Source organism: Ursus americanus, chromosome 15 (genome assembly GCF_024610735.1).
Source record: "Ursus americanus isolate L20-20 chromosome 15, mUrsAme1.1.p, whole genome shotgun sequence".
Classification (NCBI taxonomy): Eukaryota; Metazoa; Chordata; class Mammalia; order Carnivora; family Ursidae; genus Ursus; species Ursus americanus.
Genome location: NC_142141.1, coordinates 24,888,944 through 24,990,786, shown reverse-complemented (window position 1 = coordinate 24,990,786; position 101,843 = coordinate 24,888,944). Strand labels below are relative to the sequence as shown.

Below are 101,843 nucleotides of genomic sequence, written 5' to 3'. Positions count from 1 at the left end.
CTCTACGGAGTGTTGGAGAATCTCGTTTTTACAGGAAGGGAAAAGAGGGAAAGCAGGAATTATCCTGTCTTTGTGTTCTTGCTCCACTGATACATTCGGTCCCCACGGAAAAAAAACCCTAATACCCGATTCATAATTACAGTGGCAGACGTCAACGGAAAATATTTACAACCCTGAAAAAATTGTACATAGAAGTGTTTATCCCCCCCCCAAAAAAAACTTCTTGGTCATATCTTGATCATGTTGAAAACTGCACTACTGACCCAAAAAACACAGGGTGGAAATAACTAGTACAAAATAAAATTGATAGCGTTTAAAACAGTAAACGTTAATGTTATTGTTAACCTTTATACAGTAGAATTTTTACTAAAGATTGATTAAAAAAATCAAATCTTGATCACATTTTGGTTTTCATAATTTGACCGAGGAAACGACTTGGTAGTAATGATCACAAAAGAAAGCTCCGTAGTTGATGCTGTCATCTGTGATATGAATCAAACCCTGATGAATGAATCAAACCTCAGTTGTAAAAATTTAAACGAAATCTCTCAAAATAATTTCATTAAAATAGAAACGGAAAAAAAATCTAGACTTAACTGCAACTTTGAAAGCTGATCAAGTAATTAGTAATGGAGTTCATCCCGAAAGATATCTTAACTAAAATTCCTCCATGTTACTCTAATTATGACTTAAATACTTCTTTTCATAAAGCTCTAATCCAAATGTGTCGAACGTGAAAACAGATCCCCTGAGGTTTAGAATGAAGTTCTGATGCACTACCAAAACTCCGGCTGCCTGACTCCCAGATCGGCACTATTAGACATTTTCGTTTAGTGACTGTAAAGCACGTTTGGCCTACTTAAAATTCTCTGCTGTTAGATTATGGTCTAAAAAAAAAAAAAAAAAAAAGCCAAGTGTAAGCATCTTGAAGTTCCCAGAGACAGCAGCTCTTCTGCTGATTTTCTATCACAGACTCCAAACCTTAATGGATTCCGCAGCTTGAGGAGTTCCCTACAGTAGGTGGGGTATACATTTAAAGGGATTTTTTGGCGTGGTGAAGATACAATTGCTCCATTGTGGGAGATGGGATGGGGTAGGGGGTAGAGGTGTGCATGGAATGGACTAGATTAGAGATTTACAAAGGTCTGTGTATGGACAGGGGCAAGTCTAACAGTTTTCCATAAAGATATTAGAAAAATAAAAGCAGTATAATGCATTTGTTTCTTCATTTATTTAATTTCAAATTGTACTTTATTCTGAGATTTTTATCATCCTACACATGTCATTAAAGTGACCTTTTTTATAAGATGGTGCTGATGGTAGACGGTTGTTTTGTTCTTTTGTTTATATCCTTATTTGTCAAAGTTAAACACTGACATTTTCACGTTTGCCCTCCTTTTTTTGTTGTTGCTGTTTATTTTGAACTTTTATAAGCTTTTGAAATCAAACACTCTGGGAACCACCAGTCTAAATGACTTTTAGAAGCCCTTCCAACTCTAAGATTTGATGATGATTTTATATATATATATATATGTGTGTGTGTGTGTGTGTATATATATATATGTATGTGTATATATATATATGGTGAGCCACCTCATTTGTTTCCTGCCTCTTGTAGTCACTATTCCAGCACTGATAATACCCAGCAAAATGCTCCAACTGCTGTATGAGTAGTCGTCCCCTTTTCGAATGTGATTTCAGTTGCTTCCATCTTGAGATTTAAATTTGTCAAAAAAAAAAGAGAGAGATTTAAATTTGTCAGATTTAAGAAATGCAAAAGTTGGGGGGTTAACGTAGAAAATGAAGTTTTTAGGCGTTGACTATGACTCAGCCTTTTCCTTAAAATCATGCATCATTTCTGGTAATTTTCAACCTCAGCAATTGAAGTATTACCTGTTTTTGGTGCTACTATTAAAGCTACAAATCATTCTGTACTTATTGAATCAGCAGCAGCTTTGGTGTAATGGAAGGAATCTTCTAAAATGTGCCAAAATGCAATTCTTGGATCACATGAATTCACTAAAAATATAACCAAAAATGTAGGCTAAAAATTTTAGACCTTGAGGGAAATTTAGAGGTCATCTACTTCAATAATCATATTTTTAGATGCTTTGCAATATACAGAGTGGCTTCGCACGTACCAATTGTGTCTGCAAGGACACAAGAGGTCTGTCCAAGATCACACAGGTCTTAGCGGCAAAAAAAGGACTAGAACCCCAACCTCTAACCAAAGGAATTAGAAAAAGGGGTGGAATGAAAATTGGGACAATCATACCCTAGTGATTACCTCTATGTTCTTAGAGAGGTCAAGATGAATTGGAAACATTTTTTGTAAAGCCACAGTATTCACCCAAGGAAAAATCACTGGTAACCAGAGTGCATTTTGAGTAAAATGATAAAGACAAGCACAACAATTATAGAAAAATGCTGTAAGGAGGAAAATGAAAACAAGGGTGGTCTGCCTATCTTGGAGTTGTTTGGTACAAATAGAAAAAATGGAATGTCTTAGAAGATGTCAACCACTGTCTTAGGTGTTGTTCAACTGTTTTACTGCCTTGTGCACAATCAGTATCAGATAAGTGACTTAGTGGACTGGTTGAAAGCAAGACCATCAGAAATGTCCTGTTGGATCTGAGTCATAATCCATTTAGGCTCTTTTCTAGTCTTTGACAATGACAGCAATTTCTGTGTTCCTTTCTTGTCTCAGTTCCTTTTCCCCCCTCCTCATTGTTGATGAGGTTTTGTACAAGTGGTTTGCTGCACGTCTGATAGCTATGAAGTAGCCGTCTACGATAGCTATCTACAATAGCTACTCAACCACATTTGAGACATTCTGTAAACATTTTGTTCTTTCGATGGAGTCATTAAACATAAATTTATTTCAATTAATTTCATTCTTTGAACTTATTTATGCTTTCCACCCATGTGGCTTCAAGATTCTGAAGATTGATAAGTTTCATTTTATGCTACTCAATGACTTTTTAATGATCATATATACGTATAAAACATTTACTGTTCTTTTTCTTATAAGTGGCAAATATTTGGGGCACCTGGGTGGCTCAGTTGGTTAAACCTCTGACTCTTGATTTCAGGTCAGGTCATGATCTCAGGTTCAACAGATTGGGCCCGCCATCAGGCTTTGTGCTGAGCTTGGAGCCTGCTTAGGATTCTCTCTCTCTCCCTCTCCCCCTGCCCCACCCCTACACATGCTCTCTAAATAAATTACTAAATAAAAACTTTAATAAGTGACAAATATTCATTTGAAAAATTCAGAAAATTTAGATAAATCAGAAAAAAAAGAAAACAAAAATCTCTTGAGACTTAATCACCAAATGTTAATATTTTGCCGTGTATAACTATCCAGTCTTTTTCTATGCATATTGTATGTGTGTGTGTTACGTGTATCTATCAAATATGTGTATACATATATTTAATTTTATTTCTTAAAATTTACAACAAGTAGTCAATGCACATTCAGTTTTGAGACCTGTTTTTTTTTTTTTCACTTAATAATTTGTTGGGACACATTTCCATAGGTTAAAAGGAAAACCACAGGCCCAAAATAGCCTCTCTTGAGTGAAGTCCCCAAATCAGTAGACCAGGGCTTAATATCTAATCTAATTGTAGTTTCAACCTCCCTCAGAAATGTAAGTCTTAACTGGTCAGTCAGGAATTTTCTGATCACCACCAAGGAGATAACCTGTCTCTTGGACCTCCTCTATCACTCAAAGGAAGGTGAGGTAATCTGTATAATAAGACCCCTCACTCTCCCCCTCAGGGAAGATGATCCCTCCTGAAACAGTCCTTTCCTTTCTCTTGCTTGTAATTTTCTTGCCCCACCCTCATTCCTATAAAAGCCTTCCATCTGGTACAACTGCTCGGAGTTGCCCTGTACTTGCTACGTGAGATGCCACCCAATTCATGAGTCATTTAATAAAGCCAATTATATCTTCAAATTTACTGGGCTGACTTTTGTTTTTTAACACATGTAACTAAGTAATCTTCCAAAGAATCATTTTTATTTATTTTATTTTATTTTATTTTACTTATTTATTTTAAGTAGGCTCCATGCCCAGGGTGGAGTCCAGCATAGGGCTTGAACTCACAACCCTGAGATCGAGAGTCTAGACACTTAACCAAGTGAGCCACCCAGATTCCCCCCAAAAATCATTTTTAATGTAAACCTACAAATATGTATTGTACTGATGGACCAACATTTGACCAATCTCAATTGAGTATTCTGGTTATTTCCAAACTTTTGCTAGTATAAACAATGCTTTAATGAATATTTGTGTACCTATATCCAAAATTTGCTCACATCCAAAATTAATTGGTTATGATATATGTCTAGAAATGCTATGAGTCTTAAAACCCCTTCTATCATAAAATCTTCTGTTTTGGTATAGTTTGTGATGATTAAACCCATATTCATGAGCTATCCCCTATTTCTTATATTTATCCTTACAAATTTTAATCTTAATTTTTTCAGTCTATCCTTAAAAGAGGTTGTTAGGTTTTCTTTTCTGACCACCTGATGTTGTAAAACCTAATAAATTTAATTAGAAGATATCTTTTCTTTGCAGCTCTCCTATTCCCTTCCCCACCCATTTCAAAATCTCAAGAATTTTGCAAGTCTGTGGTTTACAAGGATGTGCTCATACAATTGAAAATGGACCTATTATGGACACAGCTAACAAGACACATTTGTTGGCCATTAGTGAAGCAATTGCATTCTACAGCTATCTAGATTTAGTTGAAGAGAAGGGAAGATTAGTTTCCAGTAAGAGGAATGAAGTCAAAATCGTCTCAAAATCAAGACTGCAGTTAACCAAATAGGAAAAACAGAATAATCTCATATGTTTTCATATCTCCCATATTTTGCATGAGCTCAAGTATTCCCACAAAAATTAGTGTGCAAGGTCTTAGAGATGGGGAAGAGTTCAACTCATCAGTGTTCTAAAACTTAGATTAACCTAGAGTTTACTACAGAAATCTTTTAACTGATTAAGTTAGGCATTTCAGTGCTCTTGGTTAAATGAGAATGTGTCCTTCACCTATGTAGGTAAATTGTTGCCATCTATATTTAGAGTAGTAGAGGACCTGGAAGTTTCCCTAACTTTAAGCAAAAGCCTATGGAAATGGGGCTTCTGGGTGGCTCAGTCAGTTAAGTGTCTGCCTTCTGCTCAGGTCCTGGGATTGAGCCCCACATCTGGCTCTCTGTTCAGCAGAGAGTCTGCTTCTCTCTCTCCCTCTGCCTGTGGCACCCCCTACATGTGCTCTCTATCTGTCAAATAAATAAATAAAATCCAAAAGAAAAAAAAAAGCCCATGGAAACAATAGTAGAATAATGGAAATTAATTTTATACTTAAAAAGTAGTTGGAGTGGGAGAGGAGAAACAAAAGTAGGGTGTTTAAGGACTAGGTTAAATGATATGAGGAAATGTATCCTGACCTATCTAGTCAGAGAAATCTGAATTTTAGTTGTGACTCTACCTTAAATATTTTCCTAGTCTTCAATGACACAATCTTTTGAAAGAAAAGTCAGATTCTAATCTTTCTATCTTTAAATATATTGTGCTATTTACTGAAAATGAAGGAGAAGGAAATTTACATGCTCTTTTTCTTTTACAGCTTCTTAAAATTCATTTAATACATAAAATTCCGATGGGTCCTTACCCATGCTCCCTAACACTTATCAATAAAGTCCGATTCTCTAACAGTGAAACATAGCAATAGATACATAGTTGGAAATTAGAGGAGGCTTCCAAATCAGAGACTGGGAAATATCTTCTTTTTAAAGTATTTAAGAAGGGTAATAATTAAATCTTAGTTTTAGGTATAGCTCTCCCTAGTGGTGGGGGAGGGGCCTCAGTGAAATGACCTCCGTAGGTGTAGGGGCTTTTGGTTTTTGATTTTTGGGTTGTGTGGGGTTTTTTTGTTTTTTTAGGGGGGGGCCTAAAAAAAGTCCTTACTTAGATTCTCATACAAGGAAATCATTAAATGATTTTACTCTTCAACACAGTCTTATTCTTGGCAAGGAATGAGATTCAACAGTGAAAATCAAGCAAAGCTTGTTTCCTGTCTTCCTAAAATACCGTTTCCACTAGCTCCGCCCCTTCCTCTCCGATTTGCTTTGAAATAATGCCTGAGGCTGTAACTCATTTGTCTGCAATGAACATTCTGCAGTGTCATATCTAAATGCCAGGGATATGTCCTGACAGGGAGGAAATTCAAATCACTGATGTTCCATGTACTGGTTGGAAACCATACTAAGGGCAGGACTTGAAGAGATGAAATGCCCGAGTTTCCCTCGCATTCCCCGTTCCACCCGACTTATCTCGTTCTGGTCCAGTGGGTCTGGCCTGGCAATATTTTGATAATCAAATTACATTTCAAAATTTCTCTTTTATTTTTTTATTTTTATTTTTAAAAAATTATTATTAACGTACAATGTTTGTTTCAGGGGTCCAGGTCTGTGATTGATCAGTCTTACACAATACACAGCGCTCACAACACATACCCTGTCCAGTGTCCATCACCCAGCCGCCACATCCCTCCCACCCCCCTCCACTCCAGCAAGTTTCAGTTTGTTTCCTGAAGTTAAGAGTCTCTTATGGTTTGTCCCCCTCTCTGGTTTCTTCTTGTTTCAGTTTTTCCTCTCTTCCCCTATGATCCTCTGCCTTGTTTCTCAAATTCCACATATCAGTGAGATCATATGATAATTGTCTTTCTCTGATTGACTTATTTCACTTAGCATAATACCCTCTAGTTCCATCTACTTTGTTGCATCAAAATTTCTCTTTTAATCACACAAACCATTAATTCCTGGAAATGTGCTGTCATGCATGACATTTGGGGATATTTGTGTTGGCTACTTTTATTTGGAAGAATTTTGTGTTTTGGAGTTTCGGCCATTTCTATGTCCCTTCCTTTTCTCAGCCCCTGCTCTCTTCCTCTGCATTGTTCATTGGCAAGGGCAGAAACTGTGCTCCCAGTGACTCATTATTACTCACTCTAGTAATCTACTCTCCTTTGTGGGACTAAATTTGGAAGATGCTTGAGTTGCCATTCCTGAGGAGAGTGGGTCCTAAAACACATCCTGTTAACTCTCAGCTCCCCATGTTAATGCCAGAAAGTACTGATACTGATCACAGAAAATGGCGTCGCTGCTCCATTTGCTCCTGGCCAAGCCCAGCGCCGCTGCAGTAAGCAGAGCCAGGGGCCTGATGGGGCAAAAAAAGAACTCTGGATTGTAGGGCAAAGCAAGTCAAATCATATTTATATAGCCCTTGGTGATGCACTAACGTGTGCTTTTCATGACCTGTATCAGAGCAGCTATTGTTACATTTACCTCGTGTGTGAGGAAGGTGAAGCTCTGGTGATGTACCCAAGACCACCAGCCTTTGAGAACCCCCCACAATCCACACCACTGTTCAATGATGCATGCCTGTTCGCTTCCACAGTCCGCGTGGCGGGTCCAAACCCTGGAGCCTGCTCTACATCTGAATAGGCAGCAGGGAGCAGTCCTACCTCAGTAGACCCCCCTCTGACTGAAATCCTTGCCTCCAGCAGGTGGGCCCGGCCCATCTGCAGCTCAATGAATCTCTCCATGTTGAAGTTCTGCAACTTGGTGCTCTATCAGGGTCTGGTTTCTGACTTTCAGCGGAGCCTGAACTCCCACCCTTTTGAAGGCTGACATCCACGTCCTCCGGGCGCGGGCGCGGTAGTCCCTGGCTCTCTAGCTGGTTCCTTGATCTTGGCTACTTGATTTCAATTATTTACCTCCATCCTCCTCCCCACCAGCCATCCCTTTTAAACAACAGTATTTTCCTGCCTAATTCCTGTGTTAATTTCTTCTGCCTCTTTCCCTTTCAGATTTTCAAGCCAGTTGACTTAAATCTTAGCTATCTACCAGACTTTCCAGCCCCTCCTTACCTTCTGTTGGACCCTGAACCTGAGCTGAACTCCCATGACTGTTTCTTTTCTGTGTTCTCTATGCTAGGCAAATGATAGACATAAGACCCTTTCTATTTACCTTCTGGCTCCTTCTAATGTATATATTTTAAGTTCGTTTATTTAAGTAATCTCTACACCCAACGTGGGGCTCGAATTCATGACCCTAAGAATCAAGCGCCATATGCTCTTCTGACAGAGTCAGCCAGGTGCCCCAAGACTCAATTATTTTTATATTTTCTTTTGCTGCTTAGAATTTCAAATCTGATTGACCTTCTTAGCCTATTATTTTCTTGTCTCACACTGTATCATTGATTGCCATAGCTTCTGCCCTAGTTGAAATAGGATATGTAAAAGCACTCCGTTTAAGCCATAAACCTCGTACAGATATACCCTGCTGCTGTTATTATTAGGTAATTCAAGCCAGAGGTGACTTTTGCTAACCTTCCTGGTGGAAGGAGATAGGCTGTCAGCTGAAATAGGAACTTCACAATTCTTGTCCAAAGCCAAAAATAAGAGAAGTGTAATAACTATGACAGTACCACAACTGATCTCTATGTAGATGATTACTTTTGACAAGGTCACCGCAGGCTAAGATGTATCACAGGAAACAGAAATGAAATATTCTAGGCTAATCTAAAGGTCTCAGAACCTTTCTTTGAATCAACCTAAAGATACTGAGTTTTCAGATGACATCCACCCTAATTGAGTCTCCAGTGCTAAGATAATAATTACTTTTAACATTTATAAGGCATTTTATAGAGTAGTATTCTTACCTGTATTATCTTTTTTTTTTTTTAAAGATTTTTTATTTATTTATTCGACAGAGATAGAGACAGCCAGCGAGAGAGGGAACACAAGCAGGGGGAGTGGGAGAGGAAGAAGCAGGCTCATAGCGGAGGAGCCTGATGTGGGGCTCGATCCCATGACGCCGGGATCATGCCCTGAGCCGAAGGCAGACGCTTAACCGCTGTGCCACCCAGGCGCCCCTCTTACCTGTATTATCTTATGTCATAAAAAAGATTTCATGGAGGAAGTAATTTCATTGTGTTTTGTTTTTTTTTATTTGAGGGGGTGGAGGGGCAGAGGGAGAGGGAGACAGAGAATCTTAAGCAGACTGACTCCCCGCCGAGTGTAGAGCCTGACGCAGGGCTCAATCTCACAACCCCAGAGATCATGACCCTGAGATCAGGACCCTGAGATCAGGATTTGAGCCGAAATCAAGAGCCGGACTCTTAAACGACTAAGGCACCTAGGTGCCCCTTCATTGTTTTACATTTTTATTTTTTAAAAATAAGCTCTACACCCAGCATGGGGCTTGAACCTAAGGACCCCAAGATCAAGAGTCGCATGCTGTACCCATTGAGCCAGCCAGTTGACCCCAATTGTTCTAAATTTTTAGATAGGGCAGCTGAGGCAGATCTGTGAATCGGAGTTCTCGGTTAGCTTGTCCAAGGGCACTAAATAAGCCAAGGGTGCATCTTGCACTTGAACTCAGACTTTTCTGATTCCAAAAAACCCTGCTTTTTTATTTCTCCAGTCCATGCACCTGAGAACTGTAAAACATCCTGGGAAGGAAATTGCTCATTTATTTCAAGATTAAGTGAAGATATAAAAACAGCCATTCGCTTAAGAGATCACAGAATAGGCCACAAAAGGGGATGTTCAGGAGCCCATGCTGCATCATGCTTTTCAATAGTTATACAATACTGCCACCTTGTGGATGTATTCATTTTCTATTACGTTAGCCCTTTTCTGTAGCCTAGCATAGTGTACGGCCAGAATTACTCTGCAGAATCTGAACAAACGTAAAATGCCCAGGAAAGGGCTGGAGTCAGGTAACTTAGAATAACATTTGAGGGGCTGGGCAAGTGTCAAGAGTCTGAGTGAAGCTAGGGTGCTTTTTTTTTTTTAAGATTTTATTTATTTGTTAGAGAGAGAGAGAGAGATAGCAAGAGAGAGAGCACAAGCAGGGGGGAGAAGGAGAAGCAGGTTCCCCGCTGAGCAGGGAGCCCATTGTGGGGCTCGATCCCAGGACCCTGGGATGGTGACCTGAGCCGAAGGCAGACGCCTAACGTATTGAGCCACCCAGCTGCCCCCTAGGGTGCTTTCTTAACAAGATCAAACACTGCACGATTATTAACTTTGTACCCTCTTCTAGAGAAAGAGCGTGTTTTAGTTTTGTACACAAGATAGCTGTGTCCTGTTAGATGGAAATATGATCTTGTTATTGTCTATTCAGAGACTCAGGATGGTTTAAGGAGTTGCAGATGGGTGCCAGGTTGACAAGGGATGGACTTGTGATGGTTAATTTTAAGTGTCAACTCCGCTGGGTCATGGTTTGACCAGAGATTTGGTCAAACATTATTCTGAATGTTTCTGTGAAGGTGTTTTTTTGGATAAGATTAACATTTAAATCGGTGAACTTCGAGTAAAGCAAGTACCCTGCACAATGTAGGTGGGCCTCCTCCAAAGTACTAGGCCTTCCTAGAACGAAGACTGATCTTCCCCAAGCGGGAAGGAATTCTGCCAGCAGACAGCCTTTGGTCTCAAACTGCAACTCTTCCCTGGGCCCCCAGCCTGCCGCCCACCCTGCAGATTTTGGACTTACCAAGCTTCCACAATCACATAAGTCAACTCCTTAAAATAAATCTCTCTTTCTCATTCTCTCTCTCCCCTTGTCTCCACACACATACATACTCGCTGTTGCTTCTCTTTCTCTGGAGAACTCTAATACACTCCCATACTTCATTCAGATCACGGCTAAGGTGTTCTCTCCTGAGAAACACTCTTCCTGAGTAAATTATTTAAAATATCCCCTTACCCACATCCCCTCCCCATACCTAGCTACTCTTCCGGTCTGTACCTTACTTTATTTTCCCTCATAGCACTTATTAGCATGTATATTTATATATTTATTGTTTTACTCATTTTGATTTAACCTCCTTCAGTAGAACATTCGCTCACTGAGACAGGAACTTTTTCTGTCTTGTTCACTAATGAATCCCCAGAATAGTGCCTGACTCAATGGTATCTGTCGAACGACTAATGGATTATATATAGGCATGATGCAGATTTACCATGTACATGTTAAGCATTTAGCTCTGAAACTTGTTTTTTTTTCCAGTTAATATACGACATCCATAACAATATGTGTAACACGGACATCTTTACATACCCATCGTTATAGATAACCCGTACTCTTTTTCTTGGCTGCATAGTAGTCCATGGTGTAGACACACTGGAATTGAGTTAACTATCTTCTGCTGACCGTTATGTAGGCAATTTCTAGCTCTTTCCTTTTTTTTTACTTTGATTTTTTAAAAAGTCACAACAAACAATCTTATTCACATGTCTTTGTGCACTTGTGTGTGGATTTCTATGAGATAAATGAGCAGAAGTGAAACTGCTGAGTCACAAAGGTTTTATCACCTTACAGTCAGTCTTACAAGATATTTACATGCTTGTGGACACAATTGCAGATCCTTAAATGTGCAGCAACAAGCGCTTGAGGCTGTAGTCCAGGGCAGGAAATGAACATCGCAAGAGAGGGAGTTTCCCTTTTTCACCAGATTTTTTTTTCTCATGCAGTTCCAGGAAAGCATCACACTGACCAAGGGGACTTCCAACTAGAAACCAATAAATAAAAATCAGATATTAAAATAATTCAAACAATACTTGAAAAGGGTAGTGGCCAAATATTTTAACTGTGGTTTGATGTGTTGGTGTGGGACCAGACTCAAGCACAACAGTCGAAAGAAATTGTTCACAAGGAAGTTTAATAAGAGGCCAGCTCACCTCCCCACTCTATCTGACTGCCCCTACCCCATCTTTTTGGCCAACTCCCCCTCCTCTGCCTCCCCTTGCTTGTGCTCACAGGTCTTTGGCCTTCTTCTCTTCGTGTCCTTCCTGTTTTCCCAGGCCGACCTCACTCACTCTTACGGCTTCATGTACGACAGATTTGCTAGTGACTTCCAAATCCGGATTACCCATCCCAGCTTCCCTCTCCCAGCACTCTATATCCATCTCCCCGCCGGACACCTTCACATGGATCTGCTCTAGGTGTCAACTAGTTTAAAAGTGATCTCATTACTTTCCCCCACACCTTTGCCCCAAACCTCTTCCTTTTCTAGGATGCCCTTTCTTTAGTGAAGATCCCACCGTACACCTAGTTGCCCAAGACAAAAATCTGAGTCGGTCTAGGCTCTCCATCCCCCTACATCCTGTAGGTCATCAGATAGTCCTTCAACATTTTATTCTTATCCTTTCCTCTTCTACTTCACTATTATTGCAGGCTTAACCTGAGGCCTTATTCTCTCTCCCCTGGCTGAATGCTACAACTTTTTAACTAGTCTCCCAGCCTTCAGCCTTCCATTGTTCTGGGATCCATTTTCTACTAGATGATGTTTTTAAAATTCAAATAATACCACGCAGTCCCCATTCCTCAATGTCTCCCCCATTGCCTACAGAAATAGTTTAAATTCCTCAGCGTGGCGTAGGTGCCTTCCCCAACGTGGTGTCTGCCTACAGCTGTCATAGCACAGTCCCACAAGCAGCATTCGAGCCAGCTATAATGAAGCGATTGCATTTTCGGACAACTCAAGGGAGTTGCATATTGACGTGCATGTGGTCCTTTCAACCTGGCATAACTTTCCATGCCTATCTGCTTGGTAGGAATTCTCTCTTCAAAGACTCAGCGGGAAGGGTCACCTTATCTTTGGCTCCCCATCTTCCCTGTAGATTGCCCACTCCCTCCCGCAGCAGACACTGTTGACTGCTTACCCGACAGCATTCCCCTTCATCCTTTCTCTGCCCCAAAAGACTCCAATTTTGTTCAGGCTACATGACTATATGGTTCAGAGGGGGCTGGCCCCGTGTTGGGTCCTCAATCATCTAAGCCAGTCAGTGATTGGTTTAGGTATGCTTCGGTATGGACATGCTATTCTACTCAATGAGATAGGAGGAAAGGTCTGCAGGAGAGCTTTTTGGAGGGCTTGCTCTATTTTTGTTTTTAACTTTCTCTTTCTTTCTTTCTTTCTTTCTTTCTTTCTTTCTTTCTTTCTTTCTTTCTTTCTTTCTTTCTTTCTTTCTTTCTTTCTTTCTCCCGCTGAGCAAGGAGCCTGATGTGAGACTCAATTCCTGGACCCTGGGATCACGACCTGAGCTGAAGGCAGATGCTTAACTGACTGAACCACTCAGGCGTCCCACGGAGGGCTTGTTCTTTTGAAGGGACACTTGGCCAGAGATGGTCTTTTCTTCTAATGCATGTTACAATTGCTAGAAGAGTTGGATTTCTGGCGCTGGAACCAAAGGCCTGCTGACTAATACAAGGAGTGTGGTATAGTAAAAGCAAAACAAGCTTCCTGAAACCGGGCTAAAAAATCATGACGGTAATGTGTTAAAGTCAATTTCTAGAACTGAGGCACTAATTCCAGGATGGAATTCCAGCAAAGTAGACTGAGAGGGTATCTCCTAACTTCAAAGCTAAGTTTCCACATTTTTCTACAGATTAAGAGCAGAACTGTTACAGAGCTCAGGGCTGAGTCTGTGTGAGAAGGTTGCCACCTTGCCTGGGGGAAGAGGGAGCTGGGAAACCTGGAAGGGAAGAGAGAACAGACCTGTCCTTAGAAGGGTGATGATGCCTGCGATAAGCAGGTGGAATCCATTGGAAACCAGGAAGAGAAAGAAACAGAAGAGATGCTAAGTGGTATTGCTCAGTACAACTGATAAAACTGGCCCAGAGATGGTGTGACATGCCGGACGATGAAAGGAGGCCTGGGAGTCTCAGTTCTGCCCCTTCCTCGCAGCAAGGACCCTGGCAAGTCTCTGTCTCTGAAAATCTCAGGTTTCTCATTGATAGAGCACGGTGAACTTAACCTTTCAGAGCTAACTAGCATAGTAACTGGCTTATAACATGGGCTCAATAAAGCAGACACTCTTGTTATAAAATTTTTTATACATTAGCAACGAGGTTATTAAACTAGCCTGTTAATGTGATAAAAGTTTAATTCTACTAAAGACACAGCAACTAACAATTTCTTGACTTGTCTTTCTGATGATTTTGTATCTTCGAAGACAGAAGAAATAATGACATTTAGACTTAGTAGAATTTTTTTTTCAAGATTTTGTTTATTTATTTGAGAGAGAGAGCGAGCATGAGTGGGGGGAGGGGCAGAGAGAGAGGGAGAAGCAGACTCCTCGCTGAGCAGGGAGCCTGACCGGGGGCTCCACTCAGGACTCGATTCCAGGGCCTTGAGATCATGACCTGAGCTGAAGGCAGACGCTTAACCAACTAAGCCACCCAGGCGCCCTCTAAATTGCCTTTTTAAGTTTGGAGAACAGGCCACTGTGTGCGGCAGGGCCTGCATCTCACTCACGGAAGCCAAAAGGCGCAGCTATCAGTTTTCACTGATCACTGACTACTTCGGACTCACCCACCTGGATCATGAGTCAGGATCTAGGAGCCCAGAGAAGCAGGCAATGTGCAAAACTGACCCCGGGCACGGTGGCCCTTGGTATGTGTCTGCAGCTGGGGCAGCTATGGCCCCCAGCTTCCATATGCTGCCAGTATCCGCCCAGCAGCATTTTTCCTGTGGTGTGGTTTCCTCTGTGGGTCTAGCCCCTTAGCCTCCCTTGGTGCCTGCTTGTATTCCTAGCCTGGTTCTCCAGCCTGTCCACTGATTGTTTGAGCTCAATACTGTTTCAATACATTTCTTTTTTTGCTTCGGTCAACAAGGATTAGTTTTTATTGCTTGCAACCAAAAGACTCTGGCTGGTACATAATCTTTTTTTTTTTTTTCTCTTTTGACACATAGTCTTTAGATATGTATTAACTCAAGAGTTTGATGTTGCTGCTTTTTTTTTTTTTAAGAATTTTTAAAGTTTTTGTTTATTTAAGTAATCTCTATACCCAACATGGGGCTCGAACTCACGACCCCAAGATCAAGAGTTGCAAGCTCTTCTGACGGAGCCAGCCCGGTGCCCCTGATGTCACTGCTTTTAGTCCAGATCTCTGGATAAAGTCGTGGTCAAATTTCCAACTGGCCTGGGAGTTCCATCTGGGCTCTCTTGAAGTCCATGCATCTCAGGCAAAATGTCTACTGCCCCATCCTAAGCCACTTCCTCCTCTCTCTCCCACAACTTCTTAATGCCCACTCGCTCATCCACCCAGTCAATAAAACTTATTCAGCCTCTTCTGTATACAAGGCAAGATGCCAGGCACCGAGAGGAATCCAAAGATCGATAAGCTACAGTCCTCACAGTATACTGTAGAATTTTGAATTAGGTAAATGTATTTTCTCTCCAAAAGAGAAATTAAAAATTGATCGCTCTGTGAAGGGTAGAAGTGAAGAGGAACTCTATCTTTGAGTTAGTGTCACTGGGGGCAAGATGATGTCCATTTCTTTGTAAATGTTCTAGAAACCAATCCCTCCCCCAAATAATTGGATTCCTTTGTTAGAGGTTTCCAGGTGAAAACAAACAAGTCGCTCTCCAGAGCACCGAGAAAAGAATGCCTTTTCTGAAGTTGGCCATTAGATTGGTGCCCATCAAAGTATCGTCACTAGGATAAGCAATAGGGCACTAGTGTCAGTACTTTAGGAATTTAATTCAAAGATAACCCAGAGTCCTCAAACAAAATCTAAGAAACACCAGTTTCAAATGAAAATACTATCCAGCTTGTCTCCTTTTCCTCAAGTTACCAAATAAATACTTCTCGGGGGCATGGAACCCTGTTACCTCTGGGACCCCAGTAATATAGCAATTGCCCAGGGAGTGTTGGCACTTGTGTCTGAAATCACAGAATACTCAACACAAGCAAGGAAGAAGGGCACGCATTAGTAGCATAAGGTGAAACAGGCAGAGCAGATGATTCCATACTCCTAAGAAAAGACTGGTAACCCTCCCCCCGCCTCCCCTCCCCCCCCCCCCCGCCACTTTACAGGAGCAGAACTGAGGTGCGGAGCACTCAAGACCCTCCCCACAAACAAGAAGTCTGATTGAGAAATCAGCCTTGCTTCGGGGTCAGGTCTTTACTCCGCAGGGGCTTTGAATAGGTCGCCTAACCACTCTAGCATTCCATTTCCCTTCAGAATTCCTTCAGAATGGAAAGAAACCTAGAGATCCTTAAACCAGTCTTTAACTTTTACCAGACTCTTCTTTGAAGCATTCCTGATAAGCCTCTCTGCTTGAATGCTGATGTTAAAAAAAAAAAAAAATTATTGTAGTTGACATGCAATGTTATATTTGGGGGGGGTTGTTGTTATTTTAAAGTTTATATATCTATTTATTTTTTGGTAATCTCTGCACCCAGCATGGGGCTCAAACTCACAACCCTGAGATCAAGAGTCACATGCTCTCCCAACAGAGTCAGCCAGGCACCCTGCAGTGTTAGATTTTGAATGTGGACCTTTAGTGGCAGGATGCTCACTCTCTCCAGGCACTGATGCCACTTTTGAAATGTTCTGTTAGAGAAGTTCTTCCTTACATGTTGCAATGTGTGCCTTATAGATTTCCCCGTGCTAGAGACTTCTCAGGTCATACACATGAAGTCTGATCCATGGATCAGAATGCTCTCAAATTCCTTTGCTTTTCTTGTCTACAGACTAAACCACCCCTTTCCCCCTTCTGTTGTTCTCATCCATCACATTCAAGACACAGCCCCATTTTGGTCTTCACGTTTTTTATTTTTGGGTTTTCTTTTTTAAGTTTTTATTTATCAGAGAGAAAGAGAGCACACACGAGAGATCACAAGTGGTGGGGAGGGGCAGAGGGCGAAACAGACTCCCCACTCTGAGCAGGGAGCTGGAGGGGGTCTTGATCCCAGGACCCTGAGATCATGACTTGACCCAAAGGCAGCCGCTTAACCTACGGAGCCACCTAGGAGCCCCTCGTCTTCATGTTTTTCTGGATGTAGAGTAGTGGTTAAGCAATCAGAGGCCTCCAACAGCCTGAATTTGAATACTGGCCCTGTTGCTTAGTAGTTCTGTAGCAGTGGGCAAGTTACTTGCATTTTTCTGGCCTCGGTTCTTCTAAAATGAGGATAATAGTAACAATAATGGTAAGAAGCAGCATGCCTATTTTATACAGAAGTTGTGAATGAGATAAATGAGAAAACACAAGTAAAATGTTTAGTATAGTGCCTGGCACTTAGTAAGCAATATTACTATTGCTATCACTAATAATAATAAATAATAAGCCCTAATAATGAGAATAAGAATTAGAACGGACAACATTTAGCAAAGTTAATCTAGTCGATTCCTGACCCCACAAACAAGGTTTGCTTTCCCGGATATGAAACTTTTTCATAGCAATTATCACTTTTCAATGTCAGTGTTCAATGTCTGACCACCCTCAATCCCCCCTCCCCAAGGAGGGCGGGGACCTTGTCTGCCACTCTCACTGCTGAATAATTAGGGTGTAGAACAGTGTCCCATTTCACAGTAGGGAGAGAGTGGACTGATAACTTTATATCAGAGGAAAGGAGACTGGGGTGCAGGGAGACTGGCAGATTTGTCTAAGATTGAGCTTGTGGGAGAGCTGGGTAAGACTCGAAGGTCTTAGGCAGCGGACACTGGGAATGAAATCAAGTTCCAGCCCTAACATCTGGTGCTTCGAGCAGAGTCACGCATATATAGATTTTCAGTGATCCAGGGGTCAACATTCCCCCTGAGTGGTCTAAGCGCTGGCCGGTGTTTTCGGGGTGCCGAGCCCGGGCAAGAACGCGGCTAAACCGGGAGGCGCGGGTGGGTGCCCCCGCCCCTTCCCGGCGGCGCGGCGCTCACAGCCGCCCCAGCTCTCGGCGCTGGCAGCGGGCCAGGGCCACCCCGGGCCGGGCCGGGCCGGGTCCCGGGAGCAGCGAGTGGAAAACAACCTGGCCGCAGACAATTGACAAAGGCGCGCGAGCGGGCCGCCCCTCCGCGGCGCACGCACGCAAGCAGCGTGGGCAGAGCCGCGCCCGCCCGCGCCCTCCGTGGGACCCGCGGCGCCGAGGCCCAGGTGCGGAGCGTATCGGGGAGCCGGGCGCCCCTTCCGCCCCGGCGGCGGGTCGCGGGCGCCCGAACTCCGCGCGGGGAGTGCGCCCGGCGATAGGGGCGGGGTCGACGGGCCGGGCGCGGAGGGGCGCGGGAAAGCCGCCGCAGCTCGCGGCCGAGCGGGGAGGTGGGGGACGCGGGAGCCGCGATGCCCCGGTCCCAGGAGGCGCGGTCGAGCTTTGTGTCTTGGGCCTGACGGAAATGCAAGCAGCCTGATCCACGTGACCTCTTACAGGTGAGACACTAAGGCCCAGAGAGGTAGGTGGTCTAGAAAAAAACTGTGATTTCTTGCGTCGGTTTGTTTATACCTGCCCGCTTCAGTGTCGGATTTGGGGTGACCTTTAATAAGAACCCACGGGTTAAAACAATGGGAAAAAACAAACAGTATTAAAGAATCCTTGCCAAGGAAAATGTAATTATGACTACAGGCCAGGGGAAAAGAGAAAGGAAATTTGCAGTCCCTATGTTACGCTGCCTTGGCCCAAGACCCCCAGAAAAGTAGTGCCAAAGCTGGGACCAGAAACCTAACTGTCGGCCTCCCCCGGGCTACAGTGCTCCCTGCACAGTGAGCACCCGGAACTTGGAGGGGAATGGAGAAACAGCAACCTGCCCGTGGGCTTCGCCTTCTTGGGATCCTGGACCCCTGAGAAATCTGGGGTCCCACAGAGGGGTTCACACATAACCTTGCACACAGTTTCAGATTTGCCATGAAGCATTCTGCTGTAAGAAATGACGGAAGGCCAGCACTCAGGCTGTGCTGTTAAGAGCAATTTCTTGCTCTGTTAAAGGGAGGCAGCCTGGAAAGAAGCGAGTACCTGCTGTCAGCCCAGACAGTGTGCTGACCCTGCTAGCTGTGTGATCTTGGACACATAGTTTAACCTCTCCAAGGCCCAGGGTTTTTTGTTTTGTTTTGTTTTGTTTTCTTTCAAGATTTTATTTAAATTCAAGTTAGTTCACATATATAGTATAGTATTAGTTTCAGTCCAAGGCCCGGTTTTATCTGTAAAATAGAGATAAGGTTGCTTCATCCTTCAAATTATTGTCAGACTTGGGAATGAACGCTGAGCCCAGCGTCTGCCACGTAGGGAGTGCTCCGTGGACGTGCTGGTGCGCAGAACCCAGTGGCTCCCAGCTGTGCGGGTCAGAAAGGATGATGACCTAAAAGAAATTGGGGTGTATCTGAAATAAAACAAAATTTAAAATATAAACAGGAAACTATAAAGTGCACCCTATTATGATTTACAAATGACAGCATAGATCTTGGTGATGATAATCTAAATAAAAGTGCAACAATGCAGCACATCACGCTTTGGCCTAAGGTGAAATGCTGAAAATAGAAACCAGCAAACGTTCTAACAAGGACTGTTTATGGGGCCTTGCTTGCTAACAAGGACTGTTTATGGGGCCTTGCTTGCCTCCTTTGAGTGGAATCAGCACCTGTATAGCTTGTTTTTAATTAAGAGGAAAGAGGAGGGCCACGTGGGGACCTGGGCACCCCCTAGTCTTGCCAGGTGGTGGGGGCTCAGCTGAGTTTCTGCCGGGGTGCAGGGGTTGCTGGCAGTTGGCTCTCATCCCTCTTGGATCAGCAGCTTGTTGTGGTAAACAGAGCCTTGGTTGATTGTGTTCTAGATCAAATAAATGGCTTTTTATTTAACCGATGGGGGTGTTTGCTTGAGTGCTACAATTGAAGCAAAATGGCATTTGTTGAACTTGACTGTCCAAAGCCTATTGCTTGTTTATTGACAGGCTTAGGAGGTTTTATTTTTTAAGATTTTATTTATTTGATTTATGTATAGAGAGAGCGAGCGAGCGTGCGTTTGCAGAAGGGGGGGAGGGGCAGAGGGAGAGGAAGAAGCAGACTCCCCAGTGAGCAGGGACCCCCCCCTCGCAGACCCCTGGGACCACAGTCCCAAGCCCAAAGCAAACACTTAACTGACTAAGCCACCCAGGGACCCCAGGCTTAAGAGTTTTAAAATCTACCGATCCAAAATTGTGAGGACAGGGCCAGGGCAGGCCTACTTACCTATAAAAAGAACTGCTCTTACAAAATACTGTGTTGTCTCCTTTCTCTGCCATTTTAGGCCTTGCAAATAGAGTCAGGGAAATATGGCTTAGGGCAAATAGCTGCTATTTAATTTGGGTTAAGACACACATTACCTGCCTGGTGGTTTACATTCTTCTCCACCTGTTTATAAAGGAGAGTTTTTCCTCAGAAACGGAATGTGTATGTGTGTGATGTCTCTTGCCCCCCTCTCTGCCTCCCCTTAGCCAGTCATTTGTCAACCCAGAGAAGTCCTTTTTCTGCAAGCTCAGTGACTTTGGCAAGTTCCTTCCCGTCCTGGCTCTGTGGCCTGATTTTATTTCACAGTAGCTCTGTTTAGAAAGTTTTTTGTTTTTGTTTTTTTTTAAGTAGGTTCCACACCCAGTGTAGAGCCCAACATGGGCTTACATGGGCTTGAACTCACGCCTGAGATCAGACCTGAGCTGAGATCAAGAGTCGGTCACTTAACTGACTGAGCCACCCTGGCAACTCTGTTTTGTTTTTCCAAAGTAAGCTCTACACTTGGGGCTTAACTCAGGACCCCCAGATCAAGAGTAGCACGCTCTACCGACTGAACCAGCCAGGTGCTCCTCGAAAGTTTTCTCTGTTTTGACCTTAAACATTTGGTGCTCCATAGGATGACACAGAGCGAACATACTCTCTCAGCCCAAGGCTCTTTCTTGTTTGAACACAGCCCACGGACCCCTTTCACGTTTCTCCCTCCAGACTCGCTGCCTTCATTCCTTCAACATTTCTTTGGTAGGATGAGATTAAAAGCAGAATTTCTCAAGAAATGATCTACAGACTACTTGCATCAGAATCACCTAGGGGCTTGTGGAAATGCCCCATCCTTGACCTCCTGGATCAGAATCTACAAGGGTGGGGGCAAGAATTTGCATACCTGAGAAGTGCTCTCGGTGATTCTTCTGCACCTTTGGTTCTCTGTGTGGGTGTTGGGGGTAGGGATTGGTAGTGGGGGACTGTATACTCCTTATCTATTCCATATTATTTGTCTAAATTATGTAATGAGTGAGAGCTTCTTCTGTACTTTGAACAAACCATGATATCCAAGGAAAACATATGGGTAGCAAGTAAGCACTTGAAAAGATGCTCAAGATAATTCATTATTAAGGAAATGCACATTGAAACCACATTGAGATGTCACTTGCCACCTATGAGGACGGCTAAAATTAGAAAGACTGACTATAGCAAGCATTGATAAGGATGTGGGACTAGAACTTGTATGAACTACTGGTGGAAATGTAAAATGGTACAACCACTTTTTTACTTTTTTTTTATTAAAAATTTTAAAATTTTATTTATTTATTTGAGATAGGGAGAGAGAGTGAGTGAGAGAGCAGGAGCAGAGGAGCAGAGGGAGAGGGAGAAGCAGGGGCCCACTGAGCAAGGAGCCTGATGTGGGGCTTGATCCCAGGACTCTGTGATCATGATCTGAGCTGAAGGCAGACGCTCAACCGTTGGAGCCATTCAGGCAGCCCCACAACCACTTTTTTAAACTTTGACATTTTCTTAAAAAGTTGAGTATACACCTGTCCTGTGATCCAGACGTTTCATCCCTAGGTCTGGCCTTATTGAATTAGAGAAATAGAAAACAGCCAATTGTTTATCTAGTGGGTAAACACGCTGTGCTGTGTCCCTGCAATTGAATACTGCTCAGCATGAAAAAGCAACGAACTGTTGATACATGCTACAACATGGATAGATCTCAAAATAATTTTGCTGAAAAGAGAAGAAGCCAGACCATAAAGAGTACATACTCTATAATTCCACTTATGTAAAATTCAGGGGGAGTTGCTGTCTCTCCCCTGCTCTTGAGCTTTTCTTTCTTTTTTTTTTTTTTAAGATTTTATTTATTTATTTGACAGAGATAGAGACAGCCAGTGAGAGAGGGAACACAAACAGGGGGAGTGGGAGAGGAAGAAGCAGGCTCTCAGCGGAGGAGCCTGATGTGGGGCTCGATCCCAGGACTCTGGGATCATGCCCTGAGCCGAAGGCAGACGCTTAACGACTGAGCTACCCAGGCGCCCCTGATCTTGAACTTTTCGGTGGCTCTCCAGAGTTGTGTGTGATTGTATTAGTCCACCTCCACTTGTTACAGGGTCATCGGCCATTTGATCTGCCAGCGTTTATCCATGTCATTCATTCATTCAATTAACTGAGCACCTACTGTGTGCTTGATCTAGAGTAGACACTAGGTAATGTGTTGGTGAATAAAATAGACATGATCCATAGGGGCGCCTGGGTGGCTCAGTCGGTTAAGCGTCTGCCTTCAGCTCAGGTCATGATCCCAGGGTCCTGGGATCAAGTCCCACATCGGGGTCCTTGCTCAGTGGGGAGTCTGCTTCTCCTTCTGCCTGCCGCTCCCCCTGCTTGTGCTTGCTCTCTCTCTTTCTCTCTGACAAATAGGTAAAATCTTAAAAAAAAAAAAAAAAAGACATGATCCCTTCCCTTGTGGAGCTTACCCTTTATTGAATGAACCAGTAAAACAAAGAGAATATGAAAAATAATTACTGGGGGAAAGGAATGCTTATTTGGAAGGGGTATGGGAATCAGAGAAAACTTGTCTGGGTTTCAAGCAGAGAAGTAAAGCAGTAAGTTTCACGTTTTTGAAACACCACTCCACTCTGGTGCTGTGCAGCCAGTCAGGGCACTGTTAACACTAGTCCAGGAGAAAGGTGGTAGAGGTTTAGACTCGGGTGGTCTTGGAGGTGGAAAGCACTGAAGGAACTGATGGATACCCTTAATCAAACTGGGCAGATCCCAGAGGTTGACACTGATCAGCATTCTTTTTTTTTTTTTTTAAAGATTTTGTTTATTTATTTGACAGAAAGACAGCCAGCAAGAGAGGGAACACAGCAGGGGGAGTAGGAGTGGGAGAGGAAGAAGCAGGCTCCCAGTGGAGGAGCCCGATGCGGGGCTCGATCCCAGGACCCTGGGACCACGCCCTGAGCCGAAGGCAGACGCTCAACAACTGAGCCACCCAGGCGCCCCTGATCAACATTCTTTGGATAGTGTAGTTTTATGAGTTCTTTAAAAAGATTTTACTTATTCAAGAGGAAGAGAGAGAGAGAGAGGGCTCAAGAGCAGGAGGAAGGAGAAGCAGACCCCCTGCTGAACAGAGAGCCCAATGCAGGGATCAATCCCAAGACACTGAGATCATGACCTGAGCCAAAGGCAGACTTAACCAACTGAGCCACCCAGGCATCCCTAGTTTTCTCAGTTTTTAGTTCATATTACTGTCCTGTGGTCCCCTCCACCACCACCCCTAGCTCTCAGCCTCCATCACCCACATCTTGCTCCTTAGACTCTTTAGAAAAAAAGACATCAGCACCTTGCTGGGCCAGTTACACTAGCATACAGCATTCCTTTGATCCACTGGCCTAGTTGCCTTTCAGTAAGGGAATGAGGATAGTCTGGTATGACCTGTTATTCTGTTTTTGTTTTTTGCTAGCCTATGCTGGCTCCCAATGATGTCTCTTTCCCTTTCTAAAGGCCGAGGGACCATCTGTTTTACTCAAGTGGCAGAAACCCAGCTCAGAATGGCTAAGGCCAAAGAGGGGTGGGGAAAGAAAACGTGTTAGCTCCTAAAAAAATTCAAAGGCAGGGACACCTGGGTGGCTCAGTTGGTTAAGTGTCTGCCTCTTGATTTTGGCTCAGGTCGTGATCACAGGGTCATGAGACTGAGCCCCTGATCTCAGGGTTGTGAGATCAAGTCCTGTGTTGGAGTCAGCTTAAGAGTCTTTCTCTCCCTCTCCCTGCACTCTAAAAAATCCAAAAGCAGTCAGTCTCCATCATGGCTGGACTGAGTAATGTCATCAGGGCTCAGTCTCATGGTCCCTCAATCCTTAGCTCCATTTCTTTGGTATTAGCTGGATTCTGAGTCAGGCTCTTGTGTGTCATTCCTATTACTTATTATTATCATCATGATCAGCTGTTCTCACCATCTGCTTGAATATGATCAGCCAAGTGTCCTTAGACAATTTCTTGATCCATGGGATCCATGGTAATGCTATCCCTTACGGTTTAACAGTAATAATAACAAAAGCAACTGCTACAATTATTGAGAGCTTACCTTGTACCAGGTACTCTGTTAGACACTTTACATGGATTATCTTATGAAATTTTATAACCACCCTGTAAAGAAGGTTAATAATTATCCCAGGAAAGCCAGCCAATTGATTGCAGAATCAGAATTTGAAATTGGGTTTTCTGGCTCTAGGGTGTGGGTTTCAAGCCTTCACAATGCCTTTTGAAGTTCCTCTTTAGGCCTAAGAAGAGAAAAGCAAAGCCATCAAATAGTGTGCCTATTTCTTACTTTTTCTGAACATCAATCTTAAAATATACATGGCAATCATAATAGGGGCAGAGCTTTAGAAGTTATTCTTATAATTTTGTCAAACTCAAATCCTTCTGGGTTTTTAGAGTTTTGGAAACTCTTTGTACAGGACCCTTCTCCTTACTATTGTATATGTCTTTATAAACCAGGCACGTCAGGGAGGACCCCAGTGTGGCCACCCTTATTTCTATAGGTGTTTCCTCCCTTTGTTTTTCTTTTTCTTTTTTTCTTTAAGATTCATTTATTTTTATTTGAGGAGGGGGGCAGAGGGAAAGGGAAGGAAGAGAATCCCAAGCAGACTCCCCACTGAGTGCAGAGTCCAACCATGAGATCCCACAACCCTGAGATCATCACCTGAGCCAAAAGCAGGTCTCTTAACCAACTGAGCCACCCAGGTGCCCCTAGTTCTATGTCTTAGTTGAGGTGGTAGTTACACAAATCTAATGTGATAAAATGGCATGAAACAGTTCATTCAAGAAAAGTATACCAATGCCAATTTCCTGGTTTCGATATTGTGCTATATTTAAATAACAGGTAACCATCGGAGGACCCTGGTGAGGGGTGCACACGAACTCTGGTACTTTCCTTGCCACTTCCTGTTGAGTAAGTCTGTAAGTCTTATACCTGTCTGTAAGTATTTCAAAATAAAAAGTTAAAAAATTATTACATGGCTAGGGGCGCCTGGGTAGCGCAGTCGTTAAAGCGTCTGCCTTCGGCTCAGGGCGTGATCCTGGCGATCCGGAATCGAGTCCCACATCAGGCTCCTCCGCTGGGAGCCTGCTTCTTCCTCTCCCACTCCCCCTGCTGTGTTCCCTCTCTCGCTGGATGTCTCTCTGTCACATAAATAAATAAAATCTTTAAAAAAAAAAAAAAAAAGAACTAATGTCCTTTTAAAAAAAAAAAATTATTACATGGCTTAACTTATCTACTATCTTTGCAGCTCTCTCTGGACAAGTACCGCTCAGAAGCCTGGGAGAGCAGGCTGAGTGTCCCTATTTCATTTCCTGGTCTGGCCTGATAAGGAGGCTTGTTTCAGAGGACAAGCTTGGGAAACGTGGCTTTCCTTATAGTCCAGACATGCTCCGTCCTGAGATCTCTTTCATGTCCCATGATAGGCTATTTATTTATTTATTTTTAAAGATTTTATTTATTTATCTGTCAGAGAGACAGCTCAAGCAGGGGGAGCAGCAGGCAGAGGGAGAAGCAGGCTCCCCGCTGAGCAAGGAGCCCAATGCAGGACTTGATCCCAGGACCCTGGGATCATGACCTCAGTCAATGGCAGACGCTTAACTGACTGAGCCACCCAGGCGTCCCAATGATAGGCAATTTAGAACCAAAATCAGTTTAGTCCTCTGCTCGCGCTCTCTCTCTCAAGTAAATACATAAAATTTAAAGAAAAAAGAAAAGGACACAGAACTATTCCATGACCGCCAAGCTCTCCCTGGTGTTCTATCTTTATAGTCACACCCACCTGCCCTTCACCCTCCTCCCTAACCAGGCGACCACTAATCTGTTCCCTGTCTCTATAATTTTGTACGTGACATAAATGGAGTCACAGTGCATGACCTTTTGAGATTAGGTTTTTTTAGGCAGTATAATATCCTCACGAGCCATCCGGGTTACTGAAGTTTATCAGTAGTTCACCCCTGTTCTTTCTGGGTATCCAGTTGTATTGGATCTACCAGTTGGTTTCTGTGTATGCGTGGGATTTTTTTAAGCATTCACCTGTTTTTAATTATTTTTTAAAAGAATTTATTTATTTATTTGAGAGAGAGAAAGACAGAGCAGAGTGAGAGAGAGCGAGCACAAGCAGGGGGAAGGGGCGGAGGGAGAGGGAGAAGCAGACTCCTCACTGAGCAGAGAGCCCGATGTGGAGCTCGATCTCAGGACCCTGAGATCATGACCTGAGCTGAAGGCAGACGCTTAACCGACTGAGCCACCCAGGCTCCCCTAGTTATTATTATTTTTTAAGTAGGCTCCACACCTAACACAGGGCTTGAACTCATGACCCTGAGAGTAAGAGTCATATGATCTACCGCCTAAGCGAGCCAGGTGTCCCTAAAGCATTCACCTGTTAAACTCACCTATTAAAACAACATTGGATTGTTTCCAATTTGGCTATTACAAATAAAGTTTCTGTGAGCATTTGTGGACAGGTTTTCGTATGGACATAAGTTTTCTTTCTCTGGAATAGATGCCCTGAGGTACGATTGCCGGCAAGTGTATGTTTCTTTTTTAAAGAAACTGACAAACTGTTTTCTAGAGTGGCCGTACCACTTTGCCTTCCCACCAGTAATGTATGAGCGATCCAGTTCTTCCTGCGTCCTTGACGGCATTTTACACTGCGTAATATTGTTCTGGTTAATGGCTTTATTGAGCTATCATTCATATCATAGACTTTACCCACTGAAAGTGTACAAATCAGTGGTTTTTAGTGTATTCACTGAGTTGTGCAGGCATCACCATAATAAATTCAGACCATTTTCGTCACCCCCAAAAGAAACCCTGTGCCCAAGAGGCACCACACTCCATATCCTATCCCTTTAGCCTAGGAAACCAATGATACACTTTTCTACAGATTCGCCTGTTCCGAACATTTCATGTAAACCAAATCAAAAATATGTGGTCCTTTTTTTTTTTTTTTTAAGATTTTATTTATTTATTTATTTGACAGCGAGAGAGCACAAGCAGGGGGAGGGGCAGAGAGGGTAGGGGAAGCAGGCTCCTGGCTGAGCAGGGAGCCCAATGCAGGGCTTGATCCCAGGATCCTGGGATCATGCCCTGAGCCAAAGGCAGATGCTTAACCAACTGAGCCACCCAGGTGCCCCAAAATTGTGGTCCTTTGTGACTGACTGCTTTCACCTACCGTAATGTTTTCAAGATTCTTCCATGTTGGAGCACATATCCGTAGTACTTCATTCCTTTTCATTGCCAAATAATGTATAATATTTTTAAAGAAATCAAAGTGTGTTTCTTTCCATTATACAGACCATAAACTAAGAGATAACAAAATGCTGTTACAGAGAGGTTTTACCAGGCCGGCTTGGAGGTCTAGCTTGCAATTAACCTAAGTGCAAATTAATGCTATTTTAAATACTCAACAGTTCTCTATAAAGTATTATTGGTGCTTTTTTTTTTTTTTTAAAGATTTTATCTATTTATTTAACAGAGATAGAGACAGCCAGCGAGAGAGGGAACACAAGCAGGGGGAGTGGGAGAGGAAGAAGCAGGCTCATAGCGGAGGAGCCTGATGTGGGGCTCGATCCCATAACGCCGGGATCACGCCCTGAGCCAAAGGCAGACGCTTAACGACTGCGCCACCCAGGCGCCCCAGTATTGGTGCTTTTTGTTTATTTAACAGCAGTTCTGAGTAGTGGAACCTGAGTAGCTCTCCTGAAAGCCTATTGGGATCTTTCTAGAGAACCTATGCACAGGGTGGTGAGTGTCAGCCGCTCAGGCCAGGGACAGGTCAGCAGGCCACAGGCAGTATTCAACAGCTGGAACAGAGCTGTGCATCAGACAGTTGCATTCCGGGATCTTTCCAGGCCCTTTGCTCTCCCCACTCAGTTTACAGATCATCAGATCCACAGGTCAGCGCTTATGGCCCAGGACAGAAACTTCTGCTGCTACTAGTCCCTCCTAAAGGACCATTTATACATGCAGGTGTCATCAGTGTTGTGGGGAATAGTGAAGGACACCAGGTGAGTGGGTGCTCATCTTGTCTCTGAGCTCTTAGTGACTGGCCAGGAAGCCAAGGCCTGGTCCTAAACAACCCTAAATAACCAAGTACAGATTTGAACGGGATGTGTGCCACTTTGAATATTAGGAAATAGGGGCGCCTGGGGGGCTCAGTGGGTAAGTGTCGACCTTAGCTCAGGTGATGATCTCAGGGTCCTGGGATCGAGCCCTGCGTTGGGCTCCCTGCTCAGCAGGGAGTCTGCTTCTCCCTCTCCTGCTGCCCCTCCCCCTGCTCATGCTCTCTGTCTCTCTCAAATTAAATAAATAAATATTAGGAAATACTTTATCCAGAAAAGAACAAAGAACAGCACAACAAATACCATGTTCTTACCACCTATCTTTGTTTCATTTTAAACATTTTTGCCATATGAGCCTCGTTATTTTTACGCAAATAAAATCTCTCCTATATTCAGCAATAAAAGGGAAGGAACTATTGATACATGCAGCAATTTACAGGAATCTCCAGGACATTATGCTGATTGAATAAAGTCAGTCACCAAAAGGTTACACATTGTAATGGTTCCATTCACATACATTTTTGAAATGACCAGATTATAGAAACGGAGAGCAGATTCCTGGTGGCCAGGGGTTAAGGATGGGATGTGGCTGGAAGGAAGAGGGTGAAAGGCAACATGAGGGATCCTTGTGATGGAAATAATCTGTATCTTGCTTGTATCAGTGCCAGTATCCTGGCTGTAAGATTGTGTTAGAGTTTTGCAAGATGTTACCACTGAGGAAATTGGGTAAAGGGTACATGGTACCAGTGTATTATTTATCAAAACTGCATGTGAATCTCTATCACAAAATAATAAATGTAACTCAAAACAAAACACCTTCAGATGCCATTAAGTCCCTTTTGGTAAGTCCTCAATTCCATTTCTGTGCTTCTCTTTCCAGAGGGAAATCCATCCTGAACTTATTGTTAATCATGTCCACAAAATTTTTGATACTGGTGCTCCATATGTATATATCTCTAAACAGTATCTAGCATTATTTTACGTATTTTAAATTTAAAAAAATAGTATTCTACTCTATCCACCTTTCTGGAACCCTCCCCCTTTTTTTTCTTTACAGTGTTTGTGAGCCTACCTTTGTTGATACATGAATTTGTAGTTTGTTCATTCTCACTGTTGTTGAGAATTCCATGGTATGCGTATATTACAAGTTAATAACCCACTCTCCTGTTGATGGACATCTAGGTTGTTTCTAATTTCCTAGCATTATCAGCAGTGCTGCGGTGAACATTTTGTCTCCATTCCTTGTGTATAGGTGGAGAAGTTTCTTTTTTTTTTTTTAAGATTTTATTTATTTATTTGACAGAGAGAGAGACAGCCAGCAAGAGAGGGAACACAGGCAGGGGGAGTGGGAGAGGAAGAAGCAGGCTCCCAGCGGAGGAGCCTGATGTGGGGCTCGATGCCAGAACTCCGGGATCATGCCCTGAGCCGAAGGCAGACGCTTAACGACTGAGCCACCCAGGCGCCCGAGGTAGAGAAGTTTCTTAAAGGCAGAATATCTCTAGGAGTAGAACTGATTGGCCTGACAGTGTGAGCATTTTTAACTTTTCTAATTATTGCCAAATTGCTCTTTGGAGTGGTTACAACGATTTATATTACCATGAGACTTCCTGTTCATCTACAGTCTCACCAGCATTTTTATATTTTGCCAATCTGATGCGCATGAAATGGTATGTCACTATGTTTTTTTTTGTTTTTGTTTTTAAAGATTTATTTATTTGAGAGAGAGAGTGCATGAGCGCGGGGGAGAGGGGCAGAGAGAGAGGGAGAGTCTCAAGCAGACTCCACGCTGAGTAATGAGCCCGATGCAGGGCTTGATCCCATGATCCTGAGATCATGACCTGAGCCAAGACCAAGAGCCCAGCACTTAACCAACTGAGCCGCCCAGGTGCCCCCATTGCGGTTTTACTTATTCACATTTGCCTCGTTACTAGTGAACTGAGCATCTTTTCATTTATGTGTGAGCCGTTTAAAATGCTTCCTTTGTCAATTACCTGTTCATACCTGTATCAGCCAGAGTTTAGTTGGAGAGAATACGAGTCATTCTGTTTTAACCAGAGCTGGAGGCTCAACTGACCGCACCACACGCAGGCGTCCCTCCGTGTCTTTAAACAGCACGCAGGGGCACCTGGGTGGCTCAGTCATTAATCGTCTGCCTTCGGCTCAGGGCGTGATCCCAGCGTTATGGGATCGAGCCCCGCATCGGGCTCCTCTGCTGGGAGCCTGCTTCTTCCTCTCCCACTCCCCCTGCTTGTGTTCCCTCTCTCTCTGGCTGTCTCTCTCTCTGTTAAATAAAATCTTTAAAAAAAAATTAAATTAAATTAACAGCACGCAGGTACTGTTGTGTCTTGAGCTTTTGGTTTAGGTATTGTTCTTTGACTTCCTACTATGGAAGATGAGGATTTAGTGGGTTTTTTTTTTTTTTTACTCCCCCTCCACAACACATAGATGCCCCTCTCATTACCCTATTCTCCCAGTATAGTTGTACATAATATTGTTTAGATCACTTGCATTATAATGTGCATAAATAGTATTTATAACTGAACCAGGTAGTAACGTACAATTACTTTTATTTTTTCTGCACAATTTTTTTTAACAATTGTTTTGTGCTTGTTCGATGGTTTGTTTCTTAGTTTTGTATATATCATCTGTGTGATTATCCCTAAAGAGATACCATATTCTTTACCAATTCAATAACTCTGTTCTCAAGACGTTCTAGTACCTTCTGAAATACTGTCGACTGTTTGCCATCTGCCTGTAGCCAACGGTCAATCCTAAGATTTTCCTTCCCCTGTCTGGGGATTGCCTTGGCCCTTCTCACTTTATTTTTATTTATTTATTTTTAAAAGATTTTATTTTTTTGACAGAGAGAGAGCCAGTGAGAGAGGAAACACAGGCAGAGGGAGTGGGAGAGGAAGAAGCAGACTCCCAGTAGAGCAGGGAGCCTGATACGGGGCTCAGTCCCAGGCCCCTGGGATCACTCCCTGAGCCAAAGGCAGACGCTTAACGACTGAGCCACCCAGGCGCCCCAGCCCTTCTCACTTTAGATCACCAGTCCCCTGTACCCGATGTCTTCCTCTTTCCCATTTCTTTATTTTAGTGGAGTACATTCTTCCATAGTTTCCCGAAAACAGGAACGTACAAAGATAAATTCTATAGGCCTTCAAGGTGCTGTAGTTTCTCCTCAATGTGTCTAGCTATGGATTTTTAAAAAACTTATACTGTTAGGGACTTGTACTTCCTGGGTCTATGAATTCATATTTTTAAATAAATTTTGGACAATTCTTACTCTTATCTCTTTTAATATTGCCGCTCCTCACTCCCTTTATTCTTGCCTGCTAGAACTCAGATTTGATGCATGAACCTTCTTATTTCAATAAGCAGGTCCCTTTTTTTTTTTTTTTAAGATTTTATTTATTTATTTGACAGAGACAGCCAGCGAGAGAGGGAACACAAGCAGGGGGAGTGGGAGAGGAAGAAGCAGGCTCCCAGCGGAGGAGCCTGATGTGGGGCTCGATCCCAAAATGCTGGGATCACGCCCTGAGCTGAAGGCAGACGCTTAACGACTGTGCCACCCAGGCGCCCCAATAACCAGATCTCTTAAGTTGTCTCATATTTTCCATGCTTTTCTCTCTCTTTAGCAGTCTGGATAATTTCTTCAGCTCTGTATGCCCTTTTGCTATTTCTCTTTTCTAGATGTCTGTTTAATCTGCCTGTTCATGTTTAATTTCAAAGGCTTAACTTTTAATTTCTGTAAGTTCTTTTTGGTGCTTTAAAAAATCAAAATCATACAGGTCTTTGTTTTTTGTTTTTAATAACATGGGTTTCTTTTCTTCCCTGCTAATTTTACAGTTTTTACTTGATAGTTTGACTGTCTGGTGTTCTTGGGGTCTAATCCTGCTCATTGCTGTGGAGTTCTCGTAGTTTGGGATTGTAAACTCACCTTCAGGTCAGGGTTAGCTGCTGGAGACATGTTATTTCTAAGAGCACTCGGAGTAGCATTAGTCCAGAACTGTTCTTTTTGATCTCTCAGCTTTGGGTTACTTGGACCACATGTGCAGTATCAATTTGAACCTAAAACCCAGTGAAGGCAGGCCTGTTTTTATGAATTTTCAGAGGGGACTTTTTGTCCTCATGTAGGACCCAAGCCAAGAGGACTTCAACTTCTGTGTGAGTGGGGGGCATTTTTTTTTGATCCACCATTTCACTGGATTCTTGGGGGTCCCAGTTCTGTGAAGAAGCTTGTCTCCTGTTCCTGCCTGAACACCAGCACCCAAGTCCCTGGTTGCCTGAACTTGGCCATGCCCTTTTCCCTACCCACCCCCCACTTGAGGCCCCGGTCATGTCCACTCAGCTGCTGCTGCTCTGCTTTGCAGTTCCCTCTGTGTGGGGACCCTGCTATTCCCTTTCCTCTCTTGGAAGCCCTGCCGGGCCGTGAAGAGGAAGTTGGTTATACCTGATCCAGCATGTCTAGAATGTTTTGTAGTAGGGAGGGTTTTCAGGCCGTGTTGTTCACAGTATTGCCACTTGTACTTTTGAACCTAGAGATAAAGGGGTTGTGGGAGTTTCAAGGAGGGAATGTCCATCTGGCTGGGAGGGTCAGGAAAGGGAAGGGAAGATGAATGTCCAAGGGTAGACACATGGGAGGGGGCCCAGCAGGTGCAAAAGCACAGAGGCAGGAAATGATCGTGTAGGCCCAGAGGAAAGCACGTAGCTCTCTTTGGCTGGAGGATGATCTGTGAAGGGGAAAATGAGCTTGAGGCCAGACCACAGAGCAGCAGGGAGCTGTTCAAGCCTCACAGCACGGAATGCCATGATCACAAGCTTTGTTTCGGAAGTTTGAGCTGGAAGCACCTCCAGTATGCATGGGTGTGGGTGGCAGCAAGAGGGAGAGGGCTTTAGACTTGGAAAGGCGCTCCTGGAGGCTGGGGAAAGAGCCCAGGGGATGGGTCTAAGGCCTGAATGGGGTAGTGGGGGTAGAGAGGAGGGAACTCCTGGGAGAGAGGGTGGGAGAGACTCGGCTGAACCAAATAAAGAAATCTGGGTCAAGAGCTGGAGGAAAAATAGAAGAAATCTAGGCAAGCACATTATCTGAATCCTGGAAAATGTCAACAATTATCTGAGCCACGTTCTACCTTTTAAGACTGTTCAGACACTGCCCACAAATGCTAATACACAGTTCATCTTGCAGTGTGCAAGCTAGAGATGTTTTCAGGCCGACTGAAGAATAGCTGTCTTTGGACTGGAGACAGCATGTCCCAGTAGAGCTCCCAGAAGTGAGTTGGGATGTGTTTGCCTTTCCTAGAACCTGCTGACATGGCTGAACATGGGTCTGATGAGCCGTCCTCCAGGACCGGGAGTCCCGACGGAGAAGGCCGTGTCTCTGCGGACAGACCGTTGCTGCACCAGAGGCTGGCTGTCAGGGAGCTCATTGACACCGAGCTCTCCTACCTGCATATGCTCCGGCTCTGTGCCTCCGACATCAGGAGCCGCCTGCAGCAGGTACCGGGGCTGCACACAGCCTCCCTTAGTACGGGCAGACTCGGGTCCTGGCTCCTGAGACCCCGCGTCTCTTCCAGGGCCAGGCTTGATGGAAGGGAAGGTGTGGTGGCCGCGAAGTCACCTGGATGTAAGCCGGGGTATTCCCATTTATTGGCCGTGCAGCCTTCAGCACGGCCTCGAACACATCGGCAGCTTAGTGGATTCATCTGCTAAATGGGGAGAGGAATACTCACCTCAGAGAATTAAGTGAGCTAATGGATTAAATAGCCCTTTATCAAATTTAGAACAGATTGCTTAAACTGACCTATATTCTAATCGTCTCATTCAGGAGATGGCGACAGGAAGAAGTTATCACTATGACGGGTTTTTACATCTTTTTTTCTCCTGATTTCAGAAATAATACAGGCTTTCTCTATAAAATGTAAAATATCCCTTAGCATGTAAGCTCCATTAGGGCAAAGACTGTTTAGTTCAATATACCCCCAGTTCTGGACTCATAAATCAGAGACTTCAATGAGTGTTTCTCAAATGAATGAAATACTCAAGTAGGAAATGTGGAAGGTGAAAGTCCTCTCATATTTCATCCTCCAGAAATTAGGATTTTTCTCTGTGGCATTAAGCAAACAACTATAGATTGTTACTTACTCTAACAAAAATAAGAGCATACTCTAGATATTTTTCTACAGTTAGCTTTTCTTACTTGATTGTGCATCCAGGATAGACACACACACACACACACACACACACACACACACAATCTCCTATATATACCTGTGTACATATATAGACATCCGCAGTGGTCTTGCCAGTTAGTAGTAGTGGGAGTTCAGGATACATCTCAAGGTAATGGTGGTGGGTGCCAATTTGTCAGAGCTGGAAAGAAGTCCAGCTTTCCACCCTAAGATGAAGATAGGGAAACTGAGGGAAGAAACATGATGGCTGCCAGCAGATCTAGGATAAAACCCCAGTCCAGCTTTCATTCCACGCTGAGCATTCCATCTCTTCCTCTTATAGAGTAATGAGAACACCTAATTTATACCTAATTTATAAGGTTTTTCAAAGCCTTGCAAACATTCCACTGGGGCAGTCTTCCCAAGAGTAATAGGACCCTGAAGGTGTGAATGTTCTGGACTGATCTCCAAAGCCTGCAAATAAAGTCACTCTGCTCGACTCCCAGAGACTCCTATGGTTTCTTTGTTCCTTCTAGCTGCCCCAGGGGGATCTGGACGTCCTGTTCTCAAACATTGATGATGTCATCCAGGTGAACAGCAGATTTCTTCATGATCTGCAGGAGACAGCATCCAGGGAAGAGGAACAGGTGCAGTTAATTGGTAAGCAAAGACAAGGCAGTCGTCAGCCCTAGATTCCCACGGAATTGTCCTCAGCAGGTGGGCATTGCTGAACTGTCCAGAGTTCCCTGGAAATGCAGCTCAATGGGAGTTTCTTTTGGGGACCCCTGAAACACAGCATGTCAGAGCCAGTAGGACCCTCAAATAATATCCAGCCCAATCCCATCACTTTACAGAAGAGGAGACTGGGGCCCCGAGACAAGGAGGGACTAATTGATCAGTGGCCCCGCTGAGCCTTTAGTTATTTACTAAGCTTAGTTATGTACTGAGCATTGCCAGTCACTATGCTGTGTGCTGGGGTCACAACATCAACAGGTGAGTCCAAGTTCCCATTCTTAAGGCTTGACAAGTTAGTGAGAGAGACAGAAGATAAACAGGACCGTGGGATCATGACCTGAGCTGAAGACAGTCGCTTAACCAACTGAGCTACCCAGGCGCCCTGAAATTAATTTTAATGATATATTTGATTTATTCCTATATGTCCAAACTAACATTTCAACATGTAATCAATATAAAAATTATTTGTGAGATATTTTACTTCGTTTTTTGTACTAAGTCTTTGAAATCCGGTGTCTTTAATACTGACCGCACATCGCAGTCGAGATTCTCATATTTCAAGTGCCGGAAGGCCACGTGTGGCTGGTGACTACTGCATCTGGGCAGTGAGGGTCTAATGGTTTGGAGTCTGACTGGCAAGGCTCTGCCACCCACCAGTTCCTTCGTGTCTCTGAGCCTCAGTTTCTGACTCTTTTTTTTATGTTATGTTAGTCACCATACGGTAAGTTTCTGCCTCTTTGAAACGTGCCAGCCATGACTCTGAGTAACACGAACTAGCTCTTTCATTCTCATGATACTGTGACTTGTTGATTACTATTATTATTGTCCTCATCTTACTAAAGAAAAACCCGAGGCTCAGAAAAGTCAGTAATTTCCCCAAGGTCACACAGCTTGACCAGGCAGAGTCAAGAGCCCTAACTCTTGACCATCCTGCCTCTCTTTCTCATCTATCTATCTTTCTTTCTCATCTATCTTTCTTTCCTTTTCTTTCTTTCTTTCTTTCTTTCTTTCTTCCTTCCTTCCTTCCTTCCTTCCTTCCTTCCTTCCTTCCTTCTTTCCTCCCTCCCTCCCTCCCTTTCTTTCTTTCTTTCTTTCTTTCTTTCTTTCTTTCTTTCTTTCTTTCTTTCTTTCTTTCTTAGATTTTATTATTTGTTTGACTGAGAGAGACACAGCGAGAGAGGGAACACAAGCAGGGGGAGTGGGAGAGGGAGAAGCAGGCTTCCCGCTGAGCAGAGAGCCTGATACAGGGCTCGATCCCAGGACCCCTGGATCATGACCTGAGCCGAAGGCAGACACTTAACGACTGAGTCACCCAGGTGCCCCATCTTTCTGATTCATCCCAGCTATAGGTATTCTTTTGATTCTGGGAGTAACTTTTCCACTACTGTGGCTTGTTTACAGTCTTTGACCATAAGACGAGAGGAAAAGAATTAAGTCTTTCCTTTTGCATTCCTGGTATTTCTGCCCCTTTGGATAGCCGTGCTTTCTGGGAGTTTGCCTTCCTGTGCGGCTGGCCACACTATGATACAGTTTATTTGCCATCAGTCACATTCCTGCTGACGCGCACCCAGGTTAAGGAGAATGTGGGAACCGCCCTAGATTTCAAGGCTACGCCCAGGCTGTCTCTTAGCAGGGATGGTCTCTGCAGTTGGCTGATCTCCTGGTATGCAGATTCTCCCTAGCTACAGTTCTGTGTCCTCTTTTCTCTGCTCTCTCTCCTTCTGGGGGCTTCTCCTGAGGAGTTCTCTCTGAGGATCGGTGGACCAGAACTCGGGAGGAGGACCGGTCATGGGTGGCAGTCCCGCCATGGGAGTTTTTGCTGAAAGCTGGACCACGCTAGACTGGGCACCATCCCATGTGTCCGACAGGGGTCTGGTCCAGGTCAGGGGCCCAGCCTGTAGCTTCAGGAGGCGGTAGGGTCAGCTGGGCTTCCTGTGGTCCACAGCTCCCCACCACCTTTCATGGCTAACACATTTCTCTTCACCCTCACCACTTCCTCCTGGATGGACAACCAAAGACTCTTGTGGGTAGTTGAGGTAGTGCTCTAACAGCCATTCCTGTAACCACTTTTTCACGCCTGGTTTAGTCTCAACATGGTATAGATCTTTTTTTTTTTTTTTAATTAATAGACGACTTTTTAGAGTGCTTTTAGATTTACAGAAAAATTAAGTAGAATGTATAGGGAACACTCAAATAGTAGTCCCACTCTATGTAACTCATAAAGTGGAGTCATACAATATTTGTCCTTTTGTGTTGGCTCTCACTTAGCATAATGTCTTCAAAGTTCTTTTTAAACTTTCTTAATTTTAGATTTACAGTAAAGTGGCAAAAATAGTACAGAGGTCCTATATAACCCTCAAAAATAGCTTTCCCTAATTTTAACATCTCAGATATCCATAGTACAGTTGTTAATACCAGGAAATTAACATTATTGCAACACTATTAACTCTACAGACCTTATTCACATTTTGCCCGCGTTTCTACAGATGTCTTTTTTTTTCTGGCCCAGGATCCAGTCTAGGTTACTACATTTCATTTTATGGCCATGTTCTCTTAGCCTTCTTTGTCTGTGTTTTGTGACCGCACGCTTCTGAGGAGTCCAAGCCGGGTTTGTAATATATCCCTCAATTTGAAGTTTCCAGTTATTAAAATTAAAATGATTTTATAGATTTTATAAAAGCTTATGCATGTATAATCTATACTTTATAAATTATAAAAGTGCATATTTTACGAGCATTTTATATATTTATAAAATTAAAATTATTTTCATTCTTAAATTGACGTTATACATTTCTGGCAATAATATCAGGGCCAATGTCCTGTCCTTAGTGCCTCAGAATAGGGGCACATGATGTTGCTGTATGGTATTATTTAGAATAATGTTAACTTTGATCACATGGGTAACAGAAGGTAATATCTTCTGTGTTTTTCCACTGTAAAGTTACTATTTTTCCCCTTGTAATGAATAAATAGTTTATGGAGAAAAACTTTGATAGTATGCAAATGTCCTATTTCATCTCAAACTTTCACCCACTAGTTTTAGCTTCCATCAGTGGCTCTTGCGGGCAATAATTATTACTGGTGTTCTCATGGTAATTTCTACTTGGCTTATTCCTTCTACGTTTATTAACTGCAATTTTTCTATAAACAAGAACTGTCCCTTCACGCCCATTCATTTGTTCAGCTATTTATTTATGACAGTATGGACTCTTGAACATTTATTTTATTTCATGAGTCCGAATCCAGTACCATCATAATTTATTTTCTTGTTCAAATTGTACCAGTGTTGGCCATTGAGAGCTCCTTCACGTTGGCTCCCGTGTCCTTTCAGTATGCCTCCAACAGTTTTGGGGAACATCCTTATTTTCTGACACCACAAGTTGTTCCAGACTCATCTTGTATTTCCCTGTCCCATCCTTGGAATCAACCATTTCTCCTAGAACCCCTGGTACCTATTTCAGGGAATGGTATTTAGACACCAAGCTCTAGGCTATAGGTATGCTCGTTGCCCCTGGGATGTCATTGTTCCTAGGCCCTCTCAGCTAATAGAGCTGGGAAATACATGTATATATACTAATGTATGCATATACCCTTCTGTACATTTCTTTCTATATCTATCTGTATTTATGTATTTAAAACCATGAGCTCATACTGATACCTACAATTCCAGTCTATCTAATGCTCACCTCTCATCCCTGCTGGCCTATCCCATTCCCTCATTCTTTCCACCCCATTCCATCCACCTGCTGCAGGTAACCAATCTCATAGATTTCTCACTTAAAAATATGGAACGTGGGGCGCCTGGGTGGCTCAGTCCGTTAAGCATCTTCCTTCATCTCAGGTCATGATCCCAGGGTCCTGGGATGGAGCCCACACATCAGGTTCCCTGCTCAGTGGGGAGCCTGCCTCTCCGTCTCCCTGTGCAGCTCCCCCTGCTTGTGTGCTTGCTCTCTCTGTCAAATAAATTTTAAAAATCTTTAAAAAATTAAAAAAATAAAAATGTGGGATGCTTCACAGATTTGCCTATTATTCTTACGCAGGGACCACGCTCATCTCTCCATATTATCCTAACTTTGGTATATGTGCCGCTGGAATTGAGCACTAGAGTGATGTATTTAGAACAGAAAGCAGAGCATCCCTGTGCAAACCCCTCTGACTGCTTCCTGCCACCATTAGAATAAAATCCAAACACTTCCCTCCATCTTACCTACCCACTCGGAGGCCCTGGGTGATCTGGCTACAGTTCTTGTTTATCTTCTCTGCTTTGTGCCCTTGTTTACTCTGCTCTGGCTATTCTTGCCTTCTTGGTGTTGGCCGTATGCCAAGTGCTCTCCTGCCTAAGGCTTAAAGCCCTTTGCGTTTCTCCTGCCTGGAGTGCTCCTTCCGCTACACGCTCCCGGGGCCGGGTACTTCTGGTCTCATAAACATGCCCATCTTCATGGACGCCTTCCTTACATAGATCTTCTACTACTTTCTAAAGGTTTGTTTTGATTCTTGGTATCATCACATTCTGACATCTGCAATATGTTTACTTCCTGTCCGTCTTCCCCACGAGAACACAAGCTCCATTAGGCAGGGGCTTTGTTTTGTTCACAGAGCTTAGAAGAGTGCCTGGCGTATAATGCATAAAGAAGCAGTCGGTAAATATTTCGTGAGTAAAGTTTGTGTCACGTGCTTTTATACGCATTATTTGATTTAGTCCTAACAAAAAAACACTTGGAGGTGAAGACTGTTTTTATTCTAATTATGGATGAGAAAATGGAGTGTCCAGGAGGTCAAGGGCTTGCCCTCGGTTATGCCCCCGGGGAAAGGTTGGCTGGAGATCTGTTCCTAGTTCTGTCTGACTCCAAGCCCAAGCTTGTGACTACCTGTACTCTGCCCGAGTGTGTCTTTATAGACTGGGGGTTTGAAGCTGTGCTTGCCACACACGGTGATTGTAAAGCTATAACACAAGTATGTTTTGTAAACTGTAACATACAAATATGAGAATTATTAATATTATTGCTGTAATGATAGCTGCACTTTATTTAGACTCCCAGGCCCCCAGCCTGAGCTCCGCATCATTCTGTCACATAATCCTTACAGCAGGCTTTTGAAAGTGAGATGAAAACGTGGAAATTCAGGAAGAAGCGGTAACTTGCCCGAAGTGACAGGACTGGTTAGGCCTGGCAGTCTCACTCTGGAGCTGAGGGCCCGAGCTCAGGGCCCAGCTCTCATTCACCACCACGTTCCATGTAAGGGGACATACAGACATGCCGGTGAGGGCTCCTCGCTGCTTTCTCGCCACCAGGTAACTTATTCCTGGAATTCCAAGAGGAGTTGGAGCGAGTCTACAAGGTCTACTGTGCCAGCTACGACCAGGCCTTGCTGCTGGTGGAGACCTACCGGAAGGAGCCGGAGCTGCAGCGAGAGGTCCAGAGCATCATCGAGGCAGTGGTGTGAGTAGAATGACCAGTGAGCACATGCTCCTGCCGCCACTGAGCCCGAGGTCAGGAGCTGTCAAGGTCTCACCCCTCTTGGTGCTGCTCACGCTGCTTCAGGAGTGGCTCGGTCAGGTTAGGCTGCAGAGACCAACCATTCCCAACTCTCGGTGGCTTCAAATAGCAACGGCTTGTACCTTCCTTATGCTCCACTGTGGGTGCCTTCTGCGTGCCGTCCTCACTTTGGGGCCCAAGCTGACAGCAGCCACGCTGTGGGTTATTGCCGGTAACTGTGGCAAAGGGCAAGAGCTCTGGAGGGTCTGATGCTGGTAATTAAGTGCTCCAGACCAGAAATAATGTTCGTCACTTCTCATAATTCATGGGCCAGAACTAATCCCGTGGCTTTGTCCAACTCCCGGCAAGCCAGGGTGTCCAGAGGTGGAATGGCAGACACATTTGGTGAACAGCACTCCTGTCTCCCATGGGAAGGGCAGTGAGATGTGGGAACCGTACGCTGTAGACAGCAGTGGCATGAAGCAGGTTCGTATCACCTCGGAAGGCCTCTCCACAGATAGCTGAAAACTGCCCTGTGAAATAAGATCATAACTGCCCTGGATGGCCTCCCCACCCAGAGCTGGCCCCAGTGGGTAGAAAGAAGCCCTAGATAGAAATATGTAGAGAACAGGTAATTTTTAATTTAAAATTTTGAATGGAGAGCAGTTACATAGTTCACAAGCTTTAAAACATCCAAATTTACGCAGCACAAAGAATCCTGTCCTGTCCTGTCTAATCCTGTCCCTTCATCCGCCCAAATACTACTCCCAGCCCCAAAGTCAAGCTAACCACTTGTAAATTGCTTGTGGATCTTTGCAGAGTTTCTTTATGCATTTAGATGCAGGTACAGATATATGCCCTCATTTTACTGCCTTTTTAAAGAAAGTTTGTATTTTTTTTTCACTTACCATATATCTTGGTATCTTCCCATTTCAATACGTACATGTGTGAGCCTTTGAACGGCACGTTCTTCCACCACATGGCTGCTCCCCAGTTTATGTAACTGGCCTCTATCAAAGGACATTGGTTTGCTTCTTTTCCTTTGAGATTACAGATAGTGTTCAGTGATTATTCCTGAGCATATGTCATTTTACTCAGGTGCAAGTATTTCTCCTTTTGTAACTATTTATTTTGGAGAAAGAGTGTGCATGGGTGGGGGGCGGGGCAGAAGGAGAGGGAGGGAGAGACTCTCAAGCAGACTCTGCACGGAGTGCGGAGCTCGATGTGGGACTTGATCTTGTGACGCTGAGGTCGTGACCTGCGCCGAAATCAAGAGTCAGACGCTCAGCCAGCTGAATCACTGAGATTCCCCACAGGTGCAAGTGTTTCTGTAAGATAAATGTCCAGACGTGGACTTGCTGGGTCAAAGAAAGTATGTATGGATAATTTTGATAATATTGCAAAATTTCCATCTATAAAGGCTATACCAAGTTACATTCCCAGGAGCAAGGTATGGGCATCTCTTTCCTCAGACCTTCACCAGAGTGTGTCATTAAACTTCAGAATATTTGCAACTGAGAGAGGTGACAAATGGTGTCTCGGTGTGGTTTCATTTTGCATTTACTTCTCATGATTAAAGTCGGTCATTTCTTTGTATATTTAAAAGTCGTTTATGTTTCCTTGCCTGGGATTGTTCTGCTTCTTGTCTGTTTCAAAAAGGCTTCTCTCTTCCCCAGGACAAGCTCCCCAAATGGTGAGAGACGAAGGTCATTTTCTGGAAATCAGAATAGTGTAGGAGGAAAAGAGGCTACTATTATTTCATCTTACTTAGACATTCCCTTTACACCCAAGAGAAAGACCGTGTAGATTTAGGTCTTTGAAGATGACGTTATCTCCTGTGAAAGCTCCTGCTCCCTCCCCTCCTCCTCTCCCTTGCTTATTCCCCCAACTACCCTGAAGCCTCCTTTTCAAGTACCCCTGTCCTGGCCCCACCCTACCCCCCAAAGAACTACATCACTTCCCCCTTTGATTCGTCCTTTCATGGATCTTACAAATTTAGGCTTTTGCAAGGGTCACTAAATATATTTCAATAGGAGAGAGGCAGGTAACGAAAATGAGGGAAGCAAGGTGGCAGGTTTGGCGCAAAAGGGAGCAGTGGAGACTGGGGCCAGCCAGAGCCAACAGACCCTGCAGCCCTGCCTCTGCTGATGGTTGCTGTGTCGAGTAGCTTTCACTGTGTAACAGACCCTGCCAAACAGAATGCCCTGAGACAAACATTTATTTGGCTCATCCTGCTGCATGTTAGCAATGTAGCCAGGCTCAGTAAACGATTCTTCTAGCCCTGGCTGAGCACCTTCACGTGCCTGTGATCACCTGTAGGTCAGCTTTGCTGATCTTGGCTGGGCTCTCTTGTGTATCTCAGACACGGGAGTGGACTCAGCTCTGGCCGCACAGCCTCTCATCATCTGGCAGGTGGCCCAGGCTTGTTCAGTTGGTGGTCATATGGTTGAGAGAGGGAGCATGCGGGGAGAAGGGAAAAGGGAAGTGGGGGGCAGGGGAAGGTAAGGCCTTTGGAGGTCTTGGCTGGGAATTGGCATGCTGTGCTGCAGACCCAAGGGGTGGACAAATAGACCCTACTTCTCAAGGGGAGCAGCTTCAGGGTCTATTCAAAGTGTGTGGGTACAACAGCAGCCACCATAACAAAGGGTGCGGATACAGAGAGTGGGATAATTACAGCCCTGTTTTACAAACCTTCCACCTTAGTTGCCATGTAGGAATATGAGTCCACTGTGGCCAGATCCTCTGATTTTTCAGAAGTCAGAAACTTTGATATAACATCTCCCAGGTGCCAAATACTGGCATCTAGCTCAGACGTGTTAGCACTGTGGGGGGCCTGGTGGGCACAGAGGCTGCGGTTTGTCATGCCGTCCACACTCCAGTCTTCCCAGCCAGACCGGTGCAGGTTTTTCTTGTGGGCTCTGGTGCCGCACTGCCCAGTGGCTGATCTGGCTCTGCCCCCAACTCACCTTGGCAGAGCCATCTCATGTCTCAGAACGTGGTTTCCTTAGGTGTACAGGGGGAGTGATAACTATACGTCATGGGGTACGGACTCATTGTACGCGGTGACAGTCTGTAAACCCCAACTATTATCCTTGTCTCGACTAGGCAGGGGTTGTATTTCTCTGAAACCACGCTGTGGCTCTCGGCTCGAGTGGTCCAAACGCCCTTTGTTTTTTGTTTGTTTTAAAGAATTTACTTATTTGAGGGGCACCTGGGTGGCTCAGTCGTTAAGCATCTGCCTTCGGCTCAGGGCGTGATCCCAGTGTTCTGGGATCGAGCCCCACATCAGGCTCCTCCGCTGGGAGCCTGCTTCTTCCTCTCCCACTCTCCCTGCTTGTGTTCCCTCTCTCGCTGGCTGTCTCTATCTCTCTCAAATGAATAAATAAAATCTTTTTAAAAAAAAGAATTTACTTATTTGAGAGAAAGAAAGAGTGCAGCAGAGGGAGAAACAGGCTCTCTGCTGAGCAGGGAGCCCAATTCGGGCTCAATCCCGGGACCCTGGGATCATGACCTGAGCCGAAGGCAGATGCTTAACCAACTGTGCCACCCAGGCGCCCCCCCCCCCTTTTTTTAAGAGAGGGAGGGAGGGGTAGGGGAGAGGGGCAGAATGAGAGGGAGAGAGAAAATCTTAAGGAGGCTCTGTGCCCATCATGGAGCCTGACGCAGGGCTCAATCTCATGACCCTGAGATCATGACCTGAGGCAAAATCAAGAGCCTGCCCTTCAACCGACTGAGCCACCCAGGTGCCCGTCAATGCTCCTTTTTTATAACAAACATTAAATTATTATCCTGACATATATTCTCGATATAGATATGTATATCTATCTCCTACCTGTATACAGAACTGGAAAAAAGATGGCTTAACTGTAATAAAAAGTGAAAGGAAAATAATGTCTAATAAAGCAATCTGTATTTCAGTGTGCAAATGCTTGGGCACCACTACCCTAGAAAAATCTAATGAAGGAATCAGATGCTGGCACCTACTTAAATAAGTTTGGATTCAAGGAAAGGAAAGTCAGAAGCCATTCTATGTAAGAAGTATCGGGAAAGGAGAGAGCAGAGACTGTGCGTGCCCTAGAATGACACGTAGCAAGGAGAGCAGATTTGACCTCCTGTGTACGGTAAGGAAAAGAAGGACACGACATAAATGACACAGGGACACCATTATGCGCTGGGGGCAGAGGAGGTGAGGCTACGATGTTCTCGCAGATGATCTGGGTCTTGTTTATGGAAGGTAGCGTCAGAATCATTTCCAGTGTTGTGGTAAGTGACTGGAGTCGAAGTGTCGCAAAAACATCTCTGTTCTTGAAATTGCAGCACATTCTGAGGTATTCGTTCAGCCTGTGTGCGTTCAGAGGGACATAGGAACAGCACGCTTCTCACAGTGCGGGGCTGTCCTTGCAGACAGCCTGCTGCCCTGGTCCCTGCCCACTAAGTGCCTGGAGCAGCCCGGGGCCCGCAAGTTTCCACCAGGCCCTCCATGAGAGCCCCTGGTCTAATGTTGCCCCAGGAATATGCCAGTCTTCCTGCCGGCGTTGCTTTCCACCTCCTCTCTCTTGAAACAGTAATCCTGGCCTTCTTGTGCCTATGACCATGGGCCTGTTTCTGGAGCTTAGCCAACTAGAATCACCACACCAACCAGTAAGTGGGTCTTTCTCAGCCAGTTAGGATGGATGAGAGCATCCAGTCAGATTCTTTGTGATTCCAAAATGCATGCTGCCTCCTACCCTTTATTTGGGCAGCTGAATGGGTGGGGTGTTCAGTTTATCTTGTCTCCTACTGCAGCTGCCACCTGAGAGCCAAGGAGCTCAAAGGCTTGCCCTTGCAGGAGGCAGGAAGCTCCGAGGCTATCGGCGGGGAGGCAGCTGCCCTGCTGAGGCCGGTCGGTCCAGCACCGAGCCCCCACTGGCTCAGAATGACACCTGAGGCAGTGTTTGGAGAAGGCAAATATCTTTGTTTTCTTTTATTGGCAATCTTCGTTCTCCTTTATTGGCAATCTTCGTTCATTTTCTTTTTCAAATTTTTTAAAAATTTATTTGAGGTGGGGACACAAGCAGGGGAGAGGGGCAGGGGAAGAGGGAGAAGCAGGCTCCCTGCTGAGCAGAGAGCCCGATGTGGGGCTCAATCCCAAGACCCTGGGATCATGACCTGAGCTGAAGTCAAGAGTCAGATGCTTAATCGACTGAGCCACCCAGGCGCCCCAGGAACTTTTTCACTTAACTATGGTTATGAATATCTTTTCACAGCACTAGGAATAGTTCTACCATGTTCTTGTTAATGGCTGCACAGAGTTCCTTTCCCGAGCAGCTCACAGATTCCGGTTGTTTAACCAACCCCCTGCTGATGGGTATCTGGCTTGTTTGCAGTTTTTCACTGTGATAAGTAGAGTTGCCGGTAACTTCTACCTTTATCTTTGCTCACTTGAATTGACATTTCTGTGCGTAGATTTCTGGAGTGGGATCATGGAACAAAGGATTTGTACATTTCACAGATTGCCAAACTGCTCTTCAAAAAGATCTTAGCAAGAAAATGTAAGTGGGCTGTCTCCCCACACCCACCCAGCTCTGAGGATTATCTATCTTGCTTTGGTTTGCTTTGGTATTTTCTTTTCTTTTTTGGGGGGGGATTATCTTTCAATTTTTATTGCCTATTTGAAAGGCCATTTAAAATATTTTCTCCAGGGGCACCAGTGTGGCTCTGTCAGTTAAGCATCTGACTCTTGATCTCAGCCCATGTCTTGAACTCAGGGTCATGAGTTTGAGCCCCATGTTGGGCCTACTTTCAAAAAAAATTTTTTTCCCTCCAGATTACCTTAGAAAAGCTGTAATTGTAAAAGGTGCTGTAATTCTGTCATGACTGCTTGATAATTGTGGAGAAGAGCTGTGATCTTCTCTTCGAAGACCCCCTATGCTCTTATTTGTGGACAGCTGTCCTCATGAGGCAGTTGGCCCTTTCCTATGGCAAGTAAGCCCAGAGGACAGAGTTTTGCAAATATCTGGTGACTTTTTCCATCTCGCCTGCCCGTGGTCAGCCAAGTGCTAGGAAACCCGTGGTGAGAGCAGATGGTCAGCGTAGGCATGTCCTGACAGGTAGTCCTACCCCCACCTCCCCCATAACCCCCCACAGCTAATGAGGAGGCACCCACCTGCTCTGCCTATTCTTAGCCTCATGACTGATCTTTCCTGGACGTGGGTCTGACCATATTTCCTTAGGAGGAAGAGCAAGAGGCAGGGGTACCATGGAGAGGGGGCCAGAGAATGGCTTTGAGCAGCACCTGTGAGTCTTCTTGGAGGAGGCATGCTTAGACACTGAGGTTTGAAACCCTCGTGGGCTTCTTGAAAGGCAGGTCTGAGGGCTACTGGTCATGATCAAAGAAAAACTGTGCGAGCCTCTTCCCAGATGCCTTTGACTTGGGCACTTTTTCTGCAAATCTCCGACATTAGCAAGAAACAGACTAGAAAAAGTCATCCATTCATCAAATAGTGCATCTGGAAGGGATCTTGACACTACTCATTCTTGTGTTTTATTTTTTACTTTTTTTTTTGAGAAAATTTTCACAGCTGTCAAAAAACAGAACGTAATAAACATATACCACTACCTAAAATTAACCAGTGTTAACATTTTGCTTCATCTATTTTTATGCTAAATTGTTTAAAGACAAATAATAGACATCATAACTTTTTACCATTAAATACGTTGTTTTTTTTTTTTTAAGATTTTATTTGTTTGTTTGAAAGAGAGATTGAGAGAACAAGTGGGAGGAGGGGCAGAGGGAGAAGCAGACTCCCTGCAGAGAAGGGAGCCCAACACAGGACTTGATCCCAGGACCCTGGGAGATGCTTAACGGACTGAGCCACCCAGGTGCCCTACCCTTAAATAGTTTAAATGTATCTCTATAAACATAAAGTTCCTGTGATTTTTTTTTTTTTAACTTTCAACTTTTAAAGCCGCAGAACCATTTTACTGAGTGAAATATCGCATGGCCGTCCAGCATACAGAGTTGTGCTTGGGACAGAGCCAGGTGGGCGTGTCACGCTGGCAGATGACTGTGTGAGTCTGAAGCTCTGGACAGAAGCTGGAAACAGAGGTCTGGGTTGGGGGTGTGTTTACAGCCATCAGACTAAGTGGAGTCAGTAAGAGAGTGAGTGGAGGGAAGTGAAGGCCCCAGGGCGCTCTGGCATTGGAGCGAGGCCAGCAGAGGAGGCCAGGAGAGTGGCCCACGGAGCAGGAAAATCAGGACGAAGGGCATCTCTGGGGCCAAAAGAAGAAAGTGTTTCAAGAGCAGGGACTAGTGAGCTGTGTCTACTGCTGAGAGGCCAAGGAAGCGGAGGACAGAGAAATGACCGTTGCATTTAGTACAGATGGGAAACCAGGGCCCAGGAAAGGGTACAGTGAGAACTAGCAGTACCTGTCTAGCATCTAGACCTCATGCAGTACAAGTGAGGAAACTGAGAACCACATAGGAAGGTGAACTGCCTGAGAGCACACAGAGAGTTAAATGGCACAGCTGGGCCTAGAGCCCAGGGCTCTGTTGCCCAAAACGGTGGGTTTTCCCTACCTAACGCCAGCCTTCTCCCTCAGGCCACAAGCTGGGCCCTCAGGCCTCAGTTTCTTACTGGTAATCCCTCTGCAGAGGATTACCAAGTACCCATTGCTGCTGCAGAAAATCCTGGAGAACACAGCCCCTGATGCCAGTGCCTACCCTGTCCTTCAGAGGGCTGTCTCTGCCCTCCAAGACGTGAACACCAACATCAATGAGTACAAGAGGCGCAAGGAAGTGGGTAAGGACTTGGGGAATTTAGGGGCTATATCAGTGAGAATGCTTCCAGCTACAAAGATACTCCTTTCAAGCTATCTTCATTAGTAAAGGAAATGTAGTAAGATAGCCACAAGTCCAAAGGTAAGATGGACTTCAGGTAGGGTTTGATCAGGGTGCTGGCTCCATTTCCCTATAATTCTCTCATCTCTACACTTTACTGTGTGTCAGCTTCATCTTCAGACTGGCCTCCCTCATACTAGTAAATGGCTATTGTTCCATGACTCACATCTGCACACCACACCCTCCAGGATAAGACAGGGCCTTTCTCTCCTTAGTCATAAATTAGATTGGAGCGTCATTCTGATCGGACCCATTTGGGTCATGTGCTCACCCTGAACCAATTACCATGGTTAGGGGAATGCCATGAGCTGATTGGCTTGGGCCTAGCTTATGTATCATTCTTGGAAACAATCACTGTGGCCAGGGGTTTGGAACTGTATGAATTGGCTTATCCCAGCTAACACCCACCCCTTGAACCAAAGTGAGATCATTCCCATGCAAACCACATGGCTGCTATGCTGTGGAGGAGAAATGAATACAGAGGAGGCCAAGGGCTGTGTGTGTGTGTGTGTGTGTGTGTGTGTGTGTGTATACACACCTTGGGAAGGGCAGCTAGTGGGTGGGGTACGCTGTCTCTCAGGTTGTTAAAAGAGAAAGGTTTGGAAAATGAAGCAGTGTCCCAAGTAGAGAGCAAACAACTGCACGACCTAGACGGTATAATAGTGATAATTTAGCTCATGCGACAGGTCTGTCATTCATTATCTGGTTTGATCCTTACAGTCGCCCTCCGAGGCTGGCCCCAGTAGCCCCATCTCACAGTCAGGTCAAATGAAAGCTTAAATGGTTCGCTCCACATCCCAGAGCTGGCGAGAGGCAGAGCTGGCTTTCAGACTCGGGCCCAGGGTGGGTGACAGATCAGTGGAAAGCCCTGCACCAGGAGTGGGGGAGTGTGGTTCCCAGCCTGGCCTGGCTGACACTGGCCCAGGAGCCTCAGGCAACTCACCTCTCACTCGAGTTCTTCTCTAGAAAGTACATGCAGACCCACTATCTCACACGATGCTCCCAGCAACCATGTGAGGTGGCTGGTCTCATTTACGAACGAGGGAATAGGCCCAACAAGTCAGGCAGGCGGGCAGCCGTTCAGCCCAGGCTCACACCTTGCAGCAAGCCCTGGGCTTTTCCTCTGCGAGCTGCTGTTCAAACGGGTGCGCACTGATGTTGGAGAAGAGGGCCCAAGCGAGCGCCAAGTCAGGTGTGTCCAGGATGCCTGCTTTCCCGGGTCAGCTTTGGTCCCCGTGCCTTCCCTCTCCTCTCTTGGTGCAGCCTCCAAGTACACGAAAGTGGAGCAGCTGACCCTCCGCGAGCGGCTGGCCCGCCTCAACACGCACACCCTCTCCAAGAAGACCACCCGGCTGAGCCAGCTGCTGAAGCAAGAGGCGGGGCTCGTGCCCAGGGTGAGCGCGGGCGGCGGATGGGCGGCATCCCAGCCGTTCCAGAGGGGCAGGACTGTGCCGTGGGTCGGGCAGGTGGCTTAGACTCCTGTCAGAGAGGAGGAGGCCGAGGCCACGGGGCTGACGTGAGCTCTCAGCGCTGCGTCGCTGGGAGCAGGCTGGGTAGGCACCCTCCCGTGATTCTGGAGAGCCAGGCAGGGCTCTCTCAGCTGCGTCCTGCGCTGCTCTTTCCCTGAGGATCTTCGTATGCAGGTAGGAGAGCTGATGTCTGGGTGCGGGCAAGGAGCCAGCTGGGAATAGCCACTCGGAGCCGCTCAGGTTCGTGGAGGACTTACTTGAAACCAGTAAATGACACAATGAAGTGGGTGTTCTTATGACCCCATTTGCAGCTGAAAAAGCAGGCTCAGGGGAGGGTAAAACACTTGCCCAAGGTCACACAGCTAGGGAACCAGGACTCCTATGCTTGTGAATCTAATTCTATTATCCGAGTACAAAACCACGAAGCAGCACTCACTGCCTCTAACCGTCCCACTCAGCTCCGGGCTGGAGGAACCGGCTCTGATCGGCAGGGCTGTGGAAGGTGGTCCCAGTGAGAGCTTGGGACGTGGGCGTGGGCGTACCGTTCCCCCCTCTCCCAGCGTGGATATTCTCAGCTCTTACAAATGTCACTTTCCTCTCAGACGGAGGACAAGGAATTTGATGATTTAGAAGAGAGGTTCCACTGGGTGTCGCTGTGTGTGACGGAGATGAAGAACAACGTAGCTGTTTACCGGGATAATCTGGAGGTGAGGATCCCGCCGGTAACAGTGCTGGGCTGGGCTGGGTCCCGCGGGCAGGAGGCGTGCGCGGCCCAACCGACACGATGGCAAAGGCATCCACTGCAGGAACCCACATGGAAGAGGGCACCAGGTCGCTGGCTGCAGGTCAGAGGAAGGGCCATGGGCGAGCACGCCCCAGCCCACAGCCTCCGAGCCCATGGAGCTCCTAGGGGGTGAGGTTGCCACTGAACAGGATTAAAATTCACTGGGGTCCGAGCCCTCCAGAGGGACCCTGCCAGTCTGGCTCCTAGAGCAGGTGATGCCCTCGGGGCCTGCGAAAGTCAGGCGGGTAATACCGAGTGAAACGTGCAAGTGTCCGAGGCTTAATGTCTAACAGGCTGTTCACAAGACTTTTCAGTAGAGTTAAATACATAATAATATTTAGAATCTGACCGCATGTATGGATGAGTAAAATCTAAAGGGCAGCCGTTACTGGGCTTGGAGAAGCTGTTGCTTTTTGGGAATATGGACCCAGGGTAGCCAGTTCTGATTTTAGGGGGAAAAAAACACTTGCAGATGAAATCTCATGATATGTCCACGTGAACAACAAATTTAATGAAAACTTAAATGCTGTGCAGGCCCAAGAAAATCCGTTTCTACAGGCTGAATTCAGCCCACAGGGCACCAGTTTGCCTGCCACCCGGCACATAATTTTCCTTGTGCCCAAATCCTCCTTCACTGTTGTCATCGAGGCTGACTCATTCCATCCACTCTGTCCCTTTTCTGTGGTTTTGTCCTCAGTCATGTCCATTTGCGCAAAGCAGTTTGGTCTGATAACGGGCTCTTCGGATAATGGGATTTGGGGTGGCCTTATGGGAAGTGTGGAAGAGGGAGGTCGTAGCCGCAAGCCCCTCTGTGTGGGGCAGATCCCCCTGCTCGTTCCTGCTCCATCCTGGCCCCCCCGCCTGCCCCGGGCAGAAGGCAGCAGGATCCTGTCACAGTGCAGTGAGATGGGAGGGACAGCTTCCAGAGCCTGCAAGAGAAAGGATGGAGAAGCCATGAGAGAGAAAGCAAAGGCACATGGGAGACCCATCTGGCTTTGCAGGGTAGGACAGATATTTGGAAGCATTAGGCTTCCAGATGCAGGCTTACATGACAACACAGTGTTGACATGGAATCCCATAGCAAGCACGGGACTCCTCTTTTACTCCTCTGAGTGCAGGAGAAGCTGCTTTTGCTGATATGTCTTTAACACCGGCATAGTGAGTCTTGGGCTGGGAGCCTTCTGCAGGCAGGGATGTCCGGACAGAACTTAATGACGTTGTTTGTTTTTATAGCAGTTATTCTTACATACCTATTTGTGGCAGTTATTGCTGGGTTTCCCTTTATGGTAGTGTCATAAGGTGATTTAAAAAAATACATTGATATAAATAGGAATGGTTAGTTGATTTCAAGTATTAATAGAATATGTGGAATATAGACATGGCAGTAAAATCACCAAGGGGCTATGCAAACACACGAAGTTTGGGCAGCGCTGGAATAGGGAGAGAGATCGATTCAGTCGAAGGAAGAGCGTGCTAATCACCCAAGCTGTGCAAGGATGGAACAGGCTGTGTGCTTCCCTGTCACGGCGGCTGTGCAGAGAGCCTGGACGGCCTCTTTGGCGTAGGGTGGGGGACAGGCATGAGATGGGTACGATGGGTCCTGATTGGCTGTCTCTCATTTGCTCTGGGTCCAGGCTTTCCTCCGCTTCAGGCCCCAGGAATACGACCTGGACATCCCTGGGGGGCCTGTGGTACAGTACTGCAGCCTGATGAGAGACCTCCAGCTCCAGGCCTTCCCGCAGTTTGTGAGTGGAGCTTCTCCTTCCCCCTTTCCTTGTGAGGCAGCTGGCAGAGCTTCGTAAGAATAATATTTAGGGGCCTCCTGGCTGGCTCAGTCAAAAGAGCATGCAACTCTCGATCTCAGGGTTGTGAGTTCGAGCCCCACGATGGGTGTAGAGATTACTTAAAAATAAGATCTTTTTTAAAAAAAGGAATAATACTTAGAAGCCAGACCCTTTCTACAGTTCTCACACCCATACCCGCCCAGAGTAGTCAGAGGGCGGAGATAATTATTAATGCATTTTACTGACAAAAATAGCCCCAGCTAATGTTCGCTGTGCCTTACTATCCGCCAGGCAGATAAGCTGCTCAGCCCTTTACATTCTTCATCTCCATTAATCCTCACAACACGGCTGATGGGGTAGATGCTATTAAAGCCCCAATCTGCAGGCGAGAGCTGGAGGCTCAGAGGGGGTGACTTCGCAGGTTATTCAGGTGGTCAGTGGCAAGATGGGATCTGATCCCCAAAGACTATGTTTGTGGTCACCCTCTCTACAAAATCTTTTAAGACTTGTGCACAGATGTTAGGACGTGCCAAGCCTTCTGCTAAGCTCATACATGCACTGTCCCCATTGTTCAGATGGGCACATCGAGGCCCAGAAAGGTTAGATAGCATGCAAGAGGTCACAGCGAGTTGGCTGGGGTGGGACTACAGCCTGGTCCTACCTACCTCCAAAACCCCTTCTCCCGGTGCCTGCTGTCTGCCTCATCCTTCCCCAACCCTAAGCTCACCTCTCTGCACAGAAGCAGCGGCTGGAAGGCCTGGTGTGGCAGCCACTGTGCAGCCTGGCTAAAGCCCTGGCTGGCCCTCAGAACCTGATCAAGAAGCGCCTGGACAAACTGCTGGACTTCGAGAGGGTGGAAGAGAAGCTGTTGGAGGTGGGCAGCGTAACGTACGAGGAGCAGGAGGCCCGGCACACGTTCCAAGCCCTCAACTCCCTGCTAGTGGCTGAGCTCCCGCAGCTGAACCAGCTGGCCGTGCGCTGGCTGGGCCAGATCCTGTGCACGTTCGTGGGCCTCCAGAGCGACCTTGCCCAGCAAGCGCTGCAGAGGGCAGAGGGCAGCTTGGCCCAGGTAAGGCCTCTGCGGAATAGCCAGGCGGGGCCCCATAGCACCTGCAGCCAGCTGTTCACGGGGGCGGGGATGGAGGGAGATTAGGCCATCGGGCGCTTAGCAGGCAGCCACAGGCACCTTCTGGGTCTCTCTTGTGCCATTAATGGAATCTGATCATGCAAACAAGGATAGAACTGGGACTCCAGGCAATTCCTGGGCTCTGGGATTCAGAAGCAGAGGAGGCTCTGCTGGGAAAATAGACCTTGGGGCCCGTCCTTGGAATATATTAGAAGTCAGCGACAGAGGCCAGGCCCCTCCTACACAGTCGGGAGTCAACGTCTCCAGTTGGCGTTCCCGCTGCTGTTACTACTTCTAGCAGCTGCGCCCTCGTGAGCACTTCGTGTGTACCTTCCATGTGTTATCCCACCTCATCCTCACACTGATCCCACAGAGTAGATATCATCATCATCCTCATTCCAAAAGGAAGCTGAGGCACAGAGGGGTTGGACAGCGTGCCCAAGGCCACACAGCCGACAGCAGGATTTGAACCTTGGCAGTTCAACTCCGGAGCCTGGGCTCTGAACAGTGCTTGGCAGCCTATCAGAAGAGCTGTCTGCTGAAAGCATAAATAGATTGCAAAGAAGTTTGGACAAACCTCCAAGTGCGAACTTTGAATTTAGAGCTTTAAAGACCAGTCTTGACACAGGGAAGAAGACGGAGCTGCTTTCAGGTCTGTCTCTGATGTCAGCGTCAGAGCTGAGAGGTTTGTGTGTCTGGCCCCCTGGGCCGTCCAGCACTCCTCATACCACACACTGTCTCCGGGGTTTCATGGTCTCCAGCTCAGCCGTCCCCATACAGTGTGTTGCATGAACTTCCCCTGAAATGCGCATGCCCTACCGCCCTTGCAGCTCCTTGTCCCAGGCCACCTTGTGGTCCCACTTCCAGCACACCACTTCTGAGTGCGACCATGTCCCTTTGCACAGACCCCTTCCTTGGCCCAAAATGCCCCCCAGCCCAGTGCCCCCCGTGCCTTTCACAGTGCGTAGTGCATGGTGGGAACTCCCCAAATCTGTGACAGATGACTGACTCTCTCTGTGAAGCTCTCAAGATCCCCCTTCTGCAGCTGGGGGAGCCCATCTCCCCATCGTGTATAGTCCAGTAGCCCTTAGGATGTGCTCTGCTCAGCACTTCGCAGAGCCTGCCTTCAGCCGGGGTGCTGGATGAAGCTGTTTCTCCTTACTGAGGGGGGCCAGACCTATAGGCTCTTCTTCTTTTTGGCCTTCAAAGCATTTAGTACAGAGTTCTGTCTCAGACATGCTTTTTGAATTTAATTAAGCCTGAGCCATCTGCAAAAAGAAGCGTTTCTCTTTCCTGAAGGCAGAGGGTCCATCTGATTAGATGATCTTGTCATTCTATTCCGTCCTCCAGTTCTGTCTCCAGGGCTGCCCGGCCCCTTGTGTATAGACCGGGATGTGCAGGGCTGGGGAGCGCTGCGGGAGGCCAGTAGCGGGAAGGTCAACTTTATAAAAGCAGAAAGAGGGCCTTTCCTGGCTGGGACTGTCATTGAGAGTGTTAGGGCCCGTCAGCGATTGGTGCCAGCTTCCTTGTCTGTGTCCCATGGCCCAGCCCCCTGGACAGTCCCGTGGAGCCCAGGAAAGGCCTGCATGGCAGAACCTCAGTCTGTCTGCATCCTGGGGGTGGGAGAAGGGCTCTAAGTCAGACCCAAGCACAGTGAGCTTGGTGACAAGCAGAGAGGACATGTCTCTGTTAGCTGTGGGCCTTACTCGTTCCTAAGTTGTGTGGTAAGAAGGCCGGAGATGGCTAGCAGGGCCAGGGTCTCAGGATGGAGCATTACTCAGAACTCCTAGGGTTCCCAACCAGCTGACGCATAAAGCAGGATGTCCTAACTCGCATAACTGGGAGGCCCCGGAGGCGATCGAGCCCTGGGCAGGGTGCATCCAGGACAAATAATGTCAGGACGCCGACTTTCACTCCACCTCCTAGCTGTTTCCCTGTCTGGACTGGCTTCATCCTCAGGCCAGCCTTTTCCTGCATGGTGGGAGAGAGAGCACATACATCTCAGCATCTACAGGAGAGTTTTCCTCTCATTCTCAGCTTTCATATACTAAATCTGACGGGAGGATTCTGCTTGGCCTTGCTTGGGTTCGTTGTCTAGTCCGTGGGCTGCTCACGGTGGATGGGAGAAGGGAGGCCGTGCCTGCCAGCCCTGTGGCTACAGCTCCATGATGGGCAATCCTCCTGGACCCCCACAGAGGGAGGCTTTCTTGAAGGACACCGAGTGCGTCAGTCGGCAGACAAAAATGACAGCTGACAAAGACATAAAGACCCATCTTCACACATCTGGGGCTAGAATGTGGGCTGCGAGAGTCTTTCTGTCCCTTCTCCTGGAGAATGCTCTGATGACAGTGTCTGTCCCACCCAGCTGCCCCACTACCACCTCTCCGAGACAGCCTTCAGGAAGCTGGTGGAGGACACACTGGGCCAGACTGGTCACCAGCTTCGCTCCTTTCAAGAGAACTTTGAGAAAGTGCTGCCACCCCCCACCACACAAGTAAGTGCCCCTCGTTGCCCCGCAGACTGTCCAGTCCTTCACCTGTCAGTGGGGTAAGGCCCGGTCCCGTTCCCTTTTCCTCCCCAGGGTTCCCTGCATCCTTTCCCTCTCTCCTTTCTGTCTGTGAGCTGGAGGGGGTGGCGGGATTCACACCACCTATACACATGCTCTTCGTGGCCAACAAACCCAAGAGCCGAACAGTAGAATATTAAGTGAAATGAGACGTAATAACAGACAAGTGGCCTTAGCAACCCCAGACCTGGAACTCCACATTGTTTTAATGAAAGCTTACCCTGTTTCCTCACCATCTCACGGAACCAGCTTCAATACCAGCATTCAGGGTGAATAAAAAGTTGGAATAACAAATCATTTAAATTTTCCTTTGCTATGGAATTTTTAATTGCAAAAAACAGTATTTCGGTTGCATTATGGTTTACAGACTTTGGCTGGCCAAATGCTTTTTTTGGGTAAGGTATTTTTCTCTAAAATAGAAGGAAAGGGTATCTTCGGTGCACTTGAAGGCTGGATCCAGGTAGTATATTTTGGGAGTGGAACAGAAGTAGCTGAAAGAAGGGGGTCCCACAGGGCTACAGAGCTGGGTGAGAGGAACCTGAAACTGTGTTCAGTCACACGTGAAATGTGAAGTGAAGGGTCAGGAGACAGGGCAGGATTCTGGGAAGGGTGAAGGGGGCCCCAGAGACCCAGAGAGACAAGGAAGGAAGCCCAGCAGAGCTGGCCCATGGAGGTGGCCTGCGCACCTGGCTGGCAGGCAGAGAGGGCCAAGGCCATCAGGGATGCAGGCCTCTCCGAGGATGGTGGACTCCTCCTTGGGCTGCAGCCATCCCCCCCCTTCCCTCCCACACCGAGGCTGCCCCAGCCAGAGGTCCCATGGCAGGTGGGGGGTGGCTTTGTTTTACAAAAAGAGGGCAGTCACCCCTGAGTCTCTTCTTGGTGATACTTTTGCTGGAAGCAATGAACAAGAAAACAAAGGCAATGCCAGGAGATTTTTGGATGCATGGAAAGTGCCACTGAGTCATTCTTCCCAGCTTCATGGCAGTTTCCATCAAGGCAAAGCTGTGTTCTCTGTTTCTATTACCCCATTCACAAGGCTCACTGTGCCTTATAAACAGTAGGTGCTCAATAAATACTTGTGGAATAAAAGGTAGCACTCCCTTCCTTCACGCGTGAGGGAGGGTCTGCACACATCGCCCTGTGCCGGCTGTCCAAGCGGCCACACGAGTCAGGCCTGGTGCCCGCGGGAAGCTCAGGGGCCTGCTCGTTCAGGCTGAAAGACCTGTGCCAGGCTTTCTCTTTCTCCTGTGGGATAATTTAGCCTGAGGCTGTGGCCAGAATTTAGGGCCCCATCCTAGAGTTCTGTAACTGAGAACTTTTGGAACCTGAGCCAGTTTAGAAAAATCCAAGACGTTTAGAGCTAGGAGGAATTTTAGATGTTAAATTAGAGGGTTTTTGGCGGGTTTTTTTGCGATCCCTTTGGATCCTAGGAGTGTGTTCTTGTGGTCCAGCCATCTGTTAGTGAGGAGGCTTGCCCGTTGGCCGCAGAGGTGGGATCGGCGCGGGACTCCGGCTGTCAGCGCGTGGGCACACACTGGCGCCCGCTTTGACACGCCAGCTCAGGCACCTGTGTCTCTCTTTGTCCCCCCCCACCCCCCACCCAGCCACTCCTTCCAGGGGCTGAACGTCAGGTGCAGGCTCTCTTGAGCAGGTATGGCCCCGAAAAGCTGTACCAGGTGACAAGCAACGTCAGCGGGGCTGGGACTCTGGACCTGACACTGCTGCGGGGCCAAATTGTGGCTCTCCTTCAAAACAAGGACACCAAAGGCAACAGCAGCCGCTGGCTGGTGGATACCGGGGGTACGTGGGGCTTCATGGGCTCTTCCCCTCCCTCTGGGGAAACCCCCCAACAGGAACCAGCGGAGATCGGGGTGTGGGCAGGGGTCTGGCTGTGCAAATCCAGGATGGGAACGGACACAGGTGAAAATGCAGGGCTTGGGGCACAGCCAGCTTAGTGTGGCCCTTGACATGCCAAAGAGGAAGTGACTCTTATATTGCTACATCTGTTATCAAGCACGTATTATGTGCCTTGGGGACCTCACAGACCATTGGGGTAGACAGAGATGTGTGGAGGGAGCTCCAGCATCACCGTGAAAGATGTAGATACACGGAGAGCTTGGATCCCAGCTACAGGGAAGGCCTCCAGCATCCAGAACAAGGGACGTGTGATCCTGACTCCCATGCATTGGCCCGACCTTTGGATGGGCTGCTCAGGTCCAGGTGCCCCAGTGTTACTGGGCAGGAGGCGGGTGGCACCTTGAACCCAAGAGGAGATGGCCCAGCAGTGTCTTCCAAAAAGGGGCCTGTGGCCCCCAAGATGAGGGTCACACAGGGTTATTGGGAGGAGATCCACAGACAGTTTTTCCTCTTCAGACAGTTTACTATAATTGTTACTGAAGTATTTTTCTGCGTATGAGAAAAACCATTCGTAGTACGGTATGTACGTAGTACGTAAACCCATGATTTTTTTCCTATTATTGATAGCACAGGTCTTAAGTTTTAAAAAGCGAGTCTATCAAAAAATTAAGTATGTGACTCTTGATCTCAGCTCAGGTCTTGATCTCAGGGTCACGAGTTCAAGCCCACATTGAGCCTACTTTTAAAAAAAAGTTAAGAAAATGGTACAGATCCAGCAGAAACCGTGAAAGGGCAGTCTCATGACTCAGGTTGACAAACAGCTGAATGGGGATTCAAGCTGGCTGCTGGGGTCAAGAGGACTGAGTTTGGATCCCAGGCCTGCCACTTTACTAACTGTGTGATCTCAGAGGAGTTACAGAGCCTCTCTGAGCTCCGGTGGCTTGGCCATCAAATGGAGACAATGGTACTGACCTGGAGGGTTGATGTGAAGACTGGACAATCGAATGCCAGTTCCAGCACCTAGCAAGCTCTCGGGAGGTGCTGGCCATGTGCAGTGATAGTGACCAGAACAGTACTGGGATAGTTGTTCATGAGCAGGAACCGGGGGCACTCAGCGAAGAGAAAGGCAGTTTCTGCCGCCTGGAGAAAGCCGTCCTGGGTGAGGAAGCAGCTCTACTATAGGCCTCCACTCAAGGGGGAGGGGACCCGTGGGCCCAGCACCAGGAAAGCAGTGTTCATACCAGCCCGAGGAAGAACTTCTTATCCCTATCAAAGCTGTTCAAAGCAGAGTGACTTGCCTTGGTAGGGAATGAGCTCCCTGTCACTGGGGGTGTACAAGTAGAAGCTGGAAACAGGGAGTGTGGGTGCTTTAGGGGTGGGTTTGTGAGGTTCCTGGATGATCTTTTCAGGTCCTCTTTAGTGCTGGGAGGCTGTGCTGGAGGCATTCGCATCCGTGAATGGTGCTGACTTCCTCTACAACTAAAAGACATGGAAAGGGTGGTCCGCAGCCAGATAACGTTCTGCATGTCCTGTAGGACACCGAGGGTATGTGCCAGCTGGCAAACTGGAGCTGTACCGCGTCATCCCCAGTCAGGAGGAGGTCAAAGGGCAGGAGTGGCCTCACAAGGACTCCCGTCACCTAACACCAGAGCCCACCCCAGCCCCCGTCCCCTCTGTCCCAGCGGTGACCCAGGTGAGTCTGGGAGAGGGGTGGGGTTTGCCTCCCCATGGCCGCCTGGAGTGGGGCTTTGATTTTCCTCCTATTTGAAGAGGCTACCGTCGTCCTGTGAGGCCAGGGCCCTGGTCAGTGGCCACAACAGTGTCCTGGTCAGGAGTGGGCCTGGAAAAGGAGCCTCATCCTTGCCACATCAATAAACCCTTGTTCCCAATCAACAGGGCAAGTGGGATTCATTCATTCATTCATTCAGTACTTGCCCAACAGTGTGTGAGATGAGAGCTAGAATAATGAGCAAGAGTAAATCTTGGTCCCTGCCTTCCTCAGATTTATAATCTGGGGGTGGGGAAAATAGCAATTAATAAAATAATCATGTGAATCATTGTCAAGTTAGAGCAGTGATAAGCGCCAGAGCCCTAGGTGTGGGAGAGGTTTAGGAAAGGCTTTTCTAAGAAGAACGATGCTTTTTCTCAGATTTGAAGGGTGAGCAGGGATTAATTGGAGAAAGGGAGTGTGCCGGGGTGTGGATGGGAACAGCTCCCCAGAAAGCATGCATAGTGAACGCAAAGGCGCCAGCGTGTGTGTGTGTGTGTGTGTGTGTGTGTGTGTGTGTGTGTACACAAAGCAGGGGCACGTGAGGAACTGAATGAAGGGTAGGGGTGTGGTGCTGTTACGTGAGCAGGGCCAAGCCGGCAGGGCCTGGTGGCCTTGGCAAGGGTGTCAGCCTTCGCTTCAGAGCAGTGGGAAACCTACATGCATGTTCACAGCAGCGTTATTCATAATTGCCAGAAAGTAGAAACAACCGAAACGTCCATCAGCAGATGAATGGATAAGCAAAACGTGGCATGTCCATACAGTGGCATATTACTCCTCTATAAAAAAGAAGGAAGGGCCAGCACGTGCTGTCACATGCAGTTCTGTACAAAAGGCCACGTGCTGTATGACTCTGTGTATATGAAATGTCCAGACCAGGCAAACGGGTAGAGACGGGAAGTAGATCAGTGTTTGGCAGGGGCTTGGGGGGCGGTGGGGGGGGGGTGTTGGGAAGGGACTGCTGTCTCGTATGGGGTTTCTTTTTGAGGGGATGGAAATGTTCTGGAATTAGTAATGATGGTTGCAGCCTTTGAACCTATTAAAAATGAATTGTATACTTTGAAAAGATGACTGTTACGGTATTTGAATTCTGTCTCAAAACAAACAAAGCGATGGGAAGACATCGAAGGGTTTGGCTTTGCTAGGATGGAGTCTTCGAGGAAGGAGAAGCTTCGTGGGGTCGCTGTGAGGGCTGGATGAGATAGGAAGGCCAGGCCAGGCATTGGGGAACCTCGGTAAGTGGCAGCCACACTCCCAGCTAGAAAAGAGCTTCACAGGTGACAGGTGAGCAGTAGAAAGGGCGGGAGCAGCAACAGGGAACAGCGGCAGGAGCCCAGAGGCTGGTGGGGAGTAGCCCGGGGAGGCCTCGGGCCAGGGAGGAGCCTCATGTGGGCTGCGTGGGGGCTGCGGAGTGGCCCGTGGGATCTGAGCTGTGCGGCTTGTGGCACATCCCGGCAGAGGCTCCGAGGGCCAGTGCCTGGAGCGTTAGCTGCAAATGGTGGGTCGGGGCTGCCTCCTACTGGGCGTTCCCGCCTGTCAGCAAAGGACCCGCAAGGAGCTCGCCAGAGGGCCTGGCTCCATCCAGTGTGGGCAGGAACCCTGCTGTGGGCGAGCCCAGCCGTCCCTCTTCCCAGACCCACGAGCTGCTTCCTCTGTTCTTGGGCCCACGCTTGCGGGGTCACCCCAGTCCTCCCCTGCTGCTGCTTGTCCCTGAGGCTTGGCCGCAGTAACACCAGGAGTAGTGCACAGAGTCCGAACGGCCTGGGTTTCCTGGGCCCTGAGCGCGCACCGGGCACGGGCGTACATCACTCGCTGAATTCCCACAATTTCCTGGAAGGGAGGGTGTTATTACTTCCATTTTGCAGATGATGAAACTGAGGCCAGGGAGGTGAAATAGTAGCCTAGTAAATGCCCTCCCCTCCAGTTTTTTGTCCAGTTCAGTGTCTTTCCCTAAAAATTAACCAAGTCCCCCAATCCCCAGTCTCTACTCCAAGCTGGGAAGTGGGCCTGGGCCGATGACACCCTCAGATCCGGGAGGGTGTTGGAGGAGAGGGTACACGTCCTCTCCTCAGTGGGGTGGCAGCGGTGGACCGAGAGAACCCATTCGGACAGGCCTGGCTTCATTGTCGTGTGATTTTGAATAAGCTCCTTGACTTCTCTGAATCTCAATTTCCTTATCTGAAAAATGGGGCACATGGAATTACAGAATCGTGCAAGTCAAGCCTGGCTACGGTGCTGGGACAGAGCCGGGCACACAGTCGGTACTGCTGGTGGGAGTGGCAGCAGTCGCCTTCATCTTTAGCATAGAGGACGTCCTTGGGCAGCGGGACCGCCCAGCCGTGGGGACTGAGTCGGGTGGGAGGGAGCAGGATGAACAGCGTCTCTGGGTTGGGTTTGTCTGTCTCCCCACCCTGACCGTTTCCGTGTCACTCCCCATGTGTTTCAGGCGGTGGCAGTGTACCCCTTTGTGGCCAGAAGCAGCCATGAAGTGAGTCTGCAGGCGGGCCAGCTGGTGACTGTTCTGGAGGCCCAGGACAAGAAGGGAAACCCGGAATGGAGCCTCGTGGAAGTGAACGAGCAGAGGGGATATGTGCCTTCCAGCTTCCTGGCCAGGGCCCCGGGCCCAGCTCTGTGGGGCTGGAGTCTGCCCTCCTAGGGTGCCCGCCGTGGAGCCCGCGCTGCCAAGGGACGGGAGGCTTAGATGCTAGGACCCTGAGAGGGACAGGAAGCCAAGAGAAGGTGGGAGTGGAAGAGGAGATCAGGCCGAGGTAGGGTGAAGGGCAGCCCGAAGAGGTGGGTGGGCCTCGCAAGAGTAGCTGGCGTGGGTGAGCATGAACGGCTGCAAGCCAGAACCGCTCGTCAGGTCTGCAGAAAACATGGTTCCCATCTGAAGGGCAACGGCCTGGATGGCACGTCAAGTCGATGAGGACTTGTAGCTTATGGCCCATCTTACCTGTGCTCTCATCCAGCCCTGCCCACCAGAGTGGGTCACCCAGGTGAATGTGACCTGTGTGCGATGGGGTTGTAGGGAGAGGGGCACTGGAGAAGTCCAGAGCTGCCTGGCCTGGACAGTTCACTTCCTCCCTGTGGCATCAGGAGACACCCTGCCACACCGGCCGCTGAGTTATCTCGGGCAGTGAACCCTCTTAGAGCCTCTCTAGCAAGAGAGGAGCGGGGGCTTGTGAGGGCAATGGAAAGGTTCTCCGGAGATTCTTGGCTGAGCCTTGGAGCGGGTGTGGCCAGGTCACAGTTGCGGAATGTGTTTAGGCAAATTCAGAGGCTGTTCCGGGAAACGGGAGATTTTGAGGGTGTGTTCAGTGAGGTGTGAGCGGCTATTGCCTGTTACGTACTTGTGTTCTCGGGAATAGGGAACAAAGAGCATGCAAATTGCTTAGGCAACTCCGTGCAGCTGATGATTGAAAGCCTGGTGGGTGGGGGAGCTCGGCTGATGGCTTGCTTTCCTGTTTCTGGAAGTCGGGAGCCAGGGGAACCCCCGGTGGTTTCAGGGCCTGGAGGCAGCAGGTGAGTGTGATGTCAGTTGGCTGGAGGGCCTTAGACAGAGGTAACCTCGGTTTTCCCATCCACAGAGACCTGACTCACAGGGTTATGGTGAGAATGGCCTGAGGCTACGGACGGGAAGCTCCTTGTAAATTGTGACGTGTGATGGAAGCGTAGATGGCCATCAGTAGCAGGATGCGCCCTGAGAGTGGTCTCAGGATGGCCCAGCATCCGCGGGCAGAGCTGCAGACGGAAGCGTGCTGCTGCTGCGGGCCCTGCCCAGGCCGTGGCTGACACTGGGAATCAGCACGGTGTCCCTTCCCCTTGGCCCAGGGTCTACCTCAGGATCCTTCTCCGCACTGCGTTCTAGGTAGCCAGTCTCCGGCACTCGGTGAGATCAAACCCACTGTCATCCCTTTCTAGGACCTGGAAACAGAAGCAGCTCCTGTTGAAGGGAGACCGATCCACGGGGGCCATTTTGGGTGCGGCCGCTGCTGTGTTGTGTTGTCACTATGGCTAAGACACATCTCAAGATTCAGGGAAGCGGGAAAAGGTGGTCCGGCCTGGTCTGTAATACAAATTATACATTTGGGGACAGACCCAAGTTCAAGTGTGGGGGGAAAACCAGTGGTAGTTTAGACTTATTTCCAAGAACTTCTCCGCGGTACTGTAACGGTGGTGCTTAAGGCTGTGAGCGCGGGCTTGGGGAGGGCTTTTAAGAAATAGACACACGCCTGCGTGAGATCTGCACCTCACTCCTCAGCTTGTGAGAGCGGGAAGATGCGTCATGTGAGAGAAACTCCGTCCCCACCGGCCCTGTCCCGGCACCAAATTCACTCTATAAGATGCTCTCGACTCATTTTCCTTTCTCTTTCCTACTCAGATTTCTAATACAAATAGGAGGCCTAGGGGAGCAGATAATAAGATAGGAAATCCATTTGTGGGTTCCTCAGTGCTTACTGAGAGTCTCCCTGTGGGCTAGAACCCCAGCTCAGGCTTCTCAACCTGGCTGCGTGCTGCGGTACATGTGACTGATGCCAGGATCCCCCTCCCCCTGCAGAGACTGTAATGGAGTTGGTCTGGGGTGTGGCCAGGCCCTCAGGAACTCAGAAAGCTCCCCAGGTGCTTCTGGTGTGTCGCCAGGGCTGGGGACCTCTGCCCTAGACACGCAGTAGTGGACGAGACAGGCCTGCGGTCGGAAGCGGCCGCCAGCTCTAAGCTAAGTGTGCCCCCTCTGAGTTCTGTCCTAGCTCAGATGTTTGGAACAGGCAGTTTTAGAGGTGGTTTGAAAGAGGACAGCCTGTTCTCTCAGGTCCCAGAATGTATATTTATTAAGTGCCATTAAGAGGGACCCGAACAACTGGATGTTCCTGAGGGCAGGAGGGACCCGGAACACACCCGGAACCACACTTGTCTCGCGAGGGGAAAAGGAGTGTCTTCAGTAGCGCACGGGTTGTGGTTTCTTGTAGACCAGGGAGGGAGGTCCAGAGTCACCCACGGCTGAGAAAATGCGTGTCGAGAGGGAGAGAATGGCCTGGATTTTCTGCAGGGGCCTCTGTGTAATGTGCCTTCCCCCTGCCCCCGGATGCCTGGAACTATCGCACTGTGTCCTATGTATTGCGTTGCGGGTCCGCCACGTACCGTATTTGCCAGGGAACCAAACAAGACTGATCCCCAGGGTGGCCCTTGCTCCCCGCCACAGAGTGCGACCTCTTTACCCTTGTGGGCCCAAACCCAGGTTTGAACGTGAGGACAAGGTTACAGTATGGAGGAAGGGTGAATGAACCCCTGCTCACTCTGGGGAGCTCTGGTGGGTCAGTGACATGAGCTGCTGGGAATAAAGGACTTCAAAGATGAAAACGTCTCTGGAGTTCGCGGGCCTGTACCCATCGGACAGTCAGATGCCCCAGAGTGACAGGTGCTCACTGGACACCTGCTGTTCATAAAAATGGGACCTCATTTGTTCATGTGTTCATTTTTTTCTTTTTTTAAAGCTTTTATTTAGCGCACATGCACAAGCAGAGGGGTGGGTGGGGAGAGGCAGAGGGAGAAGCAGACTCCCCCCTGAGCGGGGAGCACAAATCCGAGCTCCATCCCAGGACCCAGAGATCATGACCCAAGCCGAAGGCAGACGCTTAACCGACTGGCGCTAACCACCCAGGTGCCCTCATGTGTTCCTTTGACGAGGGTCTACCACACACCGCTGGCGCCTCCAGGACTTGGCCTTAGCTGCTGGGAAACAGTGGAGGCCCTGTCCTCCCAAAGCCCACAGTCTGGGGAGGCAGACAGACAAGTCAGTAGTGTGTTACATGCAGTGTAAGCGTTAGGAGAGGGCAATGACAGGTGCCACTGGTGCCCAGTGGAGGGGTCAGCCCCTAGCCGACCCTTGGCAGCTAAGGAAGGCTTCCTGAGAGAAGTGAGATCCAAGCTGAGGCTTAATGGGTAACTTGGGTTGGGTGAAGGTGAGAGGGAGGGCACATGCAAAGGCCCAGAGGTACACATAAGCATGTTTCATCAGGGAACCAAAATGCCTTAGAGCTAGAACACAGAAGGTGTTAGGTGTCAGGTGTGGTGAGAGAAGACTTAGAGATGACCGCATGGGAAGGAGCTTTGGGTTGTATTTTTTTTTTTAAGATTTTATTTATTTATTTATTTGACAGAGAGAGAGGCAGCCAGTGAGAGAGGGAACATAAGCAGGGGGAGTGGGAGAGGAAGAAGCAGGCTCCCAGCGGAGAAGCCCAATGTGGGACTCGATCCCAGGACTCTGGGATCACGCCCTGGGCCGAAGGCAGACGCCTAACGACCGAGCCACCCAGGCGCCCCTGGGTTGTATTCTGAGAGCAGTGGGGAGCCACCGAAAGAATTGAAGTAGAGGAATGACATGCCCAGGGTCGTATTTTAGGATGCAAGCTCCAGTTCATTCTAGAATTTCCCCAAGGTTCTGTCACATGGCTCAAGGAATAGATTTTCAATGCATATTACTTACATAAACGTCCCAGAGGGGACTGGAAGCCCGGCCTGCAAGGAATCTCCCCGCCAGCTGGAGAGGCAAGACACACAGGCATCAGGCAGTTACCTGGTACCACAGGGCAGGATGCTGTCAGCCCCAGAGAGGTACTATGGACCAGGCTTGCAGGTGTAAGGTAAGGGGGAGTTGGGGGGCTGAGGTGATCAGGGAGGCTTTTCTGGAGGAGGCAGGGCAGGTGCTGGGCTCTTTGGGATAAGTGGGATTGGGGAAAGCAAAGGGAAAGAGAGGCCTTCTTGGGCCTAGGGAGGTAGCATGGTGGTGTGGAAAGTTGCCCTGCTCTTGGCCTTAGAAATCCTGAGTTCAAGGCCTGCTTGACCACAGAGAAGTAGCAAATGCTCTTATCATGGTTTCTGCATGTGAAGAAGTGTAATGAGGGTCCCCAGCCTGCCCTGTCCTCTGAAAGTACTCGTTGTAGAGTCCTGGCTTATCCCAACAAGCCACTGGCTCCTTCGCTGGGACCTAGCTTCCAGCGTGGAAGTCATTGTAGGGCTCGTTGTGGTAGGACAGAGCCTAAAGTACCCTGGACCGGGGTTATGGAAAGAACAGGATTGCACTCCTGGCAACATCAGGAAGAACAGTTTACCTCAACAATCCATTCACTTAACCCTTGCCCATCTTTTTCCTTAGTGGCAATTTCTGAATTTACCTTTTCTGTGTGATCTGGAAGACGGTGCGATTCCTGTTCTCACAGGGGGGTGAGAGGATTAAATAGAACAGTCAGTGTGAATGGGCACCGATGACCCATCAAGGAGCCTCACTGCCATTTCCATGATGGAAAGTGTGAGCTGTGGCCACCAGGTGGCAGCAGGGCTCTACCGGTCTGCTGAGGGTCCGCCTGAAATGCCTGTGGGGCTGGCTGGGCAGGGGGCGCAGTGGAGCTGAGGGACCAGGTGAAAGACATTAGGGAGTGGTGGGGTCTGCGTTGGACCAGAGCACTCATCCACAGTCCAAAGGAGCTAGTAGCTTCCTGGCTCCAACCAACATTCCACATCAAAATGAGGGCCCAGTGGTGCCAGACATTCTGATTTTTCAAGAGAAGCCAGAAACCAGGGTTTTGTCTGTATTTAAGATTTTATTTACTTATTTGAGAGAGAGGGGAGAAAAAGAGTATGAGCAGGGAGGGATACAGGGAGAGGGAGAAGCAAACTCCCCACTGAGCAGGGAGCCCTACGAGGGGCTCAGTCCCGGGACCCTGGATCCCAGGCAGATGCTCAACTGACTGAGCCACCCAGGTGCCCCGTTTGTATTTTTTGATGTGAAATCTGTGTGGGGATTGTGTGGGCCACAGCAGGCTTCCCCTTTGTAGCTTCTGGCTGAGTGGGCAGGCGTACTGTTGTGGGTGGACAGTCTCCTCTGAAGAACTCATTTCATATCTTTCTATTTCCTGTGAAAGGCCTTTATGTTTTTCTACTTTACTCAGACACGAATCCCCCTTCTTTGGGTCTCTGGGTGCACTGTTTCCTTTTATGCTAATGTTACTGTTGCCATCTTCAAACTTTCATTGGCTTGTGGGCCGTGTTTTCTGACCCGCCCATGAGGATGTCCGTGGTACTTATCCCACAAAGCTCTTTTAAGGATAAGAGAGATACTGATATGAAATCACTTACCCTGGCACTGGCACATTCGTGCTCAATAACCACAGTTATCATTCTTATGGGGACCTTAGCAGAGATGGCCTGACATGTGGAGGAAGATTCACAGGGCCTGTCTTTCTTCCTGTACGTGGGAGGGTGACAAGGCCTGCTACTCCCCTATGTAGAGGAAGACCCTTGATCCTGGCTCCCGAGGGCTGCAGTTGGGCACAGCCCTTCCCTCAGAGGCTGCTGTCACACCCCCAAAGGCACTGCTGGAACTTTCCGTGCTCTGCCATCCATGGTGCTGCCAGGCTGGGTCAGATGCACAGGTTTCCCACCCAGGGCAGTGCTCGCGGACAGAAGCGGCCCGGATGCTCCCGCCTCTCTCCAACAGCAGCGCTTTCTGCTGTCTGCTGCTCCTGGACAAGTCAGACGGGCACTCAGGCCACAGTCAGGCCCCCGATACTGCCAGAGCAGGGACTCTGGTTCTAGGCTCAGGGCCTTCTGCACCCAGGAACGCCAGGGGACCCAGCAGCTCGGGGGACGCCAGGAGCAGACTAGGGAGCAAAGATCTGTGCTCACGGGCTCGGACTTGCGGCCGGGCTCAGGAGGCCTGGCTGCTGCTTTTCGGTTACTACGGACGCCTCAGGCAGCCCCCGTGTTGCCAGCACCTCTCCGGGTGGTTCTGGGTTCCCCGTCCTGGGCCCATCTGCCTGTCGTCAGGAGTCTGGGCATCCTCAGAGCCTGTGAGTGGAAAGAGAGATCTACACAGTGGCCACAGGTTTGGGACAGCCGTGAGCCCCGGGGGCTCAGGCCAGAGCAGGTGCGGGAGTTGCAGCCACCCCTTCGGGGCAGCTCACGTCTCCAGAGGTTGGTCATGTGCCTGCTCGCCCTCACGTGCATCCCCTGGCCCGCTCTGCTCTGTCCTGTGGGGAGCACATTTCCCACCCCACCCCCACCCTCTGGTTTCCCGGCGGGAGGGAGGAGGGGAGAACCCAAGGTATTTCAGGCAGCATCTCTCCTTGTGGCTGGTCTCTGTGGTTCCAGTCCCACGGGACAGCCCCTCCCTTGTGGTCCCCAGTCCCCCTGGACAGGCCTGGCTGTGCTGCCAGTTCCTGTCGGGTAGCTTCCGATACTGGACACTTGTAACACTGCCTGTCCTCTGTGTGTCTCCTGCCTAAGGACTGGAGCGTCTGTTTGCTGTTGCTAGTCTTTGGGGTGCTTCTTGGGTCTTCTTGCACCTGTGTAGCCTCCTCCCTATATTAAATTTTTCTGTTCAAAATGCAGAGTGGGTCTCCTTCTGACTGGCCAGTGACAGATACACAGCTCAGTAGCTAGGGGTGCAGGCGGGGACTGGGCAGGGGAAATATGGGGCTCCCAGGTGCTCCCGCCCCTCAGGCTGCCCAGCCCTCAGGGAGGACAGGGACCAGGACCAGGACCATCACGGTCCGGCCCTCGTACCTGGCTCTCTTCGGAGTGTCCTCAGCAGCAGACAGCAGCTGAGTGGGTGATGCGGCTGGGTCCGTGGCGGTGGGAATCTGCTGGGCCGCCCCTAGTCCTGGCCCGCTGAGGCTGTTCCTGCAGGGCCCTGAGCAGACGAAGACCCACAGGCCGCTGTGGGAGAGCAAAGCTGGGCTATGGGCAGGAGAGGGTCACCTCCCTCCAGCCACCGTGCCTGGAGTCCGGCCTTGGCGCCGGAGGGGCAGTGAGCCCCAAGCCAGGGAGGTAGGAAGTGGAGGTGGGGCTCGTGGCCAGGGAAGAGGCCGCTCACCTTGATTCTGGGTCTCAGTGCTTCTGGGTGTGTCAGCAGAGCCTCTGGCCTGGGGAAAGACCAGGGTGTGAATAGTAATCACCGCAGCCGCTCATGACTCTCAGGGCTGCTGGAGGGTTCCATGAGGGAATCCATTTGACATGATTAATTCGGGGCCTGGCACCTAGCAAGCTCTCAAGCGCTGCAGGCTAAACACATACAAACACACACACACACACACACACACACACACACACACACACACACCTCACCAGCAGCCAGCACTGAAGAACTCATTCTGCAGGCATTTCACGAGACACACTGGTGTCCTAGTTAGGATTGAGCCCCAAGCTCCTCCCCTGGGACAGAGCCAGGGCTGGGAGCACAGATCCCGCTGCCAGGGCAAGGAAGAAGGTTGAGTCGGGTGAAGGAGTCGTGAGGTTGGGAGGGCACACTCCCGGGGGATGTGCGGGAGGCTGCAGGTATGCAGCAGGCCCTCAGAGCCTCCATGGGGCACTTGAGGACAGCGATCTCCTAGCCTCCGGGCAGGAAAGAGATCAAGGTCAGGTCGGGGGAGGGGGGTGGTCAGTAAGGGCCCAGTCTTTGGGTGGAGGTTCAAGTCCCAGGCCATGGGGACTCAGGGATCAGGCCCGATAAGGATACAAAGATCCTGGCAGGAGACAGGACGAAGAGCTGGGCTTAAGGTCAGAAGCTTGCAGCACCCGGGACCTGATGTTGAAGCCTGGGGTCCAGAGCTGCTTGAAACCCTTCTCTGTCTAGGTCAGAACTGGACCTAGCGAGCATGGTAGACTGGACCAAGGAGAAAGAGGTGGTGGCAGTCAAGGGCCCAGGCTTCCTGTTGCAAAATGCCTGAGTTCAAATCCTGCCTCGACACTTAGCATCTGTGTGACCTCTGCGAACAAGTTACTCCATCCCTCTAAAACCTCACTTTCCTCTTTGTGGGCAGATAAGGAAATGGTCCTACCTCAAAGGGTTGTTGGGATGTTGACACGGGATAAGGCATGGAAGCATCTGGCACTGTATCTGATGATGCGCTGTCTTGAGTACTTAATAAATGATAGATCCCTGAGCACACGAGCCACCCCCTCCATGGGATCTCTTCCAAGCTTGGCAAGCGGTGACTCTGCGCCCAAGTGTTCGTTTCTCTGGGCTTACACTCCCTGTGCCTTCACCTTTCCTCTAATGTCTATGTTCCTGACCTTTCACCACCTCAAACTCTCAAAATTACCCCCTCACTATGTGAGCTCTTTCAAAACTGAAAACAAGTGAATGTCGTAAGAGGCCAAAGGTCGTTCCCCTGGGAAGGTAACTGGAACCACATCCTCAGATACTCTCTGGTGATTGGAGTCGGCCATTTTGAATTACTCCATGCTCGGGGTAGGCTTCCCCAGCAGGCACGGGTGCCGTGACGGATAGCCTTGCCGGTACAGCCCACGTGGGCGAGTATGCCTTCCCCTGACTTTTCTTCAAATTCCTAAATGTTTTTACCTCAAATTCTTTTGCACACCCCTCCTCCCCACCCCCCAAAAAAGCTATGGGACAGAACAGCAAGCATAAAATAAAAATATAAGCATAATGATACACACACACACACACACAATTTAGGAAAAATCTCAACATCCATCTTCTTCTTTACACCACACCCCTGGCCACCTCCCAGGACAGAGATTCCAAGCAATGGCACAGCCCTTGGGAATCACGCGTCCCCGCCCCCACCTGGAGAGTCCCAGCCACCAGCCAAACGCTCTCCGCTCTCCGTGCAGATTTCCTTTCTGCAGTCCTATTGCAATGATAATGTGCTTTTTGTTAATGTATCACCACATGCAGGTACCATGTTACTTTAAATACAATTAAATATGGAATTTGAATTCTATCACTTCCTCCCCAAGAGACTGTCATACTTCTTTGCCTCCTTATGAGGTAGAGCAGCGACAAATGCCTAGCCTGCCCCGGCCACCCCAAAGCCCACAATCTTCTCCTCTCAGCTAATGGCACCACTACCCCACTGAGTTGCCCAATACCTGGTATTCCCCCTGCTTCCTCTCTTCCTCTCAGCCCCTCACATTCCCCCTCTCAGCGAGGCCAGTCCACCTTCCTGCAGTCCCTCCACTTCCGGGCTCCACCGCCTGCGCTCCAGGTGACGCAGCGGCTCCTGGACCCCTACACGGGTCTCCCAACGGCCACCCCGTTCCCACCCTCATCTTTCACCTCAGCCCACTCTCCACAGAGCAGTCTGAGTGATTCTTCAAAAAAGTAAATTAGACAATGTCATGTCCCTGCTTAAAACTGAACAAAGTCCCAACTCCTTACTCTGACCTGAAAGGCCGGGTGTGATGGGCCCCTGCCTCCTTCCCGCCGCACCACAGACCACCCTCCCCTTTGATGGCTGCACCAGGCCGCACTTGCTTCCCCTCTTTCTATTTCTCAATTACTCGAGGCTCGTTCCTGACTCAGGGCCTCTGCACTGGCCCTTCCCTTCTGGGGCCGCTCTTCCCCCCAGTCTGCCCACAGCCTAGCTTCCTGCCAGGAAGGGCAGCTCCTCAGTGAGGCCTTTGCTGAGCGCTCTGTCTGGGGTGGCCTCCAACCCTTCACCCCGACCCCGTCACTCACTCCTGCATCACCCTGTCTTACCGTCATTACAGACTCCATCACTCCCTCTTATTTTCTTGTGTGTGTTTGTTGTCTGAGTCCCTCCCATTAGAAAGTAAGTTCCTTGGGGCGCCTGGCTCGCTCAGTCTGTAGAGCACATGGCTCTTGATCTCAGGGTTGGAAGTTCGAGCCCCATGTTGGGTGTAGAGATTACTTAAAAAATTTTTAAAAATCTTTAAAAAAGAAAGTAAGTCCCTCAAAGGTAGGGATTTTATCCGCCTTATTCAATCCTAAATTAAAATACATGTTAGTATGTCCCAAATGGGATATACTTATACTGAAGCTATTTGTGTTTATATGCAAATACAATGTAACTAGGTGCCTGAAATTTTAGCTGGTAGTCCTACTTGAGGCCCATGGTCCCACATCTTGGGAACATGGTCCCGTGAGAATGAAGCTGGCCCGTGAAGGGAAGAGAGAAAACGCACAGGGATTTGCCAAGGGCCACATGGATGTTAAGAACAAAGCAGATTCCGCACCTAACTTCATCGGACTCCCAGTCCAGTCTGTGTGCCAGGTACTCAGCCTCTGACCTACCGAGAATCCCCACAGAGCATGGATCTCCCAAAGTCACCCACTTTTCACCACCCCCACGCCACTGAACACCGCCATCTTGGGGCTTCACAGGCGCTCACCTGCCATCTTGCCACGGCCTCTGCTTGTGGCTCCGCCCTCCAGTTCCTCCTGCCTTCCCTCCCTTTTTCACAAGGCCGCTGCCAGGGCCAGCTTTCAGAAACACAGATCTGAATCCAGGCTTTGTGAGTTCCTTCCCGGGTAGGTTCCCAACTGTGGCTTCATGGTTTGGCCCCTGTTTATCCCTTCCCCACCTCGACCTCTGCACTCTGGCTGAACTGGGTACGTTGCCCTGCGCTCTAGGGCCTCCTTTGCACTCTCTCTTTCATCGGAATGATCGACCCTTCCTTTCCCCATTCCCCTTCACCCTGCTAAGTCGTTCTTCAAGTCTCAGTGACACGTCACTTCCTCCATGAAGACTTCCTTGATTGGTTCAGGTGCTTCTCCCATGTGTACCTCTAACTGGGGTCCTTCCCCTTCTCTGTTGAAATTGCCTCTTTACTGCAGGGTCTCTCCCACTGGGTCAGCTCCACGAGGCCAGAGGCTGTGTCCGCCTATTCGCACTGACCCCTGGAGCCTGGCAAAGTGTCCTACAGGGTTGGTGCTCAGTGTGAAGCTGGGGAATGAACGAGGCTTCCCTGAGGACGTGCTGGTCTAGTACACTGAGCGCCACGCTCAGTTTGCTGGCACACAGTAGGCTCCCAGTACATACCTGTTGAACGGGGCCAGATGAGTGAATGAAGCACCGTGGCTCAACTCCACCCCCTTCGCTCCCCGGCCCAAGGCACGCTGGATCTGTTCACCTCCGTGCTTTGCAGTCTCTGGCGGAATAAAAGGGATCTCAACTCCTGGTTTGAATACTGTGGGGTTTTGCGTAGCAAAAAGAAAGAATGCTCCTTCAACAAGAAGAGTTTCAGGCCATCGAAGCCTTTCTTCTTGGCGAAGGGAGGAGGGAGAGAAAGGGCCGCAGCCCCGTTTCCGAATGGCCTTAATTGGCCCCGAACTGACTAATAAAGTGTGAAATTGGCTTCATCCTCCACCACGTCGCCCCAGCCAGTGTGTCCCTGTGGCATCTCCCTCTGCTACAACGGATGACGCACCGTCTCCAGCCCCTCTGTCCCCGGCAGGCAGGAGGGTCATCACGCCCACGCAGCCGCACAGCCCGTGAGGATCTTTGGCCTCGGGCCAGGAGAGGCTTTCAAAGCCAGAAGCATCTGATGTGGCATGTCTGACGCACCTTCTCAGCCAGCCCCTGGCCTCTCCTGGCCCGATTTGCTCCGCGAGCACACCGGCTCCTACCGCAGGTGCGGGGGCTGGAGGGGGCCCACTGCATTAGGTGAGCTCTTTGAGACGCTCCTCTAACCCCCTCCCCCTCCCATTGCATCAAATGCAGGGCTGCAGAATCAGAGCCAAAGGGACCTCAGAGAGCAAAGAAACTGGGGAGCTCAGGGAAGCCCCTGGGGTGCCTCAGGGGATGCTTGGGTAATAACCAGAGGCTTCCAAACCCCTCCTTCCACTAGGAAAGGGCCATTTTTGGGTCAACCTTGTTTATTGGCTCCCCTTTAAGAGTTCCTAGGAAGAAAGGGATTCCATGACTCTCATTAAAGTCCTAAAACCAGCAATCTATCCAGCAGTCATCCACAAACCTGTCCGTGAATCCGAATCAAGTGGGTGACTTGGTCAGAAATACGGATTCTGAGCCTTGTAGCATGTTTGTCCACTCAGCACCCATTCTCTCTTCCCCCGAGGAGAGCCTCTATGTCCCCTTAGAGAGCCATCCCTGACCCCCATGTAAGCCTGTGTGGTTTGGGTGGAGACCCCTCTGGGTCTCCAGGGGCGAGCATGCTCCCTAGCCAATCACAGGCCGTGGTCAGCCCAGGGTCAAAGCCTGGCTGCTCTGGCAGCCCCAGGATTTCGGCAGAGCTCTAGGGGAAGAGATGCTCTCCTTTCTCAGAGGCCCCAGGCTGTAGCTGTCAGTTTGGAACGGCTAGCCAAGACTAAAGCCAACACAGAGGCAGACCATGATGACAAGCGATCGGAGAGAGACAGGCAAACGTCCCTAGTGACATGTTAGGAGCACCTGGATCCAGCCAGGTCTGAAATTTATCCTCCTGGACTCTTCATATACATGAGCCAATAAATTGCCTTTTTTTTTTTTTTTTTTTTTTTGCTTTAGCCAGTTTGAGTTGGGATTTCTGCTGCTTGCAACAGAAAGTCCTAACTATGACATAGACCCCCATCTCAGATCTACTGAATCATGAGCTCCCTGGATGGATTCCAGGAATCCAGATTTTTCAAAAGGCTTCTAAAGGAATTCTGATAAAGTGTTACCACCTTGTAAGTCATTGTTTGGACCTCATTGAGATCCTGGTCCAGTGATGCACAGATAGAAGTGATCCTTCCAGAAAGAACCCTTGTAATTGTATGTCAGAATGGTATATGTGTTCTCAGTCCTCACCACACCTCACCACACCCCATTTTACAGACGAAAATACTAACGCTATATTCTTTCTTTTAAAGATTTTATTTATTTATTGAAGAGAGAGAGCATGAGAGAGAGAACATGAGAAGCGGGGAGGGGCAGAGGGAGAGAGAAGCAGACTCCCTGTTGAGCAGGGAGCACCATGCAGGACTCAATCCCAGGACCCTGGGATCATGACCGGCAGACACACTGAGCCACCCAGGTGCCCTACACTACATTCTAAGATGCCAAAGTAGGATGGATCCAGGGTTGGTTAATTTGGTGATTCAGTGTCATAATCAAGAATTCACCTTCTTTGCATTTTTCTGCTCTGTCCTCTTCTTGTGTCAGCTGACCTTCAGGCAGGCTTTCTTCTTGGTTACAATAGCTGCTACACTTGAAGACATGACAACGGGGGCGGGGGAAGGGGGGGAAGTGGGGGGCGCCTGGGTGGCTCAGTCTGTTAAGTGTCTGCCTTCCGCTCAGGTCATGTTCCCGGGGTCCTGGGATCGAACCCCAGGCTGGGCTCCCTGTTCATCAGGGGGCCCCTTTGTCCCTCTGCCCCTCCTCCCCTTGTGCTCTTTCTCTCTCTCTCTCAAATAAATAAAATGTTCAAAAAAGAAAAAACGACAACCAAACACATGACAACGACCAGCATAGGTGGACCGTCTGTTTCTTCCTCTGTGGGTCCTTTCATCTGTGAAAAAAATGGTTCCCCAAAGACCCCTCCTATCATTGGTCAGAATTGCATCACATGTTTTTACCTCGTCCAGTCGTTGGCAAGAGGGGTGGGAGCATCACGAAGGGCGTGGACCAATCGCGATTCACCCTGAAGCTGGGCTGAGAGGACGTCCCTGAGCAATACAGGGGTCTTCCAGAAGGAAGGAAGGGGACGGAGGGTGTTGAGCAGGGTCTGTCACACAATTTCTCTCCTGCTCCCTGGGTTTCCCTCCCTGATTCTAAGTCCAGAATGCTCCAGAATGCTCCAGAAACATTTGTCTTTTCATTAGGCATGGTCCTTGCAGTCAGGTCCATTTTCAAGGTTCAAAATCCTCCACATGGCTTCCTCGTCCATTCTTCCAGTCCTCTCCTGCAGCCAGTAAGACGTCCTGAGGAAACACAGGACTTTCCCTCCAGCATCCAGAGCGGCTCTGCCCGGCATTATTTCCCTCGCTTTCTGCTGGATGGACACCAGTTGGCTGGGGTGCTGGGAGGACGGATTCTGCATGTGTGCTCGTGGGCAAGTGCTATTGCCTGCCCGCCCCCATTTCCCCTGCTGCTAATTACAGAATACACATTGTTCCTTAGGGACCCACACTCTCCCAATCCCAAGCCGTGTGGTGTAAGCCATGCTGATCCTCGTGCTAACCCCAGCTCTTAGGACGCCTCTTCCCCGGCGTCCTGGGGCAGGAGACTCAGGCCTGTCCAATCACCGTATTCAATGCCTCTTGCCACAGGACTCGATTTAGGATGGGCAGTAACCCCAGTCTGCTCCAGGACAGTCAATTCCTGGACCTTGGGCTCCAGCTTTTGAGGTGAGAGACATTTTATTTCCGCCAGAGCTGTGGAGCTGCAAGTTTTCAGCCACCATTTTGCAACCTCTTAGGGGAAAGCTGGCCTGAGAATGGAGCCAGCTAGCACCGGGCAGAGAGCTGGAGACCAAGAGACCCGAAGCTGCTGGATCCAACTGGGCCGGGGGCCAGACAACCCTGTACATCTCACTTTCCTTTCTTGGTCAACCTGGTCTCAGTGGGCATTCTGCCCCTCGTAATCAAAAAACCGCTCATATAGCATGTGTTTTTGAAAAGCTGAACTGTGCTCGCCTTTGGCTGAGTCATATGTGTGTAAAGGGGAGTAATGGGAGATGAAGTTGGGAAATTCGGTCAGAGACATCGTGGCATGGGGCCCTGAAGACGTTGAGACGGGCCACCCAGCCCCTGTGACCACTGGGGGATGCAGGATCTCCCAAGGCCAGGGGGTCCTAGGAGTTGCCAAACAGGCTAAGCTTGACCCTCGGCATCAGGTTAATGTTTTTGCAGCTGCCGATAAAGTAGGATTCTTGACCTGCACAGGATGCATCCTCCAGGCCCACTTTCACCAGGGGACAGTTGGGAGAATTCTGCATAACTGAACATGCTTGGAAGAACCGAACTGTTGAGGATTATCAGCAGCTCCTGGGGGCCGGGGATGATGAGGGTGAGGAGAGACCCAGTACAACTGATGAGAAGGTCTGGGGGTGCCACCAATTGTGTCTACATCCCTGTTAAATTGCCCGGAACAGGACATGGTCTGGTCAGAGTAGAGGGAAGGACATCTCCTCCCTCTTTCCATAAGACCTACTTCTATTAATGCAGCCTAAGATTGTACTCACTTTGGTGACAGCACATTATGCTTTGCATTTAAATGGATATCATAGGCTTCCACCATATGATACTCCCCCAGTCACCTCAAGCCCTCCAAACCGTCTCCCTCCTAGGGAGAACTTCTCCACCCTCAACTCTTTTTCAAGACTCTGTGAATCAAAAATCTTGCCTTCCTGGTGAGGTGGGGACTCAGGGCTCTGCTATCATCTGCAGGAGCCTGGAAACATAGTCAACAGTACTATAGGCCCAGCCCCAGATGCAGTCCCTACTCCCTAAAGAAACCACTTGCTTGATCAAGGCGCATCCATTTGGCCAGTCCCTCAGGTGTTTCTCAGGGGGACTTGGAGAAGGGAAAAGACATCTCTCACATGCCTATGGCTGTTCCCTGACACAGAGGCCTGGACACCCGGTGCTGCAGCTGTTTCTTTATACACGGATACTCAAACACAACTGATTTATTTCCCCAGGTATACCCACAGTGCCCCAGGGTAGCTGGGTTGGAACCAGTTTCCAGGCTCAGCTGCAAACTATCCCTAGAAGTAGCAGCCCCAGGCTCTTGTCCTCTCTGGGCTCAATAGAGAGTAGCTCTTGGTTTGTAACTGAGCCTGGAAACTGGGAAACCCTCTCCCTCCCTAGTTTCATTAAGAGAAGGTGCCTTTCCCTGGCTATCTTGGGCAGGGGTGATTCTTAGCTCCGTCCTCCTACCATCGGCCTCCTCCAGTTAAAGTCAAAGGGGTTCACTCACCGGGGTGAATCAGTGGGGAACATACCATCTAAAATGCTCTTTCTCTGGACTTTGGCTCTGACAAGCGCAAGGAAAGAGTTTCTGTGGGCAGTGACAGTGCTGGGGTCACTGAGAGCATCCACACCGCTGTCCTGATGAAAGGCCATGGCTGCTTTTCCTACTTCCTGCTTCGTGGCCCTCAGAGTTCCATTCATTCCTGATAACCCAAACCTGCTCTTCTAGTCTTTCGTCAATTGTGTAAGCTTCCACCGGCCTTCCCCCAAAAGCCCCTGTTCTCTAAATTCTGCTGCTTGCACCAATAACCCTGTCTGACACAACCCCCCAAGGATGGACTCTCTCTTCCCCTCTCTCGCTTCCAACACTTGCCCCAATTCCTTCCTCAGAGGAGAGTTTGGGTCCCCCAGGGCACATCCCCACCTTGCCTCATATAAATCCTCGTAGACAAAGCAAACAAGCACAAAAGAATATGCCCCCCAAATGTCGTTGCCGGTCGTGCGGGGCGGTGACTGCTGGAGGGCTGCCTTCTCCCCTTTCAGCACACCTTCGTCTCCTGAAAAATCGTTTCCTATGTCCATACACACCGTTTATGGCTTTTATCGTGACGACAACACTCGTGCGTGTGTTCGTTTGATTCCAGTCAGAGAAACCGAGACACTGAGCAAAGGGCAATGAAGCCTTTTCTCGAGCTAAAGGCGCGAGCCCTGTCCCGACGTGGGTGTCCTTGAGCGGGGGACTCGGTCAGCGTCTTGGCACTGCGGCTGTTGTCACCCCCCTGGAAGGGGTGGATTTATTGACAGAGCCAAGGGCTGATATCCCGTTGGCTTTGTTGTACGCATGACTCAGGACCAGTCCTCGTCCGTCTTGGCCCCCAGGTCACCCCACATCAACAAGGAAAGGATGGGACTAAATGACGAGTTCCGTTGTTCAGTTCTGAGGCCTTTGTGAAGGTCATTGCCTGATGGAAGCAGCACCCAGGAAAGACGCTGGACTCCCACTCTGGGCAAGAAAGCACTTTGCTGGCCTGTGTTTTGGCACTCCTTGAGCTGCACGTGCGAACACCCACCTCCAACGAGCTTAAGCGAAAAAGAATTGACTGGCTCCGGGACCTGAAACACTTAGGTCTAGAGTTGGGCTTGGCTGGACCCAAGGGGTAAGAGGGTGTCAAGGCACCTGGTCTATTAGTCTCTTCTCTCTTTTTTTAAAGATTTTATTTATTTATTTATTTATTTATTTATTTATTTATTTATTTGTTTGTTTGAGAGAGAGACTCGTGTGGGAGCAGCGGGAGCAGCAGAAAGAGAGGGGGAGTAGGAGGGGGAGAGGGGTTGGGAAAGAGAAACAGAAGCAGACCACTGCTGAGTGTGGAGCCAAACATGGGGCTCGATCCTATGACCCTGAGATCATGAACTGAGCCAAAGGCAGCCACTCAACTGACTGAGCCACCCAGGAGCCCCTCTATTGGTCTCTTCTGTTCTTCGTTGCCTGCTTCAGGGTCAGACTGTTCCCCTGCAAGGGGCGAGGTAGCAGCCCCAGGCCTCCATCTTGCCTGCTGAGTGCCTCTTCCCAAACATTCCAGCAAAAGTCACAGGGCTGACTGTCACTGGACTCTATGAAATGACATGCCCATTGCTGAACCACTCACTCACTGGAGTCGGGGTTGGGCCAGATTTGGTCATGTTCCAGCTCCTAACGTTGAAAGGCAAGCTGAACACCACTCACACCTACAGCCTCAGAGGTGAAGAGGGTTAGGGTAGTTCACTAAAGACAAGTCAGGGGCGATTACTAGAGGGGGAAAGAATGCCGGGAAGGAAGGGACCTCCAGAGGCCCACCTAGGGTCATCTAGGTCAGCTGTTATCAAAGTATGCCCCCCCCCCAGTCCAAGACTGGCAGCATGACATGGGAATCTGTTAGAGACGCAAGATTCACAGGCCCCACCCCAGACCTATGGGGCAGACAGCACCCAGCCCTCCAGGGGATTCGGAGGCATGATGAAGTTTGAAGACCACTCGTAGACCAGTGGATCTCGCGCCTGACTTCGATTAGAATCACCTAGGGAGTTTCAAGCTGCCTGGACCCCATCCCAACCAATGTATCAGGATAAGGGAGGGGATGGGGTCCAGTCCTTGGGGTTTTTGAAATGATTTTGAATCCCCCACGTGATTCTAATGACAGCTGAGATTGAAAGAACCTCTGAGCTCAAAGGAAGTCTTGTTCTCAGCTCCTTCTCACTTCCGTAGCAGCGATAAAGGGGGATGTGGACAGTCCCTCTGCTGTGAATGGCAGTTTATTAAAGCAGTGACTCAGGAGGCGACAACTCAAGCCGAGCCAAGTGAAACAACAGTGTGCAGGAGACATTGACCCAGCCAGCTGCGTGGAGTCTGAACCGGGAACCCCCACCCCCCACCCCACCCCAGCCCAGCCCAGCTGATTAACCCAAGGGGAGAGCTGGGGGGAAAAATGGCAGGCACGGTCTACTGAGGGCTTGCTGTCTGCCCGGCAATGCGCTTGGCTCCTTGAAATCTGACAGAACCCGGTGAGGTAGGTCCTACGAAATAGCACTCTAACCCTGGGAGGTAGGTAACATTAACTGTCAGAGAAGAAGAGCCCGAGGGTCAAAGGGTAGATTAGTAGGCCTCGGGGGCTGAGCCGGGATTTGAATCCAGGACGGTCTGGTTTGACAAGCAGGGCCCCAACCCCGACTCCGTGCTGCCTTCTGGGAGAAGCCGTGGTGTCCAGTTAGGAGTAGAGGAGCTTGGCACAGGGTTTCGAGGGGAATCCTCGGATTCCACATGTTTTCAAGAAAGACCACTCAGAACCTGAGTTACCCTCACAGTTGCACTCCGGTCAGCCATGTGACCTGCAGCAAGTCCCCTCCCCAGCCGGAGCCCCCGGCTCTGGGTCTGCACAATGGGGTGGCTTCAGTTGACCCTAACGGTTGCTTGTTTTTGTTTGTCTAAAGATTTAATTTAATTTATTTATTTGAGAGAGAGAAAGAGGGCTGGAGTGAGAGAGCACAAGCAGGGGTGGGGCAGAGGGAGAGGGAGAGGGAGAAGCAGGCTCCCCACTGAGCAAGGAGCCCGATGGAGAACCCGACCCCAGGACCCTGGGATCACGACCTGAGCCAAAGGCTGATACTTACAGACTGAGCCACCCAGGTGCCCCAGGGTTTTTTGGGGGATTTTGGGGTTAATTTGTTTTTTGGGGGGGGTTGGTTCCGTTTAGATGGTGGTATCAGAAAGTTTGCAGCAGAAGAACCTACTTCCCAGGATCCTAGAGCCTGTTTTGAAACACGCGCCAGTGCTCCAGTCTGACCAGGTACTCAAGGCAGTCTGCTGCTTACTGAAGAATTTCTCCCTAGACCAGTCGAAGACTTTAGATTTCTTTTTCTTTCTTTCTTTTTTTTTTTTTTTTTTAATATTTTACTTATTTTACAGAGAGAGAGAGAGAGAGCCCAAGCAGGAGGAGGGGCAGAGGAAAAGGGAGAAGCTGGCTCCCCGCTGAGCAGAGAGCAACACGGGGCTTGATCTCAGACCCTGGATCATGACCTGAGCCGAAGGCAGACACTTAACTGTCTGAGCCACCCAGGTGCCCCGACTTTTGATTTCTTTAAGGCTTAGAAGACAATACAGCTCAGACGGAAGCTCTAACATTCACAATGGAACCTTGGAGAACTGAGACACTGTAGAATTTTGTAGGGTCTCTTTAGAGGCACCTGGGCATTTTTGTACCAATGCATTTTTGGCACCAATGAAAGGGTTAATATCCAGGGCTCGCTTGCAGTAGTGAAATGAATACTGAAGTATAAATTGGTGGAGCTCTTGCAGAGGATAATTCATAAGGTGTTCAAGAATTTTAAATGTGCATACTCCTTAATCTGCCAATTCTACTTTTTTTAAAAAAAGATTTTATTTATTTATTTGAGAGAGAGACAGAGCACGAGCGGGGGGAGGGGCAGAGGGAGAAGCAGGCTTCCCGCGGAGCAGGGAGCCCAGCGTGGGGCTGGATCCCAGGATCCTGGGATCATCACCTGAACCGAAGGCAGACACTCGACTGACGGAGCCACCCAGGCGCCCCCAGCAATTCTACTTCTAAGACTACCCTCAAGAAATGTGTGCTGTGTGCACTAGGAGGCATAACAGAAATGTTCGTTGCTTTGTTATTTGTACCGGTAAAAAGCTGGAAAGAAACTAGCTAGCCATCAGAGGGGGCGGCCGGACCGGGCTCCAGCTGTGCCTGGCCTTCTGCGTAGCATTTAACAAGCTCAAAGATCTACGTGGAATCAATGGGGAAAGGTCCAAGATCTAGAAATGAATTTTTAAAATCTCAGAACAACATATTTGGCTAAAAAAGTACATGCCCCACAATGAGATCCTGCTTTATACTCATAATGCAAAAAAAAAAAAAAAAAAGCAAACAGATAATGACAAAGGTTGGCAAGGCTGTGGAGAATTAGAACGCTCATACGTTGCCTCTGGGAATGTAAAACGGTGCAGCCACTTCGGAAAACATACTGACAGTTCCTCAAATGGTTAAACATGGAGTTACCATACGACCCAGAGATTCCGCTCCTAGACGTATAACCAAGAGGAATGGACCATATGTTCGCACAACAGCCCGTGCGCAGATGTTCAGAGCGGCCTTACTGACAATAGCCAAAAAGCGGAAACCACCCAAGTGTCCCTGAGCCGAGGGGTCCATGAGACGTGCTAGAGCCTTCCAGTAGAATATCCCCGTGCGTGAGAAGGGACGGCACCTTCCGACACCTGCTAGGACAGGGGTGAACCTTGAAAGCCTCAAGCTAAGTCAGACGGGCCTGTCACAAAGACCACAGATTGTGTGATCCTACGGAAATATCCGAAACAGGCAGAGAGACAGAATAGATTCGTAGCTGCCTGCAGGTTGGGGGAGCTAGGAGGGATGGCGATGGTCGCTGAGGAGCGAGGTTTACTGTGAGGGAGTGACGGGGCCCTGAAATTGATGATGCTGCTGTGTCCCAGCTCTGCGGATACACTAAAGGCCGTTTAACTGTACACTTAAAATGGATAAATTGTACGGTATGTGGATTAGATCTCAATAAGCCGAAAACACATACACACCCACAGATGAGTGATTGGCTAGGGGAACTGATAAATGTATTATCATGGAATGAGGTGTGATAATGTGCCGAAGGCAAAAATGGAGAAGCTCTGTATGGAATGAAGGGGCGCGATCTCTAAGACACAGTGCAACATGTAAGAAGGAGGGGAAAGAATGTTCAGACATATTTGTTTTTCTGTGTGTAGCCCAGGGCTGGCAAACTACAGTCCAGGGGCCACATCCAGTCTGCTGCCTGTCCTGGTGTCGCCAGTGAGCTAAGACTGGGGTTTAGATTCTCAAATGTTTGAAAAGCAATCAAAAGAAGAATATTTCATTACATGTGAAAAATGATATAAAATTCACAATTCCGGGCCCCTGGATGGCTCAGTGGGTGAAGCGTCTGCCTTGGGCTCAGGTCATGATCCCCGGGTCCTGGGATCGGTCCCACATCAGACTCCCTGCTCAGTGGGGAGTCTGCTTCTCCTTCTACCCTCCCCTCTAAAAGTAAAAAAATAAATAAAAGAAATTAAATTCACAGGGGCGCCTGGGTGGCACAGCGGTTAAGCGCCTGCCTTCGGCTCAGGGCGTGATCCCGGCGTTATGGGATCGAGCCCCACATCGGGCTCCTCCGCTATGAGCCTGCTTCTTCCTCTCCCACTCCCCCTGCTTGTGTTCCCTCTCTTGCTGGCTGTCTCTATCTCTGTCAAATAAATAAATAAAATCTTAAAAAAAAAAAAGAAATTAAATTCACAATTCCACGTCCTTAAATAAAGTTTTATTGGCACACAGCCAGGCTCACTCATTGCTGTCTGTGGCCACGTTCTCAGTACGGTGGCCAAGTTGATTAGTTGTGACAGAGACCATCAGCCCACAGAGCCTCAAGTATTTATGATCTGGCCCTTTACAGACGAGATTTGCTGACTTCTGTCCTAGCTTATCTGGAAGAAAGCCCTGGAAACCGGTGACCCCGGAGGCTGCTCTGGGAGGGCATTGAGCAGCAGGGGTGGGGGGTGGATTAAGAGGGACTCTTCACCGTGCACTCTTTTGGATTTAGTTTTTTAGATGTCAACAAAGCAAAAGCTCTACATTTCTGCATGTGAACATATTAGGAGGCGCGTACGCAGAACATACGTCACAGCTGTGCACCCCATGAACATCTGAGGGGACTTCGAGGGAGCACCCGGCTGGGAAAAGGGAAGTGGCCTCACCAGCAAATACACGGTTGGAACATTTTACAAAGAGACTCACTTCATGCATAACTTGTGCAATTAAAAATAAAGAACGCACACTTTCTAGATCTGGGCATCCTGGGGGGTTGCGGGCGACGCCTGCCTGGGGATTCACGGTAGCTCCTGGCATGGGGTGGGGCCCATCGTAGGCGCTGATCTAGCTACTGAATGAATACAAATGCCCCAGAGATGTGTATCGGGAGCGAAGGAGTAGACTCAGGAGGAACCCGGAGTTCCGAAGGTGCTAAGGTGGGGGTGGAGGGTGGCCTAGGAACAAGGGAGGGGAAGGGCAAGAGTGGCCGAGCAGGGACATCATCCCGGTGTCGCCCTAGCCCAAAGCCTCGGCTTCCCAGGGTCTTCAGCCTGCTGGCTGAGGAGTCCTAGCCTTCTGGAGAGCTGGAGGCATTTTAGCACCCCCCCTTCCCTGAGAAGGTCCCCTGCTTTTTGTCCTTTACAGCCTCTTTTGAAGGACACTAGAGAAATCCAGCTGGGCCACCCAGCTGTGCCTGCTGCTCCCTAGAAATGGCTTTCCAGCAGCACCGTGAGTGGTGTAGCCACCCTGAGAGGACACACTCCGGCCTGCCATCCAGGGACTGGCAGAGGCTCAGTGACATGGAGGCTCAGGCGCCCAGGGACTTGGCTCCAGGGACGGCTGGCCACAGGGATGTCTCACACGGACAAACTGAGGACATGTCTTGTACTTGTCCTCATGCCTTGTTCCAGAAACAAGCCCCCTGTCTTACTCAGGGAACTCCTTATGCTCAGTCCAGGGGGTTTGGACACCAGAGTGACACATGATACAGGCCCGGCCAAGGGGAACATCCCATTTCCTGGTCACGCCGGTTGGTGCAGGGACGGGCGTGTGCCGCAAGCCTGGCCTCAGGACTTCGCCGGAGCTGGAGCTGCCTCGGGAGAGATGCTGTCTCTCTGCTGGGGTTGTCACCTGCCCAGCCGGGCTGGGATCTGCCGGGGGACTTTTCTCCACAAGAGCAAGCATGCCTGAGAACGAAGCTAAGACAGAGGTCGAGCAGAGAGCTGGAGACAGGTTGATGACATCACTGAAAGTGGATTCATCTGCCTTTGCCTCTGCAGTTCCATGAAGCAAAAATTCCTGTTTCGCTTGGGCTGGTTTGTGTGGCAAGAATCGTGCCGGCTACCCATGGTTGGCAGAGCCAGGATCCGTATCAGATTCTCCGAACTGTTCGGAGAATTTCATTTCCGGCCCAGTAGCTGTGCGCTCAGGACCCTGCAAGAAGGTTTTCCCAGCCACCCCAGGCCGCCTGCTGCTCCGGCCAGCGGGCTCACCCTCCTCTCAGGGTCACACGTCGGTGCACCAAGGCCTCTTCTCTTTCCCTTGGCACCAGCCCACGTCTCTGGCTGGGTCTGAGGCTAGATCCCAGCCCCTGATTACCCCGGCCTGCTGCCCTTAACCCCCATGCCCATTCATGAGTGAGATGGGATCCAGGACGTGACCGTTTTTGTTCTTTAAACTTTTCTGAGCACTTCCGGCATGCCAGACTCGGTGCCAAGTACCTTGCATGCATAGCCTCAACTGCTCCTCTCAGTAACCCTCACGGGTAGGTTTTATCATTCTTCTTTTTTTTTTTTTTTTTAAGTTTATTTATTTTCTCTAGTCATCTCTATACTCAATGTGGGGCTGAAAATCACGACCCCAAGATCGAGTTGCCTGCTGTTCTGACAGAGCCAGCCAGGCCCCCCTACTATTCACCTTTTTCCAAAGAGGAAGCAGTGGCTTGGGGAGATGAAGGAACTGATCTCAGGTCACACAGCTGAGCCATGTGCAGGTGGAGGCGGGCCTGGGACTGAGCGGTGGAGGGGGCTGTGCCTAGAGCCTGTGCTCTTGACCATTACACCTGTACGTCCAACCTGGGTGAGAGCACCGTCGTCTGGGCCACCCTACTCTGAGTGAAGACAGCGCAGGCATGGGATGCGATCTGGAGAGTACCTCTTCAACAAACGGCCCGGAGGATGCCGAGGCCCGAGGTACCCAGGACCTCGCCCTGAGAGTAGCCACCATCTCACCATCAAGGACTTTGGCCCTAGAAAGAAGTTCGGCATTGCCAGGCCTCTTCTTGCCGGAGCTAAAGCTCTGCCCTAGCTTAGGAATGCTTACAATGCAAGACAAACGTTGCTGACAAAAGGAAAAGAGAGATGGAGGGCATGTGGGATGAGCCACTCATGCCCAGGAGGAAAACAAAACACCACAGAATAGCACCATGCTGCCCTTTGGGTGTGGGTGGGGCTCAGGAGGCTGGTGTGAAGCTGTGGGCTTTAAGAAAGAGAGGTGTAAGCCAAGGCCTGGGGGAAATTCAATTCTATGGGCTTTCTTAATTTTCCCCCCCAAAGGAAATGGCCCTCACTGCTCTCAGTGGTGATATTCGAAGTTCTTAACAAAGCTTAAAGTCAGTATGAGCTGTTTATGTACTCTTAACACCCAGCTTTTAGGCATGCTGTTCCCTCCACCTGGAAGGCTGTCTCTTCCCTTCCTCTCCTTTGCTTAACAAGCTTCTACTCATCCTTCAGGTCCCAAATTTGGTTGCACTTCCTCTGGGAAGTCTTCTCTGACCACCAAATCTACCTTATGTGCCCCCTTGACAGTGCTCTGTGGGCTCCCTGTGGTATGTCATGATCTTACCCTTGTATGGTGTTCTATGTGTCGTCCCCCCCCAACTAGACTATGTGGTTCCTGAAGGAAAGGCTATATCTATATTTTTCTCTATCATATTCTCAGCATCAGACACACAACAATGCCTTAAATGAGTACATCAGTGAATGGAAGTGTGGGGTGTCTGGCTGGCTCAGTCGGTACAGCATGCGACTCTTGATCTCAGGGTTGTGAGGTCAAGCCCTACGTTGAGTGTAGAGGTGCTTAAAAATAAAATCTTAAAAAAAAAACACTTAAAAAAAATGAAGGTGTAATGAAATCAACAGAAAGCTGAAGGCAGTTATTGCAGTAATCACTTTGACCACTAGATGGCATGCCACCATGCCATCTCCATTGAGCTGGGCTGGGCGTGGGGTAAAGTTGAAGGGTGAACAAGGTGATGGGGCGAGGCCAGACCTCCCAGTTGGGCCTCCAGTCTCCCACAGACTAACAGCTGGAGACCTTTGCAAGCCCTAACTATGTACGTATGGTGATCTTTGCTCAGGTATTTGCATCACTCCCCATTTCCATCAACGGTTACAACTACCTTTCAAACGCTTTTCTGAATTCTCTTGAGTTTCTTCTCTTGCTTACCAAAGAGTTGTTTTTTGTTGTTGTTACTGTGATTGCTGGTGATTTCTTGAAATGGTTTTGTAAATTGTTTTTTAAAGTTACCATTTAAAGAAAAAGGTGAACTTTGCCACTTTCAGGTTCTGAGCACCCCCTAGATCCAATCTTCCACTCTGCAGTTTATCCACAACTTCTCTTTCTGGCTTAAGGACCAACGTGAACGTACACTTCTCTTCCTCTTCCCTCTATCACAAGTTGGCTTATTTTTCAAGGAACCATATTTTTAAAAAACTATTTTATTTATTTATTTGATAGAGAAAGAGTGAGAGAGGGAGCGCACACAAGTGGGGGGGGAGGGGCAGAGGGAGAAGGAGAAGCAGACTCCCCACTGAGCTGGGAGCCCAACCCATCCCAGGACCCTGAGATCATGACCTGAGCCAAAGACAGACACTTAACTGTCTGAGCCACCCAGGCACCCAAGGAACCTTATTTTATAGAAGTCAAAGATTTGTTTCTTTGTTGTTTTTTGTTTGTTTGTTTTGGGGGGTGTTTTTTACACCTCCTGAGAATGTCAGGATACCTTACAAGTGACAACAACAAAGTAACATTGAAATGTAGCCACTGGGCTGCAGGCTGGGCTCACTTACTGGCTGCTAATATTCCCAGGACCCCAGCCTCCCGGTGCTGCGATGTAAATTTGGGCTCAACCAAATGCCACACCTGTACTTGCCATACTTGCCATGAGCGTTCTGGTTCAGTCAAATAATTAAAACCAAAATTTTAAACTGAATGATGTCAAGAATCCACAGTACCAAGCTGCTGAGGACCTGCTCCCACTGTAAGCCCTAACAGTCCCATAATGGTGGCGTTCTGTGGAGAATTGTTTTCTTCTGGAAGGTAATGAAAACCTCCATTTGTCAGGAATTAGATATTGGCCTAATGGGGTTAATTCTTGACTAACCTATTGATGTTCACATGACTATATTGACCTCTTTGTCTTTGCTTCCTTATCTCTCCAGTGGAGGCAGCAAGACGGCCAGGCCTGCCCCGTGAGGTGGGGTTCGAGCCTCCTCTTTGTACATGTATTTGACTTGGAGCTGGTTCCAGGCCTATAGCCGCAGTAAACAGTTACAAAGGCCTCTGGCAATCTTGCTTCGCCCAGCTCCCCCGCCAACACCAGTCTCTGCCCATTACAACCTTCATATCGGAACAGTTCGGGAATTATTTAGAAACGGCCTTATTTGTACTTTCTACAATCCAGCTAGAATGACAGCCATAAAGATTGCTCTGTGGTTCCTTGAGTTGTTGATTGAAGGGTGTGGGAAACAAAAGCTGAGTTAGTCAAGGGCTTTTCCCCAAGGTTGCTCCAGGCAACACGCTGGTAGTGGGGTCCGGGCTAGGGCCCAGGACTCCAGGCAGCCCAGAGGGTGCCTTCACTCTCCCCGGCTGTTTCCAAGTGGGGTGTGTGTGTGTGTGTGTGTGTGTGTGTGTGTGTTGGTGGTAGATATGAATTATTCACTCACAATCCTCTCTCAGTGATGACGTCATGAGCTGCCCCCCAAAATGGATTCAGTGCTGAGCTCACTGTTACTGGCGGGGGAGTGGGGAATGGAACAGAACGAATGAGAGCCAGTCCCTGGCCTCAGATAGCATCTATAGTCTAGTCAAGGATGCAGAGGGTTAATAAACAAAAAAGATAATAATATAAAGCAAGGTTCCTTGTAATTCTAATATTAGTTGAGGTCACATGTCCTTTGAGATGAAATAAAATTAGCCGGAATCCTAGCCCTCCTCTCTGGGTTGTGTGATGCCGTCTCCGGGTCTCCACAAGTTCCCAGGGGCCTCTGTCCTACCCTGTGTCCCCAGGCCCTGGGTTCCTGCTCTTTCTGAAGCTGTTTTGATTCCAGGCAATTAAAGCGATCTTTCCTTGTGTGTCCCCAAAACTCTCCCACCAGGGGTTGGGTGCAGCCAACTCAACCGATGCTTTGGTGTGGTCCAGGAAGGCAAGCAGCAGCAATGCAGACCCTAGCCAGCTCTGGGTGTGGAGGCCCTCGGGCCACCCAGCCTAAGTCCTCCTCTCTGGACGCTGCCTTCACGGATCTTGGTACTGCATTTGAGTGCTTGGCCCCTTTGCTCTTAGAGTCCACTTTTCTACCCCCAGGCCTCCCCCCCGAAATGCAGTTTCCCTCACTGTATCGTTTGGAGCAATGGATTCTCCACTCTCGCTTGTGTCTGCTTCCTTGCACATTCAAAGGCTCATGAACGTGCGGTGCCAAGAACACACCATCTGCCTTTTGGATTTTATATCACGTGCAGCCAGTACTTACTCCCCCCAGACCAAGTCCTTTTTCGAAAGAGGCCTTCTTCTTAGGATCTCACCTTTACTGCAAAGAAAACACGGAAGAAAAGCTGTATGATTTCAGCCTGTTGTCTCTTCTCCCACCAGCCTCTCCAAAGAAGTAAACAGTTCAAAGATTTATTTTTCCACTGATAGGAATTCTACTTTCCTTCTTAGAAAAGCAGAAGTCATTACAGTGAGCTTGAGTTTTAAATGACATTGTTTTCTCACTCAGTTCCATTTATAATATGTCCCAGTCGTTCATTCAGCAATGACACAGATGTTGTAGGGGTTCAACAGAAGGGAGTTCTGTCTCGCGAGAAGGATCAGGGATGACTTCCTGGAAGAGGTGGGAACTGACCTAGAACATCAGGGCTGGGAGAGGCAGAATTTAGCTAGATGAAGACAGAGGGCAGAGCAGGAGGAGAGTGGAAACAGGGATTGCTGTGGGCAGGAATTCAATAACCTTCCATTCAGTCAAGTGTTTCTGTGGCTCTGCACAGTTCTGGTCCTGTGCTAGGCCCTGCATGGCAGTGGCAAACGGACACGGACAATTCCAACCGAGTGTGAGGAATGGGAGACACATGGGATCATCAGGGCCCGGGGTTGGGGTGGGGGGCAGGGTGCTGCCTCAAGGGAGACTCGGAGAGACTGCCCAGAGAGAGTGACATTTACGCGGAGACAGGAAGAATGTGTGGGTGATGGTGAGAAGCGCTGCTTCGAGCAGAGGGAACATTGTTTATGAAATTGCGAAGTCAAGGAGAGCCTGGTAGGGAAATGAAGCAGTCCAACGTGGCGAGACCCCAGGGCTGGAGCCGGCCGCAGTGAGGAGTGAGGCTGGGAGATGTGGGGGCAGGCAGGGCCTCGTGGGCCCTCGAGGGAGGAGGGCCAGGATCCTGAGGGCTGTGCGGGACAGCGAGGGGTTTTCAACCGGGAAGCGGCAGGATGGGATCTGGCCTTTAGAAGGCACCTGGGTGTGGAGGATAGATTGAGGGGGGCCAAATGGGAAGCAGAGGGAGCGCTCAGGAGGGGTGGCAGCGATACCGTGGAGCTTGGGGGGGGGCACCGGGCAAAGGCAGCAGGTGGGTGAGAGGAGGGACCCCGAGCTAGGGTATGAGTTGGCAGTGACGGAGCCCGGGACCTCTCCCTAAGGAGGCAGAGACAAGGGCCCTGCAAAGGATGGCCTCTGAGTCAGATGGGGGTGGCTGTGGGGGTGGTGCTCGGGGGGGGGGGGGACCAGCCTGAAGGTGGCCAAGGGTGAAGCCTCTGCCCCAAGAGCAAAATAAGCCCTACTGGGGGGCCGCTGCCTCCAAGAGAGGGGGGGCATGGCATTCTCACAGCGAGAAAGTGGCTCAGTCCCTCAAGGAGAAAGCCTCGGTTGGGAGCCGGCCTGTCTTTCACACCTCTGACACGGACTAGCCTCCCTTTCTACAAAGACAGATCAGGCCTCGGGCTGAGAGCCTTCAGCAGGCGACAGTGTCTAGCTGGGGTCTGATAACGTTTCCTTGCCTTTATTTTTATGGCTGCCTTCCATTTATGGTAAGTGAAACCAGATTTCCAATTAGGGCAGTGAAATCAAGTTTCGTTTTTAAGCAGAGGCATTTAAGCTAAGGGGAAAAGCTGGGCCACCTTTAAAAGTACACTACGGAGGGCCCAGGTGGTATAGGGATCTGGTGGAAGTCAAACGGGGGACCTGAAAGACGGGAGGTTGGGGAACACTGTGATGGCAAAGGGAGCCCCAGGTTTGCAGTCACGCAGCTATGTCTAAGTCCTGCTCAGCAAATGACCGGCCCTCCCTCTCAACGTGGGGGTGACCACCTCTGCCCTCTTCCTGGTTGTCGTGAGGACTGCTTGACCTCGTGGCCGGGAAACCAGTTTTGGGACTCTGAGGTACAGCCAGCGAGGGACGGCTCTTGGGACAGTCCTGGTGTCAGGCTCTCAGAAGGAGGTGGTCCCTGCCCGGATTCTTCTGCTCTTCGGAGCCTCCCGCACGGGGCGGCCATGCAGGTGCAGGTGGCCATAGAGTCCTGGCAGGGGAGACGAGTGGCATTTTATTCCAGGGACTTCTTTGACTTCTTGAAGAAATGTTGCTCCTGAAAAACAAATCTCCCCAAAGATAAAATATTTAAGATAAGTGGTCCCAACATTCCCAGGTAGACTTTGTACTTCCAAAGTCATGCCAAAAATCAAGCCAAGCCGGAGGGAAGCTCTGAACGTCAAGCCGTCGCCGTGTCAACTTGGGACAGTTTCCAGGCACAGAGGGCAGGCTGACCTGGGCCTGGGTCAGCAGGGGGAAGCGGGGCCTCCGTGGCTGGGGAATCGCCGTGGTTGCAAGACTCAGCACTCTGTGCCCCTGGCCTAGGGGCTTCCTCTTACGGACTTTCGGTCTTGGTGGTGTTGGGTGTGCTCCTGCCCACTCCCGAGGCCCGGTGGCCAGGAGCTGGATGGGGTGCTGGCCTCGCCAGACAAATAAGTGGGGTTTCCTTCTGAGCCCTGTATACAGTCCCCATAATTGAATTCTTCTCTGTGTTTCCTGGTTTATTCTTGTCACCCACTGGGAGGTAAGCGGAAGGAGGGCAGAACTTTGTTCTCACTGGAGTTCTCGGCCCCTTTCAGGGTCTAGCACCCCATAAATAAGTGTCAAAGCAAATGGGAGGGGCCAGAAACATGATCTTCTTCTGATTCCTCACAAGGTCCCACACAGAAGAAATACAGAGCTGGGAGGGAATCAGGACTTGGTCGTTTTTGCCCCAGTGACCTCATCATCTATAAAAGGGATTGAAGAAAGAATTCTTTTAAAATGAAAATTTAGGAGCGCCTGGCTGGCTCAGTCGGTAGAGCATGCGACTCTTGATCTCGGGGTTGTGAGTTCGAGCCCCACAATGGGTGTAGAGATTCATCAAAAAAATCAACTTAAAAAAAATCAAAATAAATACAATGAAAATTTAAAGAGTTTGTAGTTGCTCTGCGTTCAGAATCTAAAGGAGTGTCTCAGGAGCGTTGGTGGGCTTTTATCAACCACCGAAGTCACAGAAGTGTTCCCGCTGTGGTGGGATCCGGGAAGAAGAGGATTCTGAGGGGTTCGTTCCATGGGATGATGGGGCTGGAGAGGGGGAGTGTGCCCTGTTTCCCCTGGAGGGGGCAACTTGACTAAATGCGGGCTGACTGGAGCCTAATTTTCACACCAAACCACCCACAGCTCTGTTCTCAAGCTACATTCAAATCCTGGTTCTGCCACGTGGTGGCCATGGGACCTTAGACAAGTCACTTTGCTTCCTTCAAGTTTGTTTTCTCATCTGTGAAATGGGGATGATAATAGTACCTATGACGTGGAGCTGTGATCGGGATTAAATGAATGAGGGCAAAGCCATTAGAACGGCGGCTGCTCCCACATAGTGGGTACTCAGTACAGGTCAGCTTTAATCGTCAGTTCCCCAGCCTTCCCTTTCTGGGATACAGTGAGCCCAGTTCCAAGAACCCGAAAGCACTGCGAATTATTCTGAGGAAGAAAACCCCCACGATTTACATTCACTAGAAAATAAAACCTACTCTTAAAATGATGAGCTAAGTTTCAAGGGACAAATGTTGTCATCAGTGAGTTGGAGTTTTTCCTCCTACACAGTCTTGGCAACTTTCTTAAAAGATGTGTGGTGTCTCTTTATAAGCCCCGAGCTCCCACAACATTCGAGGCTTTCTTGAAGTCAAGTGCAGGTGACTTCTGCTTCTCCCCAGCAGGCGAGCCGAAGAGATTCCTGGGAACTTAGCAGCGATAGCTCCGTTTTTAAAAATATTCAACGAATTAAAAGTAAATCACAGATTTATAATTATTCTTGACAACAAGGATTATACTTTGAGACGCACTATGCCAATTGTGATCATCGGCGGTGAAATCAGCTTGTACATAATACGGTTTTATGTCCCTAAATTAAAAAAATAATTTTTGACCTAGAAAGGGGTGGTACGTACTTTGGTTTCCCCTTTCATTCTCATCCATCCCACCCCATCTCTTCTGAATGCAGCAGAATGTTTTCCCCACGGTGTCAATAGTAGAGGAAACTGTAATTTCTACACCGGAAGACTTCCCACTTCCTCTGGGATTTGTTTCCCACGACTACCCATACACACAGGCCTGTCCCCTCTCTAAAATTCAGCTTCCCGCTGGGCAAACCAGGAGAAACCAAAGTCCCAGGATGGGAGGAGATTGAGGATCTGGTCCGGGATTTTCTAGGAATGAGCTCTACCCATGTCCCTGTTAGAGGCACTTCCTAGTTATTCTCCAGAAACGACCAGCTGGTCTCTCCTCTCAGAGAAGGGGAAAGAGCTTGGTACACATGCCTCCCTTCCTTTCTGCCTGTTCAAAAGACCAAGCCTTACTGTGAAAATGAATTCTAGAATTTGAATTTCCTGCATATATCCTACAACATCAATCCCTACTCGACAGGCGAGGAAACAGTAAGCGGCATCCTGTGTAGGATTACACTGTCCAGACCATTCCTTCAAAGGGGTTTGCTTTGTTTTGTTTTGAGCACCTGCTCGGTGCCAGGCCCTGTGTCAGGCGCTGACCACACAATGGCAAGCAAGACCCACCTGCATTTTTCTGGAGCGTGAGTGTCCTTATCTGTAGAATGGGAATAATAATCATGTAATAATGACTCGGCCCTTCTAAGGGGGTTGTGTGGGGATCAGATGAGCTCATGGATGTGAAAGTGCTTTATAAAATATTATAAAATACTAACGCATCCTATAAATATAAGAACGATTGGATATAGCATGAAAGAAGAAGGTGTTGAAAAAGAAGGCTTAGTTTCTACACCATTTCTTTAATGATAATAAAACAACAATTATTAAGCACCTATTAGGTGCCAGCCGTTTGACTTCCAGACTGGCTAGTCATGCCAAAAGCCCGCTGACAGCTGGACAGCCTCTTACAGGGACAGAGTGCCTTGCCCTGGGTCCCAGGCAAGTAGGTGGGGCCAGGTGGGAGCCAGCTCAGCCAGATGGTTTCCCCTTTGCCAGACTCTCTGTGGGGCACAGCCTGCGTATCCAGGAAAGAAAGGTCAAGGAAGCCTGAAGGTAGAATTGAAAAAGGAGGGGTGGGTGCCTTTCCCCCTGGATCACAGAGGCAAAGTTGAGGCCCAGGGGTTCCAGGGAACTTCTCAGAAAAGACACAGGAAGTAGCAACCAGGGACAATGACTTAAGGGTTTTTGTAAGTTTCTAAACCCCTATAACTTCCGCTTTTATTAGTTCTTACATTATTCAGGCCTCTTGCCTATGGGAAAGAGCAGTGAGATCCATTCTTTGGTCTACACGTATTTATAAAGCACCTACTCTGTGCTAGGCAGGCCCAGGAGATGGGGCTGGGACACCTCTTTAGGGGCAGGAAGAAGTGGGGGGGCTGTTGACGAGTCCTATTCCACACCGACTATGGTCAAGTACGAGAACCCCAAAGGACCAAGAGTGCGGGAGTGGCTAGAACAACAGAGGGTCTCTAGGGTCCTCAGGAAAGAAGAAAAAGGGAACACAGGGACATGGGCCAAGCGGGTCCTGAGATGGGCTGGCCCAAGAAAGGAGAGGACTTGGCCCGGTCCCTACAGGAGGCTGTCACAGGGCTGAGTTAAGGGCCTGGGCTGTTCTGTGTCCTCCCTGGCCCTCCAGGCCCTGAAGTTCCTCTTCCTCCTCCCTCCTCCCTCCCCCTGCTTCAGAGAGGCCCACCCGCATTCTTGGGGAATCATAGGCTAAAAATAAACAGTTGCCACCAGCCTCTGGGCCCACGGAATAGGTTCAACGGGAGTCCTGTGGACAGTGGGCTGAGGCCGGGCCAGGCTAAAGGGCCTAAGACCTCCATCTGGGGATGCAAATAATCCCGCCCACCCCCAAGCTGGCCCTTTGAGAGCCAAGCCTTCTAGCCTGCAGCTCCGTGACCTTCTATGGCTGGGGCTATTTGATCCCAAGCAATGTCCCTGTGCCTGCCGGAGAGATAGAACAGGTGGCAAAAAATAGCTTCACCCCCTTGCAATATTCCTACCCGTAGCTGGACAGGGCGAGTCTTTATCAGTCCAAAGGCAGGCTTCCACTGCAGCAAAGGTGCTTTTCTGGGAAGGCACAACCCGTGACTCCTCAGGCCGGAGAGGACGTCGTGGGGTTCTCATGACTGATGGCATAGTTAGAATCCTCTGGACGGGAGTCCTGCGCTGGGGCAGGAGGCAGGGATGGGCGTGGGCTGAGGCCGACCAGCAGCACCGATCCGTCATCTAAGGGACCCCCACGGGTCTTAGCTGTCCTCCACCCTCCAGCCTGTGTCACTGACAAATAAGTCCACTCCCAAAACAAGCTTGATGTATTCAAGGAATGTCATTCCAACCCGGTCATTGCTGGAAGACCCTCCCTGGGTCCGTGTGAACTCCGTATTTAACTACAGAGAGACTGCCCTCCAGGGTCGGGCGCTCTGGTGCTTCCACTAGTATTAACAGCAGCACGAGCTGCCATGAACCAACACCCCTGAGGGGCCCGCGTGGTCATCATGGCTTTAAGTGCATCACCTCGTGAAACTTTGGTATGTTGTTTCATACCCATTCGACAGGTGGGCAAAATGAGACACAGAGAGATGAAGGGGTCCCCCATTTTCTCTCACCCTAGTGAGCTCATAGGAGCCAGGGGCTGGTGGGTTTACATGCGTCCCACCTCGGATCCCATACCCTGAGCCTTCCAGGGAGTGTTCTGTTTCACATGCCGGGAGAAGGGAAAGGACGCCACAAAGCCAGTGGTGAAAGTCCCCAAAACATTTCCTTGGAGAGCTGCCATCGTGTCCTGTCCGCTGCTGTGACCCCAGCACCGCCAGTCCCCACAATACACATGAGCCACCCTGACTTTGCAGATGCCATTCCCTCTGCCTCGAATGCGCTTCCCTCCCGGGGGTGGGGGTGCGGGTGGGGGCCGAACCTGGCGGACTCCTGCTCACCTACAGGTCACAGCTTCATCCCCTCGGTCAGGGAAGCTGGCCTGGCCAGTGGTGTTCTCACCACACCGCGTACCTCTGTTGACCGGCCTTCAGCACGGATCTGTTGAATACGGGACAGAATCGTTCTGCGGTTACGAGAATGGAAGCTCTGGGAGGGCAGGAATTCTGCGGGGCTTGTTTGCCAAGGCGTTTCGACGGCTTAGCTCAGTGCCTGGCACAGGCGAGGTGCTCAGTGAGTATTTTCGAATAAGAAAGCAAGGCACAGACGAATGAATGACTTACCGAGTGTTGACTACGTGATCCCAAACAGTGATTGCTAATGGAGCTAGCTGAGCGGGAAGCCGGGGCACAGGGTGGGGGGCGGGCTGTGGCGAAGAGGCCGCTGTGACATACAGAGCCTCGTCGCGGGTGGTGTCAGAGAGGGACAGAGAGGGCCTGGAGGATCTTTAATGAACCAGATCCCTCCGTCCAGCTGTGAAATGCTTTGACTTGATGGGAGGATGGGCTGGCGTCCCGGATGTTAACCTTTCAAGGTCATTCTCCCCAGGGCCCTCCTTGTTTCCTTGAACAATCAATCAGAGTAAATCCCACCATATGGGTTCTGAACCTTGTGAGGAAACAACTGTATGAAATTGCTTTGAACTGGTTCTGGTGGAAGCTTCTGTCAGTGGGTAATTCTGGAAGGTGGGATTCCTGAGGGCTTTGGCTTCTACACACATTTCTGTAATGATTGAATTCTTCCTCCCTCGCTCCCTCCCTCCCTTCCCCTCCAACGGAAATGTGTTACCTTTGTGTGCCGAGCAACAAAGCAGGTTATTAAGGATGCCTTCAAGTATTTACCGGGGGGAAGGTGCCTCGTCCTTAAGAAGTTTCTGGTTTCAGAAAATGAGGAAAAAAGAGGGAGGAGGGACTGGAAGTGAGTGGCTGAGTTAGAATGACAGTATCATGGGTCATGATTTATTTTTTGTTCTTTTTAAAATTCACATGAAGTAAAATGGACTTTAGGGTACATTTCTATGAATTGTAGCATATGTGTGGGTTGGTGTAACCACCACGGCAATCAGGATACAAATCAGCCCCTGAGCCCAAAACCCACCTGGAGTTGCCCCTCTCTGCAGACCAACCCCCTGCCCCCACTGCAACCACTGATCTGCTCTCCATCACTCGGGCTTCATCTTTCAAGAATGGCATGGCCGTGGGATCACATAGTCCGGGACCTGTGGAGACGGGTTTATCTCCCATTCATGCAGTTGTTGCGTGTATCAATCGTTTGCACCTTTTTCTTTTCTTCTGAATGGACTTACCACAGTCTGTTTACCTGTTCACCCCTTGAAGGACATCTAGATTGCTTCTAGTTTGGGGCAATTATAAATAGGCTGCTACACACATTTGCGTGCAGGTTTCGTGTGAACAGAAGTTTTTGTTTCTCTAGGGTAATCACCTAGGAATGGAGTTGCTGAGTCATGTATTAAGTGCAGGCTTAGCTCTTTTTTTCTTTAAGGCTTAGCTTTGTAAGAAACTGCCAAACTGTTTTCCAGAGTCCCTGTACCACGTCGCATTCCCGCCAGCAATTGGGTGAGGATTGCGGTTTCTCCATGTCTTGTCAGCACTTGGTTTTGTCAGGTTTTTTTCTAAGCCGTTCTAATACGTGTGTGGTGGTGTCTCAGAGCGGTTTTATTTTGCATTTCTCTGACAGCTAATGCTGGTGAATATCTCCTCACGTGCTTATTTTCCATCATGTGTCCTCTTTGGTGAAGTATCTGGTCAAGTCTTTGGTCCATTTCTTAACTGGGCTGTTTGTTTTCATACTGTTGAGTGTTGAGTGTTCTTTTTATCTTCTGACGGCAAGCCTTCTGTCAGATATGTGATTGCAAATGTTTTCTCCCAGACGGTAACTTGTCTGCTCATTCTCTTAATAGTGTCTTTTACAGAGCAAACTTTTCCTATTAAAAAAAAGTATTCTGGAAGGATAGTTGACATACGGTGCTTTCTTAGCTTCGGGTGTACAACGTAGTGACTGAACAACTCTATACAACGCTCAATGCTCGCCGGAGCCACCATATGGCGTTATTACAAGATTATTGGCTATATTCCCTATGCCGTACTTTTTATCCTTGTGGCTTATTGAGTTTATAACTAGAAGTTTGTACCTCTTAGTTTCCTTTCTAATTCTGATGAAAAGTTTTAGCGATTTTTTTCTTCTATCGATTGTATGTTTGACTTTTCACCTAAGGACTCTTCGCCTAACATTATCATGTTTTCTTAACATTCTCACTTTTTGGGTCACTTTCCTCGTGTCGGCCTGGGAAGTCCACACTGCTTAACCCACTTAATCTTCACTGTGATCCTCCACTGTGGCCTATTTTTATATAAACTCATATTACAGATGAAGAAACTGAGGCAACAAGAGAACTTAAATAATTTGCCCAAGGCTCACCCAGCAGAACTGGGATTCCAGCCCACATTTTCAGGACTTCAGAACCCACCCTGTTCACCACGTGGATCAGATTGAAATTCTCCCTGTGGAATCTGTCATTGGAACATCATCAGAGCAAGGAAACCAGTAACATTTGCTCCTACTTGTCATTCAGTTCTTAGCTTAAATGTCACCTCCTGAGGGAGATCTTCCTTGGCCATTCCGTCTAAAATAGGCTCTCTCCCCATGTCCCCTCTTCTTTCCAACTCTCCTCCCTCACCCCCTCTCTAAACTGAGAATGAGGATCCTCAAAGCACACCCATTATCTCAAATGTGTTAGTTTTCTTCAATTATATGTTTTCTTCTACATAATTTGTTTCTTCCCCACTAAAAAGTCAGCTGGGTGAGAGCAAGGACTTTATCTTTTCTCTGCTTTATCTCCAGCTTCTAGCCTAGTGCCTGGCACAGAGTGAGTGCTCACCAAATATTTATTAGAAGATGGGATGGATGGATGGATGGATGGATGGATGGATGGATGAACTGCCTTAGTTGGGGAATTTTGGTTTCTCTAGGAAAGAAATGCAACCTTGGAACTAAGCAGGTTCTGACTAGAAGAAATCAAAAGGCATCTTCTGTATGAATATACTTGTGCGTATAGACCTTATGGAGAGCATTTGCTTTAAAAAAAATAGAATATATACATACATATGCTGGTATATGCCTACAATATCTCTGGAAAGATACACAAGAAACTGGCATGGAGTTGGGTAGTCAGGATATCAGAGACAGAACAAGGCTCACTTTTCACTAATACACCCTTGTGCATTTTGATTTTTACCATGTGCATGTATTGCATATCCAGAACATATATTTCATTTTAGAATAATCATGCTATCGGATTTCTTCCCCCTGGAAGGTCGGGCAGCAGAGCAAGTCAAGAGGTTAATCAGAGGAAGTTGTTCTGAAGACAATTAACACCTTTTCTGTAACCAGCAGCTAATTTGTAGGAGCTGAAGCAAGGTAAGTGGTAAAGCAGAAAAGGTTTCATGAGAGCAGACAGACAGGCAACATTTATTGAGTCATTATCAATAAGCAATTCTTATTAATCAATTAATTTTTAATAAAATACATTCTCATTGCAGGGTGCCTGGATGTCTTGATCAGTTAAGCATCTGACTCTTGATCTCCAGGTTATGAGTTCGAGCCCCACTAGGTGTGGAGCCTACTTTAAAAAAAAAAATGTACGCTCATTGCAACAACTCAAAGGCATATCTGAAGCAAAACTAACACCCTCCAGTCCAACTCCTTTGACACACTGTAATGAGAAATTTGATTTTCCTACTTTTTCTTTGTTTAAACAAGTGTTCAGGGTGATTTAGATATACTTATTCTGTTTTCCATGAAATTAGACATTATTCTTTCATATCATTTTTTGGTTTCATACGTTATAGAGAGAATGATAATTTGGCACACATGAATCTACATCTTGGGTTTTAATAGCTACGTAATATGTAACTGTATTGATGCAATCAGGATGTTTCTAAGTTCTCCTTATTACAAAAACATTGTGATGCCAATTCTTGTGTCTATCAATTTCACTATGTATTGTTGTTTTCATTTCTGAAAATTGTCACTTTTTTATTTTTAAGTAGACTCCATGCCCATCGTGGGGCTCGAACTCACAACCCTGAGATAAAGAGTTGCACACTCTACCGACTGAGCCAACCGGGTGCCCCACACATTTATTTTTTGTCATAAAATGTTTGGAAAGTTTTTCCTAAAAGGCTGTAATTTTTTCACAATGAGTGTAGTAGTGTTGGTTTTCTTCTGCCTTCAACAGCCATGAATGTTACCAATATTTTTCATGTTTGCCAATAGTAGAAGATACGTGGGGGCTCATTATTGAATTTTCATTTCCCTGCTTACACATATGTGTGCTGGCCATTTTTATTTCTTCTTCTGTGCCCTGTTTACATTCTTTGCTCATTTTCCCATTGGGTCGTTTGTCTTTTTCCACTTTATTTGCGGGAGCGTGTTCACGCCAAGGATAGTAAGCCTTTGTTATATGAAGTTTAAATATTTTCTCCCACACTCTCATTTATCTTTTGACCTCATTTATGATGTCTTTTGTTATACAGAAGTTAACATTTTTCCTGTAATCAGATCTTTCTATTTTTT

General features: G+C 48.4%; 2 protein-coding genes and 1 non-coding gene across 11 annotated transcripts; 1 reads left to right on the top strand and 2 right to left on the bottom strand.

The window, feature by feature from the left end:
- Positions 1-17,771: 17,771 nt before the first annotated feature.
- ARHGEF37 (Rho guanine nucleotide exchange factor 37) lies at positions 17,772-69,135 on the top strand. 8 transcript variants are annotated; one of them, XM_087867869.1, is made up of 14 exons: positions 17,772-17,949; positions 24,917-24,985; positions 33,440-33,636; positions 34,844-34,967; positions 40,333-40,480; positions 48,098-48,297; positions 49,659-49,789; positions 50,467-50,571; positions 52,283-52,393; positions 53,172-53,501; positions 55,924-56,052; positions 57,729-57,924; positions 59,517-59,674; positions 62,196-69,135. In XM_087867869.1, the coding sequence occupies exons 3-14, from the start codon at positions 33,451-33,453 to the stop codon at positions 62,403-62,405; spliced, it is 2,028 nt and encodes a 675-aa protein (XP_087723995.1). In that variant the 5' UTR covers positions 17,772-17,949; positions 24,917-24,985; positions 33,440-33,450; the 3' UTR covers positions 62,406-69,135. The 8 variants fall into 8 exon arrangements, with proteins under 8 accessions (XP_087723995.1, XP_045671244.2, XP_045671240.2 ...); XM_087867867.1 differs by lacking the exon at positions 17,772-17,949 and adding an exon at positions 17,971-18,219; XM_045815285.2 differs by lacking the exon at positions 17,772-17,949 and adding an exon at positions 17,971-18,219 and having other exon boundaries at positions 24,917-24,993.
- Positions 39,038-39,144, bottom strand: LOC123803722 (U6 spliceosomal RNA). Its single transcript, XR_006782959.1, has one exon. It is a non-coding gene; the product is annotated as a U6 spliceosomal RNA (small nuclear RNA).
- On the bottom strand, positions 68,436-76,202 carry LOC148108856 (uncharacterized). Of its 2 annotated transcripts, none has more exons than XR_015726857.1 (5): positions 76,068-76,202; positions 73,555-73,663; positions 69,621-69,669; positions 69,311-69,437; positions 68,436-68,593 (listed from the first exon to the last, which is right to left on the bottom strand). XR_015726857.1 is itself a non-coding variant. In XM_087867871.1 (5 exons), exons 1-4 carry the CDS (start codon positions 76,099-76,101, stop codon positions 69,332-69,334), a joined length of 324 nt encoding a protein of 107 aa, XP_087723997.1. In that variant the 5' UTR covers positions 76,102-76,202; the 3' UTR covers positions 68,436-68,593; positions 69,311-69,331. The 2 variants fall into 2 exon arrangements, 1 of the variants encoding a protein (XP_087723997.1); XM_087867871.1 differs by having other exon boundaries at positions 69,311-69,463.
- Positions 76,203-101,843: the final 25,641 nt, after the last annotated feature.

Coding starts and splice junctions, on each gene's coding strand:
- LOC148108856 (XM_087867871.1), bottom strand. CDS start 76,101: ATGCTCCCACCCCTCTTGCCAACGACTGGACGAG. Junction 69,670..73,554: donor CATCTGGCCCCGTTCAACAG/GTATGTACTGGG, acceptor GTCTTTCCCCAG/GCCAGAGGCTCTGCTGACAC. Junction 69,464..69,620: donor CACTGAGACCCAGAATCAAG/GTGAGCGGCCTC, acceptor GCTCTCCCACAG/CGGCCTGTGGGTCTTCGTCT.
- ARHGEF37 (XM_087867869.1), top strand. CDS start 33,451: ATGGCTGAACATGGGTCTGATGAGCCGTCCTCCAGGACCGGGAGTCCC. Junction 50,572..52,282: donor TTTACCGGGATAATCTGGAG/GTGAGGATCCCG, acceptor CTCTGGGTCCAG/GCTTTCCTCCGCTTCAGGCC. Junction 57,925..59,516: donor CTGGCTGGTGGATACCGGGG/GTACGTGGGGCT, acceptor CATGTCCTGTAG/GACACCGAGGGTATGTGCCA.